Source organism: Gossypium raimondii, chromosome 11, assembly GCF_025698545.1.
Source record: "Gossypium raimondii isolate GPD5lz chromosome 11, ASM2569854v1, whole genome shotgun sequence".
In the NCBI taxonomy this organism is placed as follows: Eukaryota; Viridiplantae; Streptophyta; class Magnoliopsida; order Malvales; family Malvaceae; genus Gossypium; species Gossypium raimondii.
This window is the reverse complement of record NC_068575.1, coordinates 16,097,123-16,241,301: the sequence shown is the minus strand read 5'-3', so window position 1 is coordinate 16,241,301 and position 144,179 is coordinate 16,097,123. Positions and strand designations below refer to the sequence as shown.

At 33.9% G+C, this 144,179-nt stretch overlaps 6 protein-coding genes, 2 long non-coding RNA genes and 1 other non-coding gene across 19 annotated transcripts; 7 read left to right on the top strand and 2 right to left on the bottom strand.

Moving 5' to 3' along the window:
• The first annotated feature begins 26,914 nt into the window (after positions 1-26,914).
• Positions 26,915-30,789, top strand: LOC105804454 (nardilysin-like). Of its 9 annotated transcripts, none has more exons than XM_012637091.2 (7): positions 26,915-27,229; positions 27,550-27,611; positions 27,978-28,037; positions 28,155-28,274; positions 28,660-28,893; positions 30,033-30,208; positions 30,534-30,789. In XM_012637091.2, the coding sequence occupies exons 4-7, from the start codon at positions 28,250-28,252 to the stop codon at positions 30,573-30,575; spliced, it is 477 nt and encodes a 158-aa protein (XP_012492545.1). In that variant the 5' UTR covers positions 26,915-27,229; positions 27,550-27,611; positions 27,978-28,037; positions 28,155-28,249; the 3' UTR covers positions 30,576-30,789. The 9 variants fall into 9 exon arrangements, with proteins under 9 accessions (XP_012492545.1, XP_012492544.1, XP_052480499.1 ...); XM_012637090.2 differs by having other exon boundaries at positions 26,915-27,358; XM_052624539.1 differs by having other exon boundaries at positions 26,915-27,611.
• An 8,327-nt stretch (positions 30,790-39,116) lies between these two features.
• LOC105804455 (uncharacterized) lies at positions 39,117-48,647 on the top strand. The gene is made up of 20 exons (XM_012637096.2): positions 39,117-40,487; positions 40,813-41,016; positions 41,590-41,694; positions 42,157-42,222; positions 42,306-42,470; positions 43,440-43,514; positions 43,611-43,765; positions 44,134-44,269; positions 44,354-44,423; positions 44,517-44,644; positions 44,760-44,816; positions 45,773-45,958; positions 46,068-46,160; positions 46,356-46,441; positions 46,524-46,590; positions 46,674-46,740; positions 46,828-46,964; positions 47,814-47,905; positions 48,019-48,085; positions 48,171-48,647. Exons 1-20 carry the CDS (start codon positions 39,243-39,245, stop codon positions 48,333-48,335), a joined length of 3,366 nt encoding a protein of 1,121 aa, XP_012492550.1. The 5' UTR covers positions 39,117-39,242; the 3' UTR covers positions 48,336-48,647.
• A 1,115-nt stretch (positions 48,648-49,762) lies between these two features.
• Positions 49,763-50,993, top strand: LOC105804457 (ethylene-responsive transcription factor ERN1). The gene has a single exon (XM_012637098.2). The coding sequence runs from the start codon at positions 49,952-49,954 to the stop codon at positions 50,777-50,779; it is 828 nt and encodes a 275-aa protein (XP_012492552.1). The 5' UTR covers positions 49,763-49,951; the 3' UTR covers positions 50,780-50,993.
• A 1,357-nt stretch (positions 50,994-52,350) lies between these two features.
• On the bottom strand, positions 52,351-59,590 carry LOC105804456 (tubulin alpha-5 chain). The gene is made up of 5 exons (XM_012637097.2): positions 59,353-59,590; positions 58,719-58,933; positions 58,429-58,628; positions 53,049-53,557; positions 52,351-52,912 (listed from the first exon to the last, which is right to left on the bottom strand). The coding sequence occupies exons 1-5, from the start codon at positions 59,463-59,465 to the stop codon at positions 52,600-52,602; spliced, it is 1,350 nt and encodes a 449-aa protein (XP_012492551.1). The 5' UTR covers positions 59,466-59,590; the 3' UTR covers positions 52,351-52,599.
• Positions 59,591-65,355: 5,765 nt separating this feature from the next.
• LOC105804458 (uncharacterized) lies at positions 65,356-68,437 on the top strand. Of its 3 annotated transcripts, none has more exons than XR_008191319.1 (6): positions 65,356-65,890; positions 65,973-66,052; positions 67,151-67,244; positions 67,520-67,577; positions 67,676-67,899; positions 68,294-68,431. It is a non-coding gene; the product is annotated as an uncharacterized LOC105804458 (long non-coding RNA). The 3 variants fall into 3 exon arrangements; XR_008191318.1 differs by having other exon boundaries at positions 65,358-65,890; positions 67,676-67,701; positions 68,294-68,437; XR_001136982.2 differs by lacking the exon at positions 68,294-68,431 and having other exon boundaries at positions 65,358-65,890; positions 67,676-68,256.
• Positions 68,438-68,663: 226 nt separating this feature from the next.
• LOC128034512 (uncharacterized) lies at positions 68,664-71,558 on the top strand. The gene is made up of 3 exons (XR_008190560.1): positions 68,664-70,356; positions 70,452-70,495; positions 71,453-71,558. It is a non-coding gene; the product is annotated as an uncharacterized LOC128034512 (long non-coding RNA).
• Positions 71,559-93,103: 21,545 nt separating this feature from the next.
• On the bottom strand, positions 93,104-93,999 carry LOC105801197 (uncharacterized). Its single transcript, XM_012632530.1, has 2 exons — positions 93,831-93,999; positions 93,104-93,645 (listed from the first exon to the last, which is right to left on the bottom strand). Exons 1-2 carry the CDS (start codon positions 93,997-93,999, stop codon positions 93,104-93,106), a joined length of 711 nt encoding a protein of 236 aa, XP_012487984.1.
• A 3,359-nt stretch (positions 94,000-97,358) lies between these two features.
• LOC128035127 (small nucleolar RNA R71) lies at positions 97,359-97,464 on the top strand. The gene has a single exon (XR_008191529.1). It is a non-coding gene; the product is annotated as a small nucleolar RNA R71 (small nucleolar RNA).
• Positions 97,465-126,264: 28,800 nt separating this feature from the next.
• LOC105804461 (superoxide dismutase [Cu-Zn] 2) lies at positions 126,265-129,398 on the top strand. The gene is made up of 7 exons (XM_012637104.2): positions 126,265-126,431; positions 126,514-126,615; positions 127,051-127,146; positions 127,243-127,274; positions 127,493-127,568; positions 128,364-128,417; positions 129,026-129,398. Exons 1-7 carry the CDS (start codon positions 126,335-126,337, stop codon positions 129,052-129,054), a joined length of 486 nt encoding a protein of 161 aa, XP_012492558.1. The 5' UTR covers positions 126,265-126,334; the 3' UTR covers positions 129,055-129,398.
• Positions 129,399-144,179: the final 14,781 nt, after the last annotated feature.

The following is a 144,179-nucleotide window of genomic DNA, read 5'->3' as shown; positions in this document are numbered from 1 at the left end:
ATAACATTCCGAAGTTAAACTTGGAGGGTGTTCGACTAATGGAAGAGTACCTACAAGTAATCCCATCAGAGTTGGAGATTATAAAACAAGATTTTGAAAAGAGGAATTCAGAACTCGAAAAGAAAATAGAGTGGTTAGAAGAAGAGGAGATGCATTTAAGGCTAGACGTTGACATCCAAAAGTTAGAAGCTGAAAATTTAAAGAAAGGGAAGAATAAAGTAGAGGAGGATCTGGATAGCTTAAAGACAGACTACAAAAAGCTACGACTATCAATGAGAACTACTGGGTTGAGAAAAACTTCGGAGCAGTGGCGACAGGAGATCCAGGAGGAAAGAGACAAAGTCAATCGGTGGGAAAGAAAGTCCCGGGAGACTCAAGTTTAGAAAGAGACCTTAGAATGGTAGGTGTTAGAAACTCAAAACTATCAAGCAGACTTAAAAGCTAGAATAGCGGAACTCGAGAGATCACTTGCTTCGTATAGAAGTCGTAATTCTTTGGTGGAATTAAAGACAAGTCTGTGCAAGATTGAAGAAATGAAAAAGATGGTAGAAGAATTGGTTGCAAGATTGAAGAAATGAAAAAGATTATAGAAGAATTGGAGTACGCATTACAATGCTGTAGGCAACGGATCAAATTCTTGGAAGGAATGAAGAGCGTTGGAGGGAGTAACTTTATCATTCGCAGAATCAAATTCAGAACAGAGATTACATCATGGGCAGGGCTATTGCTCAGATTCGGGAGGTAGCTGATCATTTGCAAACAATGACAATTCAGGCTGACGTGTTAAGCGTAAAGTATGAGCTGAAATCAGATCGAGGTCAGGAGTTAGCTTCATTGTTAAAAGAAGTTAAAACTCTGAGCATTAGGGCAAGGCCATATTTGTAATCCATTTTATGTAAAGAATTTTGTTTATCAATAAAGTTTTCTAAAAGAAATTGGATTAGAATCGACACCATTTTGCATTCATTCCATGCATTTACATTACATGGCATAATATGAATTCAGAATTATTAAGAAGGGTTTTAATTATTTAAAATTACCTCAGTTAATCTGGAAACCAACAAAAACTCGTCAACCAAGCACCGCTACGGTACCCGTGCAAAATAAAAAATTATGGATCAAATATTGGAAAAGTTGGAGCGACTTCAAAAGGAAATGCAAGATCAGTTATAGATGCAAATGAAACAGCAATTGGAAAAAATTCAACATGACATGACAGAAAGGATGCTACAGTCTCAAAAGAACATGATGACTGAGCTGACGTAATTACTAAAAGGAATAAATAAGGGGAAAAGTCTTATGATTAATGATGAAGAAGAAGACAAGAATGGACCCACCTATCCTCCAGGATTTACGCCTCCGCATGCGCAGGTTCATACTGAGGTGCATCCGCGTAGATCCTCTGTTTCAATAAGGCCTCAGCGGTTTCAAGTCGATATTCTGATACCGATGAACTCCCAAGCTGGATCAGGTTCTAACCCTGGTGAGAACCCGGTTAATCTTGTGTCCCGGACTTCGATGAAGTAGCTGAGAAGGATAAAGAAAAGAAAGAACTACCAAAACAGTTTGAGGAGAAATGGAAATGGATTGAAGAGAAGTTTAAGGCAATAGAGAACATTGAAAGTTATCGTGGAATAGATGCAAAAGATCTGAGTCTGGTTCTGGATTTGGTACTTCCTTACAAGTTTAAGATGCCGAAATTTGAGAAATATAGTGGGACCAGTTGCCCTGAAGCCCATATTACAATGTTCTATAAGAGAATAATTGGGTACATTAACAATGATCAGCTATTAATACATTGTTTTCAGGATAGCCTCATTGGGGCGGCGTCTAAATGGTATAACCAGTTGAGCCGGACCAAAATCAGCACTTGGAGGGATTCGGCGCAGGCTTTTATGAGACAATACAGTCATGTATCTGAAATAATGCCTGATAGAATCACTTTGCAGAATTTGGAAAAGAAATCAAACGAAAGTTTTAGACAGTATGCACAGAGGTGTAGAGAGATTGCAGTTCAACTTCAGCCACCACTTTTGGAAAAAGAAATGATGATTCTTTTCATCAACACATTGAAGGCATCATTTATCACGCACATGTTAGGAAGTGCCTCAAATAGTTTCTCGGATATAATCATGAATGGCGAAATGATTGAACATGCTATTAAAAGTGGAAAAATATATGGTGGGGAGAATAATCGAAGGCCAGTTCCAAAGAAAAGAGAAAGTGAAGTAAACAATGTGAATGCATACAGTAAATCAATTACAGTGAATCAACCAAGGAAGATGGTTGCTAATCAACAAGGCTCATCGAAACAAGAATCAGGAATGAGGCAAAATACTGAGAAGCCCCAGTTCACTCCCATTCCAATGACATATAAAGAGCTGTAGCAGAATTTATTTAATGCACATGTTGTTGTTCCTTGTTACTTGAGTCCTCTACAACCCCCGTATCCAAAATGGTATGATACGAACGCGCAATGTGATTATCATGCAGGAATTTCAGGACACTCAATAAAAAATTATATTGCTTTCAAGAAGGTAGTGGAAAAACTTATCAAATTGGGTTCTTTCAAATTTGATGACTCACCCAACACAGAAAGTCCGTTGCCCAATCATGATGATAAGGGAGTGAATATATTGAGCGAAGGTACGGGGAAGAAGTCAAGAATGACATTGCTGAAGTAAAAACTCCATTGAAATGGGTTTGGAAAGAGATGGCAAAAAGAGGGTTAGTTATTTCAGATTTTGATGAAGGGTATGAGATGGGAAATTATTGTGAATTCCACCATAAAACAGGGCACGAAATTCAAGAATGTGAAGGATTCAGGGCTTTGGTTCAAAGCATGATGGATAACAAGGAGATGAGGTTCTATGAAGATGCGAAAGAAAGAAGGAGCATATGCGCGACAGAGTCGGGAACAGGGACTCCGAAAATAAATCATCTTATGGTCATTATCTCACGCCCTAAGAGTAATGAGGCTAGAGTTCAGGTAACACCAAAAATTGTAATCACGAAACCGTCAAGTTTCACATAAAAGGATGACAAAATGGTCCCGTGGAATTACAAATGCAATGTGACAATCCCAAGAAAAGAAGTTGAGGGTAATATGGTAAAAGAATATAATGAAAGGGGTTCTTATACACATAATAGGAAGCGTTATGACACTCAAGCAGAATTGCCAAGAGAAAAGACTCCGATGGTAGAACAGAGGAAAGAGAAGGCAGTGGAACCTGAGCCATTGGTTAATGAACCAATAAAAGAAGAAGAAGCAAAGGAATTCTTGAAGTTCTTGAAACATAACGAATACTATATTGTAGAGCAACTACACAAACAGCTAGCCCGTATTTCAGTATTAGCTTTGCTCTTAAGCTCAGAAGTACATCAAAATGCACTGATGAAGGTACTAAATGAAACATATATGGCCAATGACATTTCAGTCAATAAGTTGGATCGGTTGATCAATAATATAAGTGCTGACAATTTTATTTTCTTCAATGATGATGAAATACCGTTTGGAGGTAAGGATTCTACTAAAGCTCTACACATTACTACCCGATGTCGAGGGGACACATTACCGGGGGTTTTAATTGATAATAGATCCACATTGAATGTATAACCTTTGTCCACTCTTAATCGACTACCTATGGACAGTTCACATATGAAAGCCTACCAGAATATAGTAAGGGCATTTGATGGAATAGAAAGAGGGGTTATAGGAAGAATTGAAATACCATTTAGAATTGGCCCAACTACTTATGAGGTGAACTTCCTAGTAATGAATATTGAGCCTTCCTACAACTGTTTATTGGGGAGACCATGGATACACTCGGTAGGGGCAGTACCTTCATCGTTACATCAGAAGGTGAAGCTAATATCAGAGGGTCGATTGGTAACAATAAGTGCGGAGGAGGATATCATTGCGATGGTAACAGGTGATGCACCTTATGTAGAGACCAGTGATGAGGCAATGGAATGTTCTTTCCGATCCTTGGAATTTTTAAACGCAACGTTTATCTCTAAAGGAAAAAGAATTTCGGTACCAAAGATATCCAAGACTACTGAGATGGGTCTGCAGTTGATGGTAGGAAGAGAAGCTTCGCCAGGGAAAGGGTTGGGAAAATACCTTCAAGGAAGGATTGAAGCACCCGTGCTAAAGGAAAAGTTTGATCATTTTGGCTTAGGTTACAAGCCAGATATAAAACAAAAGAGAAACGAAGTGGAGAAAAGGCAGGAGAGAAGAAGGGCACGTTTAAGCAGAGAGGAAGTCAAGTGAGAGCCTTTGACCTTCCCCCACATATCTAAATCATTTGTGTCGGGTGGGTTTATTTACCCTGAGCGAGGGGTGTCCAGAAGGGAAGGCATTGAAGAAATGTTGGAAAATGTTCATATCAATGCTATAGAGACAGCTGAAAGAAGGACCTTGTTGGAGATTTGCCCTTACGAACCTGGGAGTGAGCTAAACAATTGGACTACGGAAGAAATACCTGTAGTTTTTAGAGCTTATTCAGAGTAATGTTCAAAATATTCTTGTTGTTTTTAGCCTAAGAATGATAGGAAATCCTTTGTGAAATAGGCTTAAGTTTAAATATCATTATTCTAATAAAATACATCTTTGCATTCATTTCGAGAAATTATTCTTTTATTCTTTCCAGGCAAGTAAATATTTTCCATTTGATTGATTGTCTTCCAAATGATTTTTTCATTATATTTATAACCTGATTGTACAAATAGTTATTCATAAATTTATATATTTTTGTATATTCTTTGGTGTATCCCCATAGGTCCTCAGATATCAATGACATGAGTGATGCTGTTTCAAACACGGAGTCTTTTTTTGAGCAAGACATGTGTTTGGAAGGATCTAATGACTTTGAAAATGACGAAGACTGTGGTGTATTTCTGGACTTGTTGAGAATGGTAGAACAAGAAGATAAACAAATCCTACCTCATAAGGAATCATTAGAAATTGTGAGCCTAGAGGAAGGAAAAGAGGTGATCGGAACTGATATCACCGCAAAGACAAAACATGACCTCATTGAATTACTCCGAGAGTTCAAAGATGTTTTCACATGGTCATACCAGGATATGCCTAGGCTAAATACTAGCATTGTGGTACATCGTTTACCTATAAAATAGGATTGTATACCAGTTCAGTAGAAGCTCGAAAGAATGAGACCTGATATTGTGTTGAAAATAAAAGAGGAGGTCAAAAAGCAGTTCGATGCTGGATTCTTACAAGAGGTCAAGTATTCAGAATAGGTAGCAAATATCGTCTCTGTTCCCAAAAAGGATGGAAAGGTATGAATATACGTGGATTATAGGGACTTGAACAAGGCTAGCCCAAAAGATAATTTTCTGTTGCCGCACATTGATACTTTGGTAGATAATACATCTGGCTACTCATTATTTTCTTTCATGGATGGCTTTTCTGGATACAATCAAATAAAGATGCATCTTGAAGATATGAGGAAAACCACATTCATTACCCTATGGGGAACATTTTGTTACAAAGTAATGCCCTTTGGATTAAAGAATGCATGAGCAATGTATCAAAGGGCAATGGTCACCCTGTTTCACGACATGATGCATAAAGAGATTGAGATCTATGTCGATGATATGATTGCAAAATCTAGAACTGAAGAAGATCATCTCCGAGTCTTGAGGAAATTATTCTTAAGATTGAGAAAATTTCAGCTCAAGCTCAACCCAACAAAATGCATATTTGGAGCCAGATCAGGAAAGTTGTTGGGTTTCATAGTCAATAAGAAGGGGATTGAGATTGACCCGGATAAAGTTAAAGCAATACGAGATCTGCCTCCTCCAAGCACTCAGAAAGAGGTCCGAGGTTTCCTAAAAAGGTTGAACTACATTGATCGGTTCATTTCACAATTGACTGAGAAATGCGATCTAGTATTTCGTCTTCTGAAGAAACATAATCCGGGAGAATGGGATAAGGAATGTCAGAAAGCTTTTGACAAGATAAAGCAAAACTTGGCTAATCCTCCAATACTATCACCGCCTAGTCTAGATAGGCCATTGATATTGTATCTAACGGTGTTTGACAATTCCATGGGATACGTCTTGGGCCAACATGACGAAACAGGAAAGAAAGAAAAAGCAATATACTATCTTAGCAAGAAATTCACTAATTGTGAAATGAGGTATTCGTCCATTGAAAAGTTGTGTTGTGCTTTAATTTGGACAACTCGAAGACTAAGGCAATACATATTGTATCATACGACTTGGCTGATTGCAAAGTTGGATCCTTTAAAGTACATGATGGAATCAACTGCTTTAAATGGGAGAATGGCTAGATGGAAAATTCTACTCTCTGAATTTGACATAGTATATGTAAGTCAGAAGGCTATAAAAGGAAGTGCAATAGCTGATTTTCTAGCCAGCAGAGCCTTGGAAGACTATGAGTCTTTGAACTTTGATTTTCCAAATGAGGACTTAATGTATGTGGCAAACACTGAAGAAAACCCTCGAATAGACCACATATGGAAGTTAAATTTCGATGGAGCTTCAAATGCTATGGGTAATAGAATTGGGGCAGTCTTGGTATCCGCAAGTGGAGATCATTATCCTGTCGCTAGCAAGTTGGACTTCGATTGCACAAATAATATGGCCAAATATGAAGCATGTATTATGGGTATTCGTGTGGCCATTGAACGTAAAATCAAAGTGCTAAAAGTGTATGGAGATTTTGCATTGGTGATATACCAACTCAAAGGAGAATGGGAAACCAGAGACCCTAAGTTGATCAGTTATAAAGAGCTGAAAACCAGATGGCTGACGCCTGGCTACTCTAGCCTCGATGATTAAGGTGAACAAGTTAGGAATCATAAGGCCTATTTAGATGAGCATATATGAAGTTCCGGCTCATTGCTACAATATTTAAGATAAGGGAAAAGATGATCACCCTTGATATCAGAGTATACTACAATATGTGAAAAATCGAAAATACCCTGATCAAGCGACAGAAAATGATAAGAGAACACTGAGAAGAATAGCCATTGAATATGTCTTAGATGGGGAAGTATTGTATAAGAGAGGGAAAGATCAAGTGCTGTTAAGATGTGTAGATGTCGTGGAGGCTAGAAAGATCCTGGAAGAAGTCCATGAGGGCATTTGCGGAACCCATGCAAATGGTTTTACAATGGCCAGACAGATCATGAGATTTGGATACTATTGGTCTACTATGAAAAGGGATTGCATTAGCTATGCCAAGAAGTGTCATAAATGTCAAATTTATGGAGATAAGATACGTGTACCTCCCTCACCTCTGCACGTTATGACTGCTCCATGGCCGTTCTCCATGTGGGGCATGGATGTTACTGGGCCAATATCACCGAAGGCTTCGAATGGGCATCGTTTCATCTTTGTGGTCATCGAGTACTTTACTAAATGGGTGAAAGCTGCTTCATATGAAAATGTCACAAAATCGGCAGTTAGTAAATTCTTAAAAAATGAGATCATTTGTCGATATGGAATGCCTAAAAGAATCATATCCGACAATGCGTTGAATTTGAATAATAGCACAGTAGCGGAAGTTTATAGTCAGTTCAAGATCAGTCACCATTACTCGTCGCCATATCGTCCAAAAATGAATGGTGCAGTGGAGGCGGCCAATAAGAATATTAAGAGAATTGTGAGGAAAATGACTGAAACCAACAATGATTGGTATGAAAAGTTATCATTTGCTCTCTTAGCTTACCGAACATCTGTTAGGACCTCTATTAGGGCAACACCCTTTTCTCTAGTTTATGGGATGAAAGTTGTTTTACCCATTGAAGTGGAGATTCCTTCTCTTCGGGTATTAGCTGAATTGAAATTGGATGAAGCAGAATGGGTTCAGTCTCGATACGACCAGTTAAACTTAATAGAAGGGAAATGGTTAAAATCCATCCAACATGGTCATATGTATCAAAAACGGATGATACGAGCCTATAACAAAAAGATTCGTCCCAGAGAATTCCACGAAGGGGATCTAGTGTTGAATAAAATTCTCCCTATACAAAAAGACTTTAGAGGAAAATGGATGCCAAATTGGGAGGGTCCTTATGTCGTAAAGAAGGCCTTTTCTAGTGGAGCTTTGATTCTAAGTGACATGGATGCAAAAAACTTGCCAAATCCTGTAAACTCAGACTCAGTCAAGAAATACTTCACTTAAAGGAAAGGAATCAAAGTGAAAACCCGCAAAGGGCGCTTTGATTCCTAAAAAATGATGAAAAATGGAAAAAGTAAAAATGGAGAGGCTAAGGAGAAAACCCGCAAAGGGCACCTTAGGCCAAAGGGGATTTGAGTTGAAAACCCAAAAAGGGCTGCTCAAATATTGATCAGAATGGGGCATGAAGCAATCAGAGCAACTCGACTCTTCGGGCATGTGGTAATCTTGTTATACCTGAATCAACAGGGAAGGGTAGGCGACATCTTGGGGCATCGAGAAAGCACTGTAGATCTCTTAAACACATGTCAAACTCAAAATGGTCTTCAAAGAGTTTGTTCAGAGAAGTTCAAGCTGCGATAGCCAGGGCACCCAATTCTTCTATTATTTATATTGAATTTGTTGTTCTTGGAATACTTTTTTCTATTCCAAGATATACATTCCCAATCAATTCCTTTATTACCCTTCTTTACTATTTGTGATAATTTATTCATTTTGAGCTATGCCCAGAACCAACTTTGTTCTTATCCATTGTTATGACCATTTTTTGCAAGCATGTTGCATTGGAATAATGATTAATGGACTAATAAAACTTTTAGAAAGGAAGTTTTGCATATTACTCTGAAAAGTTTCTAAATAATATAGGAGCCTGAAACTGGACTATTGTTTAGATCACACCAAATTTAGAGGTTGGAAATTTGAGAAGGTAGAGTCTAAATTCGGACTTTCTCTTTGGATTTTGTTGTCAAATTCATTGATTGAACAAAATGATAGGATGTCGGGATAATGACAAAGCTTAAATAAACAAGCAAATAATAATCATCAGGCAAGAGAAAGAGGTTACCTCGGAGAAGAGAGCCTTCATTTGCACATAAGTCTTTGATACGACACCCTGGGAATGGTGTAGGGAACCAAAACAATTTTAGATCCTATATCCTTGATTTGTGAGAAGAGATGATTGTGATAAAAACCACATATATTTCTACCCTCGGGTTGCAATGGGAGAATGATGGTATAATTTTTGCGCCCCAATGGATTAAACTTTGAGATTTACAGTGGGGGCAACCTGGCTAGATGTTTCTTCAGAAAAGCTGGTTAAGCAAAAAAGCGTTGTAAGCACGTCAGTGTTAAAGCCTTAATAAACTTCGAGTAATGAGAAAGCGGGGTCATTCTCGGAAAAATAAAATTATGCATTCATGCAAACACCATTCACACATGTCTAGTTAGGAGCATTTGATTCATTTTGATCATGTTATCTTAATCATTAGGCATAATTAGGTTCATTATACAGGTCGTGTTCCCCAGAGAACAGATCAGTGAATATAACATATCTTGTCTCCCTGAGCAATAGCGGAGGAGATCAAAGATGGTGAATCTTATCTCCCTGAGATTACAGCGGAGCAAATTGAAGCCAGTAATCCTATTTCTCTGAGATTACAATGGAGCGGATTAAAATTAAGGATCTTATCTCTCTAAAGTTATAGTAGAGTAGATCGCATCAGGTCTTATTTCCCTAAGATTACAGTGGAATACACCGAAGAGTTCCAGATCTTGTTTCCCTGAGCAATAGCGAAGCAGATCGAAGATGGTGAATCTTATCTCCCTGAGATTACAGCGGAGCAGATTGAAGCCAGTAATCCTATGAGATTACAGCGGAGCAGATTGAAGCCAGTAATCCTATCTCCCTGAGATTACAGCGAAGCAGATTGTAGCTAGTAATCCTATTTCCCTGAGATTACAGTGGAGCAGATTAAAATAAAGGATCTTATCTCTCTGAAGTTACAGTAGAGTAGATCGCATCAGGTCTTATCTCCCTGAGATTACAGTGGAATAGAACGAAGAATTCCAAATCTTATCTCCCTAAGCAATAGTGGAGCTAATCAAAAATGGTGAATCTTATCTCCCTGAGATTACAGCGGAGCAGATTGAAGCCAGTAATCCTATTTCCCTGAAATTACAGTGGAACAGATTAAAATAAAGGATCTTATCTCTCTGAAGTTACAATAGATTAGATCGCGTCAGGTCTTATCTCCCTGAGATTACAGTGGAATAGACCGAAGAATTTCAGATCTTATCGCCCTGAGATTACAACGGAGCAGATTGAAGCTAGTAATCCTATCTCCTTGAGATTACAGTGGAGCGGATTAAAATAAAGGATCTTATCTCTTAAGTTACAGTAGAGCAGATCGTATCAGGTCTTATCTTTCAGATAATGTAGTGGGGCAGATTAAAGCCACAACGGCAAATCTTGCTTCTCCGACATTGCAGTCAAGAAGATTAAAGCTACAATAGCGAATCTTACTTCCCAGATAATATAGCGGAATAGATTAAAGCTACAATGACGAATCTCGCTTCCCCGACATCATAGTTACGAGTTACAAATCTGATCTCCCTGACGTTGCGGTGAAGTAGATCGAGGCACCGATTCCTATACCTCTAAAGATACAGTAGGATGGAATGAGGCAACTCGAAGTAAAAGAGCACCAAGGTCCAACATGGCCAGGCAAAATTGGCTATTTTCTAGAGTCTTTGCTCCATTCTCGTTACACGATAACGAGCAAAGAAGGGCAGCTGTAATACCCAAATTTTGCCCGGCCCTAGCCCAAATATTAAAACCGAAATAAATAAATAAATAAAACCAAATTCAAAGTCCATTTCCATAGTCCAGGTCCAGGTTACAGCAAAATTACAGACCCAAAATCTAACCCAATCAACCTAGTCCAATATAATAGGCCCAATTCAAATCCCAGACCCTAAACAGACCTTAAACTCAACTTTCATAACTCAGTTACAGTGGCCCAATTGGCCCAAAATCAGAAACCCTAGGGGTTTCTAGACCATTCTGGTGCAGCCGCAATATTGATCCTCTGCTCCGGCGTCGTACGCAAACCCAAACCAGAGCCCCGCGCGTGCATCACCACTAGGCGCGTGCGTCATCCCCTCCGTACCTCCAGGCTGGCCGAATACCTGCAAAAACACATGAAAACAGCAGCAAATGGGGAGATAACAGAATAGGAGGAACCTTTTATTTATTCTATTTTTTATTTTTCTGTAAAATCGGGCTATAAGAGGGTCATTACTGTAAACGGATTACACATTCAGAATACAAAAATCAAATACCAAAAGGTGATTTCCGAGTTTCTTTTTTTCATTTTTCATTCTGCTAGTACCAGTTTTCTTTTTTCTCTTTTTTGTGTTCAATAGTCATTAATTAGGAGAGAAAACGATAAAGAGAAATGAGAAAGACGTACCTGGTGAGGAGATCCTGGCCCTCTCTCCGTTGTCATCGAAGTCTGGGTTAGGTTCAAAAATCGTTCATATGCCGCTAGTACAAAACGGCGCAAAACTCATCTGGTGCTAGTTAGGTTTTGACAAAATGAAATAGATTTTTAGGGTTTTGGCATTTAAGTACGAAGATGAAACGCGGCCATTTGGAGTAAATGCGATGGCTCCAAAACGGCGTCGTTTTGAAGACCCGATCCGAACGGTGACCCGACCCGGGAAGGATCCGCGCATTATGAATCGTTTGGTTTATTTATCCAATAGGTCCCTCCGTGTTTAAGGGGGTTGCAATTTGATTTCCTTTAATGATTTGTAATTTGTACCTCATATTTACCTCTGTATTCATTTAGATCCCAGTTTAAACGGTGCCGTTTCTGTGATTGATTTGGATTATCCCAATGTTTGCGTTGAATTGTTGATTTGGTCCTTCAGTTTTGAAATAAATTTTAATTTAATACAAATTTGGTTTTCTTCCTTAAAATTCAACAGTATTTTTTTATATTATAATAAATCCTACTTTCATATATAATAGTATTAAATATTATTTGTAATATTTATTTTTAATAGTGTTTAAATTTATTATTATAGTTTAAAATGTAATAAATTATTATTTTCGTTTGTATTTTATTTTATTTTTTTAAATTCATTATACACCAATATTTTGAGTCAATTGTATTTTGGTTTTGTCTTCTTTTATTATTAATTTAATTTTATTTAAACCTTGATTTAAAATTTGTTGATTATTATTTTCAACTTCAAAATACTTTTCATATTTAATTTTGATTTCAAAAGTTTTTTAATAAATCAATTTTTTATTCAACCTTTTTTGTATTTTAATTTTTTACAATAATATTATACGATAATTATATGCATAATTTATATGGAATTATTTTAATATATGTATATATTTATAAAATGTATTATAATTTATAATTTATACAATTTTATTTTATGTTTTAAAATTTTATTCATTTCGATTATTTTTGTTTACTTGTAATTAAATTATTTTTGTATTAATTATTCTCATTTTGTTATTTGTTAGTTTGATTATTAGTTTATTTGATTATAACTATTGATGTATTATATGTTTGGTTGCTCCAAATTGTAGAATTAGTTTGCTATTCATCATTTGCTTTGTATATTGTTATTCAATTATATTGTTTGTAAGAATTGCATTTCATTAAAACATTATAATCGTTTTATTTCAAAATTCCTAAAAAAGGCTTGGTGTTCATAGGTTCTCGAGAGAATTGTGCCCTAACTTACCGGGCTTCAATACTCCTCGATGAACTAAGATAATCAAGTGTTTGTTTTATTAAAACCATTCAATTATTAAAATAAAATTCTTTAGATTTCAAAATGTTGAATCCTAACTTACTGGATACGACATTTTGTTATCTCGATTTTAAATAAAGGCAATACTTGATGTTTAAGAATTTCGAGAAATTGAACCCTAACTTACTGGATTCTGATTTCTCGATTGACTTAAATAATCAAATATCCTTCTTAAAACATGTTTAAATTTTTTTAAGAAGGGACGAACCTAACTTCGAAGATTGAACTGTTGCACTCTAACTCACTGAGTGTGGCGATTTGTTTCTTTGAAATAGGTCCGTTCACTTAACCAATTCAATTATTTAAGCTTTCATGGGATCGTATTTCAAAATCTTTTCAAAATTTCGACACTAAGACATTAAACAATCAATTCGGTACCAATTTTGGGTGTCACGAGGGTGCTAACCCTTCCTCGTGCGTAAACGACTCCCGAACCAGTTTTCTAAAAATTCGTAGTCCTAAAATCGTTTTCAAGGTGACCCAATCACACCTCATTAAAAATCGATGGAGACTCCAATTTTCATTTTTTAAAGTTGATCCCCATTATTTTTTTAAATGAAAAAGAGGTTTCGACACCTATTTTTTTCAGATAAGTTAGGAAAGAAGTTTCTTCCATAATTAATAATTGCTAAAAATTGTTGAAGTCGTTTTTTATCTTCAATATTTTCAGGAAATTCTTTTATTTTTACAATAATATGGTCTTGTAATTTAAGACCATCTGCAGATAATTTTAATCCTAAAAGTCTATTTTTGTTTTCTCTAGCTCTATTTTCTTAGGGCTTAATATGATTCCATGTTTTATGAATTCTTGAAATAATATTTAGATGTTTTCTATGTTTTTCTAGTGTATCCGAAAATATCAAAATATCATCTATGTAGACTACACAAAATTTTTATATTTATTAAATATAGAATCCATCCATCTTTGTAAGATTTGAGGTGCATTATATAATCTAAATGGCATTACTTTCCATTAATAATGTCCATTAGGAGCACTAAAAGTGTTAAAGGTTTAGATTCTTGAGTTAGCATGATTCATCAAAATCCCGATTTACAATCAAATTTACTAAAATATTTTACTTATTTAGCTTGATTAATTAAAACACGCTTTCTTGGAATAAAATATCCATCAAAAATAATATTTTGATTTAATATTTTATAATTAATAACAATTCTAGCTTTTCCTCTTTTTATTTCAACTTGGTTTCTTACCATAAAAGCTGAACTAGAATGTGGACTGTCGAAACCACCTTTTTGAAAAACAAAAATTTAGTAGTCGACTTATTAAAAATGAAAATTGGAGTCACCACCAATCTTTTATTGAGGTGTGATCGGATCACCTTGAAAACAATTTTAGGTCTGCAAATTTTGAGAAAATAGGTTCGGGAGTCGGTTACGCACGAGGAAGGGTTAGCACCCTCGTGACGCCCAAAATTGGTACCGAATCGATTGTTTAATGTCTTAGCATCGAAAATTCGAAAAGATTTTAAAATACGATCCCTTTTTAACTCGAATACAATGAATTGGGTGATAAGGCTTACTTATTCCAAAGAAATAAATTGTCACACTCAGTAAGTTAGAGTGCAACATTTTAAATCCTCAAAATTAAGTTTGACCTTTATAACCTATGCATTTTGAGAAGGATATCTGATTATTTGGGTCAAATGAGAGAATCAAAACCCAGTAAGTTAGGGTTCGATTTCACAAAATTCATAAATATCGAATATTGCATTTATTTTCATTTGTTAGAAAAATCCTCGTCTCGAGAAAACAATAAGTCACATCCAATGCGTTAGGACACCACGTATTGAATTCCCGAGAATGAGCTTTTTATTCATGTTTTAATTAAAAAAGATATTCGGTTTCTTAGATTCAACGAGGAAGATTGGAATCCAGTAAGTTAGGACACAATCTTTTCGAGGATCCCAGATTTCGAGTGTCGCGTTATTTATGAAAAACTTTTTGAATAAAAATGCTCTCGACACTTGAATGATTTCAAATGTAGTCTTTAATGTAGCACGATTGAATGGTAACGTACGAGATAATTGGTAATCCGAACACACACAAAAAATAATGACCAAGCAATAGATAAATGTTAACAAGAATAGCCACAATAATTTTAATCCTATTATGCAAACATCAATATTACCAATTAAACATCAAATGAATTAATAATTGATTTTAAAAATGTATACTAAGAAAACAATGGCAACAAGAGAAATCACAATCAATAAATTATACATGCCAAAGTCTTAAAATGAACAATATATATATATATACCAATACATAATATTTTCTTTTAAACTAATGCCTAATAAATCTGAAATAATAATACATGATGAATTTAAAATAAATATATAATAAATCTAAGCTAATAATACATAAAATTTATGATGCTAATAATATATTGTAATTTAAAAATAATACATAATGAAATTTAACGCTAATATATATGATTGTAATATATATGAAAAAAAGTTTGAAGTGTCGTACGTAAAGTAATATATACATATATATAAATAGATAAATAAAATATAAATAACATAATTACAATATCAATAAGGCTAGTGGCGACAATGATAATAATAAAAAAGGATTAAACTAATTAATAAAAAATAACAAAGAGGATTAAATTGAGTTTTAAACAAAATTAAAAGGGAAAATGAGAATAAAACAAAATAGAGGGCTAAAATATAATGCATGAATTACTTGGTGGACCAAGCGGGAAATACTCTCTTCCCTCAAAACGCGACGTTTAGAACAAGAATGAATTGAAACAAATTCAAAATTCATGCGGGAAATTTACAAAAAAAAGTGAAATTAAAAAGATGGAGTAAAATGGAGGGATCGAAGGCGCAAATAGACCATACAACAAAAATACACGGATCCTCCCCGGGTCGGGTCACCGTGCTAACCATAATCCACCAAACGGCATCGTTTTGGAGCCATTGGAACCGGGCTTAAACGACGTCGTTTTTTTAGACTAAATAAAGACCACTTCAAACCCTAAATCAGAAACCCCTTGCCATTTTCAAAACTCACGCCGTAAAACCTATGTCTCTCTTCGTCGTTTGAACCCCTTTCGACTCTGATTTAGACAAAATGAATAGGAACTCCGACGACGCCTACAATGGTAAGATCCTCTCTCTTCCTCTCTTTTTGGATTTCATAGAGGAGCAAAAATGATTTGCATTATATCAGAGAATGAAATCTGCCATTACTCTTTTAAAAATCGATCTATTGTTATTTTTGTTCATAATAAACAAATCAAAGAAATAAAAGAAGAAGAGAAAAAAGGAAATCGGAGAATCACCTTCCAAAAAAAAAATTTTGTTTTTTGATTCTTTTGTATTGATATTGTGTATGTGTGTAACCCTTACAAATTTCTGTTCGGCTTTTATATATCCTAAATAACCAAAAAAGAAGAAAAAGAAAAACTATCAAAATATATTCTGTTATCCTTCTTTTTTTGGTGTGTCCTTTTTGTTTCTTTGCTCTCTGCTGTTTGTTTGTTGCAGTCTGATGCGTCTGGCGCTGATGACGTGGCACGTACGGAGGTGCGTGAGTCCGAGGAAAAGCCCTGGTGGCTGCGACGCTTGGAGGCTCGCCATTGCTGCTAGGGTTTTTGGTTCTTTTTCTGTTTTAGGCTGTATGATAGTTGGGCTAGGTTAATTGGGTTAGATTTTAGGCTGGTAACTTGGGTTTAGGTTTAATTTATTTTGGTTTGTAAATTAGACTGATTTTATTGGACTTTTAAAAAATTTTATTTTTATATTTGGGTTTTAATATCTGTATTGGGCTGGGCAAAATTTGGGTATTACAACTGCCTCTCTTTGCTCGTTGTCGTGTAACAAGAATGGAGCAAAGACTCCAAAAATGGCCAAATTTGCCCGATCGTGCTGGACCTTGGTGCTCCTCTTCTTCGAGTAGCTTCATTTCATCCTACTGCATTTTCAGAGGTATAGGGACTGGTGCCTCGATCTATTCCACCACAACGTCGGGAAGATAAGATTTATGGCTTAAATCTGTTTCCCTACTCTTGAAGATAAGATTCGTTATCTCCGATCTGCTCCGCTACTGCTTAGGGAGATAAGATCTGTGATTTCCAACCTATTCCACTGTTGACCAGGTAGATAGGACTTGTGGCTTAAATCTGCTTCCTTACTCTTGAAGATAAGATTCGCCGTCTTCGATCTGCTCCGCTACTGCTTAGGGAGACAAGATCTGTAATTTCCAACCTATTCCACTGCTGACCAAGGAGATAGGACTATTGGCTTCGATCTGCTTCACTGTCGATGCAGGAAGACAAGACCTGCTATCTTCAATCTGCTCCATTACAACCGAGGGAGGCAAGGCTTGTGTCTTCGATCTGCTTCGTTGTAGATGCAGGAAGGCAAGATCTGCTTTCTTCAACCTACTCCACTACAACCGAGGAAGGCAAGGCTTGTGTCTTCAATCTGCCTCACTATCGATGCAGGAAGGCAAGATCTACTATCTTCAACCTGCTCCACTACAACCAAGGGAGGCAAGGCTTGTGTCTTCGATCTGCTTCACTGTCAGTACAGGAAGGCAAGATCTGCTATCTTCAACTTGCTCCACTACAACCGAAGGAGGCAAGGCTTGTGTCTTCGATCTGCTTCGCTGTCGATGCAGGAAGGCAAGACCTGCTATCTTCAACCTGCTCCACTACGACCGAGGGAGGCAAGGCTTGTGTCTTCAATCTGCTTCACTGTCGATGCAGGAAGGTAAGGTCTACTATCTTCAACCTGCTCCACTACGACCAAGGGAGGCAAGGCTTGTGTCTTCAATCTGCTTCACTGTCGATGCAGGAAGGCAAGATCTGCTATCTTCAACCTTCTCCACTACAACCAATGGAGGTAAGGCTTGTGTCTTCGATCTGCTTCGTCATCAATGCAGAAATGCCAGATCTATTATCTTCAATCTGCTCCACTACAATCGAGGGAGGCAAGGCTTTGTGATTTCACCGATCTGTTCTCTGAGAAACATGACCTGCAGAATGAACCTAAATATGCCTAAGATTAGGATGGCATGATCGAAATGCATCAAATGCTCCTAACTAGACATGTGTGAATGGTGTTTGCAGGAATGTAGAATTTTATTTTTCTGAGAATGACCCCGCTTAGGTTATCATTACAAAGTTTATTAAGGCTTTGTCATTGAAGTGCTATAACACATTCCTTCTCGACTGGCATTTTCTGAAGAAACGTTTAGCCAGGTTGCCCCCCACTGTGAACCTTAAAGTTATATCCACTGGGGCACAAAATTTGTACTATCATTCTCCCACCGTAATCCAAAGGTAGAAATATGAATTTTCCTCAATCCTGTTTTATCACAATTCAAGGATATAGGATCTTAATCTTTCTGGTCCCCTTACACCATTTCCAGGGTGTCGTACCAAAGACTCATGCGCAAATGAAGGCTCTCTTCTCCGAGGTAACCTCTTCCTATTACCTGGTGATCATTGCTTGCTTGTTTATGGTATCTTGTCAATCAATGCATTTGACAACGAAATCCAAAGAGAAAGTCTAAATTTAGACTCTTCCTTCTCAAATTTCCAACCTTTAAATTTGGTGTGTTCTAAACAATAGTCCTGTTTCAGGTTCCTGTATTATTTAGAAACTTTTCAGCGTAATATGCAAAACCTCCTTTGTGCAAGTTTTATTAGTCCATTAATCATTATTCTAATGTAACATGCTTGCAAAAAGGGTCATAACAATGGATAAGAATAAATTTGGTTCTGAGCATAGCTCGAAGAAACAAATTGTCAAAAATAGTAAAGAAGAATAACAAAGAAATTGACTGATAATGTGTGTTTTGGAAAAGAATGAATTATTCCAAGAACAAAAAATTCAATATAAATAGTAAGTAAATTAGGTACCCCAGATATCGCAGCTTGAATTTCTCTGTACAAACTCTCTGAAGACCCTTCTGAGTTTGACATGTGTTTAGGAGATCTACATTACTCTGTCGATGCCTCAAGATGTCGCCTACCCTTTCTTGTTGATTCAGGTATAACAAGATCACAACATGGCCCAATCTGATCAAAATTTGAATTACTCTAATCACCTCATGCCCCATTCTGATCAATATTTGAGCCGTCGTTTTCGGGTTTTCAACTCAAATCCCCTTTGGTCACAAGGCGCCCTTTGCGGGTTTTCACCTTGGCCTCTCCATTTTGTTTTTCTTTGGTTTATTTTTTGGACTCAAAATGCCCCTTGTGGGTTTTCACCTTGGTCTCTTTTTTTTAAGGAATCAAGGTGCCCTTTGCGGGTTTTCACATTGGTCCCTTCTCCTTCTTAAGGTAAAGTAATGCTTGACTGAATCTGAGTTTGCAGGATTTAGCAAGTTTTTACCATCTATCCTACTCAAGATCAGAGCTCTTCTGGAAAAGGCCTTTGGCATCCATTTTCCTCTAAAATCCTTTTGTGTAGGAAGGATCTTTCTCAACATAAAGTTCCCTTTATAGAATTCTCTGGGACAAACCTTTTAGTTGTAAGCCAGCATCATTTGCCCTTAGTTCATTTGACTTTGCTGAATAGTTTTTAGCTTTTTCCTCTATCAGGTTCAATTGAGCACATCGTGATTGGATCCATTCTTCTTCATCCAACTTTTAGCTCAATCAATACCCGGAGAGAAGAGATTTTTACTTCAATGGGTAAAACTACCTCTATCCCACAAACCAAAGAAAATAATGTTGCTCTGGTAGAAGTCTTAATAAATGTTCGATCAACAAGGAGGGCAAATGGTAATTTCTCATGCCAGCCCCTATAAGTCTCAGTCACTTTTCCACAATTCATTTTTGGGTGATACAGTGACGAACTGTAGTGTCTGGTCTTGGATTGATTACAGACCTCAGCCATCATGCTATCATTCAAGTTCAATGCATTTTCCAATACCATCTTCTCTGAAATTTTGTATCGGTATATGATGACCTTGACACATGAAGCAGCCTCTCAAAAAAATGAAGCAATGCCCATTAGCCTTCAATGATAATGTCCATGCCCCATTTCACTCAAAATTTGAGTCGTCCTTTTCAGGTTTTCAACTCAAAACCACCTTTGGTCACAAAGCGCCCTTTACAGGTTTTTGCCTTAACCTCTCCTTTTTCTTTTTTCTTTTTTCTTTTTTCTTTTTTTTATTTTTCATTTTTGATTTGGATGAATTTTTGTTTTTACTTTGATTTTTTTTCTTTTTCTCTTTTTTTATTGAATCTGAACTTATAGGGTTAGGCAAGTCCTTGTTATCCCTTTCGAGGAATCTTCTTTGATACCGAATTTCTTTCATAGAGCCTTCTAGGGCGAAACTACAATAGAAAAATTTTGATCTTCCTTTTCAATCAGGATAAAATCCAACAAAACTTGAAGATATGGAAACTTGACTTTAAATGGGCAAAGCTATACTGAGTTAATGAGAAAGGCATTGCCCCGGCAAAGAATTTTCATTGCATCGTTCACACTGTAAATTTTTGTCATCGTGTTGTTGGCAGATTTCATTATCAGCGCTTAACCCGGGCATATCCTGGTATGATCATACAAAAACATCTTTGAACTCTAGAGGTGACTCAGTAAGGTCTTGCTTCGTCTTTCCAATCAGGTCAATTCTAATCTTCACCAAGCTCACAATTTCGAATGATTCCTTGTGATGTAGGATTTGTCTATCCTCTTGTTCTACCATCCTCTACAAGTCTGGAGATAAGCTACAATCTATGTTATTTTCAAATTCATGAGATCCCTCTAAACACATGCCTCGCTCAAAAAGAAAATTTGAGTTTGTAGCATCATCATCCATGTCATTGATATCTGGGGATCCATAAAGAATGTATAAATTTATGAATAATTATTTGTACAATATGATTATGAATGAATGATGTGGAAGAAAATCCAAAAGAATGAAATAATCAAAAATAATTATTCAAAAGAATGGAAGAACATTGGTTCAAAAATGGTCACAAAGATGTATTTCATTAGAATAATAACGTCCAGACATGAGCCTATTTCACAAAGAAGTTCTCATTGCTCTTAGGCTAAAAGCAATGAGTACGTTCTGAATATTACTCAAAATAAGCTTAAATGCTACAGGGATTTCTCTCCCAGTCCAATTGCTTAGAACACTCTCAGGGTTATAAGGGCGGATATCTAACAAGGTCCCTTCTTCAGTTGTTTTTTCGTCAATGTGAACATTTCCCACTCTTCTCTATGCATTGTATTCACTCCATTTATCAATTATGATTGGGTAATGGATTTTCTGCACTGGAGGAATCATCAAATTTAACGACGCCCATACTGATAAGCCTTTCAATCACTTTTTTAAAGGCAAAGCAATTTTCTATGGAATGCTCCGTCATTCTCGCATGATAATCGCATTGTGCATTTGCGTCATACCATTTGGGGTACGGAGGCTGTGCAGGTTTTGAGTAGAGAGGGGCAACAATGTGCTCATCGAATAAGCTTTGATACAACTCCTTATACGGCATCGGAATTGGCTTGAACTGGAGGTTCTCAGTGCATTGTTTCACACCAGATCTTGTCTTGATGAACCTTGTTAACTAGCAACCACTTTTCTTGGCTGGTTCACCGTAATCGATTTGTTGTATGTGCTCGTGTTGTTTACCTCATTCTCTTTTCTTCTCGAGGCTGACCTTTTGTTACTCTCTTTTGCTTTTATTTTCCCATTTCTTATGGCATTCTCAATCATTTCGCCATTCATTACTATATCTAAGAAGCTTCTTGTTACACTTCCCAGCATGTGCGTGATGAACGGGGCCTTTAAGGTATTGATAAAGAGCATCGTAGTTTCTCTTTCTAGGAGCGGCAGCTGGACTTGGATAGCGACTTCCCTCCATCTTTGTGCGTATTACCTGAAACTCTCACTCGGTTTCTTCTCTATGTTTTGTAATTTAATTCTATCGGGAACCATATCTATCACATGACTGTATTGCCTCATGAAGCTTGAGCTAGGTCCCTCCATAAACCAATCTTGGTAAGACTCAATTGATTGTACCATTTGGACGCTGCCCCTACCAAACTGTCTTGGAATCAGCGCTTTCCAAGGCTTTGAATTTTTCCACCAACCATTTATACCTATCTTCCCACTGTTTTGGCAATTCCGCGTTCGCCTTTCCTTCCTCAGCTATTTCATCAAAATCGGGAATAATAGGATTAATTGGGTTTTCTCCTAGGCTTAAACTTGATCGTCCCTAGAAAATTGTGGGGATCGTGACACCAGTTTGTAATTGTTGCGGCCAAATAGTGACAGATGGTCCTTTTGGGTATATTTCAGTTTGTACATTTGGTGGAGTAAAACCCGGAGGATATAACGGATCCTCATTACCTTCCCCAGGATTGGCCATAAGGCCCTTTCCCTTATCTACTTCTCCCGTTAGTAGAAGGGTCAATTCAGCCATCGCATCTTTTTGAGCTTTGATCAATTTTTCCCTCATGTCTTCTTGGATTTTATCTAGCCGCTCTTGCATTTGCACTTGTAACCGTTCTTGCATATCTTTTTGCATTTGCTCCAGTTTCTCTAATCTTTGATCCATTTCCTTAGTTTTGCGACGAGTACCGTAAGGGTGTTTGGTTGGTTGGCTTTCCAGATTAGCTGAAATAAATTTGCTCAATTAGACCATTTCAATGGATTTTAATGCATATGATGCAGATGTATGAAATGCATGCCTAAAGAGACGTTGATTCTGATTCAATTACATTTAGAAAACTTTTCTAGAAGACAAATTTCTTTACATAAAGCGGATATATATACAGCTTCGCCCTTATATTCCAAGAGACAACATTGATCCCCTCCTATATGTTAAATCTTGCTAGTTTCCAATGAATGTCTCTTCTTGCTCCTTTTGCTTGATCTTGGTCGCAATCCATTGTCTGCCTATCCTTACACTGCTCACCAGCTTCTTTAGGGAATTGGAACGTTGAAGGCTCTTAGACAATCGCCTTGGATCCTCAGGCCACGAAGCAAAGTCACGAACTCTTTCATCACCATTCCTGTGTTTCTTAGAATATATTCAGGCAGCCGTATTACTTTCCACTTTATCAAGGAATCCGTATTCCATGATAAGCTTTCTAATTTAGTAATCGAACTTGAATTAACATATCTTTCCTAAGATGCAAATACAATGCAATCATGATCAAAACAAAACAAAACGGGTTAGTGCAAAACAGAAGCAAGCAAGGAAAACAAAAGTACCTAGTCAGGTAACCACTAAGGATTTGAAGTGGTTCTACCTAGGATGGATTCCTATATCTTCTATATGCTGTTTGGCTCTAAAGTCAAGGTACCCGAACCAGCAGATTCCTCGTTCTTCACCCATTATAGGCTTATACAGACCAAGTTCGGTTCAGGGGAATACATTTCCCTATGGCTGCACGGAGATGAAAATCTCACGAAGACATAGGTACGAATGTATTCTGAAAGTGATCCACTATCCTGCACAGAGGTGAAAACCTCACGAAGGAGTAGCTTCTCACTCCCACTTAAAAGGGTAAGACTAAGCAGTCTTTATGCAATATGATGCCAAGATATAAAATTTAATTTACAGTAATCATTCAAACAAATACGAAGGGAGGATCATAATTTTTCAAATCAAATTTTCAATTTTCGACAATAAGACAAAAAATAATCAATTTTACGGCCTGACTCTCTAAAGGTCCCTAGTGGAGTCGTCAAGCTCTCGAAACCACCATTTTGAAAAACAAAAATTTAGTAGTCGACTTATTAAAAATGAAAATTGAAGTCGCCACCAATCTTTTATTGAGAAAATAGGTTAAAGTCAAGGTACCCGAACCAGCAGATTCCTCGTTCTTCACCCATTATAGGCTTATACAGACCAAGTTCGGTTCAGGGGAATACATTTCCCTATGGCTGCACGGAGATGAAAATCTCACGAAGACATAGGTACGAATGTATTCTGAAAGTGATCCACTATCCTGCACAGAGGTGAAAACCTCACGAAGGAGTAGCTTCTCACTCCCACTTAAAAGGGTAAGACTAAGCAGTCTTTATGCAATATGATGCCAAGATATAAAATTTAATTTACAGTAATCATTCAAACAAATACGAAGGGAGGATCATAATTTTTCAAATCAAATTTTCAATTTTCGACAATAAGACAAAAAATAATCAATTTTACGGCCTGACTCTCTAAAGGTCCCTAGTGGAGTCGTCAAGCTCTCGAAACCACCATTTTGAAAAACAAAAATTTAGTAGTCGACGTCTGCGAATTTTGAGAAAATAGGTTCGGGATTCGGTTACGCAAGAGGAAGGGTTAGCACCCTCGTGACGCCCAAAATTGGTACCGAATAGATTGTTTAATGTCTTAGCATCGAAAATTCAAAAAGATTTTAAAAGACGATCCTTTTAACTCGAATACAATGAATTGGGTGATAAGGCTTACTTATTCCAAAGAAATAAATTGTCACACTCAGTAAGTTAGAGTGCAACATTTTAAATGCTCAAAATTAAGTTTGACCATTAAAACCTATGCATTTTGAGAAGGATATCTGATTATTTGGGTCAAATGAGAGAATCAAAACCCAGTAAGTTAGGGTTCGATTTCACAAAATTCCTAAATATCGAATATTGCCTTTATTTTCATTTGTTAGAAAAATTCTCGTCTCGAGAAAAGAATATGTCACATCCGATGCGTTAGGACACCACGTATTGAATTCCCGATAATGAGCTTTTTATTCATGTTTTAATTAAAAAGGATATTCGGTTTCTTAGATTCAACGAGGAATATTGGAATCTAGTAAGTTAGGACACAATCTTTTCGAGGATCCCAGATTCCGAGTGTCGCGTTATTTATGAAAAACTTTTTGAATAAAAATGCTCTCGACACTTGAATGATTTCAAATGTAGTCTTTAATGTAGCACGATTGGATGGTAACGTATGAGATAATTGGTAATCCGAACACACACTAAAAATAATGACCAAGCAATAGATAAATATTAACAAGAATAGCCACAATAATTTTAATCCTATTATGCAAACATCAATATTACCAATTAAACATCCAATGAATTAATAATCAATTTTAAAAATGTATACTAAGAAAACAATGACAACAAGAGAAATCACAATCAATAAATTATACATGCCAAAGTCTTCAAATAAACAATATATATATACCAATACATAATATTTTCTTTTAAAATAATGCCTAATAAATCTGAAATAATAATCACTACACCAAAATAGGCTTTTAGCGGCATTTTTAGCGGCGTTTGGATGAAAACGCCGCTAAAGATCGAGCATTAGCGGCGCTTTTCTAAAAACGCCGCTAAAAAAGAGCATTAGCAGCATTTTTTAGAAAAGCGCCGCAAAAACCTAAGCCCATCGTTTTTTGACCTTTCGGGGCTTTAGAGGCGTTTTTGAAAAAGCGCCGCTAATGTTTAGAGCTTTAGCGGCGTTTTTGGAGAATCGCCGCTAATGCTCAGAGCTTTAGCGGCGTTTTTGGAAAAGCGTCGCTAATTCTTAGAGCTTTAGCGGCGTTTTTGGAAAAGCGCCGCTAATACTCAGATCTTTAGCGGCGTTTTTTAAAAAAGCGCCGCAAAAACATTTTATAGGTCTATTTACTATTTAATTTGTTTATTTATATTAATTAACATTCAATTTATTTTTAATTGAATATTTGTTAAAAATGGATAAATTTGAAATAGTGACACGTAGAAATAATTTGTTTATTTATAAAAAAACATAGAAAAATATTTGTTAAAATTTATAAAAAACATAGAAAAATATTTGTTAAAATGGAAAAATTAAAATACTATTATTTAAAATAATTTTAAAATTTTTGGGTACATGACTGATTGATTTTTAATTTATATATTAAATAATTTCATATATAATTGTAAAAGATACAATAGTATTAATTTTAAAATATTTAATTAATTATCATTATAGTTTATGGTTTAATATATATGGTTTAGGGTATATGGTTTAGTGTATATGGTTAATTTAGGATTTAAGGCCGGTTTAGGAGTTACAATTTTAAGGTTTATAGATTATGGGATTAGGGATTCTAGTTTAAGGGTTGTGATTTAGGGGGTAGGGGTTAGGGGTTAGAGATTAAGAGTTAATGATTAATTTAGGGTTTATGGATTTAATGTCAGGTTAGGGTTTAGGGTTTAGATTAATTAGTTTGTTTTAATTTATATTAAATAATGTTTAGGGGTTAGGGGTTAGGGGCTAGTAGTTAGGGGTTAGGGGTTAGGGGTTAGAGGTTAAGAGTTAGTGATTTAGGGTTTAGAGATTCGGGGTCGGGATAAGGTTTAAGGTTTAGATTAATTAGTATTTTTTAATTTATATATCAATTAAGTTGTTATATAATTGTAAAAGAGGGGTTAGGGGTTAAAGGTTAGGGTTTAGGGTTTATGTTTTATGATTTAGGGTTTAGGAGATAAGGGTTAGGATTAGATTAATTGGTGTTTTTAATTTATATATTTAAATATTAGATTTAAAAAACATTGATAAATAAATAAATAAAAGCAATGATTGATATGGATAGGTAACTATTTATTGATAAATAAATAAATAAAAGCAAAATAATAGTAATTATATTTTAGTTAGAAAAAATATCTCTAATAAAATGGAGATTAGATCGAAAAGAATAATTTAAAGTCATGATTAACGCCTCAATTTTTAATAGAAATTTGATATGTGAGAGATTGATTGCTTACATTGGATAATTCTAACTTAATCATTAATTACAGTCAATTTATCATTTGTTTTCTTATTAAAATATAAAACATTTATTTTGACAGTACTAAGTTTTTTTATTTTATAAAAATCAATTTATAAAAACTAGTAATAATAAATGTTTTATAAAATTACTTAACTAATAATTTTTAGCAGACAAAATAAAAAAACTTTAGCATAGCAAAACAGTGTCGTTTCATTTCAAATGAAATAAAAATTTTACTTTTAAAAAATAGCACCATTTTATATAACAAAACAGTGTCGTTTTATTCCAAATGAAATATTTTTACGGCGTTTTTGAAATATTTTTACGACATTTTTATGAAAAACGCCATAAATAAATTTTACTTTAAAAAAATAGCACCACTCTATACTGAAATAATTTTTAAAAACGCCACAAAATTCATTTTACTTGGCGCTGATTTTTCCCCAAATTTCCCCCCTAAAACCCAAAAACGAAAAAATCCCAAAATTCCCCCTAAAATGGAGGCACCAAAGACGATTCATCTTCTTTGATGAGAGTAGCAGTGTGAGGAATGGGAATTCATCTTCTCATTTGTTGAAACCTAAATCCGGAGAGATATTGAATTTTGGTGAGAGTAAGAGAAGTGGGAATTGGAATTTGTTCACAGGAAACTCTCCGTTCTTCGTGGAGAACAAGAAGAGGCCGCCTAATTCAAGAGGGAGCGAAGAAGCTATGCTTTCGTTTACTTCAGGTGTAATTTTACCTTCATCTGGTGTGGTGAAATCAAGTGGGAAATGTAGGAAAAAAGTAGTTGAAAGTTTTGGGTTTTGCTTCGTTGATTTTCTTTTTGTTTCACATTTTCCTATTGACCAAACAAAGGGTAAAGATAGAATGTTATTTTCCTCATTTTTCTTTTTTGTTTTCTTTTTGTTTTGTTCTACAATTTTCAAGTTATTCTTGGGTCTCATAGTTTTCTACTTTTACTCTTTTACTAAGATTAAATGCCATCAGGATTATTGTTTCCTCTAATAGATCTAGCATATCGATTTGATTAATGCTTTTTTGTTTTAGCTCTTGAGAAGTTGTTAAAAGATCATACTGGAAAATATGCTATTGGAGATGAAGTTTCCATGGTTAGTTTCATTCTCTCCTGTTTATACATGCCTTTGAATTAATGTGGTTTGATTTTATTTTTATTTTTTATTTTTTTTTTTGAGGGGGTGCTTCCTGCAGCAATATGTGATTAAGAAAATGTAAATCAGGCATCATCTAGATGCCATTCTACCCCTGAACTATATATGCCTTTGGATTTCAGATGAAATGAGTTAGCCATAGATCTAAGTTCTGTTTGACTTAGCTAATATCATCTTATGTTGCTTGTTATGAAACCCTTTTAGAAGTTCACTCCTAATGTACTGTAGAATAAGAAATATCTGAAACTATTTATTTTGAAATGTTCTGAATAATACAAAAATATGGCCTGTTGACTTTGTTTGCAGGTAGATCTGTTTCTAGCACCACAGATTCTGGCTGGGATTGAACAATTCAATGTTGACATGGTAATCTGCTTATTCCATTAACTACTAGTTTCTGCATCCAATTGATATTTGTTCCCTTTTAACTCATTTATGTCTACTGGCATGAAAAATGGGAATTTTCCTTATCTTAAATGGAAGGAAACAAGAAGAGCCTGGTTGATGCTATTGAGAAAGGGATTGATCTACGCAAACAAATACTAGAACTGTATAATGATTATTACCATGGCGGACTGATGAAGTTAGTGGTAATTGGTGGTGGTAAGTTACTTTGTTGTGATTCTCTAGATTTGTGGCCATTGTTTACTCTCTCTTTCTAGTCTCTAAGGGCAACAGTGGTTTTAACTTGGATGGCATTTATTTTCACTGCCTCTTTTTTCCTCCATTTTTGTCCAAAAATTTGTTTTATTTTTCATATCCATTTTACCTTGTTTAGACAGCTAATTTTTTAACTAATTTTTTTAAGTTTATAACTTTTCCATGAAAAGCTTAAACATACTTAAGCATTTTATTCTAATCTTTTGAAGGAATTTCAGTGCTTATTGTACATATGTCAGTTGGAAGAAAATTATGGTGTAATTGTTATCTAAATTATTTGTTTACATCTTTAATAGCATAATCATGATAATACTTCTTGATGGTGCAGAGTCTTTGGATGTACTTCAGCACTGGGTTGTTGAATTATTTTCTGACGTCAGACAAGGTTCTCAAGGAAAGCCAGAGTTTAAGGTGGAAGGTCCTGTCTGGAGAGCTGGTAAACTTTACAGGTTAGAGGCAGTTAAGGATGTCCATATCCTTGAATTAAGGTGGGCACTGCCTTGTCTTTTGCAAGCGTATCTGCAGAAACCAGAAGATTATCTGGCTCATCTTCTTGGCCATGGTATGTAATTCTGTGTTATCCTAATGCTTAAGTAGTAGGTTGCTCATGGAAATAATAATAACAAAGAAAAGGATGCATGTGCAAATATGAAGAAAATGTGAACTGTCCAGTTTTGATGCCTTATAAGTAATAAGTTATACTTGATTTGCCTGTAAATGTGGATGCTATTTTTCATTTGCTTCAATTTCTATGCTTGCTTCAATTTCCATGCCTTACAATAACTAATATGGTTGCTACTATTCCCTTCATGTTTAGAGCCATAGAAAAGATAAACAATGCTTCGATCTTAGTTTAATGTTTATTCCTTGAAGTTCTTTAGAAATCCATGATTAACTGAGGACTTTATATTGGGTCCTCAGTTCAGTTGTTTAAAATCTATATATATTTTTATAATATGCTATGTTATTCAGACTTGGATATGTCCTTGGAGGATCATATCCCAGTACCTTTGTTTGCTATTAAGTATTAAAAAATCGAATTTGAGATTGGGAATTGAACTTCAACTAATTACAATTAGCTATGAGTTTAATGAAGTAAACTTGAGAAATTTTAAATTTTATTTTGATTTAAAATTAGAATTTAAAAATAAAATTCAAAATTACAATTCTGCATTGAGCTTGAGTCATGAAATGTCAGCCTTTCATTTCCCGCCTTAGTTACGACCCAGCAACAAAGTTTTTTTTAGAAAATAAGGCAATGTTTTGATAAATTGGAAAAATGAAGTTTTGGTATGCTATGGTCTGCATTATTTTCCTTTTGCTTATTTGGACTTTGAATGTACATTTCTGGTAACTTTTGTTTATGATTTATCAGGATAAGAAAAGAATATTTTGTTTCTTCCTTTTACTGTTTTATGTTTATGGTAGATGTAATGGGACTTGCGAGTGCATGATGTTAAAATTTAGTCACAGATTGACAATTATACTAACATCAATTGAATTAAAATTTAGTCGGCATATATGAATAAAAAAGTTTGACTTGCGAGTGCATGATGTTAAAATTTTATGATAAATGATCGTTTATTTTGCCAAGAAAATTGGTCAGAAGTGAGCGCTTTGATTTTTAAATCTTTTTTAGCGTTTTGAATTTTAGGAATTATATATATAAATAGATAATATTACGGTTGGTCGATGACTCAGAAGTGAGCGATGAACTATGGGATGAGGTGATAGAGTTAATGAAATTTCGGGTGGTGGACAAGGTTCTGTTAATTCGTACGCTTGCAGTCCGGGCGCTTTCACGATTTGTAAATGATTCTGAAAATAACGACATTCTTGATTTATTTCTCGAAGTCCTTCCATTGGAGCAGAACTCGGTCAGTGTGTAAACTTATATATTGCTTCTGTTGGCTCGATGAGTTGCGTGATTTGTTATTGTTCCTATTCTCTTGGCTCCAATTTTTTTGGTTCAAAACTTGATGTCTAAGTGTATGCTTGAGTATTTGGCAATCAATCCTGTGAAATAGTTTCTAGTTAAGGTGGCATAGAAGCATATAGTCCAGGCATAATCTGTTCTTACAATTTATGATTTTTTTTTTGTTTCTCCTCATCACAAATTGTCTAATGTATTTGGCATAATCTTATTGCTGAAGTTATACAGCCATGTTGTTTGCATGCTGATGACCAGTTTTGACGTTTAAGATTTCAGAATTGAGATGGATTTCCAGCTTGGAGGATGTATAGAGCCTGGAGAAGGTTATGATAAATAATGTGCTTGTTGTTGCACTTATATTAAATATTGTACCCTTTTTCGCGAAATTGTTGTATTCTGAAATATCTTTAAGATTAAGGAACTATACTAAATGAGGTCACAAAACTTATGTAATTCTAATATAGAATGTAAACAATTTTCTTATGTAATTCTAATATAGAATGTATCTCGTTTTAATTTTCTTAATTTAAATTCATTAATTTTTATATTTAGTTTTAAGTTAAAATTTTAATAGAAATTTTAATTTAATATTCTTTTATCCTTAAAAGTATATAGTTTAAAGTTTAAATTTCAAAAATAACACATAATATAATATTTATGATAGAAATAAATATTATTAAATTAATTTTTTTTAAAAGTCATGTTTTTAGCGGCGTTTGTGAAAAAGCGTCGCTAAAGGTCATTCTTCATAGTGCCGTTTGTGGTTGAAGCGTCGAAAAAGGTCATGATCTTTAGCGGCGTTTGTGGGAAAAGCGCCGCTAAAGGTCATGATCTTCAGCGGCATTTGTGGGAAAAGAATCACTAAAGGTCTCTGCCTTTAGCGGCGTTTGTGGGAAAAGCGCCGCTAAAGGTAAAAAAAACGCCGCTAAAAACCTATTTTGGTGTAGTGAATACATGATGAATTTAAAATAAATATATAATAAATCTAAGCTAATAATACATAAAAATTTATGATGCTAATAATATATTGTAATTTAAAAATAATACATAATGAAATTTAACGCTAATATATATGATTGTAATATATATGAAAAAAAAAGTTTAAAGTGTAGTACGTAAAGTAATATATACATATATATAAATAGATAAATAAAATATAAATAACATAATTACAATATCAATAAGGCTAGTGGCGAAAATGATAATAATAAAAAGGATTAAACTAATTAATGAAAAATAATAAAGAGGATTAAATTGAGTTTTAAACAAAATTAAAAGGGAAAATGAGAATAAAACAAAACGGAGGGCCAAAATATAATGCGTGAATTACTTGGTGGACCAAGCGGGAAATACTCCCTTCCCTCAAAACGCGGCATTTAGAACAAGACTGAATTGAAACAAATTTAAAATTCATGCGGGAAATTTACAAAAAAAATGAAATTAAAAAGATGGAGTAAAATGGAGGGATCGAAGGCGCAAATAGACCATACAACAAAAATGTGTGGATCCGCCATGGGTCGGGTCACCGTGCTAACCATATACCACCAAACGGCGTCGTTTTGGAGCCATTGGAACCGGGCTTAAACGACGTCGTTTTTTTAGACTAAATAAAGACCACTTCAAACCCTAAATCAGAAACCCCTTGCCATTTTCAAAACTCACGCCGTAAAACCTATGTCTCTCTTCGTCGTTTGAACCCCTTTCGACTCTGATTTAGACGGAATGAATAGGAACTTCGACGACGCCTACAATGGTAAGATCCTCTCTCTTTCTCTCTTTTTGGATTTCGTAGAGGAGCAAAAATAATTTGCATTATATCAGAGAATGAAATCTACCATTACTCTTTTAAAAATCGATCTATCGTTATTTTTGTTCATAATAAACAAATCAAAGAAATAAAAGAAGAAGAGAAAAAAGGAAATCGGAGAATCACCTTCCAAAAAAAAATTTTGTTTTTTGATTCTTTCGTATTGATATTTTGTATGTGTGTAACCCTTACAAATTTCTGTTCGGCTTTTATATAGCCTAAATAACCGAAAAAGAAGAAAAAGAAAAACTATCAAAATATATTCTGTTATCCTTCTTTTTTTGGTGTGTCCTTTTTGTTTCTTTGCTCTCTGCTGTTTGTTTGTTGCAGGTACGGCCATACGGAGGCGCGGTGACGTGGCACGTACGGAGGCGCGCGTGAGTCCGAGGAAAAGCCCTGGTGGCTGCGGCGCTTGGAGGCTCGCCATTGCTGCTAGGGTTTTTGGTTCTTTTTCTGTTCTGGGTTGTATGATAGTTGGGCTAGGTTAATTGGGTTAGATTTTAGGCTGGTAACTTGGGTTTAGGTTTAATTTATTTTGGTTTGTAAATTGGACAGATTTTATTGGACTTTTAAAAATTTTTATTTTTATATTTTGGTTTTAATATCTGTATTGGGCCTGGAAAAATTTGGGTATTACATGGACTATTAGTTTTTTTCCATTAATCCTTTTTCTAATAATTCATTAATTTGTATATCGAATTCATCTATATCTTGTTTAGTATAGATCATAGATTTAACTCTAATAATATTATTGGGATTTTCCAATTTGATTTCACAATATCTAGGGCTATTATGTCATAATTTTAATGGTTCTTCACTAAAATTGTCTTCTAAAATTTTAAACAACCAATAATTTGTTTCTAGTTGTTTAATATGTTCTTTTCTTGGTGGTGTAAAATTTTCATCACACACAAATTTATGATTTTCTACTAATGGTATCTCTATAGAAGATTTTTCTACAGATAACATAATAAGATTTCTATCAATAGAAAATGGTAAATGTTGGTATATAAAATTATTTCCTAATAATATATCTCCATGCATAGCAGGAAACATAATATTTTTTGGTATTACAAATCTCACATTGTTTACGTATATAGGTATAGTTCTAGCCTTATATTGAAATATGGTTTCATTACCATCCATTCCTATTGCTTTTATAGGATGTTTCATAGGTTCCCATTTTTCTACAGGAATGACATTCTTTCTGCAACTACTGGTTGTAGCTCCTGTATCTAATAAAGCATGTAAAGAATATGTTTTATATTCTCTAAATTGAAATGTAATTTCAATATATGTATAATATTTCTGGATTGGAAATTTGAAAATGTAATTACATCATTTTACCAACTTTCATTTGTTGAATGATTGTTGAAACTTGTATTTATCCCATTCTAGTGTTTCTAGAATTTCTACTTGGTTTCAGAGGAAAAATAGGTATATGAATTGTTTTCATTCCTATTGGTGTAGAACTTGTACTTATATTATCCTCTTCTTCCTCTATTGGAGTATTTGAGGTAAAACTAAATTTTTAATTATATTTGTTATAGCAGTATTTTGAAATATAATTTATTACCGCACAACATGTATTATATAGTACTTACAGGTTTAAAAGTACTTGCACTACTTATTTTCTCTATCATCCAGTCTTTTGGTATTGATAAATCTCTTAGATGTAATAATTGTGGTTGTATTTTTGTAATAAATTTATTAGGTTCAAAGAGCTCAATAATTTTGTTATTAATCTCTTTTATTTCTACTTCTACAAGATTTGTGTATTCATTAATAGAAGTCCAACTTATTGCTAGATCTTCGCTAAATCATTGATTTCGAATTTTTGTTTGAATTCTTAAACATAAACACTCTTCTATTAGAGGGTCTGTAATGGATATAAAGTAATTTGGTTTAACTTTAAATCCTATTACTCCTGTATGTAAATTTGATTGAATTCCTCCAATTAAGTGCTTTTATTGGATTTTCAAAACTTTTATTGGATTTTCAAATCTTTTATCTAATAGTACTGCTATTATAGGTATATCATGACCTTTTCTAAATAAAGCTCTAATAGTTATCATAATTATTCCTAAATGTATATATCTAACTTAAGGGTATTTCTTTTTAATCATCATAATTTTATCTTTAGTAAATAATGAGATTTCGTTAATCCTCCTCTAGTATCCTTTGCTACTGTATTTCCACTTATCTTTTCTATATGTCTTTGACTCCATATTTTAAATTTAGATATTTTATATATTTCTTCTTTAGAAATATGATTTTTATTTATTTTTCTATCATCTCATCGAAAAGTCTTTTCTTCTCCGATTAAATTTCCTAATTTTATATCTTGTTGTTCATTACTAGTAATTTCTTCTAAGTGATTATTAGAACTACTTCCTATATTAAACATAAATATATATTCTTCTTTATCGAATCTGCTTCGATATTAATTCATATAATATTTCTTGAGATTTATTTCCTCCTCATAACATATTTCTAATTATTGTTCTTCAAGAATTTTAATCATTTTCTTTGCACTTTTTCTTTTATTAGGACAATTTGTGCAATATGACATTCTTCATCACATATAAAACATTTACAAATTTGTTTTAGGTTTTCTAGAAGTTTTTCTTCTAACAAATCTTTTCTTTTATTATAACCAATATATTTTTATTTCCTAGTTTCCATCTGGCTAATTTATATCTTCTATTTTTCTTCTTATGTTTTTATAAGTCTTAGGACGTATTTGTTTACATCCAAATTCCCATTCATTTTCTAGGATTTTTGTACAATGTTTAGTACTTAAATTATGGTTGACTTGTTTAGAAGCTTTACTTTGCAAACAATGTAGAGTTATTCTCTTTGCAAAATTTATCCTATTTCCTATAGAATCAGATTTTCCGGTAGTACTCTAACTATTTTACTATGTTTTTCTAGATAAGAGACATATTTTTTATACATATCTCATCCCATGGTGGTGGTAATTTATGAAAGTATTGGTTTTTCCAAAATTCTATATTTTCATTTTTAATTTTTGATATTCATGAAGAAATTTTTATAAAATTCTTCTAAATATCTAATATCACATAATTTAATTTTGACAAAATATAATTAGATATATTATCTTGATCTTTTTGTCAAAATAACCAAAAATTCTATATTTAGAATAAATATTAATAATTTTAAAAGATGTTTGGGAGTTCCTATCGGTTGATTAACCGCCTTTTTGTTCTTTTCCTTTCTTAAATTCTTCCATCTTCTGAGAAATTATAAAACATCTCCTTGAAATGTTCCAACAAAATAATTTAATTTTTTTCTTTTGACCACGTATTGTTATTGTTTACAACAATAGTCATAGATTGTGCCCAATCATCTATGGTTTTTTCATAGTCTGATATAAGAATATTAGTTAAGTCTAAATATATTCCTCCTTGAGCAACATTTCTGTTATTTAAATCATTTATTCTATGTGGAACTGGTTGAGTAGATGATTCTCCTGTGTATTCAGATTTTATATTATTTGAAGCTATATCTTTGGTTTTATTACCAAAAATTCTAGTCGTATTTTCAACCTTTTCTAAGTCTTTATTAAAAGATCTCAGATAATCATCTTTTTGAAGATCTGACTCAATTTTTCTTTTTCCATAAGGATCTGTTTGATCAGTATCCATAGGTTCTGGTATTTCTATATTTTCATCTTCATCTGTTGAAGTATTTTCTTCATCAGATTTATAAGTAGTCACTTTTAAATCTTCTAGATTTATAGAATTATCTGAATTACTAGAACTACTACTGTTTGTAGTGTCATAATTTAGCATATAATGATAATTAAATAAAGTAAATAAATCTTTATGTTTTCATAATTTTGTTCTATTAATTTTAAATATTCTACTGCTCATTTTAGCTCAACTCTTAGTAAATTTATATTTCCAATGTTCTATAAGTTGTTTATAGGATTGAAAATCATACTCTTGTTGATGAGTATATTTTCTTTTTATTTTATTTTATGTTTTTCATGTTTTTATTAGTAGAAGATGATTCTTCCAAGAAGTGTCTTCTTCCTCGATAAAGTTAAGATTATATTATTATTTCCATAATATAAAGGATCTAAATCTACCTCTTGTTCTATATTTTTGTTAATAAGTACTTGTTCTAATTTATTATTAACATTATATAATATGTCTTTAGATTCGTTGTTCAAATCTAAATATGTAAGTTCTCCTAAATTATTTACTTGTTGTTCTATATTACTTACTTTATTATATAATTTATTATAAAATATATAGAAGTTATATCAATTAAACTATTAAAACCTTTACTCAGAGCTGAAATATTATTTTCATTTTTAGAGTCGATATGCATAGTATGATTGCAAATTTTATCTTTATATAGAAAATCTGTTTCTTCCATGAAATTTATCTTTGGTACCTAGAACCTTCCGTTATCTTTTATGTCTTTACTCTCAAAGGCCTAAAGTCTCACACAGACATAAGCAGGTAATAGAAGGATAGAATAACATATATATGGGTTTTAAGATAAATAACCATGAAATAAATTGAATTGTAAATAAAAAATAAAGACTTATAATGAATACTATGATATTATTTCTCAAAAAATTGTTACTCCGACGTTCTGATACCAATTACAGGAAAACCATATGGGGAGGCTTGACTTGGAGTTTTTTACTCTAAAGAAGAATATGGTGATGATAAAGAAGTAGCGGGCAAATCATTTTTTTTTAATTATTTCCTTCTATTGATTTTTTTTGAATTTTAAAAAATATATAATTTTTATATGTTTTTTTGAATTTTGAAAAGTTATATATATTTTATATTTTTAAAAAATTGTTATAAATTTTATGTAGTTTTTAATTTAAAATTTTACCTATTTTTTATTTTTAAATTATAATTTTGAATTTTAAGAAAATATTTTGAAAACTTAATATTTTTAAATTTAAAATATTGTTATTTGGATGTCATGTCAGCATCAATCATTCTCATCAACAATGTTAATTTACTGTAATTCTACATAATTGGACAAAATCAAAAGTTGAATAGGTCAATGAAGCTAAAAAGAAACCGCCACTAAAATAAATTTTTTATATAATTTAAGTGTAAAAAATCATTATAAATGTTTGAGAAATAATAATATTTTTAAAAGGAGTAGATAATTTTAAAAGTTACATAAATAATAATGGTAAATTTTTTTCTAATGTGAACTTGATATTTTTCTGTAAAAATTATGATTGGTGGGTAATATTTTTAGAACTTTGGCTTCTTAAGATTTAGAAGTTAATTTCTTTTAATTCTATTAATGGTAAACTATATCAATTGTTCCTAAACTTTATTTAAAATTGTATTTTAGTCACTCAACTTTCAAAAGTTATATAACAATTATTAAATTGTTACATTTTTATAACTTGTTTGTTAACTACTGTTACGAGGTTGATGTGGCACTCTAATTTAAATGGTTAATTACTATTTTGGTCCCTAAACTATAACAAAATGCCATTTTGTTTTTTTAAATCTTAACAATAATTCTAAAGAACTAAAAAATCTTAACAAGCAAATAAAGAAATTATAAAATAATTAAAAACATTAAAATTTATACTTTATTTGTTTGTTTGTTAACATTTTTTAGTTCTTTTAGAATTATTGTTAAGAATTTTTAAGAAAATGATATTTTAGTTATAGTTCAAGGACCAAATTGTAATTAAATATTTAAATTAACGTACACGTTAAGAGACGGACAAGTGACAAAATGTAACAATTCGATAATATTAGTGACTATTATGTAACTTTTGAAAGTTGACTGATTGAAATATAATTTTAAAAAGAATGGACCCTTCTATTAATTATACCATATTAATGTATCACACTACTAAATTAAAAATTTTATTATCCTTTTAGGCATCGGATGCAAATGAATTGAGACAAATACGTGAGAAAAAATGAAAATAAAAAATAAAAAGTTTAAATCACAAAATAGTATTGAAATTATACTAATTTTCCTAATGGTCCTTAAAGTGATACCTAAACTACACTTCATTATCCAAATTACTCTGCCCTTAAAAAATCTCTTAAACCTTTTGGATTTTTTAGTTAAAATTGGCAATAAAATTAGGGATAATATCACATTTGGTACTGTACTTTCATAAAATGTTTAATATGGTACTTCTACTTTGAAAATATCCAATGTGGTACTTGTAATTTGGAAATGTCCAATGTAGTACTTGTAATTTAGAAATGTTCAATGTGATAACTGAATTATTAATACGTACTTTATTATTATACATGTATTTCATAAAATGTCCAATATAGTACTTGTAATTTAAAAATATCCAATTTGGTACCTAAACTATCAATATAAATTTTTATATTTTTATCATTTTAAACAATAAAACGAGCCAAGTCAAGCTAGCCCTAGCCAAGTGTGTCTCAAAAACGAGTCAAGCGAATCGGTTTGGCTATTACAAGGCCCATGAAAACCTCTTATTACCATTTAAGGAGTAAATAACATAATTTTTTTAAATTTAAAATTAATTTTTATATTTTTAATTTTAAATATTTCTTTTTCAAAATTTTGAATTCTTTTAAGAATTATATATTTAATTTTTATGTTTTATTTAAAAATGAAAAATAGGTTATTTTAAAAAAATTTCTGCAATTTTAAAGATTAAAGATAAAATAAACAAAAACTGTAAACATTGAGGGTTAAAAAGATATTTGATCAATTTTTAACTGCTACGTTCGTAACTTTAAGAACAAAATTAGACAAAAGGACCAAGAGTTTAAAATTAAAAAAAGTACAGGACTCAATGTCTCAAAATTATAGAGACTAAATTTTAAATTTCAAAAGAGTAGAGGGAACATTTTAAAAAATTCATAAAATAAAATTTAATTATTAAATCAGAATGAATATTTGTAATTAAAAGGAAAAGTGAGTAAAATGAAAATGTGTAAGAGTAGAGAGGCATGAAGAAGAAATGGACCGACAACTTTTGGTTTCGTTTAAAACACTCGCACTCGCTCTCGCAAACCCTGCCTTAAAATTCGTATCTTCTTCTTTATTTCTTCTTTCCTTTCGTTATATTGGGATTGGGGAGGCGCCACAAATACAAAAAACCCCAAATAACAAAAACAAATTCTATCTCCTAAAACCCTGAAACTCGCCCATGGCCACCGATCAAACTCAGCTCCAACTCGCTCAACTCGCCCACATCTTGGGCCCCGATTCGACTCACTTCGAAACCCTAATCTCCCACCTCATGTCTTCCTCCAACGACCAACGTTCCCAGGCCGAGTCACTCTTCCACCTTGCCAAACAAACTCACCCCGACTCTCTCTCCCTCGCTCTCTCCCGTGTCTTATCCTCATCCCCTCGCCCCGAACTCCGAGCCCTCTCTGCCGTCCTCCTCCGTAAAATCCTAACTCCCGCCGCTGATTACTCCTTTCTCTTTCCCCTCCTAGCTGAATCCACACGCGCCGCCATCAAAGCCTCGCTTTTATCCTCCCTCCAAACCGAACAATCAAAAGCTAACGTAAAAAAACTCTGCGATACAATTTCCGAACTCGCTTCTTCCGTCGTTGCTACTAGAGGCTGGCCGGAACTATTGCCATTCCTCTTCCAATGTGTGAATTCTAAGAATCCCAACCTCGAAGAATCTGCTCTTTTGATTTTCTCTCGATTAGCTCAAAACGTCGGAGAAACAACGGAAACCCTAATCCCTCATTTAAACACTCTCCATTCCGTCTTCTTCAATTGTTTATCAAATCCGTCAAGTTGCGACGTACGAATCGCAGCTTTAAGCGCCTCAGTCAGTTTCATTCAATGCATTTCAAACCCCAAAGATCGGGACGCTTTCCAAGATTTGTTGCCGTTGATGATGCAGACGTTGACCGAGGCGTTGAACTCTGGATTAGAAGCCACAGCTCAAGAGGCTTTGGAATTGTTAATTGAGTTAGCCGGGACTGAGCCGAGGTTTCTAAGGAGGCAAATAATGGAAGTAGTAGGATCGATGTTACAAATTGCTGAGGCGGAGAGTTTAGAAGAAGGAACACGCCATTTAGCCATTGAATTTATAATTACGTTAGCAGAGGCGAGAGAGAGGGCTCCGGGGATGATGAGGAAGTTACCACAATTCATAAGGAGGTTATTTTGGGTGTTGATGAATCTATTGGTGGACATTGAAGATGAACCGGATTGGTATAATGCAGAGAGTGAGGATGAGGATGCTGGGGAAACAAGTAATTATGGGGTTGGTCAGGAGTGTTTGGATAGATTGTCGATTTCATTAGGAGGGAATACTGTTGTACCAGTGGCTTCAGAATTGTTTCCGGTGTTTTTGGCTGCTTCAGAGTGGCAGAAACGACATGCTGCTCTCATTGCACTTGCTCAGATTGCTGAGGGTTGTTCCAAGGTTTGAATTTTGAAGTTCCAAATTAACAGTTTGATCATATTTAATGCACTGTGTATGTTTATTCTATTTGGAGCTTGCATGTCACTTCTTGCTACCTATATAATAATGATAAGACACTATTAGAAGCTTAATTTTTTATGTTTTGTTTATTCTAGACGTGGCATTTATAATTTGTGTGGATTTTAATTAATATAGGTTCTGCGGTTAACTTGATAAAGAATTGCTTTATCTATGTCCCTTGATCAATGGGGCAGATTTTGATTAAATTGTAATATGCTTCATTGTTTCTGAACGGGTTTTGCTTTTCTTTTCTTCTTCTTGCCAGGTGATGATAAGAAATCTAGAACAGGTAGTGTCAATGGTTTTGAATTCATTTCACGATGCCCATCCTCGTGTTCGATGGGCTGCTATTAATGCCATTGGGCAGTTGTCTACGGACTTGGGCCCAGAGTTGCAGACTCAATATCATCAGAGAGTGTTGCCTGCACTAGCTGGAGCCATGGATGACTTCCAGAATCCTCGCGTGCAGGTTTCCCCAATATCATGAATATGTTATAATGATTAAATAAGTGTTTCTGGGTTTAACTCTATTGTTTAGTTAAAATCATTTAGGATTAATAGAGCAACTGATTTAATTTAAAATGAATTTATTTATTTTAATGTCTAGTAATGGCATACAAAATATGCTACTAAAATTTTAAAATTTTGTTACTATTGTGTTCCCCCTTTGAAAGGAAAAAGGATAGATGAGGAATATATATATATACACATATATACTTGCATATGTGTATTCAAAATCTTTTTGAAGCAAAATATGATCAAAATGTTTCCCAATTTTAAAATTTTATTACTACTTTCTTCCCCTGGAAAGAAAAAGGAAAAAGATAGATGAACTGGTGAAGAATATATATGATTACATATGTGTATTTAGAATCTTTTTTGAAGCAAAATATTGTTTAATGTTCCCCAGAAATAGTGATGTCTTCCAGAAGCAATATGTAATCTTCTTTCATCAGCCTTTATTATCTGGTTTCTTTGTTTAGATGTAAAAAATCTTATTTATTTTCTTCTCTTTTTTTTTTTTTTTGCATGTAAAATATAGGCCCATGCTGCTTCAGCAGTACTTAATTTCAGTGAAAATTGTACCCCAGACATCTTAACTCCATACCTGGATGGGATTGTGAGCAAACTTCTTGTACTGCTTCAGGTATATATGTTTTCTGTACTTCTGTTGAAGTATATGGGTTGGAGAACACATTCTCTGCTGGTTGCTTTCCTGTTAAAGAACTTGTAATTCCTAGCAATCAGAATGGTATATATCTTTAAGATGGTGAGCTTTTTGTTTTGAAAATAGCGGACAGGTTTTGAATGAGAGAAAGCTTAGAAGATTGCGTGAAAGTGCTTCTGCAATGTGTCAAATAGACATGTCACATGCTGCTTTTGTAGATTTTCATGCCATTTTTTGCCCTTAGGTTTATCAATAATCATTTGTTTGTTTATATCTGGCCATGCTTTTATTTTCCTTAGATCACAAAAGAGTTTAGTTTAGAATACATTATAAAAGGTGCATAAATATATTGTCTTGCATATGCTCTTCTGTGGTTGGAGTATTTTTCAATTTATTTGACTTTTATTTAGCTTGTTGTCTTCACCTTATTTTGCTCTTCAGAACGGGAAGCAAATGGTCCAGGAGGGTGCTTTGACGGCTTTGGCATCAGTTGCTGATTCATCTCAGGTATTCAAAGGCTTCTGAAATATTTTCATATTTACTCTATATATTTAAGTGCATTTTATCTGACATAGGATGCTTAACAACAGGAGCAATTCCAGAAATATTATGATGCTGTGATGCCTTACTTGAAAGCTATCTTGGTTAATGCAAATGATAAATCTAATCGTATGCTTCGTGCCAAAGCTATGGAGTGCATTAGTTTGGTTGGCATGGCTGTTGGAAAGGAAAAATTTAGGGATGATGCTAAACAGGTAATGAGTAATGAATTTGTATGGTTTTTGTAGCTAAGATCCAGATTGCCAATTTTATCCTTTATGGTATTATTTTTGGAGGAGTTACCAATTTTAGCGATCTTATAAAAGGACTCATACAGCAAGGCTGTGTGAAGACAACCACTTAGAAATTGAATGTTTTTCATTATTTTTTTTCATTTTCCAATCACTTATTCTCCATCTATAATACATGATTTTTCTAATACTAATTTCTTCAATTTTAAATTTCTTCTATGTTCCTAGTATGTCTCTCAAACTAAGGCCTCATTCAGTTTTTGGAAAGTGATTTTCGATTTGGATCTCTATCTTTTGACTTGTACTCTTCAATGAAATATTCTGGATACCAAATTCTTTGAAGTATTGGAGTGGAAACTCTTCTTCTCCAATTTTGTTTATAAAATTCAAAAATATTAATATTTCTCTTTCAACCTTCTGGAACACTGGAAACAAGGGCTTTTATTCTAGATATTTTACTTCAATATCCTGTTTTCTGAATAAATTTTGAGGAATCTGCAGAGACAAAATTACAAATAGTTCCTAATATTCAATGGGCTTTTTCCTTTTCCAATATTGATTATAAACCATTAGACACTATGTTCAAATGGTAGGTGGTTGTTGTCAAGCTATAGGAGTTTGTAACTCTTTCATGTTCTTTGGTAGACCATTACTTCTAAATTGATCTATTATCTGGGAGAAAATACTTTAGACCCTATTGAGTGTGAATAATTTTTTCTCAATAACAACTAATAAGCCACATGACGAAACTTTCGGGTAGATAAGATTTTATCTATTTCTCTTCAAGGAAGTTCTTGGGCTGGGATTAAGTTATCAATTATAGTTTGATCTTGGTGAATAACTGATAGTTTCTGTGTGTCCAAATTCAATTGGATTTCTTGCAACTCATGGTGCAGATTCTCGTTGCCTAACTATTTCCTTTTACACTGCAAGGTTATGGACGTCTTGATGTCATTGCAAGTATCTCAAATGGAATCGGATGATCCAACAACGAGCTACATGTTGCAGGTTTGCTCTGATGATTAAGGAAACTATATTGATACTTGAATGATAGAGTGTCTTCTAAGTATTGACTGCTTTTCTGGGTGGTCCTTGATTTGGTAGGCTTGGGCCAGGCTTTGCAAGTGCCTTGGACAGGATTTTCTTCCTTACATGAGTGTTGTTATGCCCCCTCTGCTTCAATCTGCGCAGCTTAAGCCTGATGTAACAATCACATCTGCTGATTCTGATGCTAATGCTGATGATGACGATGATGAAAGGTTTGCAATTTGTTCTGGATGGTCTTAAGTCTTACTATTAAATTTAGTGTATTGGTTTAGATGCCTTTTTATTTTTTTTTGTACTCATTTCTCCTATGCTATTTGCACAGAAGATTGTTAATCTAATATTCAAGTGGTAAAAGCTATATCTATTTTCCTGTCATATATCTGTAATATGACTGCATTTTGCCTTGCTCTTGCAAAAACTCTTTCTAGGATATCTATAGAAGTTTCAAGATGTCTTAGTTAAATGCTCCTCTTTTCTTCTTGAACAGCTGCAATATCTTTTAAGTTCCTTCACTATCGTGTTTCTTTTGAGCTTTAAAGTGTTTAAGGTGTTTATTTACTGCTTTTTCTGTTCGCTGCAGCATTGAGACTATCACTCTTGGTGATAAAAGGATAGGGATCAAAACGAGTGTTTTGGAAGAAAAAGCTACAGCTTGCAACATGTTATGTTGTTATGCTGATGAGTTGAAGGAAGGGTTCTTCCCATGGATTGATCAGGTTACTTTTATTTTTGGCATTTTCTTTTTTAGCTTTGCAGGAGAGCCCAAGTTGCTGGTTACTAAACTGCTTGAAAAAATGCAGGTTGCTACGACTTTAGTTCCCCTTCTAAAATTTTATTTTCATGAAGAAGTTAGGAAGGCAGCTGTTTCAGGTATGACTTAGTCCTTTTTCTCTTGTTGGTTTTGCATTCTTTTCCTGTATTGTCTCACCTGCATTCTTGATGGTATCTGTATATGTTGTTTAGCTATGCCGGAGCTGTTACGTTCTGCTAAACTAGCTGTTGAGAAAGGGCAAGCTCAAGGTCGAAATGGAACATATATAAAGCAGTTGACGGATTACATAATACCAGCTTTGGTGGAGGCTTTACACAAGGTCATATTTTTGGTTTGGGTCATCATTTTGTCCTTGGATGTTACACATGCATGATTACTATTTATTCTGGAAATGGCATGTATGCTTATATATAATTTTTTTAATTTGCTTGCAGGAGCCTGAGGTAGAAATTTGTGGGAGCATGTTGGATTCATTGAATGAATGCATAGAGGTTAGCATCATCCATCATCTGCTACGAATTTACATATATGCTAACATTTCTTGTGCTTTTATGTGGAACTTTGGTGTATTTATGGAAAATATTCTTTTGTGATCCTAAACATTCTGATTTCTTTACTGGGTCTTTTACTGCGTGTAAAACTTTGGCTGGCATGAGTGTAATGCCTGTGATGATATCATGACTAAAAGATTGTTTTATATTCTGGGCCTTTACCATGAGTCTCTGTTAGCTTATACTTGCCTGTTAATTTTGCCTTTTTGAAATGCTTCAACATCATCTATGATCATTCGTCCAGCTGATTCTTTGAGGTTATGAAAATTTTCTCTATTCCTTCTAATATTTGCTGTTCTTTGTGCATGCTGCCGGAGATGCTAGTCTTTAGAGGAATAAATTGATTGATAAAATGATTCAGCAATTTGGAAATTACTTATTGTTGTTGAATTCAATATGTTGTGCGTGCTGAATAGCATAACTTATTCTCGATAGGAATGTGATTTGCAATGCTTGATGTGTTGGGTACTGATGGTTCTGAAGCGGCGGTATGAAACTTCAAAACAATTAGGTAACTGAAAAATAAGAAACACCAACACTGTTACACGATTGGTTGTAATAAGTAATAACCATCAAGTGAAGTGGAAAATAATAGTTTGAAACATCATGAATGCACCAAATTAGTGATATTAGCCTTGTTTTTCTAGATTTTTGTGATGTCAAGTGCACAAGTTATTTTTTCTTTGTGATGTGAATCATTTAATGCTGGAAAACAAATAAGTTGGTATGATTCATTTCTTCTCTCTTTCCTCATTTTGGTGTTTATGCTGGTTTGCTCAATTACTGTGGATGGCATTATACTGATCTTTTGAACTTAGACTTTCATTGACTACTTCAATTCTGCTTTGCTCTGGGAGGTTGAGCTTATGATAATTGCCTCTTTCTCAATATGACAGATTTGTGGACCATTTCTTGATGAGGGCCAAATAAAATGCATTGTTGATGAGATTAAACAGGTAATCACAGCTAGCTCAGCTAGAAAACAAGAAAGAGCAGAGAGGGCCAAAGCTGAGGACTTTGATGAAGAAGAAGGTGAAATGCTTAAGGAGGAAAATGAGCAAGAAGAAGAAGTTTTCGGTCAAGTATGTTTGTGTTCCTAATAGATTTTTGGTTATCAGTTCATGAAATATATTTTGGTACTAGGTTATAATGCTCTCATATTTGTTTGCCTTGTATCTTCTCTGAATCAAGCTTGGTGATTTGTTGGGAACTTTGATCAAAACATTCAAGGCATCCTTCTTGCCTTTCTTCCAGGAGCTTACATCTTATATAACCCCTATGTGGGTGAGTTCTTTGTCCTTATTATATCTCATATTTACATGTATGTGAATTGGTTTTGTGGAGTAAGTGCTCTAAATTTATTTAAGTACTGTTCGCTTCCTTTCTACTCTTTTCTTGGAGAAAAAGACATAGAGTTACTACTGCATTAACAGAGGTGTTAGGCCTATTAACTGGCTGATAAATTTACTGATTATACAGGGTAAGGATAAAACAGCCGAAGAAAGGAGAGTTGCTATCTGTATATTTGATGATATTGCTGAGCACTGTCGTGAGGCAGCTCTTAAGTATGTACTTCCCTGCTTAACTATTATTAGAATTCCAACTCTGGAAGTCCTTTTAGATATTTATGCAGAATATTTTGGGCAGGTATTATGACACATATCTTCCCTTCCTTTTGGAGGCATGCAATGATGAAAGCCCTGATGTTCGACAGGTTTTTTTATCTAATTATTATCAGTTGTCTTGTGCTTTAGTCAATCTGGATTGTGTTGAGAATATATGTGCTGCATTTTTCAGGCAGCTGCTTTTGGGGTTGGCTTGTGTGCTGAGTTTGGCGGATCGGTGTTCAAACCTCTTATCCAAGGTTGCTGCACACTTGCATCACTACTTTTTTTCCCTTTTAAGTTATTGTCTCCTTAGTTTAATCAAATGATACTTTCTTTTTATTTAGAGGCCCTCTCCAGGCTGAATGCTGTTATCAGACACCCTAATGCATTGCATTTGGACAATGTGATGGCTTATGACAATGCTGTTTCTGCTCTTGGAAAAATATGCCAATTTCATCGGGATAGTATAGATGCTGCTCAGGTACTTGTGTCATTGCATAATCCTTTTTCTGTACGTCTTTTTGTTGAAATCATTATCATGCTCAATCTTTGCACTTCAATGTTAGACTGGTTCATGTCCATATCTATATGAACTTGTCACAATTGAGATTTATGATATGTTGGAGAAAATTTTCTTGCGTGGTTCATGATCTCCATTGCATTAGTCTTGTGCCTTCAATTCCCTATTGTGATGTGTGGCTGGTCTTTGTCTGGGGATGCATTTCTTGGATTTCAGTTTCAACCAAATTTCAATCTAGGAATTTTGTTAACCAGCTAAGATGAAAAAAGTTGGAGTTCTGCCTTTCTATTTATGGGCTTAGTTGAAGCATTCATGACCTTTCAGTCGTCAGGAAAAATTGATTTGCTCACAGCAATGACCTTACTGGTCATTGGCTAAAAGTACGTGGCCTTTTACATGGCCACGGTCTGAATACCAGAGAGAGGAGAGAAGAAGAGGTTGAAGCGGTTGTTATAAACTGATGGTTTGTCGATGCAACTCATTTAGCAGCATACAAAAAAGGTCTTTGTTTCTGGATGTAGTGTGCTATGTTAAGACAATAATAATAGAATCAAGAAAATAGCAGCTAGCTACTCTGTAGGAGATTGTTTTTATACCTTAGCAGTTATTTACTTATTTTGAGTCAAAGTAAGAGATTGGATTTACTTTCAGGTTCTACAAATCCCAATTTGTTGCCCTTTCTAATAAAAATGTTTGTAGTAACCTCACTTTTATCTCAGAAAATTGCCATTTCTTGTCGGAGTCCTGTTAGCAAGGTTGATATAATAAGTCTAGCTACTTTCTTACAATATGGATCTTTCTGTTTGGCAGATTCTCCCAGCTTGGTTAAGTTGCTTGCCGATAAAAGGTGATCTGATTGAGGCCAAGATTGTTCACGAACAGCTATGTTCTATGGTTGAAAGGTAGGCTATAAGAGTTATTGGAACGTTCTATGAAAAGTTTGTTTCTCTGATCATTTGTCTGGTCCCTTTTTTCCTGGCCGTGCATTTTTAAAAACAATTGCATCTGTTATCAGGTCAGATCAGGAACTTTTAGGGCCCAACAATCAATATCTTCCTAAGATAGTTTCTGTTTTTGCAGAGGTATCATCTTGACCATATTTTAAGTGTTTTGTGTTCCTTTTGGTCGTTATCCATCATTATTTATAGGAAAATATTGATGATATAGGTTTTATGTGCTGGTAAAGATCTGGCAACAGAGCAAACTGCTAGTAGAATGATAAATCTGATAAGGCACTTCCAGCAATCATTACCTGCATCTACACTGGCATCAACCTGGTCATCCTTGCAGCCACAGCAGCAGCTTGCTTTGCAATCAATTCTATCATCCTAGTTATGGTGTCATTGATGAGGAAAGCTTCTGATTCCTGTATTCTTAGCCTTCTACAATTTAAAAAAAAAAAAATCAATTATGGATTTTATATAATAGAAGGTAAAAGAAAAGTAGAAAGTGGTGAGGGTTTTGTTGGTGAGTAATGTTTTCACCTATTTATTTATTGTTTTGATAGCATGTTCTATAATTTTTTTTGGCACTGTTTTGGCCAATGCGTATGGTGGTTGAAGGTTGAATATAGCAAAATTTTGGTATAGGAAGTGCATAATAATAATACTACAAGGGACTTGTAATTGGTCCCTTTCTCTCAAATTGTTAATGGTGGTTTCAGCATCATTTTCATCATCAAGCTAACATTAAACGCATTCCTTTAGATTTAAGATTTACTACAACATTGAATAAACATGCAGCAAATTAACAGTTATCTTTTTATGACACCTAATAATTCAATGCATCGAGAAAATCTAAAACCAGACTTTCAAAGGATAAACACACAAAACTAAAATAAACAGCAACAAAAGCAAGAATTTAATGAAGGTTTACAATTCCTGAAGGGAAACAAATTACGTAACACAAGAAAATTATATTCAGGTCGACATTAGGGATCAATTAGAAGGTCTTCTGGAGAGGGTTGAAATTTAACTAACATCCAATCCTATAAGGAATTTTGGAGAGCCAACTATGATGAATCAGTACTGTAGCACTGTGTTACCTTGCATGATATGCCTTTCAAGGCCACTTTAATTATTAGGGTTGTTTGGATTTCTCATGGAAATAAGACAAGGTGTTATAAATATATACGTATATTTTTATTGTCGATGACATCCGAAGATGGCTTGTTACCTTTTGCTTGCATAAGATAAAAAAATCTACTGATAGTTTTGTCTGTTATGAGGTAATGGTGAGTAATTTAAAGAGTAGGTGCAATTGTCTGAGTCAAGTAAGCAATAGGTTTTTGAAGCATACTTTTTTGTGTTCATCTGAGATTCCAGGGGATTATCTCTAGCCCCTCCAAGTGGCAAGCTTTGAGGCTCTCTTGAAATTTGTTTTTTTAAATTTGTCTTAAATTTTGACTTGGTTAAAAGGGTGAGACTCTTGGGAGAGAATGGGGACAACTAGACAAGGACTAACCAACCTCCTTTCCCTTACCCTAAGTTTGAGGTTTGTCTTAAAATATATATATATTGTTCTTGGGTTGAAAAATTACATTCTTGTCCTTGAAAAGGTAGATTTTGTCTTGAAATGAACCTAAATAATTTGGATGAATCCATCACAGACAAAATTTTGCCAACTCGTCCAAGAATTTTTTTATTTTCTTTTTATTGGCCCCTTTTTATAATGCTTTAAAAAATCACAAGTTGGAGAAGGGGCACATAAGACATTGCAGTGAAAGTCAAAAGCAAGCATAAGTACCTGAAATAAGACAAACACAAGAAAACACACACAAAGAATCTTGGGTGGTTAGCTAAATCGCTTATAGAAAACTCAGACCTCCTTTTAAGCATATAAATCCCCCATTATTCATTGACAATCAACCAAGTAGTAGCATACACCTTCTTCTTCTTCTTCACCATTGATACCTTTTAAACCCCCCGCCCCCTCTCAATTCTATACCAATGGAAATCCAGTTCCAACAACAAAAATCAGTTATTCCTGTTAGCAAGGGGAGCAAATTCAAGGGAAGAAATAAAAAGATCAATAAGGTTAACAAGTTTGTTGGTGTAAGACAAAGACCTTCTGGTAAATGGGTAGCTGAGATCAAAGACACAACTAAAAATATCAGGATGTGGCTTGGCACCTTTGACACTGCTGAAGATGCTGCTAGAGCTTATGATGAAGCTGCTTGCCTTCTCCGTGGTTCCAATACTCGCACCAACTTCGTTACTCACGTCTCCTTCGATTCTCCTCTTGCTTCTCGGATTCGTAATCTTCTTAACACCAAAAAAGAAGCTAAACAACAAACTGTTCTAGCCTCAGCCCCCACAAGTTTTAGCCTCAGCCTCAGCCCCAGCCCCAGCCCCAGCCCCAGCCCCAGCAGTAGTATTACTACTAGCAGCGGTAGTTGTAATAGCGGCGGAGGCCTAAGCAATGAGAATTCTTCTCCTGTTGAAATGGTTCAAGATACTCAGCTGTTTGATGATGCATATAAACCTGATATGAGCAATTGCACAAGGGAATTAGAGTGTGCATCTTCTCAATCAGATTTTTCTTATACCTGTGAAACAGGGTTTAATAGGTTTCTTTATACACAAGAAATCATGAATTTTCCAGAGGAAACTGGCTCCGAGTTAACAGAATTCGAGAGGATGAAAGTGGAAAGACAAATATCAGCTTCGCTTTATGCAATGAATGGAGTTCAAGAGTGCATAGAAACAGTCCATGAATCTGGTGAAGCCTTGTGGGATCTTCCACCACTATGCTCTTTGTTTTCCTACAAGTTCTGAAACATGATCTTCAATAGGTCTTAGCTTCAATTTATCCTTGTAAAATCAAGAGAGTAGATGATTTAGGTTTCATTGCTTGTTATTGTAGGTCACAAGGACAAAATAACAGCCAGGGACCAGAGATGATCTCCATCTTGTAAAAAGTCAACTTTTCCTTTGGAAGGTCTTATCCATCTCTCAATATAAAAAAGTCTGTGAAATCATGCTGATTTAATGATGATCTTTATATCTTTCATTTTTTTCTATGCCAAATAGGGCTCAGATATTTCAATTAGATTCTCAAGAAGGGTTTTGTTGCCTAATGGTGAATCTGTGTAGAATTTTGAGATCTTGAAAATTAAAAGGGCGGTAGGTTGATGATTTTCCCTATTTTATATAATCATGATCAACCTAGGAACCAAAAACAGAATACAGCCATGCTATGCTATGCTCCACTTAATGTGGTTCGGGTACAACAGTCTCAAATCATTGCAAAATGAATCTCTAAATGCATCTAATCACATTCAAATGGGAATTAATTTTGAGTTCATTATGTTTGAGCGTGCTTTTCTAACAATAAATCCTCTGAAAAGATGCTTTCTTCTTAATGAATCACTAATGACAGTTGCATTACCCCTGAAATTAGTGATACACTTTGAGGCTGGAATGTGAAGGGATTAAGATCCTTGGAAAGCTTGTTGATGATTTATCAAGCTTCAGCACTCCCATAGTGTGACAAACGGTGTGTACAAAGGAACAAACCCACTGTTATATGGCTAAGTGGCTATTACTAGCTGCTCTAGGTTCATGGAGACAAGTTGCAGCCTGTAATCCGAACTGAAGTAGGATTTTGAAGTTAGCTCACCCTTGTGTGATCGCAATCCTGAGTCAATCAAAGTTCAGTGACTCAACAATTGAGAATTTTGTCATAGTTCTGTGACTAATGATGAAACTTTGCTAACATGCTTTCTTAAAGAAGTCTTGATTTTCTTTGAATGAAAAGCTTCTAGTTCCAATTACAAACCTTTATTTTAAACATTTAATCAAACAGAAGAATGGGAAACCTTTATTACTATTTTAGTCTCTAGTTTTTGCCGTTGCAACTTGAATTGTTGCCAAGTCCATTATCTAACTGTTCCCTGACTATATTTTAAACCAATCGAGATAATGTTGATGTAGGAACAAAAAGAAGAATCAGGAGCATTTATTTTGTTTAATCAAGCAGGTTAGCTCGAGGATGAGGACATACCAAGATAACCCATACTGGCAAGTGGCAGCTAGCTACCAACTATTGAGATAGAACAGATAAGGTTCTATCCATACTATTATCAAATGATCTTAAAGAAATCATTAATGTGTTCCAATGGGACCTACTTACACAATTTTTATTACTGTATTCTAGATATTTTGTGGACGTTCTTCTGCAGGTTATATATTAAGAAAATCTACTTGAATCCAGGGTGAATGTTAGACCTGACTAGGCTTAATTTATTTTATCATTGCTTTCATGTTCGAATACGTGTTTGACATGAGTATTTAAATAAAAATGAAGAGTCTGACAACAATACTTAATTCAATCGAACACAAAGTCATGGCACAACGTTAAAGCTTTATTAGACATGGAGAGGTTACATCTCAAGTGGACAGAAAGCATACATTCTCACAACAATACTTAAAACACCCACTCAAGGTATAGAGCCAGTGAAGGTACAAAAAGATTTCAAGGAATGAAATACGGAGACTAGTTTACAGCAATAAAAATGTGGCTGATGAAGTAAAATGAGATTTTGAGGAACATGGTGGACCATTGACTGCGACTGCTGATTTCATGTAATATGGATCTAGTAATCTTCTGGTTCTTCTTCATCTTCACCACCTTCTGCCCCAACTTCCTCGTAGTCTTTCTCAAGAGCAGCAAGATCTTCCCGGGCTTCGGAGAATTCACCTTCCTCCATTCCCTCACCTACATACCAGTGAACAAAGGCTCTCTTGGCATACATGAGATCAAACTTGTGGTCAATTCGGGAGAAAACCTCGGCCACAGATGTGTTGTTACTGATCATACACACTGCTCGTTGCACCCGAGCAAGATCACCTCCTGGTACCACTGTGGGTGGCTGATAGTTGATACCACACTTGAAACCAGTAGGACACCTGAAAAAATGATGCACCAAAATCATTTAGAAGGCAAAATTTAAGTTTTCCTCCTTGAAAACTCTTTTGTTGTAATGTTAATAAGATTGCTTTTGCATAATTATATGGAACTGAAATGCAAGAGAGGTCTACTAACCAGTCTACAAACTGAACAGTCCGCTTAGTTTTGATGGTAGCAACAGCAGCATTGACATCCTTGGGTACAATGTCTCCACGGTACATTAAACAACATGCCATGTACTTCCCATGCCTTGGATCACATTTAGCCATCATGCTTGAGGGTTCAAAAACAGCACTTGTAATCTCGGGAACCGATAGCTGCTCATGGTAAGCCTTTGCAGCTGAGATTACTGGTGCATATGATGAAAGCATGAAATGGATACGAGGATATGGCACAAGGTTAGTCTGAAACTCTGTAATGTCTACATTTATGGCACCATCAAACCTCAATGAAGTGGTCAAAGAAGATATAATTTGGGATATCAATCGGTTCAAGTTGTTATAAGTCGGCCTTTCAATGTCTAAGGATCTCCTACAGATATCATATATAGCTTCATTGTCAAGAAGCACCGCCACATCTGTGTGTTCAAGGAGAGAATGAGTTGAGAGCACGCTATTGTAAGGTTCCACAACGGCAGTAGAAACCTGCACAATTCGGTATAATTGTTTAGTTAATTGTGCACAAGCATAGGGAAAAGCATGTTAAAGTTCACCACCAACTCAGTTAGTGGCCTAAAATCTTGGGCATATCAGCAGATGGAATATTCAAATTAGTTTCAATAAAGTTGTTGAATGGTTAGCTAAAATCATGGTTTAATATCTGATTGTGATTTTGCTTCTGAGGTATCATATTTTTTAACTAAAGTTATTGTAGTTTCAGCCTATATAAAGGATGTAAATCAGTGAATAAAAAGTGTCTTGAGTTCTTTTTTTCATTAAGTCTTTTGTATACAATTCATAAAATGTTATTGAGTGAGTTTCTTTTTGTTTTTTTTACAACAAATCTTCCCATTTAGTCTAACAGTGTGGTATCGGAGCCAGGTTCATGAAGATAATCATGGTTGATTTTTCAGTTGTTGGAGCAGTAAAAAAGCTTAATAACCAAAATTACAACACATAGGCAACATGTATGAAGTCTTACTTGCAGGCTCAAGATGTGTGGGACATTGTTAACAGAGATGTGCCTTCACCATTGCCTCAAGAAGCTAACAACTTAAAGAAGTGGAAGGCCAGTGTAGGCAAGGCTATGTTTGCAATTAAAACCACTGTAGAGGAAGAAATGTTAGAGCATATCAGAGATGCTGACACACCAATACAAGCGTGGGCCACGTTAGAAGAACTTTTCTCACGAAAAAATGACACAAGGCTGCAGCTCTTAGAGAATGAATTGTTATCAATGAAGCAAGGAGATTTGGCAATCAACCAGTACTTCACTAAGGTAAAAACCTTATGTCGTGAGATTTCTGAACTTGATTCTAGTTCTCGTATTGCGGATTCTAGAATAAGAAGAATCATCATTCATGAATTGAGACCGGAGTACAGGAGTTTTGTTGTTGCAATTCAAGGATGGCCAACACAACCATCGCTTGCAGATTTTGAGAATCTGTTGACGGGTCAAGAGGCTTTGGCAAAACAAATGGGTGGAGTCTCAATCAAAATTGAGGATGTGGCGCTTTTTAGTGGAAAGAGACAAGAAAAACCTAGGTATAATGTTAGAAGCAGACCAAGAAAGAATGATGGCAAATTAGACAGTCATCATGGGAGTTCTCAATTTGGAGAAACTCAAAAGCGTAGCAACTACAACAATCGATTCAACCAAACGAAGAAGTTTGATGGTGATTGCTATAATTGCTGCAAAAATGGTCACATGGCCAAAGACTGTTGGTCTAAGAAGAAACTTGTTGAGAGTAATGCAGTGACATTTAAAGGAGATGTTCAAAGTGATGATGAGTGGGATGCTGAAGCATCCTTTGCTGTGGAAGAAGAAGACTTGGCACTCGCAGTAACAACTTCCTAGAAGATTGACTACAAGAACAACTGGATTGTTGACTCTGATTATTCTAATCATATGACTAGTGATCAAGAAAAGCTTCAAGATGTTGCAGCGCACAAAGGAAATCGTGTGGTGGTAACGGCTAACAACTCGAGGTTACCTATCACCCATGTTGGTAAAATGACTATCGCACCTCGATTTAGTTCTTATCCAATGTCAATTTAAGGTGTTTATCATGTGCCTTGCATGAAGAAAAATTTATTATCTGTGGCACAATTAACATCTGCATGCCACCATGTTTTGTTTAGTCCACAGGGTGTAAAGGTATTCGAAAATGTTAAAAGTCTTAGGAACACCAACCATGGAAGGGAAGAGAATGGAATCTGTCTATCTGATGTCGACAAAAACTGTTTATGTGGACAAAACAAAGAATAATGAGATGACAGATTTGTGGCACGCAAGGCTTGGACACGTCAGCTATCACAAGTTGAAAGTTAAGATGAAGAAGTCAATGCTAAAGGGTCTTCCTCAACTTGAAGTGCGAGATGATACTGTTTGTGCAGGATGTCAATTCGGTAAGGCGCATCAGTTGCCATATGAAGAATCTAAGTACAAAGCAAAGGCTCCGTTAGAGCTAGTTCATTCTGATGTATTTGGGCGTGTCAAGCAACCTTCAATTAGTGGGATGCGCTATATGGTGACTTTTATTGATGATTTCTCAAGGTATGTGTGGGTTTTCTTTATGAAAGAAAAATCAGAGACATTTGCCAAGTTTAAAGAATTTAAAGAAGTAGTTGAAGCAGAGGTTAGTAGAAAAATTTAATGCTTACGCACAGATAATGGCAGGAAGTACACATCAGATGAGTTTTCTACCTATGTAAGAAATAACAAGATTCATCATCAATTCACATGTGCCAACATACCACACTAAAACGGAACTGCCGAGAGGAAAAATCGACATCTTGCTAAGAGGTGTCGGAGTATGCTTCATGCAAAAAATATACCTGGAATATTTTGGGCAGAATGTACGAAGACTGCTTCTCATGTCATTAATAAACTTCCAACACCAAAGCTTGGTTTCATCTCACCCTTTGAGGTACTATGGGATACTAAACCTGCTGTTGATCATTTTTGAGTTTTTGGGTGTATTTGCTATGTATTTGTTCCAGGTTATTTAAGGAGCAAGTTCGATAAAAAAACAATCCGGTTTATCTTCCTTGGATATGATAACCAAGGAAAGGGTAGAGGTGTTGTGACCCCGTGACTAACAAATGCTACACATCACGCAATGTAGTGTTTGGTGAAACTTCTTCTTGGTGGACTCCACAACAAGTGAAGTTGCCAGATTCTAAAGTAAAAGAAGATCAACCCCAAGGGAAAATAGAGGAGCAGTTTCTTGAGATGCAACCAAGTTTTGTAGCTAATGAAGAAATTGGAGACAATGAAGTTGTTGAGACAACAACAAATCTTTGGCGAAATGGTGTCCATCAGAGGTAGGAGGCCGAAATAAATTCCAAGGGTGAAAAAACTTCACAGCCACAACTTAGAAGATCAACCAGATTTCGTAGGCAAAATCCAAAGTATGCTAATGTAGCTGTAGTGGAGGAAAAACCTTTGGTCGAGCCAACAACTTATAAAGAAGCGTCTCAATATTCTGAGTGGGTAAAAGCAATGGAGGAAGAGATTGCTGCATTGGAACAAAACCAGACTTGGGAGCTAGTGCCACGTCCACCAGATGCGAAACCCATATCTTGTAAATGGGTTTATAAAATAAAGTATCGTTCTAATAGATCAGCTGAGAAGTGCAAGGCTCGGTTAGTTGTAAGGGGATTTTCTCAACAATATGGATTGGACTATGAAGAGATGTTCAGTCCGGTGGCAAAGATTGTTACTGTTCGAGTTCTCTTGGCTCTTGCTACTAGCAAAGATTGGAAGCTATGGCAAATGGATGTGAAGAACATTTTTTTGCATGGAGAGCTAGATCGTGAAATTTACATGAATCAGCCTATTAGATTTGAGAGTGGAAGTCATCCTAGTTATGTTTGCAAGTTAAAGAAGGCGTTAAATAGGTTAAAGCAATCGCCGAGAGCATGGTATGGTAAGATTGCTGAATTTTTAACTCAAGCTTGTTATGTTATGGCTCATGCAGATTCTAGTCTGTTTAGTGAAGGGAAGTTGGCAATAATGTTGGTGTATGTGGACGATTTGATAATCACTAGAGATGATAGTGAAGAAATCCACCAAGTTCGACAAAACTTGTCAGTCTGCTTTCAAATGAAGGAACTTGGCCAACTTAAACACTTCTTGGGGTTAGAAATTGATCATACAAAAGAAGACATGTTTCTTTGTCAAGAGAAATATACAAAAGATTTGTTGCAGAAATTTGGAATGCTCAATTGCAAAACCATCACTATACCAGTGGAACCAAACACTAAGTTTTGTGCTCATGAAGGGAAAGACTTGGAAGATAGGTTGATGTATCAGCAACTTGTAGGTAGTCTCATTTACCTAACTTTAACTCGACCTGATATTTCATATATTGTTGGGGTAGTGAGTCAATATACGCAGAATCCCAAGAAACAACACTTGAAAGCAGTTCGACGAGTTCTAAGATATGTGAAGGGTACTCTTGATTATGGTCTTCTATATAAGAAATGTGAGGTTTGCAAACTAGTTGGTTATTGTGATGCTGACTATGCAGGGGATCACGATACACGTCGATCAACCACTGGCTATGTATTCAAGTTTGGTTCAGGGACAATTTCTTGGTGTAGTAAAAGACAGCCAATTGTGTCCTTATCGACAACAGAGGCAGAATATAGAGCAACAGCTATGGCAGCCCAAGAAAGTACATGGTTAGTGCAACTTGTGGAAGATTTGCACCAAAAAGTTGATTATGCAATACCCCTCTATTGTGACAATCAATCAGCTATTCATTTAGCAGAAAATCCTGTGTTTCATGCAAGGACAAAACATGTGGAGGTGCAGTACCATTTTGTTAGGGAGAAGGTGTTATAAGAAAAAATTGAGTTGTCCTATGTCAAGACTAATAACCAGGTTGCAAACTTGTTCATAAAAGGCTTGAGTACAACTAAGTTGGAAAAGTTTTGCTCACAACTTGGGATTGTGAAAAGGTTTGGAGTTGGCGTTGAGGGGGAGTATTAAAGTTCACAACCAACTTAGTTAGTGACCTAAAATCTTGGGCATATCAGCAGATGAAATATTCAAATTAGTTTCAATAAAGTTGTTGGATGGTTAGCTAAAATCATGGTTTAATATCTGATTGTGATTTTGCTTCTGAGTTATCCTATTTTTTAGCTAAAGTTGTTGTAGTTTCAGCCTATATAAAGGATGTAAATCAGTGAATAAAAAAGTGTCTTGAGTTCTTATTTTTCATTGAGTCTTTTGTATATAATTCATAAAGTGTTATTGATTGAGTTTCTTTTTGTTCTTTTTTTTACAGCAAATCTAAGCAAACAACTAGATTATCTCATACATTTCCCTAAAGTGTTCAGGGAATTACCTGAGGAGAAGGGAAGATGGTGAAGCCGAGTTTTGACTTCTTTCCATAGTCAACAGATAAGCGCTCCAAAAGCAATGAACCCAAACCAGAACCAGTTCCACCACCAACAGCATTGAATACCAAAAATCCTTGCAGACCAGTACAGTTGTCAGCCAATTTTCTTATTCGGTCAAGGCAAAGATCCACAATCTCCCTACCAACTGCAGCAGGCAACATCAACGAAGAAGTTTAATCCAGTGACCAGATGTAATAAAACTGCTATTTAGGAACAGCAGAAGAGATTGTTGTACCTGTATAATGTCCTCTAGCAAAGTTGTTAGCAGCATCTTCCTTGCCAGAAATAAGCTGCTCTGGATGAAAGAGTTGTCTAAAAGCCCCAGATCTAACTTCATCAATCACAGTGGGCTCTAGATCAACAAATATAGCTCTCGGCACATGCTTGCCGGACCCGGTCTCGCTAAAGAAGGTATTGAAAGCATCATGACAAGCACCCACAGAGGTGTCACTGCAATCAAACACAAAAGAATTTTGTTAGGTTCAAATTAAATGATTGGTGATCCATTTATAGAATTTTGTTAGGCTTTGAAAATTATCTCACTGAAGAATTAGTAGTCACCGACATGCATTGGTTGCTATTGAACTCCTATTATATATTTGAACACTATAAGCAAAGAATTAGGGAAGCTAATGAGGTGAAGACACATGAGCAAGAAGTTTGATCAAATTGTTCATAATCGCTTATTAAAGAACAACAAAACAGTGAAAAAATAAAGCGGAAATCCAATAAGTACATAACAAAATTATGTTGAATTCTATAGCTTTACTTCAATTCATACCAAAACCCCATTTTCATGAAGCATAATTCATTAGAAGAAATTTCTATTTCTACCAGAAGAAAGAAGAAAAGCCAGTTCCAAAACGTACCCAGGCATCATCCCATCAGGTTGAATTCCATGTTCAAGGCAGTAAAGCTCCCAACAAGCATTCCCAACCTGAATTCCAGCTTGCCCAATATGAATGCTGATCACTTCCCTCATCTTTTGCCTTGTTTTCGAAAACCCAAATTTGAAACAATACTTTGTGTTTCTTCAACCCTCTCTTATGAAGGAAAAGTTTGAAGAGGAATGAATGAACGTTAAAAGTAAGAAAAAGATGAAGTGGGGGGGGGGGGGTAATTAAAGGGCGGCAGAGAAAGGGGTTTAGAAGTATATTCAATTGAAGAGTTTGTTGGGGTCCCGCCATTTGTAGCCAACTGTATAATGGAGTTCAACCAGCTCGGCTTCCTTTGTCCCTTCTCTCATGCTCCAACTGTTTGGCCATGCATGCTACCACTCCCTTTCATCCTTATTAATTAAATATCTTCATACATACATATCTATATGAAGTAAAACCCTTTTTACTATCATTTTTTTAAAAAGAGACCTTATCAACAATGAATTTAAAATAATAAAAAAGTCATTTAATCATTAAATAATAATATGTGATAAGTTTATTGAGATGGAGGAGTATTTCTTTTTTTGAATTTTTGTGGATTTTAATTTTTTTTAATAACGGAATAGATTATCATTTGCCATATTTTAGATTAAATTAGTTGAATATGCCGAAAAAATTGGTACCATAGGTCGATTTTTTTAAAAAAATTTAGGGAAATAAATCATTTTTGGAGAGAGAGTGTGAAAGTGCGTCCAGTTGAGTGGAGAAAGTGCACCAGCTGAACGAGGTTTTCTATTGACTTGTTAGGGAAAGTGTGTCTAACTAGACACGCTTTCTTTGTAATTATCAAAAAACGCGTTTAGTATAGGGGTGAGTAAAATTCGATTCGACTCGAAAAAATAAAAAAATTCTAATTTCGAGTTAAACGAATCGAGTTATTCGAGTTATTCGAATCAACTCAATTTTTTTTTTCAAATTTCGAGTTCGAATTGAGTTGAGTTTTTGAATTCGAATAACTCGAATAATTCGAATATCAAACTATAATATTTTATATTTTTACCCCAAACTCCCAAACCTTTTTACTTTTCCCTCAAAAGTTTTACTCCTTCCCACTTTCCTCCCAAAACTTTTACTCCTGTCTCCTCCCAACCCCCCAATCTACCCAAAATTCATTTCCCACCAAAATTATACTCTCCCATTTACTTTTTCTCAAAATTTTACTCCCTCCCACTTTTTCCCTAAAATTTTTATTCCCTTCTCATCCCACCTCTCATCTACCCTAAACCCTCCCCCCTCCAATTTTTTTTTAATATTTTCCCTCCAAAATTTTACTCCCCCTATTTACTTTCTCTCAAACTTTTATTCCCCAAAACCTTTTATTTTCCCCCTAAACTTTTACTTCTCACCATTTACTCTAAAATAAAAAATCAAAATTATCCAAAAAAAACCACTAAACATAAATAGTAATAATTTTATTTATATCTACTATTTATATTATTAAATTAAATTTCACATTTTATATTATTTATATTATTGAATTGTTTAGTCATATTGAATATTTATATTAAAATTGAATTATTAATTATGCCATAAAATATTTGTGTTAAAATTTTATATTGGTATCAATTTCACATTTTATTTTTAAAATAACTTTTATTAAAAATCATATTTTTACATTTAATATATTTTTAATTCCAAAATACATAGTGACAAGAATCTGAAGATAATTGAAACAACTAAGCAAGCAAAGAAGCTAACTAGTATATAAAAAATTAATAAATAAATTATGAGGTGATGAAAGTTAATAAAAAAAATTGATTAAGGTGGATAAATTTTATTACGATGGGTGACAGTGGTTACAAGGACCCAAAATTATTTTTTAAAATTTAACTCGAACAAATATATTCGATTCGATTCGAATTCCATCTCACTAGACTCGATTCGAGAAAACTTCAAATAAAGTTAGGATGATAAAATGAGATTCGAAAACTTGATTAACTTAAAAATTTTCGATTCGATCGAATGCTCACCCCTAGTTTAGTATGCTTTCCCTAATGTGTCAGCATGAACGCTTGTCCAGCTTAACACACTTTTATACACTCTTTAAAAAAAACGACATATTTCTCTAAATTTAAAAAAGAGCAACCTATTTTACCAATAATTTTTTTAGTATATTTGACTAATTTAAACCATATTTTAGACTTATCATTTATCATATCAACAAAAATTAACGATCAAGTTAATTGATAATGACTTCTGTTAATTTTTTAAATTAATTTAATTTTAACCCCAATTAATACAAATGAATTCCATCTGTTTAAATTTTTAGTGTTTTTTAAAAAAATTTTTACTAAAAGCCTTTTGATCTTTTAGCCCAAAAATAAAGTAAAAGAGTTTCAAAATCTCAACTTAAAGTGGCTTATATAATGAATTAATGTTCACTAATAAGATAATTATTAAGTTATTTAATTTCACAAATGTTAAGAAATTATCTCCCATCTTTAATTAGTATTTAAAATATTAAATAAATAAGATACATAACGATTTTTCTTTATCTACCTTATAAAATCAAAAAATTCCAATACAATTTATCAAATAAAAATCATTAATTTTTTATTTTTATATTAAAAAACTACATATGTATAATAAAATTTAAATTTAAAATCTTATTACATTTATAAATTTAATTTGACCATTTCAAATATACTTTTTATGAATCGAGTTGTCACATTTGACGTTACATCTTGAAAGCTTGGCTTTTGGCTCATACACCTCGGGATTTTTGTAAACCTCCAAAATTTCGTATCTTCCATTATTAGGTTTACATTAATTAGTCAAAATTTTTGATATCGTATCCATCATCAAATCAATTAGATTATTGGTTTGGTAATTTATTTAATTCAATTAATTTAGTCAGTTTATTCAATTTAATTAAATAAAAATTAGTTTAATTATTCGATTCAACTAATATTTTTGTTCGATTCAAAGATCCATACCGATGTTTAAATTAACTAATCTAGTGACTTTTTCTAAATTGATACCCCAACCGATCCAATCTAGTGTAGACAACATTGTAATTTATATACATTTACGTTTTATTCATTAATTAGCTTTAATAAATAATATGCATAGTTGTTTTCACATTTATATATAAATTATTTTCTTTGGGCAATTTGTTTTTCACTCTTGCTTTTTAAAATTATAAAATAGATAATTTACTTTAAAGATAAGTTATATAATCGTATATTATAACTTATAAGATTCTTTTATAAATTAATCTTATTGTTATTATTTTTATAATAAAATTCTTTTCTTATTGTTAATTGTAAATGTTTTTCATAAATAATTTTTGTGCTTAGTATAAAATTTATAATAAAATATTGACATATCTATTTACTATAACCTCTTTAATATAATATTTCAAATCCATACTTCTTTAACGATTGACATCTCTATATATTATAACCATTCTAATATAATATTTTCAAACTTTATAATAATACATATATTTTATATACTACTAATATGTTTTTATTGATTTTTTATGTTAAGATTAAATTTACATATATTTATTTATTTTTTTTAAAAATAATTACATTTATTAAGGCAAGATATGAATAATGGAGTCGATTGGTACTTGGCAGCGCCCACTGTAAGTTGCCACTAAGACAGTTTATTACTTACCTTAATTAGTTTGACAATTTGATGAAGAAAATATTTGGAGTTTATTTGTTGTTATATTGAAGATACTATACTCTATTTACGAAAATCAATCATTAGCTTTTAAAGATTGGATTGGATTTGTGTGAATCATTTAAGTCCTTGGAATGTGAAAATTCGGTCAAGATTGTGTTGCTGATTTGGAGAGATCATATCTTCCATTGATTATACTTTTAATGTTTATATTGTAATAACTATTTTCATGGAGTACTTATTTTGTATTCACCTAGATTCTTTGTTAGCAAGCTAAAATTGATATATGCTTTGAGGCTTGTCTAGGTTTTGTATGAGAGCTTATTGAGAGCACTTTAATCTATTCATTGAGGAATTATTTTTGTGAGACAATGCAAAATATTATAAATATTGTTGCATATTTACTACCCTAATTCTTAAGAGAGAATTTGGAGGTGAGTGTTTTAATCTTTAGGTACAAATCTGATATCTCTATAAGTGATAGAGTGAATCACTTGTATTTATGGATTAAAAATAGTGAAATTATTCACTGCTCTAGACTCGACAGACGTAGGGAAACCAAACTTCGTAAACGAACACTACACCAAAACAGGCTTTTAGCGGCATTTTTAGTGGCGTTTGGACAAAAAAACGCCGCTAAAAATCGAGCATTAGCGGCGTTTTATGAAAAGCGCCGCTAAAGATCGAGCATTAGCGGCGTTTTAAGGAAAGCGCCGCTAAAAATTAGTATTAGCGGCGTTTTATGAAATGCGCCGCAAAAACCTAAGCCCAACGGCATCGTTTTTTTGACCTTTCGGGGCTTTAGCAGCGTTTTTGAGAAAGCGCCGCTAATGCTCAGCGCTTTAACGGCGTTTTTGGAAAAGCGCCGCTAATGCTCAGGGATTTAGCGGCGTTTTTGGAAAAGCGCCGCTAATGCTTAGGGATTTAGCGGCGTTTTTGAAAAAGCGCCGCAAAAACATTTTATCTGTCTAATTACTATTTAATTTGTTTATTTATATTAATTAAAATTCAATTTATTTTTAATTGAATATTTGTTAAAAATGGATTAATTTGAAATAATGACACGTTGAAATAAATTGAAATAAAAAACATAGAACAATATTTGTTAAAAATAGAAAAATTAAAATACTATTATTAAGCCATAATTTTAAAATTTTTGGGTACATGACTGATTGATTTTTAATTTATATATTAAATAATTTCATATATAATTATAAAAGATACGATAGTATTAATTTTAAAATATTTAATTAATTATCATTATAGCTTAGGGTTTAATATATATTGTTAGGGTATATGGTTAATTTAGGATTAAGGCCGGTTTAGGAGTTATACAATTTTAAGGTTTATAGATTATGGAATTAGGAATTATGGATTAGGGGTTCTGGTTTAAGTGTTGTGATTTAGGGGTTAGGGGCTAGGAGGTTAGAGATTAAGAGTTAGGGTTTAAGGTTTATAGATTCGGTGTCAGTTAGGGGTTTAGGGTTTAGATTAATTAGTGTGTTTTAATTTATATTAAATAAGGTTTAGGGGTTAGGGATTCGGGTTAGGGTTTAGATTAATTAGTGTTTTTTAATTTATATATTAACTAAGGTTTAGGGGTTAGTAGTTATGGGTTAGGGGTTAGAGGTTAGATATTAAAAGTTAGTGATTTAGGGTTTAGAGATTCGGGGCCGGGTTAAGGTTTAATATTTAGATTAATTAGTATTTTTTAATTTATATATTAATTAAGTTCTTATGTAATTGTAAAAGAGGGGTTAGGGGTTTAGGGTTTATGTTTTATGATTAGGGTTTAGAAGATAGGGGTTAGGGGTTTAGGGTTTAGATTAATCGGTATTTTTAATTTATATATTAAATAATTTCTTATATAATTGTAAAGAGATAATATTAATTTTAATATATTAAAATTATGATTATAGTTTAAATTATTTATAAATAAAAGTAACAGATTGATATGGATAAGTAACTATCTATTTTGGATAGGACCAAATTATAACAAATAAAAATGAAATACAAAAACTAAAAATTATAATTCTATCTAATTCTTTTAAATATTACTTAAAATTTAAAAATTATTTATTTAAAATTTATATGAAAGATATAATAATTTAATTTAAAAATTGAAAAAAAGTAGAGCGTTAGCGGCATTTATTAAAAAACGCCGCAAAAGGTAGGAAGCAAAAAAAGAAAAGTAGTGGCGTTTTTCTGTCAAACGCCACTAATATTTTTACAAAACGATATCGTTTTGTGTTTATATATTTTTTAGCCCAAAATTTCAAATGAAATATTCTTTTTTTTCCCCTTATTTTTCCCAAAATCGATTCCCCCCATCCCCAAAAATCTCTTCTTCTTTTTCCACCATTTTATTTTTCCCAAGCCATTTCTCCCCTACCCCGACTCCCTTTATTTTTCCCCCTAATTTCCCCAAATCGGCAGCCCTCTGCATCCTTGTCGACACACTTTCCCTTTCCACCCTTCCCTCCAAAACCCAAATTCCTTCAAGCAAAACCCAAACCCTCCTTCAAATTATCCTTAAGTTTTCCTTTTTTCTCATTTTTGGTATTGCGCAAGTTCCAAATATTGTTGGTGTTTTGCCTATGAATCCCGGATAGAATTATAAATTTTAGAGGTAAATGTTTAGTGATTTTTAGCATTGAAGATGGTGGTTGTCGGGCAGCAGTTTATGTTTACATCCATATTCCGTAAACGGTTAAAGCGTCCACTCCTTCCTCTCTTGTCTATCTTCAATTTTCTCTGAACCTAAACCAACTTTCTGATTTGGGATTTAAATTGAACATTGCCTTTTTCGCATGTATCTCAGAAGTAGGGATCTAAGGTGAGAGGGTTTGTGTTTATTCATACAATGTGCTAAGTAGTTGTATGATTGCTCAATTTTCATCTCTCTGCTGTTATTTTAGGGTTAAAGGTCAAGTTGTGCAGGTTGCTGGAAGAGAAAAAATTAGGGGTCTGATTCTTACTAGCTTCCGTTCTCCATCTGGTACACTTTTATCTCCTCTTTATTATGTTTCTTAAATTTGTGGTTGCAAGTTCTAGGTCTTACTGTTATAACTAGAGAGTTGCTCTCAAAAGTTGCTCTCTAAGATTATATTGTTTAAACCAAAATGATTCCTATATTTTCGGTCTTGCATTAAGTTCTGAAACTGTTTCTTTCTCCCATTATGTTTTGAGACACTGAATACGAGCTGATAGGTAGGTATCATAATTGAAAGGCTTGTTATGATTAATCTGGGTTATCAGACAGATTTGGTTGAATCTGAAATAGGTTATTAATTATCATTAATTAAAGAAAATCTTTAACTACAATAATGAATTGAGATTGAATCGTAATTACATGGTATTATTATCTTGACTATTGCATTTTCACTCTTCTTAATCATTATTCATATTTACTTTATTTATTTTGTTTTCTCATTGATATCAGTAGCTTAGTAAATTAGCGAGTTAAGTAATTTAATTGAAGTTATTTGTAATATTTTCTCATTATAATTGAAAGGCTTGTTATGATAGGTAGGTATCATAATTTACAAACTAACCCTGACTGCCTATGAGTCAAAATCAAAGATTATATGCTCCCTTTACAATGCCCAACAAAGGTGCTCCCGGTTAATGGTTTTTATTCAGCTCCACCAATTTCCTTCTTTCGGGTAGCAGAAGATATTGCATCAATTCTTTCCTGGAGAAATGCAAAGGAACCCACCACCGGATGGTTGTGAGGGTATTTGTGTCGATAGGTCTATTCAGCGATGGATTTAGGATTTGTTTCAAAGCTTCCGATCAGGCTATTAATTCAAAATTGTTTAGTTATATTTTTCTCTATGCCATTCAAAAGAAAATCATCTTTCATATTATTCCAAAACTTTGTCATTTTCATGCTTGAAAATGTTTACCCTATTATTACAATAGACACTTGAAGAGGTAGCATTATGTTTTGAGACACTGAATACGAGCTGATAGGTAGGTATCATAATTGAAAGGCTTGTTATGATTAACATGGTACAATTCAGAATTCCTGTTACTGAAATTATCTATTTGGAGTTTGTTATAAGTTACGTTGTTTACATTTGTTTCTTTGCAGGAATTATATCATGAGTTGCATGCCTTGGACAGATTTGAACAAGATTATCGACATAAGCTTCAGAAAGTGGATAATTCAAATACTGCTCAAAGGGGTAACCTACTGTTTGTATCTCTATTGTAACATTCTAGCTTAAACTTATTGGTTAACTGGGTGTTTCTAATTTGTGTTTCTAGATTAAAATGGTGAATCATACTGAACACCCCGAAAAAGCAAAACCTGCTGATATGTAGAAGTAATAACTAGTTTTTATGTGTTTCTAGTCAAAACCCTCTGTGGCCAATTCCATTTTGGTTATAAGGAACCTGTAAGCTTTATCATGGCCCTTCTTAGGCATGTTAGTGCTCATTCTGATGACATTTTGTGCAGGAATTAGTGGTGCACCTCAAGATAACAACATTATGCTCTGGAATGCTGTTATATTTGGGTATATTACGAAATAAGACTAGAGAATCTTTATGTACTTACTTTTTAGATTAAAGTTCTATTAAATTGTGCTAATGTCTTTACTTGATGGATTTGCAGACTTGATGACACCCCATGGGATGGAGGTAAAGTAAATTCTGGTGTTTTGGTTTGAAGCATCAATTTTTCTATGTTCGTTTAGTTGATTTGTTTGATTTTCTCTTTAGAAGGTTGCTTTGCTCAATATATGTTGATTATTACTTTGATTATTTATGGTGCGAAAATTATAAGTATATCAAGGTGATCTTTTCTGATTGTCATGAAACTTCTGCATCTCAGCCGAGGTTAGTCTCAATTGATCTCAATTGTCTCCTTGTTCCACTATTAGCTAAAACAATAAGCTCGTTGATTTTCTGACTTGCTTAATAGATTAGTTGTTTCATGTTTGGAAACTTTTGATGCTCTTGGTCTTATGTCCTGTAGTCATTGAAAAAAATTTGGTTCTCATTCTTCACTTAACAAGTCCAGTGGCACATACATATGTAAACTAGGAATTCATTGGTTTCATTGCTGTAATCTCTCTTATTCAATATCTAATTCATTTCCATGGTTGAGATAGCTAACTTGTCAATTTCCTCGAGTATTAATTTTTGCATTCATGTTATTTCCCATTCATATTTAACTTGTCAATATCAATTTTTGTTTTAATGCACTATAATTATTTTCCCAATTCTGCAGGGTACATGAAGATTGGATAACCAGGAATGTAGCAGATGTAGTTTGCATTGTATTTTTTATTACCAAGATTTACTTGATTAAGAAAATGCATTGTATTTTTATTACCTTGCAATGTGTATAGTCATAGGCAAGTTCAACTAGTCGATCTATTTCTCATATGTATTATTTATTTTAGTTTTGATTCTAAATTTTATTTTTACTTTAATATTTACGATAACTTTACTAACTTTTGGATTTTAATTGTGTTATTAATTTATTATTTTAAATTCTAAAACTAAATTCATTAATTTTTATATTTAGTTTTAAAGTTAAAATTTTCATAGAAAATTTAATTTAAATAATATTTTTATCCTTAAAAGTATATTTAAAGTTCAAATTTAAAAAATAAAACATAATATAATATTTATCATAAAAATAAATATTATTTGATTAAATTAATTTTTTTAAATGTTGTATTTTTAGTGGCGTTTTTGTGAGAAGCGTCGCTAAAGGTTTGTTCTATAGCGGCGTTTATGGGAAAAGTGTCGCTAAAGGTATCGAGCTATAGCGACGTTTGTGGAAAAAGTGCGGCTAAAGGTTGTGACCTACAGCGGCGTTTGTGGGAAAAGCGCCGCCAAAGCTCTTGAGCTATAGTGGCGTTTCTGGGAAAAGCGCCGCTAAATGTCTTGATCTATAGTGGCGTTTGTGGAAAAAGCGCCGCTAAAGGTCTCGAGCTATAGCGGCGTTTTTGGGAAAGCGCCGCTAAAGTTAGCGACGCTGTCATTAGCGGCGTTTTTTGCGGCGCTTCTCAAAGCGCCGCTAATGCTTTTAGCGGTGATAAAAAACGCTGCTAAAGGCCTAAAAAAGCGCCGCTAAAAGCCTGTTTTGGTGTAGTGGAACCTTGATGTTCTTTATGTTTCTGTTTACATGTAACGCCCCAAAAATTTCCCACAAATATATGTTTGCTTCAGTGGTTATGTGTTCTAGGAGTGTTTCAGAAGCCTTGGGCCCAAGCCTTGACTTGGGAAAAAAATTTTGTTTTAAATGAATAAAGCCCTATCTTTAATCAGTAGGCTTTTAATTAATTATTTGTAAAAACATGTCAAAAATGTGCTTACTGTTTGGTGGCAAAGTGGTGGACTAGTGTGTTGAAGGTCAGGAGTTTGAGGCTTCGCATGAACAAAGGATTTAATTTTTATTGCTTGGCCATGGAGGTGTTGTAGTTTGACCGAAATTTGAGTGTTTGAGGAGTGTGGGGATGTGTGGCCGATTTTTAGGAGGGTAGTGAGGGGGATTTCGGTTGTTAAGGGGGTTTGGATGGGGGTGGTTGGAGAATTTGAAGGAGAGGATTAAGGGATGTGGTGAGAGGTTGTGCTCAATGGGTTTTTTGTTTCAAAATTTCGGCACCTTCTCCCCAAAATTTCCCTAGTTGTTGAAAGAAAAATCCTTTCCCCTCTTGGCCGAATTTTTCCTAAGTGTTCTCTCTCTTTTTTTTTCTCTTTTTTTGTAAATTCAGTTTTTTTTTGTTTTCTCTCAACTCCCTATCGGTCATTCTTAGTTCTTTGAATCGTTTTCTGTAGTGGTTCTTTTTCTCTTTTCTCTACCGATTATGTTTCCTCTTATCCTTCCCTTTGTTGCTGTCGGGATTCCATTGATTCTTGCTAAGTTTTGAGCGTTTCTTTTCATCCTTCTTTGTCGACCATTTATTTGTCTTTCATCTATTCATATTGGGCGGTGAGCAAACGATCGCCACTTTACTCCTCCCTTGGCCGAATCTTCTTCCTCGTTTCACCCTTCACTTTCTCATTGTCTTGCTGATTCTTTTCTTCCTCGTGCGGCCGACTGTGCTCCTACCTCTGTTCTCTGGTGAACATCCTTTATTTTTTGTTAAGTTTGTACTCTTTGTAGTCGGTTTCTTATCGTGATTGTTGGTAAGGGTAAATAGTATGGAGTTAGTTTTTTTTTTTTAGCTTGTTGGATCAATGCTTACTTGTTTTTGGTTAGTGCTTAGGAGCTGATTCGAGGGGTGGAAGATCATTAGTTGGCGTTAAGTGGGTAAAACCTCATTCTTTACTCGTTTGAAGGTAACGTAGTTGTTAGTTAACGCTTGGCCAACCCATGTGTTTTGGTTTGAGTAAGAATACAAGTGATTAATTGATGGTTTTATGGTCAAATGTAGGTTTCAAAGGCTCAGGATTTTCCTTCTCAGCGAATAGAAACCAGGTGTGTAATCACATCGCTGAAAATGCTAGTTGGCGAAAAAGTTAAAAAATAAGACTGACGATGCCACATGAGCGTGGGATCGCTCGTGTGGTAGGCCGTGTGATTGAACATGGGCATGTGATCGATGAGGCTGGCCATGTGCGATTCATGGGCCGGGATGAATTAGGCCATGTGGGCCACACAGGTGCGTGGGCCCCACATGGGCGAACTACACAAGCGTGTGGAAATATTGGGCTAGGCAGTGTGATCCATATGGCCAAGGTCATTTTGGGTCGTGTGGGCCACATGAGCGTATGGGCCTACATGGGCTGTAACATGGGCCTGTGGGCCAATTTTCTCTGTTTGACTGCAAAGGTTGCACAGGTCGCCCAAGTCAATTGTGAACCTACTGTGGGGATGATAAGGTTACCTAGACCCCTAATTAACTGAAATGATTGAAAGATTGTCATATGCCTATGTGAGATAGATATGTATGTCGGTATGTTGAGCATGCTATATACACTGTACTGATTATACATGATACCGTGACATAACTATATGATGCATTGCATTGGGTTGGGGATTGATATTGATTGGAGGAAGTGTATTGAAAGGCTTCAAGCCTAACTTACTGGCAGTTCAGCTGCAACTATTGTCTAGTGCCGCATTCGGTACTATTTGGAGTGTAGGGTTGGGTGGGTTGATTATATCCCCATATGGAGTGTAGGGTTGGACGGAGATGGAGTGTAGAGGCTGGTTGGGTAGGATTTGATAATTGCATAACTGTCACTGTTACTGTACTCTGATGGGCTAAGGCCCTAATTCTTATTGATACTGAAATGGGCTTAAGCCTAAACTGATACTGATACTGAAAAGGCTTAGGCCCCAAACTGAGATTATCTGCTATTGTCTGTTTGTTTGCATGGGGATTACACACTGAGTTTATGTAAATTCACCCCTTCTGTTTAATCTGTAAAGGTAATCCCCAAACATAGGTGGATCAGTTCGACGGAGGACTCAGCGGTGGTCACACAACCTATTTAATTTGACTTAGTACTTAATTAAAATTTTGATTCTATTTTGGGGGTATTTTATTGTAATTATGGCCTCTTTGGATTTTTATTTTGATTCTATTTTAGGGGTATTTTATTGTAATTATGGCTTCTTTGGATTTTTACTTTTAATTTGGGGTTTCTATTGTTTGATTTACAACTGCTAATAGTAAGGATAATCGAGTTTTCAAAACGAAACAAATGTTTTAACAAAATACGCACAAATATGCAAACTGTTTTAAAAAGCTTTCACAATACGTGACGTTTTGAAAATTAATAACGTTTTGAAAGAAAATAACTGTTGAATATGTATCGCGTTTGAAATTGATTGACACATCTTGGAATTAAGCATAAGATAGTATAAATGAGTGATAAAGAAAAGAGGTTTTTGATGACAACTCACTTTTCGAAAAACACTACCATGCGACACCGCTAGCTTTGGCCATAACGTCCAGGCTGGGTTTGGAGTATTACATTACATAATTTTAATAGTGCCAAGTCATAATAACCACTACAGTCTAACACTTCCATTACAATTTTTATATTAAACAAACAAACAACTTAAAATAACAACATTAACAAACATTATTAACCTATACATCGTATGGATATACAAACTAATTAAGATATATAATTACACTGTTTGTATGCCCAATAATTACTCTTTAAATAAAATGTATCTTAAAACTAGAACTAAATAATTATTCTACGTGTTATTGTTTTGGTGTTACAAAATCATCATCAATAGATTTTAATGTAACCATGACCTCAATCTATACTACACATGGCCTTACTTGTTTTTTTTTTAACATCACTAATAATAACGGTTCAATTTCAATTGTAGTTCCTTTACCTTTTAATTATACAAAATGGTTAAATTTCAATTTCAGTCCTTATACTATGCTTAAATTTAATATTTGATCATTATAATTTAATTTTATCCATAATTTGGTACCTTGATGGCTTGATGTTTGTAATACCATTAGTTAATCTAAATATTTTATTTTAAATTAAAATATTGATGTAAATTTAAAGAATTATTAACATCATTAAATTTTTTGTTAAATTTAATATCATTACAATACCATTTTGTGACAAGATTATCGAATGAGTAATTTTCTTTAATTTTAGAATGTCACACTAACAAATTTAGTAAAAAAATTAAGAGATTAATGACTAGACTAGAATTTTTAAATTTAAAAGATAGAGGAATTAAATTTTTAAAAATAAAAATGTAAAGAATATATTCCAAAAATAGAAAAGTACACAAATTGGAATGGTTTTTATATTTAACTATTTTGTTGTGCATTTTTTTTAAATGGGGTAAAAAGGAGTTTGGGAGGGGTATCTAATCTCTACCAAAAAAAAAGGGGGTCCAAAGCCATGACATTCTAACTTATCCTACCCATAGAGTGAATAGCATTTTTTCTCCCAATATAACCAAAAACAGAACTAGACATATGGACATGAAGTGAAGCAGTTAGATGGACATGTGGGTAGCTTGTAGTATTTAGACGTGTTTGTAAGCAGGTAAGGTGTCATTTGAGGATAAGTTGGATGCACCAGATCTTTTCAGGTAGCCAGGGAAATAGAGATAAACTTGGGTAAAGGTGGCCTACATAGACAGGGAATTCTGAGTTGGGAAAGTAGTAGGCCTAAATTTTAGTGAAAAATCCAGCCCAAGTGATAAGGAGTTCTTTTAAGGGATGATTTGGATGTATGACCTTGCATCACATGCACACTCTTCTTCACCTTTAAGCCTCAAATAAATTAATAAAAAAAAAATTTGATAATATATATATTTGTATCTTTGATTCTTTTGCGATTTGCAGCTATTTGGCATTGCCCGACCGATATTACTAAATTAAAAGTGTTTACACTATTTTTTTTTTATAAAACGGGGTCGACTTGAATTTTAAAAACGAAAACGAAAATGGGAGTCGCCACCAATCCTTTTTAATGAGGTGTGATTAGATTACCTCAAAAAGTGGTTGCTTTTAATAAACGATTTGATTTTATTAAAACAACGATTTTGGTCCACGAAATTCAGAAAAATGGGTTCGGGAGTCGGTTACGTACGAGGAATGATTAGCACCCTCGTAACGCCCAGAAATTGGTACCTAGTTGATTAGTTAATGTCTTAAAGTCGAAAATTGAAAACTTTGAAGAATTTTAAAAATACGATCCTAAAAACTTTCGAACAATATGGGTTGAAATTTGAGATTCTCTTGTTCCGAAAGAATATCACATCCAGTACATTAGGATACGATACTTTAAACTCTCGAAACCAAGATCACCTTATGGTTTCCAAAACCCATACTTTGAAACTTTAAGAGGGTATTTGGCTATTTGGCTAAACGAGAAATCGAAACCCATCACATTAAGGCACACTTTCTCGAATTTCCAAATGCAAAATACTACCTTTATTATTTTTTTAGAAAAATCCTCATCTCGAGAAAACGTTTTATATCCAATGCGTTAGGACACAACATATTGAATTCTCGATACTGAGCTTTTTATTTATGTTTTTGATTAAAGAGTATTCTCGATTATTTAGATTCAACGAAGAAAATTGGAACCCAATACGTTAGGGCTCAATCCTCTCGATTCTAAACACGAAATTTTACTTATTTTAAAGCCATGATTTACATTAAATCAAATTAATTTAACATAAAATGGTAGGAATAAACACAATATTAATATGTATAACAAAATGACAATGAACATGATAATACAAGCATAACTAATATGAGCAACAATCAAAAAAAAAATACATAAAACAAATCAAGTATATATGAAATAATAAGTGAATAAAAAGGAACTAAAGCATTTCCTAAAAAATGATGAACACATAAATAAATGAAGAAATAAATGTCAAATAGAACGACAATAATAAATAATAAAAGATAAAATATTTATGTATGTATATCAATATATTTAAGTTATAAATTATAAAATGTGTGAATGTATAGACATATATCTATGAAAACGAATATGCATATCTATGTACATATATGAATTATAAAGCGTAAAAAACATGAGTATGTATATATCTAAAAATATATAGGTATATATATATATAAATTATATGAAAATATAAAAATATGTAAGTATGTGTATGTATTCATGAAAATAAAAATATGTATATATATTTTAAAAATTATGCAATATAAAAATATATGTAAGTATGCATATATACATATATGTGTACGTAAATTAAAATATGTATATATGTATATAGATATATATAAAATTATGAAATATATGTAAGTATATATACATACATGTTTATAAAAATTAGAAATATGTGCGTATGTATATACCATAAAATGCAAGCATATATATATATATTTGAAGTTATAAAATATAAACGAAATATATGTGTATGGACATGTACGGATTGTAAAATATGTGTATGTATATATTATAAAAGATATGTATATATATATAATAAAACTTGGGATTAAAAAGTATAGATAAATATTTGGTAATAATAATAATAATAATAATAGTAATAATAATACAATATTAGTAAACAACATTAATATAATATAATAATGAAAAAAAAACAAGTATAATAATTATATTTGTTACTAAAATAACAAAATAACAACAAAAAGACCAATTTGAATTCTAGAACAAAGATTTGGGATAAAATCAAAAATAAAATAAAGAGGAAGGACCAAACTGTGATGCGCGCGAAAGGAGAAGGACCAAAAAGGAAAATACCCCAGGCCATCAAAACGCTCAACTTCGATGGGGACTAAAATGGAACAAAGATAAAATAGGAGGTTAAATTTAAAAGGAAATAACATGACTGGATTGAAGTGCGCTTGAAAGACATAGGGACTGCCTGCGAAAATAAACCCTCAAGGCTAAAACACGTAGATCCTGGCTAATCGAGTCGGGTCGAGCGCGGGTCAGAGACCAAAACGACGTCGTTTTGGCCTTTGAACCCAAAGTCCAAATACGACGCCATTTTAAATGCTATAAAAACTAAAAAAAACCTAAATTTCATTCTAATCAGCTTCAAAAATAAAAAAAACAGGCAAACACTCTCTGCCTCCCCCATAGCCATCCGAATTCGGCCTAGGGTTCCACCCTTGCACCGCCTTATCTCCACCGTGGGCGGTGGTCGGCAATGCTCAAAAGGGTATTTTTAGCCCACGTTTTACGGCGCGTTCAAAGGCCAAGCCCTTTCAACCCTAGACGCCGAAAGAAAAAAGAAAAGAAAAAAGCCCTAGCCCTCTTTTGAGCCCGGATCTGACGACGGCGAAGGGCCACCGACGGCGATGCTATGAGGCGATTCAGGTACTTTGTTTTCTTTTTTATTCGCTTTTCGTTTATATACGCAAAGAAGAAAAATAGAAAAAAAAACAACAGATCTGAAACAGAAAAATCACCTTAAATGCTTTTTTTTGCCCTTTATTTTCTGAATCTTTTGATATAATCTTCCCCATTTACAATATCTTTTAGGCTATTTATATCCGATTTACAATATATTTTGTTTGCTTTTGCTTTTCTTCTGTGTCTGTGTCTGTTTCATTTTTCGTGTTTGTTGCAGGTCTTGGCAAGGCAAGTCAGAGGAGTGGCTTGCCGTTTCGGTGTAAGGCCGGCTGGCGGTGGCAGACCTCGGGCGTGGTGCGCGCTGAAGGCACACATGGGAGGAGGCAGAGGAGCGACGCTGGACGAGCCAGACTGTTAGGGTTTTTTTTCTCAAACCCTAACTTGGCCATTGGGCCAATTGGGCTTTTGTTTTTTTGTATTTGGGCCATGTAGTTTGGGTCTATGATGGGGTATCGGGCTGAAATGGGCTGTACAGCTACCCCTCTTTGCTCGTTGTTGTGTAACGAACAGAGCAAAGTCTAAGAAAGACCAATTTTACCCGGTCTCACCGAGTCTTGACTTCTTCTGGTGCTTCTTTTCTTCAAATAACTTCGTTCCAGTCCACTGTGTCTTGTTGCTTCGATCCACTTCACTGCACTTCAGAGAGTTCTGACTTGTATCTTCAATCTTCTTCGCAGCAACTTCAGGGGGACGAAGTTTATGGTTTTAGTCTACTCCACTGCAATGTCAGGGAGATAAGACTTGTTGCTTTAACCTGCCCCACTGTGACTTCAGGGGGATGAAGTCTAACACGATAAGATCCACTATCAACGGTCTGCTCCACTTCAACTTTAAGGAGATAAGACTTATTATGGTAAATTTAATCTGACCTACTGCAACTTCAGAGGTATAGGATTCATCATTTTAATCCGCTCCACTGCAACTTCAGGGAGATAGGATTAATAGCTTCAATCTGCTCCGCTGCAACTTCAGAGAGATAGGATCTGCTATCCTCAGTCTTCTATACTGCAACTTTAGTGAGATAAGACTAGTGGCTTCAATCTGCTTCCCTACTACTTTGGGAAGATAAGATTCGCCGTCTTCGATCTGCTCCACTACTGCTTAGAGAGACAGGATCTACAATCTTCGACCTACTCCACTACTACTTAGGGAGATAGGACTGGTGATGTAATGGCCCAAATTTGAGTTTATCGGAACAGTGGTTTCGGGACCACAAATCCGATGAGAAAAATTTTATTTTTCTTATATTTTTATGGTCTACAATTTCACAAAATGATTTTGTGAAAATTTCGTTCGAAAATTTCGACGTTTGGGCACTCAATTTAGTCAAAAGGACTAAATTGTAAAAAGTGCAAAAGTTGAGTTCTACATGTTAGAGGTGTCCAATTGTTATGAAACTTTAAATTGGAGGTCCTTATATGGTAATTATACCATTGGTAACTTGGTAGACAAAATGGACATGAGATAAGTGAAATAGAAAATTTTTAAGTTAGGGGCAATTTGGTAATCTAGTAATTAAAATGAATTAAAAGGGAAAAGATGGAAAAATCATCATCTTCTTCATTAGGACGAAATCAGCAAGGGGAAGCCATAGTTAGGGTTTTCAAGCTTCCAAGCTCCATAGTAAGTGATCCCAAGTCCCGTTTTAATGTTTTTACGTTTTGGAGTCCGGTAGCTTAATTTAGCTTATTCTAGCAATAATTTAACCTAGGGTTTATATTTGGAAAAATACCCATAGGTGAAAAGTGTTTATTTTGATGTTTTATGATAGAATATGAAGCTAGAAATTATGTTAAACAACTTTTGCTAAGCGATTTTAAGTGAAAACGAGTAAAACGACATAATCGGTAAAAATACCTAATGTTCATAAGTACATGTTAGAGTGGGAATTTGATGTTGCCATAGAAGGGAAAAATGTTTAGAATGTTATAAAACATAAGAATAAGAGATGAAGTTTAATTTCCGAGCCTTGGGGAAAAATGTAATTATGTAAAAGTTTAGGGGCAAAATTGTAATTTTGAAAAAGTTAGAGTCGAGGGCTGTTTTGATGAATGTGATTATTAAATAAGTTAAATTTACTCTTTTAGATCAAGAAGTACGAAACTCGAGGTTAGACAAAGGGAAGAATAAAGTTGAAGACTAAGTTGGTGAATTTGGCTATAATTGGTACCGAGGTAAGTTTACGGTAAATAAATGCAATATTTCAATATTTATTATCAATGCTGTTATTTTCCAGAAACTATGAATTTATTTTATGAATTTATTTGATGATGATCTAAGCATGAAATGATAGAGAATTAAAATTAAAAAGTCCCGTTGATACATAAGGATGGTACTAGATATGAATGTCATGACATTTGGGTAAAGAGGTCCCATGTAAGACCATGTCAGGACATGGCATTGGCACCGAGATGAGAGGTCCCATGTAAGACCATGTCGGGACATGGCATTGGCACCGAGATGAGAGGTCCCATGTAAGACCATGTCTCGAGACATGGCGTTGTACCAAGATGAGAGGTCCCAGTAAGACCATGTCGGGACATGGCATGGGCACCGATATGAGAACATCCCATGTAAGACCATGTCAGGACATGGCTTTGGCATGTTATTATCAGAAGAGACCGAGTATCCTTATTATTCCAATGTAGCTCAACGGGCTTGTAAGCGAATTATGTTCATTAAAGTTCGGTTTAAAGCATAAATGGCAAGCTCGGGTAAGTTATAAGAGTTAAGAACTTATTATACTATCAATTGATGTTCAACGATGCAGCAAGAGTTGAGTAAGTTATGTACACAAGTATTCTAAGTAAACAAGCAAGAGAACTAGTATGAGATTAACTAAAGAGTAAACTAGAGATATAGACATTTGAGTTTAATTATTTAAGTTAAATATTGTTATTTATTTGCTAGTAAACTTACTAAGCTTTATGCTTACTTCTTTTATTTCTCTTTCTCTTATAGTATTGCAAAGCTACTTCAAGGATCCTAAAGAAGTCGGAGATCGTCCACACTATCAACCACAAGCGCTTTCGGTATTTTATATCGAATCACGTTTGAGTTATGGCATGTATAGGGATTTAGTTATTTTGTATGTTTGTGATTATGATTTTGCTAAAGAATGGTGTGTAAGTATTTGATGATGTATGGTTATTAAAATGGTTAAGTATGAAGGTATTTGTTGTTATAAGAGTCTAGGTGATAAATTATGTATGGAAATCATGAAAGGATGAAATTTTGCAAAGAAACAGAATTCAGGCAGCAACAGTGACGTGACTTTGAAAAATCACTCAAGATAGTATAAAATGAATTAGAGGGTGAATGATATATGGAATTAAATCTTGTTGAGTCTATTTTCATTGAAAAATAACGTGTAGCGAAAGGAATTTTATATTTTAAGATATGTGAATTTTCGTGAGACAGGGTCAGAACAGTTTTGGTGTCCCTGTTTTGAGTTTAGAAAATCATTAAAATTGTACAAAAATGGTTATGAGTTATAGTTTATATGTATAGATTTCTCATTGAGTTTATTTTCTGCTGAAACAAGTAAAAACTTCATATGAAAATCATACAGTGAGAAAACTTATTTTTAGTGACTAGAGGTCAGGGCAGTCAGGTGGTGAAATAGGGGATACTTTAACTAATAAACTGTACTAATTGGCTAAACTAAAAATTCTAAAAATTTTATGGTGAGTAGATATATGAGTCTAGTTTCAGGGAAAATTTACGGAATTAAATTTCGAGTTCTGTAGCTCAAGTTATAATTAATTTAGTAACTGCTGTGCGATTGGACAGATTTGCTGTAAATAGTGAAATAAATTTTCAAACCTAGTTTTTATGCTCCGAATTGGTAAGATAAGCTAAGTAATGCCTCGTGCTCGACTCTGGAAACGGTCTCGGGTAAGGGGTGTTACAGGTGATTTAAATCTGCTTCCCTACTACCTTGGGAAGATAAGATTCACCGTCTTCGATATGCTCCACTACTGCTTAGGGAGATAAGATCTACAATCTTCGACCTACTCCACTGTTCTCAGGAAGATAGGGCTGGTGCTTTCGATCTACTTCACTGCCAGTACAGGAAGACAATATCTACTTCATTGGCCGTGAAATAATCACCACTGGGTGATTGACCTTCTGGAACCTTTCTATGGGTCCTTTCTCTGAGGCGCAGATCTCTTTTTCTTCAAATTCCTTGAATTCTTCATAAAACTCTATCTCCTTATTGTCCATCAGATTTTGTACCATGGTCTTAAACTCTGCACATTCTTGGATATTATGACCCTTCTTGGCATGGAACTCACAGTATATTCCTGCCCCTTTAGGCCTTTCGTCTAAATCTCAAGTGATTAGACCCCTACATACCATCTGTTCCAAAACACATTTCAATGGGGTTCGTACCTCCATCACGTCTGCCTTAATTTTCTTACTTCCACCCTCGTCTATCGTATTTACCCCTTTATCCGTATGATCAGGCAACGAGTTTCCTGCTACATGTGGTCCGGATGGGTCATCTAACTTTACAATACCCATTTTGATGAGTCTTTCGACCACCTTCTTGAACGCAGCACAATTCTCAATCGAATGCCCCGTTATCCCTGCATGATATTCACATTGAGCGTTTGCGTCATACCACTTAAGGAACAGGGGTTGCATGGGTTTTAGATAAAAAGGAGCTACCACATGTGCATTAAATAGATTTTGGTACAACTCTCTATACGTTATCAGGATAGGTGTAAACTGGGGTCTTTCTGACCTCGAATTGGACTCCTGCCCGGAAGGCCTTGATGACTGGTAGCTACCGTCCTTAGTGAACCAACGGTGATTGGCTTTGCATATCCCTTGTTGTATGTACTCATATTATTTACCTCGCCTTCTTTCTTCCTTGAAGTCGGTCTTTTAAAGTTTTCCCCCGCATCTATTTTACCATTTCTTCCGCATTTTCAATCATTTCATCGGTCATCACTATATCTGAGAAGCTCTTAGTGGCGCTTCCCAACATATGGGTGATGAACAGGGCCTTTAAAGTATTGATGAAAAGCATTGTGGTTTCTTTTTCCAGAAGAGGTGGCTGGACTTGAGTTGCCATTTCTTTCCATCTCTGGGCATACTGCCTGAAGCTTTCATTCTGTTTCTTCTCCATGTTTTGTAGCGTGATCCTATCGGGCGTCATGTTCGCTACGTGGCTATATTGTCTCATGAAGGCTTGTGCCGAATCTTTCCATGAGCAAATTTGGGCACAACCCAGCTGGTTATACCATTTGGCCACAGCTCCGATCAAACTGTCCTGGAAACAGTGAATTAACAATTGATCATTGTCGATATATCCCGTCATCCTCAGACAAAACATAGTGATATGGGCTTCAGGACAGCTAGTCCCGTTATACTTTTCAAATGTTGGCATTTTAACCTTAGGTGGGAGAACTAAGTCAGGGACCAAAATCAGGTCTTTGGCATCGATCTTGCAACGGTAATCAGCACTTTCCATTGCAATGAACTTTTCCTCTAACCACCTACACCTATCTTCAAGTTGCTTTGGTAAATCCACCTTTGCCTTCTCTACTTCCGCTACATTGTCCAGATTAGGGATAACGGGGTTTGTTGGATTATCTCCTGGGTTGGAACTTGAGCCTGTCTGGAAGTTCATCGGTGCTGAGGCGCCGACTTGGCATTGAGGTCTAATGTGATCACGCACTCTATGTGGACACATATCCGGTTGTGCCTGAGTGTTCGTTGGGGCAAAACTTGGAGGATAAACAGGGTTCTCCCGATCAACTCCCAAATTGATTACAGAGCTCTTTCCTTTATCAGCCAATAATTGTGCCAGTTGGCTCATCATAGTTTTTTGGGATTCCAGCGCGTCTTGTTGGATTTTATCCAATTGTTCTTGCATCTTATCTTGCATTTCTTTTTGCATTTGTTCCAACCTTTCTAACCTTTGGTCCATTGCTTTTGTCTTCTTTCTTGTACCGTAAGGATGTTCCAGGATAACTGTCATAGTTTTAATAAATTAGGGCCCTTTTTTTGAAACTTTAATGCATATGATAAAATGTGATGCAAATGAATGGATGCAAAAAGGCATTGATTCTAATTCAATTTCATTAGAAATACTTGACTAGAAAACAAAATTCTTTACATAAAGTGGATTACATATACGGCTTTGCCTTTATGCTTAAAGCCTTAACTCTCCTAAGGAGCCAAGCTAACTCTCGACCCCGAATTGATTCCGATTCATATTTCAAACTCAGTATATCGGCCTGAACCGCTAAGGTTTGCAAATGATCAGCCACTTCCCGCACTTGAGTCACAGCTTCGCCCATAATGTAATCTCTATCTCTAATTTGATTTTGAAAATGATGGAGCTGCTCTTGGCACTGTTCATTGCGTCTTTCAAGAAGTTCTACTTGTAATTCAGAATTTTGCAATGCGTCTTCAAGCTCTCCTATATTTTCCTTCAATTCTTCAATTTTACTCAAACTTGCTCTTAGCTCGATCATAGAGTTACGACTATGGCACAGGTGAAGCGACTTTTCTAACTTCACTACCCGAGCTTTTAATCTTGCTTCTTCATTTCGGCCTTCCAGCAAGCTTTTCTCCAAAGCGCTCTCTCGAGCTTGGGCATCTTGAAATTTCTTTTCCCACTGATCAGCTTTGGTCTTTTCTTCCTTGATCTTCTGTCACCATTGCTCCGACTTTTTACCCAAACCCGCAGTTCTTATTGACAGACGCAGCTTTTTATAATTTGTTTTTAGACTATCTAAATCCTCTTCAGCCTTTTTGTTTGTATCAGGGTGTGCCAAAATCTGATCTCGCAAACTTTTCCAAGGGATACATTTGTTTTCTCCTTTTTGTTTGATTCGTGGTGCGACCCATTGCTCGCTCATTTCAGTGATTTTCGTTAACTTCTTTGTAAAAGTTAGAACATTGGCAGCTCTAGAATAAACTTTTTCCACTTGGATTCTTGGACAACGAAGTAAAGTTGTATACTCCTCCACACTAGGCACCATGTCTACCTCCCTGAAGGTGAAGCAGCTATAAGCAGGATTCCAAAATTTGGCCAGAGCTCGAAATAAATGCTCATCCACCTTGATGTGAGCAAGTAGGGCAAATCATCATAATTATAGTAAAACAACTGTTTGACTTCATCATCCCATTAAGCCCAAATTTCTTTCAACTCTTGAAGATTATTCTGAGTTACGTTGATACTAGTGAAATCCCATAATTTTGATGTGTACCCCCTCATCAGACTATCACCTTTCTCGAGTTGTGTTTTTTGACCATATCCGAATAACCGCATTATCTTCTATTTTATCAAGAAATTCACTTTCCGTGATTGGCTTTTCTATCTAGTAACCAAATGTGAATCAACACCTTTTAATGAAATGCCATGTAGTCAAAATGCAATGCAGTCAAAACAAAACAACAAGTTAGTATCAAAATAAAACCCAATACAAGCAAGAAAAAATAAAGCACCTATTTGGGTATCTACTATGGGTTCGAAGTGGTTCTTACCTAGGGTGGGTTCCTAAGGTTCACTATATGTGATTTGGTTTTAAAGTAAAAGTACCCGAACCAGCAAATTCCTCGATCCTCACCTGTTATAAGCTCATATGGACCGAGTTCAGTTCAGGGGAATACATTTCCCTATGGCTGCACGGAGATGAAAATCTCACGAAGACATAGGTACGGATGTATCCCAAAAGTGATCCACTATCCTGCACGGAGGTGAAAACCTCACGAAGGAAATAGCTTCTCACTCCCACTTAAAAGGGTAAGAGCGAGTGGTCATGCAATGCAATGTGCAAAAACTTAACTAACACAGTGATTATAACCACATTGATGAAAATTGTAATAAAGACCGATGAAATGCAATGAAAGGATCGTACATTTAAACCAAAATTTTAATTTTCGACAAAAAGTAATCAACACGTGGCTTGACTCTCTTATTTTGGATCCCTAGTGGAGTCGCCAAGTTGTTGACACCATTTTTTTGATAAAACGAGGTCAACTTGGGTTTTGAAAACGAAAACAAAAACGAGAGTCGCCACCAATCTTTTTTTGATGAGATGTGATCGGGCCACCTCGTAAAACGGTTGTTTTTAATAAACGGCTTAGATTTATTAAAACAATGCTTTTGGTCTGCAAGATTCAGAGAAATAGGTTCAGGAGTCGGTTACGTACAAGGAAGGATTAACACCCTCGTAATGCCCAAAAATTGGTACCTAGTTGATTAATTAATGTCTTAATGTTGAAAATTGAAAACCTTAAAGAGATTTAAAGTACGATCCTTGAAAAACTCGAATGACAAGGATTAAGATTTAGGAGGATATTTGGCTACTTGGTCGAACGAGAAATCGAAACCTAGCACACTAAGGCACGTTTTCTCAAATTTCCAAACGTAAAACATTGCCTTATTTTGAAATTTTTAAAAGGATATTTGGCTATTTGGTCGAACGAGAAAAATCGAAACCCAGCACATTAAGGCACGTTTTCTCGAATTTCCAAACGCAAAACATTGCCTTATTTTGAAATTTTTAAAAGGATATTTGGCTATTTGGTCGAACGAGAAAAATCGAAACCCGGCATATTAGGGCACGTTTTCTCAAATTTCCAAACGCAAAACATTGCCTTATTTTGAAATTTTTTAAAGGATATTTGGCTATTTGGTTGAACAAGAAAAATCGAAACCCAGCATATTAGGGCACATTTTCTCGAATTTCCAAACGCAAAACATTGCCTTATTTTGAAATTTTTTAAAGGATATTTGGCTATTTGGTTGGACGAGAAAAATCGAAACCCAGCACATTACGGCACGTTTTCTCGAATTTCCAAACGCAAAACATTGCCTTATTTTCAAATTTTTAAAAGGATATTTGGCTATTTGGTCGAACGAGAAAAATCGAAACCCAGCACATTAGGGCACGTTTCTCGAATTTCCAAACGCAAAACATTGCTTTATTTTGAAATCTTTAAAAGAATATTAGTATGCGTAACAAAATGTTAATGAATACAATGATGTAGCATAAATAATATGAGTAATAGCAATGAAAATAAACTGGATAAAAAGGGCAAATCAATGACATACAAAATAACAATACATATAAGCAAATAAAATCAAAACATTCTTTCAAAATAATAATGAAAATGTAAATAAAGAAATAAACCAAGAAAATAAATAGAACTATAAAAATATAAAAGATATATATGTCTATATACATAAAATTATGGAAATATGAAAATATATGTATGTCTATATTTCAAAATTATTGTATAATATATATATATAAATATATAAGTAAGCATATACATACATATATACATATGTACATTAAAATATGTATATGTACATGCATGTATATAAAAATTATAGAAGGTATATAAAAGTATGTATATATATATATATGAAAAGCAGAATATGTACATAGATATATAGATATGCATATAAGTTATAAAATATATAAAGAATGTATAAGTATATATATGTATATGTAGACAATGTATAAAATATATACATGTATATATATCATAAAAAAGCAAGTATGTATATATATATAACAAAATTTAAAATTTAAAAAGTATAAATGAATAAATAATAATAATAATGGTATAATATGATAATGATAATAACATTGAAATAATTAACTGAATAGTAAAATTGCTAAAAAAACACAGACTAAATTGAAATAAAAACGAAAATATGGGGTGAATTCGAAAAAAACGTAAAGGATTAAATTGTGACACATACAAAAGGAGGGGGACCAAAATAGGAAATAAACCAAGTCCCCAAAACGCAGCTCTACAATGGACTAAAATGAAATAAAAATAAACTATGCAGCTAATTCAAAATAAAAGGAAAGAACGAAAAAAAGGCCAAATTACAATACGTTCCAAAATCAGAGGGACTGTGCGCGAAATATCCCTTTTAAAGAAAACACGCGGATCCCTTTGCTGGAGCGGGTCGGATCAGGTCGGTCTCCCCAAAACGACGCTGTTTTAGGCGTCTGGGAGGCGCCCCAAAACGGTACCGTTTTGGTACCTTATATAAACCCAAAAATTTCCAAAAAAATTCATTTTAACCCTTCCCTGAAAAAAAAAACAAAAACTCTCCGAAAAATCCTCTCCCCTCAGTAAGTCCGGCCAGGAGTCCGGGCAACATTAGACCGTCGGCCACCACGCTGGTCGCTGATCTTTGGCGATGGCACCACCGTCTGCGGTGGCTGAAAAAGGTAGAAAATCTCTTACCCGGTCTTTTCGACCTTTCTAAACCCAAATCCGAGTTCAAAACCCTCGAAATATTAACAAAAATGCCCCAAAAGCCCAAGAAACCCTTCGGTTTCTGACCGCCTATCATCGGAGGTGACTTCCTCGGCCTTCTTCAGCGTTGAATATTCGAATACAGGCAAGTTTTTTACTCCCTTTTTTCCTTTTATTTTACTTTCATATGTGTTGATATAATAAAAATAAATAACAGTAGACAAAAAATGAGACAAAAATAAAAAAGCAGTAGAGGTAAACCTTTTGGGATTTTTCTATTGATTTTGAATTCTCTGAGTATTCGATCCAGTTAAAAATTACATCCTTTTGGCTTTATAGCTGAGTACAAAGATTTTTTTTCTTTTCTCTGTGTTCTGTCGTCCATTTTTGCTTGGTTTTGCAGGGTTAGGCAAGGTCAACGGAGGTGACCTTGCCATTTCGGTGCAAGGGCCAGAGGGAGGAGGCAAACCTCGGGACGAGGCACCTCAGGTGACTCGAAAAGAGGCAGCGGCGCAAAGGAAGGAGGGAACCCTAGGGTTTCTGAAAAAATTTTTAGTTTTGGGCTCCATTGGGCCGTTTAGGGTTTAGGGCTTGGTTTGGTTGTAATTGGGTCAATTGGGCTTGATATGTAATGGGTCATGGACTGTTTAATATATATATGTATATTTTTTTGGGTTTTATTTATTTTGATTTTGGGTGTTGGGTCTTATTGGGCCCTGGGATAAATTGGCCCACAACAAAAAGAAAGAAAAATGGTGGCGCCTTTTGATTTTTGTGGAAAATAAGAAGTAAAGGAGGTGGCCACACGATGCAAAGGCAAAAGTCCTGAGTTTGTGTGTGTGGAGGCTTAAGATTTTATCATTTTTAATTAAATGTGTAAATCTTCGAGTTCTACGATAGATTATTTTCATGTGTAATAGTTTAATTTTTTATTTCAATTCTTACTATATTTGTGTTGTAATGGTTTAATTCTATATTTGGTGGTGACTGGGACATGTATTTATACTTATACTTTGATTGTACTATACTTGTAAACATTCAATACATACAAATGAGAATATGGTTTTAGTATAATTCAATTTCATATTTTTACTTTACGAAAATTGATAAGTTAATCTATTTACTTTATGTTAGCTTTGATTTCAAAATATTTTGATATAACAAAATAAATTTCTAAATTCCTCTATCAAATATGTTTAATTTATTTTCAAGAGTCTCCAACTCAAAATAATATTCTCAAATGGCTTGGGCAATTCACAAATATTTTTGAATAACTCGAAGGCCCCTCAAAATAGTTCCCAAGCCTTAAAATACATTTTCTAGGCTAAGTATCAAGACTTACCTATAAAAGTCTCAAGACCACCTCAAGCAATTTCAAATAGAGATTTTAAGAAGGGTACAATATCAAGACTTACCACCTAAATCTTGATACCTAGCAACTAAGTCTTGAGACTTAGGTGGATAGTATCGAGAATTATGAAGACAGTAAGCATAAGATAAATGAGAGTAGTACAGTCTCGAAACTTACTAGTCTAAGTATCGAGACTTACCCTTAAGTCTCGAGCCTTGCCTGTCTATTCTCGAGACTTCAAGACTTCCAGTGGCTATTTTTCAGCCAAGTCTCGATACATGTCCCTCAAGTATTGAGACTTGACCTTGCAGGTTGCATTAAATGCTCAATATTAATTCTGCCAACGACTTTAAATGCTCAAGATTAATTCAAGCCAATAACACTTGAAGACACATGGGAAGAGCATCCAATCATAAAAATCAAGAGAAAAACATCAAATTCTTTATTTCTTCAGTTTTCTATTGTACATATCTCTTAGCTGCTTTTTAACATCCACAATATTCCTCAGAGATAGGTACAGTGAGGTATTGAGTTAGGACTTAGTCGAAAAGTTTTGAAATAGAATAAATAGAAATTTTACGTGTTAAATTAGAAAGTATTAAAAATCATTAAGAAATTAGAAAACACTCATTATATAGGAAAATTTTAATATAAGTATTGACTTAATTGAAAGAGTATAGGAATTGTTGTGGCCAAAGTAGGAAAAATAAAAAGTTAGGAGATACATAGTAGTGGTAGAAAGGAAGGAGGATTAAGAAGAAATTTTACTAAAAGTTAAGTACGAGTCATCCTAGGGATTATGAAAGATGAAGAAAGATAAAAAAAAATAATTAGCCAAGTAGATAGTTTTAGACATAATAATTAGGGGCTAAACTGTAAAGATGGATGGCCAGAGGACTTATTAGCAATTTTACCTTTTAATTAAAAATGATAAGATATTTTAGTAGAATTGTGTAAAAAAGTGAAGAAAAAAGATGAAAAATTGTCTTCCATTTCATCTAGCCAAACCGTTACCCACCACTTGTTCTCCACCAAACTTTCATTTTATTTAAAAAAAAATCCTCCCACCATTGTTGAGCAAATCCAAGCTTAAAACCTTCCTTTTTATTTGGTATTTCTTAAGTAAAAACTATAGAGAAGGCTAATGAGTACCTTAGTTTCATGAGAAAATCTCCATAGATGTGTTAAAGGGGAGGAAAAGCAAGAACTAGGGTTTTGATCTCAAGAGGGTTAAGGTAAGAGGTTGTCACATCTCAAAATTTGGCCTAGTAGTTTTGGGTTAGTGAACCGGGTTTTGTCGATTTAGGCCTCAAAATTAATTTTTGAAATTATGGTCTAAAATTGGGATTGGAAATTCAGAATTAAGAAACTGAAAAATATTTTCCTTTAAACGACTTTCAAAAACAAAATCAATTTTAAAAAGGAACGAGAAAAAGACTTTTAACTAGAAAAGGGGTCTGATTTGTAAAAGGGTAAAATTTGGGAGTAGCCCAAATCCAATTGTACCAATGTTTTTAAATCAGCCTATTTTTCCCTACACCCTACAGTTTACACACGTCTCTTCCCTCTTCTATTTTCAACATTTGAAAATTTTTACAAGCGCCAAAACACTTTATTTTCTTTCAAGAAAATTCTTCAATTTGATTTTCACTCTCCCAAACACTAAAATCTCTCTCAATATCAAAGGAAACCATCAAGAACAACATTAATTTCTTCATTCGGTTCCTAAAGGATTTTCACGAAATTCAATCCCCAATTCATTTCCCTTCTCGAATCAAGGTGAGTTTTTGTTTACTTGTTAAGTTCTAAGATTGTTAAGATTTTTAAATAAAGTGTTGATCCACTATATCAGAATGTTATGGATCTAATGATTTTAGTCAAAAATTGATCGCTTTAATGGCGAAATTCAAATTTCTAAGTTAAACCTCTGTTTCTAAATAAGTTTTAATATATTTCGATGAGATTAAGAAGGTTCTAATTTCACTTTAACAAATCATTAAAAGATTTTGTCACACCCCAATTCAGACGGGTTCAAGGATAAGGCATATAGTAGTGAAAGAACCTAAGTTTAGTGGATTGTAATTTGCCCATTTATGTCTTTTGGTGTATACTTGTGGGTGTATAGTATAAGCTGAGTAATTAAGTAGAAATTTTATTTTAGATTATTCTGATTAGCTAAAGAGTAAAGGTTTTAGCTGGACAAAAAAAGGGCAAATTACAGTATGATTTATCGTCAAATGTATAATACACCCAGTTTGTCTTAGTACTCTTTTTGTTGGGCTGTGAAGTCTTTGGTTAGAAACCAACTGAATTGACTGTCTTAATATTTATTATGCATGGTTTTTATTTATGTTTCTTTTGGAGTCTAAAGGGCAATAAAATAGACAAGCTCTGAATTTAAGTGACACTTGTTGAATGTATGTAAGGGAGATTGGATTATATATATATGAGATAAGGGTTCATAGAGGAGTTTATTTTTGATTCAAAATGTTACTCTCTGATTCTTTTTTGGAATCGATTTCATTTCTTCTTCCTTGCACTAGAAACTTAAGATTTTTGGTTTAACCAGTGGTTATTCCATCTTTAGGCAAGTATTACAACTTTGCATGTTAAATTCCGAAAGAGTAAGTCTGTAAGGAGTGTATGAACAGTAAGGTGTAAGTATAAGGCTTTCATGGAGGTTGTAAGTGCATGAGATGATGGTAAGTTGTATACAAATAAGTTTTTAATGGTGTTTATATGTTCTGTAAGTAATGGTTGTTGCTGCTTCATGATGGATGATTGGGTCGGGAGCTTCAAGTTACTGTAGGTGAGTATCAACTTTGACTTTACTATGTGTACTGTTCAATTAGATATATATATATATATGTGAATATATATATGGCATGAAGATATTTACAATAAATGGTAAGAGTATGAGTGTAGTAAGGATGAGTTATGCGATATGTTGATATGTATAAAAATTATGTAATAAAGAGTGATGACTGGTAAGCATGTAGGTAAGTTCTGATGTAGGAATAGTGTAAAATGGTCAAACGTGTGAACCTATCTGGGTAAGTGAATGTTATGTGAATGTCCCTTTGTAATTCTTGTAACGTTGGGGTTTGTGCAAGTGTACACAGTCATTATCAAGTAATAAGTAAGTAAAAGACTTATTGTATTCACAAGGACTGTGTATGTTAATCAATTAATTGCAAAATTAAGGTTTTACAAATTGGTGATAAGAACATAAAATTTCGAGTGATGGATGATTAAAATAAATTACATTATCTAGATGTAAGATGATCCCTAATGATATTCTAATCTAAGTATGATAATTAACTAAAATGTATGAGATGAATTTAACAACAACAACAACACAAACTTCAATAATCAATAACATAAATAGGCTAGAATAATTACATCATTCAACTTAATTCTTTTTTCTCATGTCTAGCAGTGTTCGAAAAATATTCCATGACAACTCGATCTTTCATGAGTTTGAAACTAAACTTAGGTCCTTTTGGAATCTTTTACTTAGTAAAACATGAATTTTACTAATCATATTAAACTAAGGGTTTCTTAGAATTCATGTGAAGTAACAGGGACGTGTTAGGTTTGAAACAATTTAGTCACATAAACCTAAAAACTATACAAGATAATAGAGCTCGTTAACGTTATCATGAACCTTTAATTTAGTCGAGTTAGGATCTAAATTAAGAATGCACTTTTCAACTATTGTGTCCATTAGCCATCGTCTAGTTAGGATCGCTTAGCTAATTTCAATGCATCCAATCACGTATGAATGAAATACATACTGGAGTTTAATTGAAAACATGAATGATTGAGGCACACAAACACTATAAACATGATTTAAACAAACTTCATTGAATTGATGCAACCATTATAGTTAAACAGATTTAAGCTACCATTGTTGATGACAAGATAAAAAAGCACATTGCAAACATGTTTAAAATTAAAGTAACAAGTAAAGGAAGAATAAACTCTGTTCGGATCAGTAACCTTGTGAACTCTAATTGAAGAAGTTTCCTTCTGTCCTCGTGTTGCCCTTTAATAATGGCTCCTTAAGGTGGTCAGCTAAGAGATAATCTTATCAAGGTTTTGCTGGCTAAGAAAAAAAATGGGATGCTATGCATCGAAATGAAGAAAAGGGAATGAGATAATGGAAGCGAAATGTTAAATGAAGGATGAATGAGGGATGATTGAAATGTGAGATGAGAGTGGGTATTTATACTTGAGGTTGGTTGAGGAGTTTACTAAATATGGCATCAAAGATCCCTTAGATTTCTCCCACCTTTAGCTGGCCATAATATATGGAAAGAAGGGTGAGTTGGTTGCCTGAGCATAAAATCATGCTTGAATCATGCAAGGGGTGGATGGTTTCTTGAATAAACATAGTGTACTAATTTTCAATGATATTCCAAGTGTAGGGACCTCCAAATAATTATCCCAAAAGATGATTTTTGCCTGCCCAAATATCGTTGTCAAATTGGGCTTCTCTTCTCCTTGTTTAGACGATTTTGTGACCCATTTAATAGTCAGACTTGTCCAGCATGTAGCACCATTTTTCACTGGGACAAAGCAACATCTTCATGACCCAATTTGTATGGTTTTACTATTCAAGTATGGTAGAATTGCATGTCCTTGCAAAAATTATAATAAGCTCTTTATTAAATCAACTTCATGGTCCCACTGCATAATTAGATATAACACACTAATTTATAACATGCAATAATTTAATTTATGCACAAAATTAACATAATAAAACACAAATTTTCATATTCTATAAATTCATGTCCATTTTTTAAATATAAGAAAAATTCACAAAATTAATTAACAAATACTTAAGATTAATATTATTTTAAGTAAAAATATGGGAAAAACTACTAGAAAAAACCTATGTAATTTAGCAAATGTTGTAAGTATTAACAAAAAAAAAAGAAAAAGTATCCATGAAAACCTAAAAAAAAATTTCAACCATATCAGTAAATATTGGCATCATGCATCAATGAAATGTTGCAGGTGCATTACATACACCAAAAGGCATTCACTTAAAATCATATATACCGTATGGGCAAGTAAAAGTGGTTTTGTATTGGTCTTCTGAGGCTACAACTATTTGGTTATATCTCGAATATCCATCTAAGAAATAATAAAATTTGTTACCTACTAGTTGGTCTAACATCTGATCCGTAAAAGACAACGAAAAATGATCATTTCGAGTAGCTTTGTTCAATTTTCTGAAGTCTATACAGATTCTCCAAGTCGTGAAAGTTTTCATCAGGATTAACTCATTGCATTCATTCTCAAAAATCGTGATTGCACTTTTCTCTAGTACACACTGTACCAGACTTACCCTTGGACTATAAATCACTAAACATTCCTCTGTTGGATCAAGAAATTTCATTGCTTTAAAGACGTTAATTGTTACCTAATCGTCTTGAACTCTTATGTGAGTTCATCTTTTTGCACGTCTATTAATGTTCTTCCCATGACTAGGAAAGGTTGTCCCATGATGATCGACACTTCCTTATCTGATTCAAAATCTAAGACATTAAAATTAGCAGGAAAAATAAATTTATCAACTCTTACCAAAACATCCTCAATCTTTCCTTCGGGGTATGCTAAAGATCAATCCGCCAGTTGAAGTGTCACAGTTGTGGGTTTTACTTCACCTATTCCCAACAGCTTGAAAATAGATTTGGGCATCAAGTTGATGATTGCTCCTAAGTCGCACAAATCTTTACCACAGTAAGATTCTCCAATATTACAAGGTATAGTAAAGCTTCCAAGGTCCTTCAATTTTAGAGGTAGCTTGTTCTGTGGGAAGGTACTGCACTCCTTCGTTAGTGCTACAGTCTCATACTCACTAAGTCTCTTTTTCTTGGACAAAATTTCCTTCATGAACTTGACATAGTTGAAAATTTGTTCTAAAGCCTCTACCAATGGGATATTGATATGAAGTTGCTTTAGAATGTCCAAAAACTTCTTGAATTGTACCTCATGTTTCTGCTTATTTGGTTGGAATTTATGAGGACATGGAGGTGATAGAACTTTGGGTTGGACTAGACAACTTTTCTGATGAGGTAAATCTGCATCTAAAAGAGATGTTAGCTTATTTGAATTCATTGGTTTAGATTTTACCTTATTAGACTTTGTAAGTTCTGGCTCAGCTGGTGCATGAATATCAACTGTTAGATAACTTCTTCCTTCTTAATAACTTCAACCTTAACTGTCTTGGGCTCCAAAGTCATACCACTTCGTAAGGAAACTACCTTGCAATGTTCCTTACCCAAATTTCTTGAATTTTCTAAATCGCTCAGCAAGGCTACTTGCGATGGGTTACAAAGTTCCTTACCTATTTGGTTCTCCAAATTTTTCAATGTTGCTGATTGACTCTGGATTAGGGCGTCATTCTTCGCCATGTACACCTTCAACAAGTTCTCCAAACTGTTGGATGATTCAACTTGAGGTGGTTTAGGAGCTTGCTGATTAAACTCTTGGGACTGGCTTATTTTATACTGCATGTAAGTGTTGTTCGGTCAATTTCCTTGGTTACTCTAGTAAAAGTTTGGATGGTTTCGCCATGAAGAATTATAGATGTTGGACTATGGTCCTTGTCCACTTCTATTTTGGTGTTGGTTCCCTACATAATAAACTGACTCAGGATTTGATGGACAATTCTCGAAAGAATGACCATCCCCACAATATACACAGGAAACTACATCGAACTGACTCAGTGTTTGAGTTGTAAAATTAAGGGCATCGACTTCATGAACTCTGGCTACACGTCTTCTTGAGGCTACTCAATTTGCTAGTAATTGATAGTTGTTACTTGTAACATCTCGATTCTGGGCCTAGTCAGAACAGTGGTTTCGAGACCACAAATCTAACGATGGAAAATACTATTATATTTTTATCGTCTACAATATCACGAAAAAATTTTGTAAAAATTTCGTTCGAAAATTTCGACGTTTGGGCACTCAATTTAGTCAAAAGGACTAAATTGTAAAAAGTGCAAAAGTTGAGTTCTACATGTTAGAGGTGTCCAATTGTTATCAAATTTTAAATTTGGGGTCCTTATGTGGTAATTAGACCATTAGTTAGTTGATGAAAAAAATGGGCATAGAATTAGTGAAATAGATTTTTTTAAGTAAGGGCATTTTAGTCATTTGGTAAATAAATAGAATTAAATGGGAAAAATATGGCAAAATATGCTCATCTTCAACCTCATGGCCCAAATTAGCAAGGGGGAAGCCATGGTTAGGGTTTTCAAGCTTTCAAGCTCCATAGTAAGTGATTCCAAGCCCCGTTTTTAATGTTCTTTATGTTTTTGGAGTCCCGGTAACTTGATTTGGCTTATTCTAGCAATAATTTAACCTAGGGTTCATATTTGGAAAAATAACCATAGGTGAAATGTGTTTATTTTTATGTTTTATGGTAGAATATGAAGTTAGAAATTATGTTAAACAACTTTTGCTAAGCGATTTTAAGTAAAAACGGGTAAATTGACATAATCGGTAAAAATATTTAATGTTCATAAGTGTATGTTAGAGTGAGAGTTTGATGTTTTCATAGAAGGGAAAAGTGTCCAGCATGTTGTAAAACATAAGAATAAGGAGTGAAATTTAATTTTCGAGTTTGGGGACAAAAATGTAAATATGCAAAAGTTTGGGGACAAAATCGTAATTTTGTAAAAAGTTGAGTCGAGGACTGTTTTAATAAATTTGAATGTTAAACATGCTCAATTTGCTGTTATAGATCAAGAAAGACGAGAAGTCAATCTTAATCGAGGAAAAGAGAAGGCTGGGGATTAAATTGCAAAATCTCTACATTTTGTATCGAGGTAAGTCGTATGTAATTAATATATTATTATAATTATTTTTTGTTATATTTCGTGACAATATATGCGAAAGGGGTTGAATATGAAATAGTTATATTAAAGTTAGAAATTTGAAATTGATAGTTGATTTGTTTAAAATCAGCTTGGTTTATGGATATACCATCTGCAAGTAGTAGTTGAAGTGATTCAAATCGAATTATTAAATTGGTTATGGATTTGAGTGGAAAGATTGATATTATAATGTGTTATGGAGAAATTGTAAATTATTGGGAAGTAAGAATCTTTGTGGAATTGTCGGAAAGGTAAAGATTTGAATAAGGTATCGATGAACACATGTGTAGTACTATGTGAAGGCTACTACGTGTATCGATAAATAATGGTCACATGTGTAGTACTAAGTGAAGACTACTATGTGTACCGAGAAGTTTTGGTCACGTGTGTAGTACTGTGTGAAGGCTACTACATATACAGATAAATGATGAACACATGTGTAGTACTAAGTGAAGGCTACTATGTGTACCGAAAAGCTTTGGTCACGTGTGTAGTACTATGTGAAGCCTACTATGTGAAGGCTACTATGTGAAGGCTATTACGTGTATCGAATGATAAAAGTAACATTAGTAGTACTGTGTGAAAAACCCCAAATATTTGTTGTTATACCGACATGTTCAATGAGATATGAGTATGTGATTGGAACGTGATAAGTTGCAAAAGAGTGACTGAAGTGATGAAGTCTTGTATTTTGTTATAAAATAAATGGTTAAAGTGCTATGTGAATGAGGGATGTTGGAATAGAATAGATTTGGACAGTGACAGTGATGTTAGTTTGAAAAATCACCAAAAATTATAGAAATTTAGTTAGTGATTGAATAAGACATGAAATTAAATATAAATGAGTCTACTTTCACATAAAATAGAAAGAATGGCCAAAGGAGTTATATATTTTGAGATATTGGAATTTTAGTGGGATAAGGTCTAAATGATTTCGAAATCCTCTGTTCTGACTTTGGAAAATCACTAAAATTGTACAAAAATAATTATGTTTTGAAATTTACATTATTATATTTCTTATTGAGTCTAATTTCAAAATAAATAAGTGGAAACATCATTTGAATTCTGTACTAAGAGATAACTGACTTTTAGTGAAGAGAGGTCAGAAGTGTTAAGCAGTGAAACAAGGAACATTTAGAGAATAAACTGTACTAATTGGCTGAACCAAAAATTCTGAAAATTTTATGGTAAGATTTTATATGAGTATAGATTCAGGGAAAATTTATGGATCTTAATTTGGAGTTTCATAGCTCCAGATAAAAATAATTTAGTGACTGTGGCACAGAAAAACAGTTTGCTGGAATTTGAATAAACAATAGATTTATGTGTGATAAAAATTATATTTTATATGGTATCATGCTAGAAATTTATTTATCAATTACATACATACTTACTAAGCCATATGCTTACTCCTCTTTATTTTCCCTTGTTTTATAGTGATATCAATCAACTTGGAAATTGGACGGGGTCAGAACATCATCCACACTATCATCCTCATCTTTTGGGTATTTTGCAACCAATACTTTTGAAATATGGCATGTATAGATGACTTAATGTAATGTGGTATAAATATATATGTATAAAAAAAATATTGTTTGGTTTAAAATGTAGGTGTATATTAATTGATAAATTGTTTTCTTTAAACTATTAACAAAGTAGTTTAGAATGTTGTGGATGGATAAATTGTGTCTAATCATATAATTGTATTTGGTTGAAATATCGAAAATTTGCAGGAGGAATTGAATGTTTATGAAAAGAAATTATGTCAAATTTTTTGTAAAAAAAAATTCAAATCGTTTGATAACACTTCGTACTTTGTTTCGATGATGAAAATGGGTAAGAGATGTTACATTACTAGCGATCCTCTTGATGATTTTGTAAGTCTCATTATAAGACTTTGACAAGAGAACACCATTCGCAGAAGCATCTACCATTAATATTGTGTGTGCGTTAAGACCGTTATAAAACGTCTCCAACTTGATGTAGTGTGGAATCCCATGATGAGAACACTTACAAAGTAATTCTTTGAATATCTCTCATGCTTTGTACAAGGACTCGTCATCCAATTATTGGAAAGCTGTGATCTCATTTTGCAATTTAATGTTTTTGCTAGGTAGGAAATACTTAACCAAAAAATCTTTCTGCTAATTCTTGCCAAGTAAAAATTGAGCTAAGTGCCAACGAAGTGAACCATGCTCGTGCTCGATCTTGCAACGAGTATGGAAACAGCTTCAACCTCAGTGTGTCTTCAGTCACACCAACTATTTTAAATGGATCACTCACCTCCGCGAATATTTGAAGGTGAAGGTGTGGATCTTCTGTGGGCATTCCACTGAACTGGCCTACCATTTGTAGCATTTGAAACATCATTGGTTTCAATTCAAATTGGGGTGCCTCAATATCTAGCCTCCTAATTTTCGGATTTAACTCATTAAAGAGTGGAACAACGTGTTGTCTTATGGAACGATCCCTATCATCAACAATAAGGATTGGATTGCGCATATGATTGGCTCCATTTCCTTGTCCATCATTTTGATTTCCAAGGTCCATTTCTGCTTGTCTCTAGGCTAATCGTTCACGTCTTCTTAGCTAAATACCCGCTTGATTTTAGGGTCTACTGATAATAAATTGATAATTCAATCTATGCTCATAAAATCCTAAAAATAAATCAAAAAAATAAAGAATAAAGAGTTAATTAGTAAAGTTAGGAGTTAAATAAAAATAAAATAAAAACCAAATTGCAAATAATAATTCCACAAAAATGATTAAGGCAACAACCCCCGACAATGACACCAAAAACTTGTAATGTTGGGGTTTGTGCAAGTGTACACAGTTGTTATCAAGAAATAAGTAAGTAAAAGAGTTATTGTCTCCACAAGGACTGTGTATGTTAATCAATTAATTACAAAATTAAGGTTTTACAAATTGGTGATAAGGACACAAAATTTTGAGTGATGGATTATTAAACTAAATTAAATTATCTAGATGCAAGATGATCCCTAATGCAATTCTAATCTAAGTATGATAGCTAACTAAAATGTATGAGATGAAAGCAACACAAACTTTTACAATCAATAACATAGATAGGCTAGAATAATTACATCATTCAATTTAACTCATTTTTCTCATGTTTAACAGTGTTCGAAAAAATATTCAATGCCAACTCGATCTTTCATGAGTTTGAAACCAAATTAAATCCTTCTAGAATCTTTTACTTAGTAAAACATGCATTTTACTAATCATATTAAACTAAGGGTTTCTTAGTATTTCTGGAAGTAACAGAGACGTGTTAGGTTTGAAACAATTTAATCACATAAACCTAAAAACTATACAAGATAATAGCACTCGTTAAAGTTATCATGAACGTTTAATTTTGTTGGGTTAGGATATAAATTAAGAATTCACTTTTCAACTATTGTGTCCATTAGCTGTCATCTGGTTAGGATCGCTCGGCTAATTCAATACATCCAATCATGTATGAATGGAATACATACTTGAGTTTAATTGAAAACATGAATGACTGAGGCACAAACATTATAAACATGATTTAAACAAACTTCATTGAATTGATGTAATCATCCTAGCTAAACAGATTTAAGTTACCATTATTGATGATAATATAACAAAGCACATTGCAAACATGATTAAAATTAAAGTAACAAGTAAAAGAAGAATAAACTCTGTTTGGATCAGCAGCCTTACGAATTCCAATTGAAGAAGTTTCCTTCCATCCTCGTGTTGCTCCTTTGCTAATGGCTCATTATGGTGGTTGACCAAGAGATGATCTTATCAAGGTTTTGTTGACTAAGAAAAAAATATGGGATGCTATGTGTGGGAATGAAGAGAGGGAATGAGAGAATGGAAGAGAAATGTTATATGAATGATGAATGAGAGAAAATTGAAATGTGAAATGGGAGTAGGTATTTATGCTTTAGGTTGGTGGAAGAGTGTACTAAATATGGCATCAAAGATCCCTTAGATTTCTCTCACCTTTGGCCGGCCATAATATATGGAAAGGAGGGTAAGTTGGTTGTTTGCTTCAAGCATAAAATCATGCTTAAATCATGCAAGGGGTAGACGGTTTCTTGAACTAACGTAGTGTGCTGATTTTAAATGATTTCCAAGTGTAGGGACCTTCAAAACATTATTCCAAAAGATGATTTTTGGCTGCCCAAATATCCTTGCCGAATTGAGCTTCTCTTCTCCTTGTTTGGACGGTTTTGTGACACATTTAATAGTCAGACTTGTCCAGCATGTAGCACCATTTTTCACTAGGTCAAAGCAACATCTTCATGAACCAATTTGCATGGTTTTGTTGTCCAAGTTGGGTAGAATTGCTCATGTCCATGCAAAAATTATAATAAACTCTTTATTAAATCAACTTCATGGTCCCATTGCATAATTAAATATAACACATTAATAAATAACATGAAATAATTTAATTTATGCACAAAATTAACATAATAAAGCACAAATTTTCATATTCTATAAATTCATGTCCATTGTCAGAATAAAAGCAAAATTCACTTAATTAATTAGCAAATATTCGAGATTAGTATTATTTTTAAGTAAAAATGTGGTAAAAACTACTAGAAAAAACCTATATAATTTAAATTTTACAATGTCTCTAATATGACATCAATTTTGCTAACTAGATTGGCAAGTCAAGATATGAAAAGAAATGAAAAACCATGTGGTTATGATTCATGACTTGGTATGATTTGGACCCATTCATGGTGTAGCCTTCAATAAGATGGGACTAGAATGGCAGAACATGATACATGAATGAGTGTAAGATCATGTGGTTAATTCTCATGATATGATATGATATGATATGATATGGTCGTATATATTGTTCATGGTGAAGCATTTGATAATGTGTAAATCAAAATTGCAGATCTTGATACATGAAATTTTGTATGTCTATGAAGGAGAAAATCATGACATTCTCTGTTGAGTCCGTCGAGACAGTAAACATAAGGTTCTGTATAATGCCTTTATGGTGTATTCTGTTTGGCCTTTGTGGCATGATCTGTCATGTATGTCTGGTAAATTGTGTATATATGTTTTTATGGTAAATTATAGATAAATTCTGTTGATTCTAAAACAATGTATGACAATGATAAGGTATTGATATGCTCAAGGTTAAGGGTGGAGTAAGATCTGTAAAATAAATGAATAAGTTTTGAAAAGAATTGTGCGTCTGTGTGTTAATAAAGGTATACGTCATGATGGTCTAATAATGTTGGACATGAATATATTTGTAGCAATGTGTGACTTAAAAAATGAACAATTATGGGTTTGATTACTTATGAAATGGTTGAATTAGAGTTATATGGAACCTATTTTTTCTGGGTTGTATAATGACTTTGTCTGAAACCATATGTGTAACACCCTTAACCCGTATCCGTCGCCGGATTAAGGTTACGAGGTATTACCGAACATAACACAACTCAGGACAGACGTTCATTAGAATTCAAGAATTCAAACAATTCACATGCTAATAGTTTAACTCAAAATATACCTGAACTTTAACTACTCATTTATTCATATACACATATTCGGTCAGCCATTAAAATTAAAATCCTTTAAATACTAAACCCAAAAATTTTAATTTTAACGTTACTATCTTTACCTGAATGCATAAGTAAATAGTTTATAGATTTCAAACTTACTTTAAATACATATATATAATATACTATTTAAGAGTTTTAAAACAACATTATTATATATTATCAACTAGCACAAATGAATATACTATTATAGCCATTTTAAAAGAAACATAAGTTTAATATGCAATTTACAAGTCAACTATACTTATAATTAGTTTAATACCAAATTATACATAATTTTCAATTTCATATAATCCAATATACATATGCAAATTACTAATTTATTTCATAACATTTTGTTAATATAAACACCTTTTCATGAACTAAATTTTACAACCATTTCATCTAAAACATGCTAAACCTTTTACCTATAACCGAATTCATATAATACCAAATCCAAAACATGTTACATGTATATGACATATTTGACTAATACAAACTAATTTATTATAACCCATACACATTCAAACTAAATGTCATTCAACCACATGTACATTCGGCCAAATAACTAACTCCATAGCCGAATCAACAAATTAAAAAAAAAAACATATGCATCACATATATTTATATATCATAAGCTTAAACCACGATCAAATATGCATAAGTATAAGCTTGGTTTTAAACCATTAGTACAAAACATATGCATTAAAAACAAACTCAACCGCAAGGAAATAAGCCACTTTCGCATGGCTATTAATTATAGTTACAAAATTTCAAAATACGACATTCAAAATATCATCTAGCCTATACATGTCATAAATTGAGTTCAAACATTTAAATACCGAAACATTGGATACAGTGATGAAATTTGCTGACGATCCCCGAGCTTGAAGCTTGATTTAAAAGTCTATAAAACAGAGAAACTTAAACACACCAAGTAAGCTTATAAAGCTTAGTAAGTCTTTAACATAACAAAAATATATAAAAATCATATAATTCCTTAAGTAAATTTATTAAAACCGTAAGTACACCATATAATTATTATCTAAACATTTATTAACCTTAGAACATTTTCATTACATCTAATAAACATTATATAAACTTTTGAATTTAAACTACCATAGCATAAGGTCGAATATTTATCGACAAATACTTATATATCTATCAATATCACTTTTATATACAATCAATCAATATACTTACCTCAACATCGAACAGGATATATCATAATACATACCTGTTTATTTAAATTTTTTTTTTTACAATCCATTTGATATTACGTTGACAATAAACATAAACTTTCTAAACACATATATTGAACAGATTCACCGGCGCGTAGCCTGCTAGGCTTGAAGCCTGATTCAATACACCGGCATTAAACCTGCTACACGTAAGGTCTAAAATATTTCACCGGCATTAAGCCTGCTAGACATAAAGTCTGAAATATTTCACCAGCATTAAGCCTGCTAGACGTAAAGTCTAAAATATTTCACCGGCATTAAGCCTGCAGGCACAAAGCCTGAAAATCTCATATACAAAGATGATCTTTCGTATAATTCTTTATGATTACATAAGTATTACTCAATAACTGTATCTCTGTAAAAATTGAATTATATTAAATTCTTCATAGCAACCACACATTCGAACATATATGTATAATTCACAACTTTAACTTCAGCTCAAAGAATTTGTAACTAATATTCAAACCACATATGTATATAAAATTCATACATTAAAATCCAGCTCAAGAAATTTGTAACCTATATTTGAACCACATATGTATATAAAATTTATACATTGAATTCAACTTAAGAACTTGAATATATATTCAAACCACATATATATATATATGAAATTCATAATATTAAGTTCACTCAATAAACTTGTATCATAAGTTCGAACTTTAACCATGTAAATTCTACTATTAGTTTCACTTCATTGAGCTTAAAGCATACCATAGCTAATATACATGTAAGTTATACCACTAATTTAAATCTAACTAGTTCAGTTCATATGTTCGGCTAACACATATGAAAATCACAAAGTTCTAATCGATTTATATACTATTAATTCCAGCTTATTATATATTATATATATATATATATATTCTGATTTAATAACATTAAATTGCTAATAGACTTACCTCGGACAGTGAAAATCAAAACCGGCGATTAATCGATGACTTTAGTTTTTCCTCGATCCAACTCCGACTTCTTCGGTTCTTGATCTAAATATATTCAAAATAAACTAGTTTAATTATTATTCTATTCAATTTAGTCCAAAAAACATAAATGGGCAAATTACCATTTTGCCCCTAATAGATTACACTTTTTGCAATTTAGTCCATATTGAATAAAGCACAAAATAAAAAAAATTAAACAATCCATGCTACGTTCGAATATTCCTAATGTTCATACAAGTCCTCACATTTCATTTATTTCACATTTTAGTCCCTCAAAAATCTATTTTCACAATTTAGCCCTAATTACTCAATTTCACCAAAAATTCAAAGACAAAACATGTTAATCTTTCACATATCTTTCATATTTCATCATCAAATATCACAAAGCTCAAGTAATCATCAATGGCATATCTCAAAATCACCATCAAATTATAAAATTAAAGCATGGGCTAGATAGAACACGAAGCAACGATAACAAAAACGTAAAAATCATCAAAAACGGAAACTAAAACATACCTTAATCAAGCTAAGTAAATGCCGAAACCTAAGAAACCATAGATGGTTTCTTCCTTTTCAACATTCGGCTAACAAAGATGAATGCTTTCATCTTTTTATGACTTATTTTATTATAATGTTATAATTTACCTAATTACTAAATTAACCTTATAATAATAATAATAATATATAACATATACCTAAAGGTTAGTTTTGTCAAATATTGTCCACTATCCTTGTTTTGGTCTTATTGCATCATAAATCCTCCCATTTAAAAAGACAACAACAATTGGGTGCTTTTATACTTAACCCTTAAATTTTCATTCTACGCAATTAAGCCCTTTTTATTAAATCAGACACTTAAACGACGGAATTAAAACATGAAAATTTCACACAATCAAATTCACAATTAATAAAATCACAAAATAATATTAAAATATTTTTCTGACTCAAATTTGTGGTCTTGAAACCACGATGTCCGATTAGAGTCAATATTGGGCTGTTACAATATGAAATCTTATTATTGATTATTTGATAGTCTAGGGTTCTGAAGTAAAATGGCATGAAAGTCATCTAAATGATCCATGTAGTAGATTATCAATATGGGTCTTTGTAGTATTAAAACAAGATATGATTTGAGTGTGAGTTTGATGGTATCTAGTTCTACAAAAGTATTCACTAAACGTATATTTATCTTTCCGTGGTGAATGTCTATGAACAACTGTTTGACATAAGTGTACTTTTTAAGGTAGAGTTTGTAATAGGCCAAATTTGCCCGGCCCGTTAGTGAAATAAACCAAATGAAAAATCAAAATTAAATAGTCTAATAAAGTCCAATTACAATGGGCCAGATTCAAATTTTAAGCCCAATCACTAAAATCCCAAATTATACACATCAGCCCAATTACACGACCGCCCAAGCCCGAATTACCCAATAACCCAAATGAGCCCAAAACAATAAGCAACACACGGAAACCCTATGCATTCAGCCCTAGCACAGGCGCCGCAACCACCAGGGCTTTCCCTCGGCCCCACGAGCCACGCCTCTGACACGCTCCACGCCAGCCTCTGCCTTCGTATCCGCCGAGCCACGTCACGTGTCTCCGTACCCGTACCTGCAATGCAACAAACGCAACGCAACACCAAACAAAAAAAGGACAGATAATAGTTGTAAAAAATTTCAGATTTTGATTATTTCTTTTGGATTTTTCGGCACTATAAAGGCCGATTTAAAAAAAATCTGTAAGGAGGAGACCCACGAATATTGTATGAAAGTTTTTAAAAAAAGAAAGGCAATAGAAAGAAATAGTTTCAATAAAGGTGATTGGAAAATTTATTTTATTTTGATTTCTTCTTTCTTTTGTTCTTCTTGAATATTAGTTTTAGATTTCTTGTTGGCAAAAGAGAAAATAAAGGGAAATAAAGGAGAATGTTACCTGGTAACGCCTTCAGATCCGCGCGAGGAGGAGCTAAAAAGCCCCTAGGGGTGCAGGTTCGACCACTGTTGAGTGTAATCACGGCGGAGATGTGGCGTACTAACGGTAGTGAAGGCTAGGGTCAAAACCTTAACAGAGAAAACAAGAAGCAAATTGTTTTTTTTTAACTAGGCTGCTAATGTTTTTTTTTAGAAAATTTTGTTTAAATAATGATATTATACGACGCCGTTTTGAGCTAGGGTTCCTAGCGCCCAAACGATGCCGTTTAGCGGCCATACCCGATGACCCGATCCAACCGAGGCTAGATCCGCGCGTTTTGGTAGGGGGAGGGATAATTGCACTCCCGGTCCTCTCTTTTGTTCTGGGTTCAAATCGGTTCTTTTCCTTTTTTCAATTTCCCCCTTTAATTTGCTTTTCATTTTATTTTAGTCCATGCCGCAACGCAGCATTTTGGAGGGCTGGGAATATTTCCGAATTAACCCTCCATGTTATTCGCGCATTGTACATTGGCCCTTATTTTGTTTATTTATGTTTTTCCCGATTAATTTTGTTTTAGTTGTAATTTAATCCTTTTTGTGTTATTTGTTTCGTTTTAATTAGTTTAATATCTCCATTATTATTATTATTATTATTATTATTATTATTATTATTATTATTATTAGTTGTTTTTTACTTAATCTTATTATATAGATCCTTTTATTTTATTTTATGATATTATTTTATGTTTTTACGTATTATTACTTATTTTCACAAATATTTTACTATATACATTTTATATTATCTTAGTATAACTTATATATATATTTTAAAATTCATATATGTATATATATAAGTTTAGCTCCAAAATTTTTCATAATAATATCTTGTGTTTTTTCTGTACACATATATATATTGAATTATTTTATGCACAAATATTCTATTCCTTTCAAATTTGCTATTCTATTTTACTTATTTTAACTTTATTATATATTATGACTATATATACTATTATTTACATTAAGATTTTTACTTATATAAATCAAAGTGTATATATTAATCTTAAGATTTATTCATTTTTTTCTTTTTACAATTCTTCCGTTAAAATTCATTTAAACATTTTATTTGTTTTTTAGTTCTATTATCAAATCGTTTCAAATCTTCATATTAATTACTTTTTTGGTATAATCTTGTGCATATTTTTAAATTCTAAATTTATTTATTCTCATTTTATTTTTTATTTTATAAGTTACATTTTATCTTCCTTTTAAACTAATAATTTTGAATGTTGATGTTGATATTGGCATAATGCATGATTGAAACTATTGTTATTGTATTTATTGATTTATTGTTCATCACTCATTGGTGTATATTTACTATTCAAATTTTGCATGATTCATTGTTCGTTTAATCACTGCGTTTTTACTGTGTTTCAATAAAAACATTAGAATCTTCTTATTTTGCAATTTGTCAAAATACCCGCTATTCATGATTCTTGAGAGAATTGTGCCCTAACTTACTGGGTTTCAATTTTTAGTATCTCTTTTGTAATAAAACCTTATGATTTATAAATAAAAAGCTCATTCTCGGGAATTCGACGCGTGGTGTCCTAAAGTATTGGATATGACATGTTGTTTTCTCGAGACGAAGATTCTTCTAAATAAAGGCAATATTCGATATTTAGGAATTTTGTGAAACCGAACCCTAACTTATTGGGTTTTGATTTCCTCATTTGACCCAAATAATCACATACCCTTTTCAAAATGCATAGTTTTTAAAAGCCAAAGGATAAACTTAATTTTGAGGATTCGAAATGTTGCACTCTAACTTACAAAGTGTGACAATTCGTTTCTTTGAAATAAGTGAGCCTTATCATCCGATTCATTTTATTCAAATTTTCTTTTCAAAGGATTGTATTTTAAAATCTTTTCAAATTTCGACACTAAGACATTAAACAATCGATTCGGTACCAATTTTGGGAGTCACGAGGGTGCTAACCTTCCTCATGTGTAACCGACTCCTGAACTTATTTTCTCAAAATTCGTAGAACTAAAATCATTTTCAAGGTGATCCGATCACACCTCATTAAAAGATCGGTGGCGACTCCCATTTTCATTTTCAAAGTTGAACCCCTTTTTTCAAATTTTAAAAAGGGTGTCAACAGCTTGGCAGCTCCACTGGGGACACTTAGAGAGTCAAGCCATAAAATTGATTGTTTTTTGTCTTATTGTCGAAAATTGAAAATTTGATTTGAAAAATTACGATCCTCTTGTCGCATTTGTTTGTATATTATGGATTGAGTTTTATATCTTGGTATCATATTGCATAAAGACTGTTTAGTCTTACCCTTTTAAGTGGGAGTGAAAAGCTACTCCTTCGTGAGGTTTTCACCTTCGTGCAGGATAGTAGATCACTTTCGGAATACATCCGTACCTATGTCTTCGTGAGATTTTCATCTCCGTGCAGCCATAGGGAAATGTATTCTCCTGAACCGAACTCGGTCTGTATGAGCCTATAATGGGTGAAGATCAAGGAATCTACTGGTTCGGGTACCTTGACTTTAAAGCCAGACCGCATGTAGAAGACCTTAGGAACCCATCCTAGAAAGAGCCATTCCAAATCCCTAGTGGTTACCCGACTAGGTACTTTTGTTTTCCTTGCTTGCTTCTGTTTTGTACTAACCTCTCTTGTTTTGTTTTGATTATGATTGTATTGCATTTGCATCTTAGGAAAGAGATATTGATTCAAATCCAATTACTAAATTAGAAAGCTTTTCAAGGGATACGGATTCCTTGATAAAGTGGAAAATAATACGGCTGCTTGAATATATTCTGAGAAACACAAGAATAGCGATGGAAGAGTTCGTGACCTTGCTTCGTGGCCTGAGGATTCAAGGCGATTGTCTAAGAGCCTTCGACGTTCCAACTCCCTTAAAGAAGCTGACAAGCCTTATGAAGATGGGCAGATGATGGATCGCGACCGGGATCAAGAAAAGGAGCTAGTAATGACATCTATCGGAAATTGGTGAGATTGTTTCAAACATGCGGATGAAGAAAAAGATCGATGTTGTCTCTTGGAATATAATGGCGAGGCCGTGCATGCATTTACTTTATGTAAAGGAATTTGCTTTCTAGAAAAGTTTTCTAAATGTAATTGAATCAGAATCAACGTCTCTCTAGGCATTCATTTCATGCATTTTCATTACATGCATTAAAGTCCATTGAAAGAGTCTAATTGAGTAAATTTATTTCAGCTAATCTGGAAAACCAACCAATCAAGCACCCTTACGGTACTCGTCGTAAAACTAAGGAAATGGATCAAAGATTAGAGAAATTGGAGCAAATGCAAAAGGATATGCAAGAACGGTTACAAGTACAAATGCAAGAGCGGCTAGATAAAATCCAAGAAGACATGATGGAAAAATTGATCAAGGCTCAAAAAGATGCGATGGCTGAATTGACCCATCTACTAACTAAAGGAGTAAATAAGGGGAAAGGTCCTATGGTAAAGGATGAAGAAGAAGACAAGGATAGACCTATCTATCCTCCAGGCTTTACGCCTCAGACATGTGAGTTCGATCGAGGTACCTCCGCGCAAATCCTCTGTTTCAATTGGGCCTCAGCGGTTTCAAACCAATGTTTCAATACCGATGAACTTTCTGGCCGGTCAGGTCCTAACCCTGGTGATAATCCGGTTAATCTTGTCGTCCTGAATTTTGATGAAACAGTTGAAGAAGGAAAGGCGAACACGGAATTGCCAAAACAGTGGGAAGATAGGTATAAATGGTTGGAGGAAAAATTTAAAGCCTTGGAAAGTGCTGATAGTAATCAGGGAATTGACACTAAAGATCTAAGCTTAGTCCTAGACTTAGTACTTCCTCCCAAATTCAAAATGCTTGAATTTGAAAAATACAACGGAACTAGCAGTCCCGAAGCCCATATCACCATGTTCTGTAGAAGGATGACTGGCTACATTAACAATGATCAGTTGCTAATACACTGCTTCCAAGACAGTTTGGTAGGGGCAGCGTCCAAATGGTACAATCAATTGAGCCGCACCAAGATTGGTTCATGGAGGGACCTCGCTCAAGCATTCATGAGGCAATACAGTCACGTGACAGATATGGTGCCTGATAGAATCACTTTGCAAAACATGGAAAAGATGTCAAGCGAAATTTTCAGGCATTACGCACAAAGATGGAGGGAAGTCGCTATCCAAGTCCAGCCGTCGCTCCTAGAAAGAGAAACTACGATGCTCTTTATCAACACATTGAAGGCCCCGTTCATCACTCACATGTTGGGAAACGCTTCAAAGATTTTTTCAGATATAATCATGAATGGTGAAATGATTGAAAATGCCATCAAAAACGGAAGAATAGATGGTGGAGAGAATAACAAAAAATCAGTCTCAAGGAGAAAAGAAAATGAGATGAATAACATAGGTTACTCAAGGTCAGGTAAAGGGGTTGCTAGTCAACAAGGTTCATTGAGACAAGAATCTGGAGTGAAACCAAGTACTGAGAAGCTCCAATTCACACCAATTTCGATGTCGTATAAGGAGCTGTATCAACACTTATTCGATGTGCGCCCCAAAAGGCTCTATGAAAGAAATCTGATACTAAAGAAGGTTTTTCGCATACAAGATGAAAGTGGAAGATCTTATGTGGGAGATTTTATCAAGAAAAATATTGGTTCTGGTCAAAAGGGATAATAAAGACTTGCCTAATCATATGAGTTCAGATCCAATTCAAAAAAAAAAGGGGAAGAAAAATCAAAATCAAAAGCAAAAGCAAAAAGAAAAAAAAAATCAAAGTCAAAGTTAAAAAATGAAAATGAAAAGAGAAAAAAAGAAAAGGAGAGGCCGAAGCGAAAACCCGCAAATGGCGCTTTGACCAAAGGTGGATTTGAGTTGAAAACCCGAAAAGGGCGACTCAAATTTTGAGCAAAATGGGGCATGGACATCACCATTATCGAAGACTTCTAATGGGCATTACTTCATTTTTGAGATCATTAGAGGTAGCTTCATATGTCATCATATGCTTATTGGAAAAACGCATTGAACTTGAATAATAGCACGATAGCTGAGGTCTGAAATCAATTCAGAAGCAGACACCACGATTCATCACTGAATTGCCTAGAGATGAACATCAAGAAAATTGAAGAAAAATAACCGAGACTTGCAATGACCGGCATGAGAAATTACCATTTTCCCTCCTTGCTTGTCGAACATCTATACTGGGGTAACACCTCTCTCTTTGGTTTACAGGATTAAGTAGTTTTACCTATTGAAATCCCCTCTCTCCGGGTATTAATTGAGCTAAAGTTGGATGAAGCAGAATGGATCCAATTACGATGTGATTAGTTGGACCTAGGAAAATGGTTAAAAGCTATTCATCAGGGTCGGATGTACCAGAAACAAATGATACGAGCCCATAATAAACAGGGTCGTCTTAGAGAATTCTACGAGAGGGCAGGATGTTGAGAAAGATCCTTCCTCAACGAAAGGATTCTAGAGGGAAATGAATGCCAAATCGGGAATATCCTTATGTTGTAAAGAAGAACTTTTCAGAGGAGCACTGGTCCTGAGTGAGATTGCTAATCCTATAAACTCAGATCCACTCAAGAAATACTTCGTTTAAAAAGGAAGAAAAGACCAAGGTGAAAACCCGCAAATGGCACTTTGAGTCAAAAAAATGTGAAAAATGAAAAATGAAAACAAAGAATGAAAAATGAAAAAGTAAAAATGAAGAGGCTAAGGGGAAAACCCGCAAAGGGCGCCTTAGGCCAAAGGGGATTTGAGTTGAAAACCCGAAAAGGGCGGCTCAAATATTGATTAGAGTGGGTCATGAAGTGATCAAAGCAACTCGTATCTTGACCAGATTGGGGCATGTGGTAATCTTGTTATACCTGAATCAACAGGAAAGGGTAGCTGACATCTTGGGGCATTGACAAAGCACTGCAGATCTCCTAAACACATGTCAAACTCAGAATGGTCTTTAGAAAGTTTGTACAGAGAAGTTCAAGCTGCGATATCTGAGGCACCCAATTCTCATATTATTTATATTGAATTTGTTATTCTTGGAATACTTTTTTCTTTTCCAAGATATATATTCCCAATCAAATTCTTTATTATCCTTCTTTACTGTTTTTGATAATTTATTCATTTTGAGCTATGCTCAGAACCAACTTTATTCTTATCCATTGTCATGACCCTTTTTTGCAACCATGTTGCATTGGAATAATGATTAATGGACTAATAAAACTTTCACAATGGAAGTTTTGCATATTACTCTGAAAAGTTTCTAGATAATACAAGAACCTGAAACAGGACTATTGTTTAGAACGCACCAAATTTAAAGGTTGGAAATTTGAGAAGGAAGAGTCTAAATTTGGACTTTCTCTTTGGATTTTGTTATAAAAAACGTTGATTGAATAAAATGACAAGATGTCGTATTAATGAAAAAGCTTAAATAAACAAGCAAGCAATGATCATCAGGCAACAGGAAGAGGTTACCTCGGAGAAGACACCCTTCATTTACGCATGAGTCTTTGGTACGACACCCTGAGAATGGTGTAAGAAACCAGAACGATTCAGATCCTGAATCTTTGAATTGTGATAAGAGAGGATTAAGGAAAAGCCACATATTTATACCCTTGGATTGCGGTGGGAGAATGATGGTACAAATTTTGCGCCCTAATGGATTAAACTTTGAGGTTTACAATGGGGGGCAATCTGGCTAAATGTTTCTTCAGAAAAGCCGATCAAGCGAGAAGGCGTTGTAGCACGTCAGTGTTAAAGCCTTGATAAACTTCGAGCAATGACAACCTAAACGGGATCATTCTCGAAAAAATAAAATTTTGCATTCATGCAAACACCATTCACACATGTCTAGTTAGGAGCATTTGATTCATTTTGATCATGCCATCCTAATTATTAGGCATAATTAGGTCCATTATACAAGTCATGTTCCCCAGAGAACAGATCAGTGAATTACAGATCTTGTCTCTCTAAGCAATAATGGAGCAGATAAAAGATGGCGAATCTTATCTTCAAGTGTAAGGAAGTAGATTTAAGCCACAAATCCTATCTCCCTGAAGTTGTAACGGAGCGGATTAAAGTAATAGATCTTATCTCTTTGAAGTTGCAGTAGAGTGGATCGCATTAGGTCTTACCTCCCTAGGGTTGCAGCGGAGCAGACTGAGTAAATAGGTCTTATCCCCCTGAGGTTGCAGTGGAACAGATTAAAGCCACATCGGTGAATCTTGCTTCCCTGACATTACAGTTAAAAAGATTAAAGCTACAACAGCGAATCTTACTCCCCAGGCGATGCAGTGGAACAGATTAACGCCACAACGGCGAACCTTGCTTCCCCGACATTGCAGTTAAAAAGATTAAAGCTACCACAGCGAATCTTACTTCTCAAGCGGTGTAGTGGAATAGATTAACGCCACAACGGTGAATCTTACTTCCCCGACATTGCAGTTAAAAAGATTAAAGCTACAACAGCGAATCTTACTTCCCAGGCGGTGTAGTGGAACAGATTGAAGCTACAACAGCGAATCTTGCTTCCTCGACATCACAGTTAAACAGATTAAAGTTACGAGTTACAAATCCTATCTCCCCAATGTTGCGGTAGAGTGGATCGAGACACCAATTCCTATACCTCTGAAGATGCAGTGGATGGAATGAGGCAACTCGAAGAAGAAGAGCACCAAAGGTACAAACACGACCGGGCAAAATTTGGCTTTTAGTCTTTGCGCCGTTTCCGTTACACGACAACGAGCAAAGAGGGGCAGCTGTAATAGGCCCAATTTGCCCAGCCCGTTAGTGAAATAAACCAAATGAAAAATCAAAATTAAATAGTCTAATAAAGTCCACTTACAATGGGCCAACCAATCACTAAAATCCCAAATTATACACATCAGCCCAATTACACGACCGCCCAAGCCCGAATTACCCAATAACCCAAATGAGCCCAAAACACTAAGCAACACACAGAAACACTAGGCATTCAGCCCTAGCACAGCGCGCGCACCACTGTGGCTTTCCTTCGCCCCACGAGCCACGCCCGAGCCGCTTCTACGCCGACCTCTCTGCCAGACGCCGAGCCACGTCACGCGTCTCCGTACCCGTACCTTTAATGCAACAAACGCAACGTAACACCAAACAAAAAAAGGACAGATAACAGTTGTAAAAAATTTCAGATTTTGATTATTTCTTTTGGATTTTTCGGCATTATAAAGGCCGATTTAAAAAAATCTGTAAGGAGGAGACCCACGAATATTGTATGAAAGTTTTTTAAAAAAGAAAGGAAATAGAAAGAAACAGTTTCAAGAAAGGTGATTGGAAAATTTATTTTATTTTGATTTCTTCTTTCTTTTGTGCTTCTTGAATATTAGTTTTAGATTTCTTGTTGGCAAAAGAGAAAATAAAGGGAAATAAAGGAGAAGGTTACCTGGTAACGCCTTCAGATCCGCGCGAGGAGGAGCTAAAAAGCCCCTAGGGGTGCAGGTTCGACCACTGTTGAGTGTAATTGCAGCGGAGATGTGGCGTACTGACGGCGGTGAAGGCCAGGGTCAAAACCCTAACAGAGAAAACAAGAAGCAAATTGTTTTTTTTTTAAAACTAGGCTGTTAATGTTTTTTTTTAGAAAATTTTGTTTAAATAATGATATTATACGGCGCCGTTTTGAGCTAGGGTTCCTAGCGCCCAAACGACGCCGTTTAGCGGCCATACCCGATGACCCGATCCAACCGCGGCTAGATCCGCGCGTTTTGGTAGGGAGAAGGATAATTGCACTCCCGGTCCTCTCTCTTTTGTTCTGGGTTCAAATCGGTTCTTTTCCTTTTTTAAATTTTGCCCTTTAATTTGCTTTTCATTTTATTTTAGTTCATGCCGCAACGCATCGTTTTGGAGGGCTGGGAATATTTTCGAATTAACCCTCCATGTTATTCGCGCATGGTGCATTGGCCCTTATTTTGTTTATTTATATTTTTCCCGATTAATTTCGTTTTAGTTGTATTTTAATCCTTTTTGTGTTATTTGTTTCTTTTTAATTAGTTTAATATCTCCATTATTATTATTATTATTATTATTATTATTATTATTATTATTATTTTACTTAATCTTATTATATAGATCCTTTTATTTTATTTTATGATATTATTTTATGTTTTTACGTATTATTACTTATTTTCACAAATATTTTACTATATACATTTTATATTATCTTAGTATAACTTATATATATATATATATATTTTAAAATTCATATATGTATATATATACGTTTAGCTCCAAAATTTTCATAATAATATCTTGTGTTTTTTCGTATACATATATATATTGAATTATTTTATGCACAAATATTCCATTCCTTTTAAATTTGCTATTCTATTTTACTTATTTTAACTTTATTATATATTATGACTATATATACTATTATTTACATTAAGATTTTTACTTATATAAATCAAAGTGTATGTATTAATCTTAAGATTTATTCATTTTTTTCTTTTTACAATTCTTCCATTAAAATTCATTTAAACATTTTATTTGTTTTTTAGTTCTATTATCAAATCGTTTCAAATCTTCATATTAATTACTTTTTGGTATAATCTTGTGCATATTTTAAATTCTAAATTTATTTATTCTCATTTTATTTTTATTTTATAAGTTACATTTTATCGTCCTTTTAAACTAATAATTTTGAATGTTGATGTTGATATTGGCATAATGCATGATTGAAACTATTGTTATTGTATTTATTGATTTATTGTTCATCACTCATTGGTGTATATTTACTATTCAAATTTTGCATGATTCATTGTTCGTTTAATCACTGCATTTTTACCGTGTTTCAATAAAAACATTAGAATCATCTTATTTTGCAATTTGTCAAAATACCCGCTATTCATGATTCTTGAGAGAATTGTGCCCTAACTTACTGGATTTCAATTTTTCTGATGAATTTATATAGCCTAGTATCTCTTTTTTAATAAAACCTTATGATTTATAAATAAAAAGCTCATTCTCGGGAATTCGACGAATGGTGTCCTAACGTATTGGATATGACATGTTGTTTTCTCCAGACGAGGATTCTTCTAAATAAAGGCAATATTCGATATTTAGGAATTCTGTGAAACTGAACCCTAACTTATTAGGTTTTGATTTCCTCATTTGACCTAAATAATCAGATACCCTTTTCGAAATGCATAGTTTTTAAAAGCCAAAGGATAAACTTAATTTTGAGGATTCAAAATGTTGCACTCTAACTTACAAAGTGTGACAATTCGTTTCTTTGAAATAAGTGAGCCTTATCATCCGATTCATTTTATTCAAATTTTCTTTTCAAAGGATTGTATTTTAAAATCTTTTCAAATTTCGACACTAAGACATTAAACAATCGATTCGGTACCAATTTTGGGCGTCACGAGGGTGCTAACCCTTCCTCGTGCGTAACCGACTCCCGAACCTATTTTCTCAAAATTCGTAGACCTAAAATCATTTTCAAGGTGATCTGATCACACCTCATTAAAAGATCGGTGGTGACTCCCATTTTCATTTTCAAAGTCGAACCCCGTTTTTCAAATTTTAAAAAATGGTGTCAACAGAGTTAGTTTGAGGTGGGCTCTATAGGCATGTTCTATAAAGAAGCACATATGTGACAAAGAGATTTATGAAATGTTTGGAAGGATATTTAGTTAGGTAGATAAGAAAGATATGGGTATGATAGGAGTATGATAGTTGGCAGGTAAGGGTATGCTAGAACTGTGGTAGTATCCGCCCGAAATAAATGGTTTAGAAGAATGGTTAGCGTATAGGAGTTCCTATGAAAATACAAAGTATCCACCAAGGTAATTATGTGTCTAATCGCACTAGGTTCTCTTGAACTTATTTATGTTTCAGGTTTCGATGTTAAGAGAATGTACCTCAATAGACGATGCCAGGACTATGCCAAAGTAGAGGTATATCGAGTTATTATGCATGTAGTGTTGTTGGGGTGGTGTATTTTAAGAGTTTAATTTAATTAATCTGTAACTATCAAATGGTTGTTCTAAGAAAGATATATTGTAATTTTTTAATATTTTATGTTTGAGTACCATATTTGTTTCTTAAGATTTAGTCTTTAAATATAATTAAAAAGACTATGTTTTAAATAAGAGATTATCTTATACGGTTTCATGAGTTTGACTAAGTATTTTGTGTGATAACACTTATGATCTGGATTCGATGAATCGGGTCCAGTTCAGAGTGTTACAGATTTTAAAAATTTGATAGTTTTTCTTCAAGGTGCTCATGGGTGATTTTTTGGAAAAATTTAATTTTGAGATTTTAGGTGTTATATGTAGTTTAGATCTATTATAAATTAATTAATTAGATGTTTAGGATCAGTTCCAAGCAATGGAAATAGATTCGGATTAAGAAATTTAAGATTCGATTAAACTCGTTAAAATTTTTGGTTTAAGAAGAGCTAGATTGAATCCGTGTTTTGTTTGATTTATGACGTGTTTACAATTGTTAATGATTTGTACGTATTGTGTGTATTATATTTGTGAAGTTTCAGAACTGTCGAAGCCCTCTACGAGTAAGGAGAAAGGCACTGTGAAGCTTGTTTAAGCTTTTGGCTAGCAAGTGAAAGTAAGATCAATGAGTGTTCTGGAGTTGTTGTTGGTATGCACAATTCATTGTGTTAATCAGGAGCTTAGGTTAGCCTAAACACCTATCCTAGGTTCTGAGAGTAAGACTTCTTAGTCCTTTTGCCTCATTTTGTAAAATGGTGGTTATGTGTTGTGAGGTCTAGAAATTGATGTAGCAAAACAACATGTGATACATGATTTATGTTAGCATGTGGTACGTGATTTACTAGTTTTAATGCACTCATATGTGGACTAATGAGATTGTGGCTGATTGAGCAACGTGTTAGCACTTGTAAGTGAATCAAATGTGAGTACGATTAGCATGTTATGTGAAAGTGATAGTGTTGTGTATATGATGATCAAGAATAGAGGAATTGTGCAATAAAAAAGTAAATAATCATGTGTTAGTGTGGATATGTTGGCCTTGTGGTCTCTTGAAATTGTTAGATATAGTTGGCATGCCATATGATTTTGAATACTCACCTTTGTGCTTTGTGATTAGGTGATTGAGGCCTCGGGATAGGATGGAGAGATAAGGAATGTCGAGCTATGCTCCATTCAACGAGACATGTTTGGTGTGTTGGAAGTGTTTAGCTTAAGGCTACACTTAATGTGACATGTTAAACCCTTTGAGTAATTGATGTGTTGGAGATCTATTTATCCAATGAGTGTGATTGGGTTCACTTATGTTTCATAGTCTCAAGGAGCCAATATATCAAAATGGAAATGCTCAATTTGTGATTCAAGTGTCTTGTGAAAAAATATGTATCTATTCTATGTGTGACATGATGAAAAAGTGTTTGTGTACTTACTTTTAGTATGCTTTTACTTAACTTATGTTATTCTATATGCTCAGTGGTACTTATGAACATTCATTGAGCTTGTTTGAGCTCACACTTTTTATTTAAATTCTACAGAAAAATAATGTACTCGAGGAGTGTGAAGTGGGTAAGGAAGTGATCCGTGCAAGGCATCGTGATTGAGTATGTTTTTTTGGTTTTAAACACTTCGAATAAAGGTAATGTGGGTTGTTATTTCGGGACTTGACTCATAGACTATTGATAATGTTTTTGGACTTTGATTGTGGATATTTTCATGTTTGGGAATGAGATTGAGGCTACATACTACGTTTTCTTGATAAATATGTAATAAAGTGGCATGTAAAACGGTTAAAAATTGTTAGTGGGCTTAAATTGGTATTCTGGAAATTTGAGCATGTTTAAAATGACCATGTAACAACCTATTTTCAGTGTTATCAGAAATAGTAGTTTTGGGACCACAATTCTAACAAGTGAATCAGCGTTTAAATACTTATTTAATGTTTACGAATATTTATTAGACTCTTATTAAAATTTGGTTAAGAAATTTTATCATTTAGATAGTTAATTGAATAAAAAGGACAAAATTGTAAAAGCTACAAAAGTTGACTTCTATTAGATATTGGATCAAATGGCTATGAAAAGGTGATTTAAGGGCCTTAATTGGTAAATTCAACTAGCTAAAGTAAAATGGATGATTTTGGAGTCTAGTTATAAGAAATATGATTAAATTTAAAAGGTTAATTTTGTAATTTAATAATTAAATAAAAGGTTAAACAAAACAAAAGGTAAAACCACTATCATCTTCCCCATTTTGCTTTGTCAAACCCGAATCACCATAGTTGGGAAGCAAAGGTTTCGGCCAAGCTTTGTTTTGGATGCATGGTATGAAATTCTTGTTCGTTTTTAATTATTTTTATGCGTTTGAGTTCATATTAGCTTAATCTAGATAGCTCGGGGGTCAATTTGTAAAATTGTGAAAAGTTTAGGGACTTTTCATGAATGATTTGAAGTGTTTTTGAATTTAGTTAATAGATTATTAAAGTTGGTAGTTAAATATAAGTATTTTGTTAAGTGATTTTGATGAATTTGTGTTTAAGAACCTAATTGAAGATATAGTAAAATTCACTAATAATGTTAAATGGTGGAAATTTTGGGCTGTTTGTGAACCTATTAAAAATCAACTAGCATGGTTTTTACTTAAAAATGGTTAAATTGTGAGTTTTGAGCTTAGAGACTAAATTGCATAAAAGTTAAAATATTAGGGGTAATTTTGTAAATTAACCTTAAAATGGGTTATAAGTTTGAATTTTTTATCTTAAGCTATTTAAATTATTTAATTGAGCTAAATTACTATTTAGATCAAGAAACAAATCAACCAGACTTGAATCGAGGAAAAGCTAAGATCTCAGATTAATCATCGGCTTTACTTTTGCAACCGCGTTAGTCGAGGTAAGTTCGTGTAAGGATTAAATTTGTTATTTGTTGTTTTGGATGAAATGTAAATAAATATTTATGCTATGTTTAGATTAAATTGATAATGGTGTGATAATTTGGTATTATGGATCAATTAGTGAAGTTAACCAAATTATAAATTATACTTGGAAATGGGCATTTCATGAAAGTATATTGTAATGGTTTAATGGACCGAAATGAAAGGTTATGGATGAATAAGTGTCTCGTTTGAACCTTTTGAATACTTAGGATAAAATGACATGTCATTATGGATTAACAGTTTAGGGTGTTGGTCTTGGATGTCCTACCGATGCTTGAGGTCCTGCATTTGTTACGGATTCTCCACAGCTCGTGTGAGCAACATCATGTAACTAACATCCCAACCCATAGCTCGTGTGAGCATTACAGATATGGTTACAGTTACATGTACAGACACACTTTGTGTGAGCATGGTTCCTATGTATCCGACGTTATTTCATTTGGTTCAATGGGTATTAAAGGTTTAAATTAAGTGAATGTGATTTCGTGGTAAGTCATATGTTAAATGGATGAAAAGAAAATACTTGTGCAAATGTTTTGAGGTGTATGAATGATACATTGGAAATGTGTTGAATGTTATATAAGTGGTTATGATCCAAATATATGTCTCTTGATATGGATGAATTGAATGTTTTATGTACAAGTTTACTAACTTGTGAGATTGGTAATTGAAAATAGGAATCGGTTAAACATATGAGCATGCTAAAGGAATTATGCATAAACTATATAAATTGAGCCTCTTTGGTAAGTTTACGTTTAATATTTATACGAGCTTAATAAGCACTAGTTTCTTATATAGTTTTTTTTCTTTGATTTGTAGATCATCGGAAAGCTCCACCGGTTGGAATCTCGTTGGAGCACTATCACACTATCCATCGATCATTTTGGTAGTTTTTGGTTTTTTTGGCAAATGGTTATAAATGGCATGTAATAGGGCTTGAATGTTAACTTGGCAAATTGGTATGTTTGAGTGGTGCCAAGCTTATGTATGCCTTAATGTTTTTAATTGATGGTTTGTTAAATGTTTCGATTTGTACTGTAATGCTTTATAACCCTAATCTGACGATAGAGACGGGCTAGGGGTGTTATAAACCAAATGGTTCAAAATAGACATTTAAAACCCTTAGATAACATTGAGATTCTGATCTGTTATGTTGAGTAATGATTTCTTGGAATATAAGAATGGTTGTTAGCATGATGGTTGCATTGTATGTCAAATTTCGCTATGATATGTTATAGTGTATGTGAGCATGTTCTAATTGTTTTTTGAAGGTAATATGACATGTTTGAAGTGAGAAATAGCCTCAAATGCATGAAATGGTATGTGTGGTAGGGCTTAAACTTAAAAAATGTAGGTTACGAACTGGAATTGCAATCGACATCTCGACGTCATTCAGATGACATCTCGATGTGGGATCGACGTCGTGACTTCCTTTGTCAAGTCGTCTCAACCAGGAACCACTTCCAGAGCTCGTCCCGATGCACTACATTGCGTTGTCTCGACGTGGTGCTTGGCTTGTCCATGACATGTTTTCACAGCTTTGTAATTTAGTCTTTAGATTTTGGTGATGTAATTGGAGTCCCAAATATCTATGAAATGCTTTGAAAATTTACATATCAAGGTCTTAGATGTTTAATTTTGTTAATCTACTGATAATTTTGTAATTTGATTGTTTTAAATATTTTTCATTATTGCAATTTAGTCCCTAAGATAACTTATTTAAATTTTTTTTAAATTAACAGCAACCAAATAACAATCGAAATTAAATCAAGTTAAGCAGACAAAAGATTAACTCACTTCATGTTCCTAATTAACTTTAGAACTCCGGTTTTATCGAGTTAGCTATTGATTAACCAGTTATTACCTCTCGACCTCTAACTAATTAACTAATATACCAATACACATTTATCTCTCGGCCTCATTTAATTGACTAGGATAAATTATGATTTACTCGGTAAACTTATCTCTCATTCTCGTTTATCCTAAATTACTTTCTAGGGTCGTCACTTCCTGGGGTTTAATCGCACATAATTTAAATCAACTAACTTAAATTCAAACCCTAATTCATCCGTTAATTAGCCACACATCTATTCATTAATCTCCCTAAGGAAACTAGTCAGTTATGGATCTAGATGCAATAATCTCTAAATTTACATTCAACCTGCAAAACTATAAATTAAATAAGAAAAAGGAATAAAATAAATAAATTTGTTTCGATGTCGATTTGCATGTGAAAGCTAAATTTCCTCTAACAGTCGCGAAGATAATCCCAATTGCAATTGGAAATCAAAAACAAATAAATAAAACCTATTTAATTGAAAGCTTGGATCGAAATTGAATCCAAGTTCGATAAGAATAAAAGCTTTTTTAGGACTAAATTAAAATAAAATAAAAAATGAAAATAAAAATCGTAAAACTAACTAAGTGGCTTACTTGGCCAAGCCTAAACAAAAACTTAACAACCTCACAAAATAAGGCTTAACATGTCTATTTATAGAGTTTATGATCTAACCTAAATAGGGTTGATTCGCAACATTGCCTTTTGAATGTAAATATTATGGTTTTGAAGTCTGGTATTGCGACACCACTCCTTAGTGTCGCGACGTTGCAATCATCCTTCATCTTTTAAGCCCAAAAACTGTGTCCTATACACTAATTGAAGCTGTTAAATCATCCTAGGCCCGTATTGGCCCATTAGGTCATGACATTACTCAAAATTGTGTAAAAAATGCTTATTTTGCATAAATTAAACATAAAGTAATAAAAACCAAAAACGAAATAAAAACATATAAAAACTCTAGAAAACAAGTTCTTTAAGTGCCGGAAAGACTTTAGTTTGCCACAATGAAATGTGACATATCACTTTCCTCTTGAGAGAGAAGTTGAATTTGCTATTAAAGTAGCACTTGGTACTGCGTCGATCTCTATTGCACCATACATAATGGCTTCGATTGAATTGAAAGTTTAGTTGCAAGAACCTGAGATTTATCTGACTGAGTGTGTCACCTTGGGGACCCCCAAGAAATGAAATTATAAAAAAAATTCAAATTCAAATTTGGAACATTGCTAATAAATATTGAAAATTTAATCTTGAGTTTCAAAGCTTCACACAATTTCTATTCTTATGAAATTCAAGCAAATTAGTTTTCAAAAGAATGTCTTCATAAAGTGTTTCAAAAAGAGGAGCATAACTTGAAAATAACATTTGATTTAGTGGAATTTTTACAAAGCAATTTTTTCTAAAAAGTTTTGTTATATAACAAAAGGGGGAGATTGTTAGCTTTGATTTTCAAATGTTTTGATATAACAAATAAATTTCAAAATTCCTCTATCAAATATGTTTAATTTATTTTCAACTGTCTCAAACTCAAAACAATGTTCTCAAATGACTTAGACAATTCACAAATATTTTTAAGTAACTCCAAGACCCTTTAAAATAGTTTCCAAGCCTTAAAATGTATTTTCTAAGTATTAAGACTTATCTATACAAGTCTCGATACCACCTCAAATAGTTTTATATAGAGGTTTCTAGGAGGGTATAGTATTGCGGCTTACCACCTAAGTCTCGATACCTAGAAGTTAAGTCTCAAGACTTAGGTGGCTAGTATCGAGATTTATGAAAATAGTACACAAAAGATAAATGAGAGTAGTGCAATCTCGAGACTTACTAGTCTAAGTATTGAGACTTGCCCTTAAGTCACGAGACTTGTTTATCCACTCTCGAGACTTTAAGACTTCCAACGACTATTATTCAGCCAAGTCTCGATACCTATCCCTCAAGAATTGAGACTTGAACTTGCAGACTACATTAAATGCTTGAGATTAATTCTTCCAAAGGCTCGAAACTCCCTCCAACAACTCTAAACGCCCAAACATCAATTAGAAGGTATAAATTCAAGTCAAGAACACTTGAAGACACATAAGAAGAACATCCAAGCGTAGAAATAAAGAGAAAAGTAGCAAATATTTGTTTATTCAATTTCTCTTGTACACATCTCTTAGGTTCTTATTGTTAAATCTTATTGTTATTCTCACATCCATTATTCAAGAAAGCTTAACACTTATAAACACACACCTTTTAGTGGCCTTTATTGTTTACTGATTGTCTCGATCGCCGACTAGTGTGATAGATCAGTTGTAATATTTCTAATGTTCAATGGAACACCAGAGTATTCCAAGGATCGAACCCACAAGAGTTGGCGATTAAGCGATTTCTAAACTACAAACATGTAATTAAAGGAGTCTAGCTAACTACTCATTAAGAAATTATATTACGACAAGCCATACAAGAGGTAAATTATACTAATTAATTACCTAGAAATGGAAAATAACTAAATTGTAAATCAAGCAAAACTATGAACTTAACCAATTAATAACAAGTAGTGGTCGGTTGACTTCCATGTTGCTAGTTAACCCTCGAATTAGGGAACTAAATTACTTAAACTCCTAAAATGGCTCAATTTTACCAAGTTAGATGAATTAGTCCGGTTTATCTCTCGACCTCACCCAACTAACCTGGGACTATCAAACTGGTGTCCGATAAGATCTCCTCATAGTCTCACTTATCTTAATTTTCCTTTAGGGGTGTTAATCCTAGGTTTTGAAGTCTATTCGATTTAGTCTAATTTTTTCAATTTAGTCCCTGACCCAAAAAGTTAACTAGCTAACATTTCCATCAACCTCCCACTTCAGATTTAGTTACCCATTATCATGCTTAAGAAAACAAAAACAAGATAATCACACACAAGAGGCATAAATGGAAAACACAATAAAAAAAGAGAAAAGCTTGGGCTTTCCTCTAAGAAGCTTGAAAATAATAATAATGGCAGCAAAGGAAATGTTAAAGAAAACTAAAAATAGGATTTTTAATGATGAAACTAAAAGGAAACCGAGTTGCATTGAAACTAGGATTAAACTAAAAGAATACAAGAAGTTTGAGGTACTAAACAAGTAAATAAATCTAGCTACAGTGCTAACTAACAACTATAGAAACTAAAAAAAATAATAGACAAAATACCTAATCCCTAAAGCTATAAAGAAGAAGATTAAACCCTAAAAGATGGAGAGAAAAAATAAAAATAAAAAAAACATGAAAAAGAGTTAAGTGTCTAGTGTATATTTGTTCAGTTAATTTTTGGCCTTTTTTAGCAAATTATAGACCCAAAAAATAGTGACCAAATTGCCCTTGATCATCTAATTTTGGTTGGGGGACATGTTGGACAAGGGCTACCCCTATGGTCATTTTTTGTCTTCCCTCGACAGTGATATCGTGATACCCATAGTCCAGTATCTCGATATCCTCGACAATATTGAAATAGGGGTCCTTTGGGAGTTTTGGGTATCGCGATACCACTTAGGTGGCTCAATCTTTCTTGTTTTAAACATTGTCAGGGGTATCACAACTTCCATGCTTCTATACCGCGATACCCTCCCTTCTAGGTGATGTTCTCGTGCTGTTCGAGCCACTGTGGACTCCTTGCATCACTCACCAACCTCGTTAGATTCCTCAAGTGCCAATTGGCCATCTCAGGTCTCAAAATAGCACAAAATGCACACTAATAACTTATTAATGCAAAGAACAAAAACTAACTAAAAACACGACAAAGACATCTAAATTGCTCGAAAATAAGCTCGTTAAGTGTAATGGGAAGCCTAATTTGACATATCAAATCTCGACAGATCATTTACATATTTCTTTTGGATTGCAAAAGATTACTTAAAGGTTTTTAAGGTATAAAACCTTAAGTGAATTGTAAAAGGTTTTGGTAGAGCCTTGTAAAAAATGGAGGATTCTAGTTAAGCCATAAAAACTAGGGATAATGTTCTATTTAGCCTAGTAAAAAAAATAGGGATTGTGAAAGTTGTACCTTTTCCTTAAAAGGTAACAATTCAGATATAGTAAATTAGAAAATTCTTGATTGAGGTATACCAATGTAGTGGAGATACGTAATTGGGGGACAAACTATTATAAATTAAATTGTCCAAGCTTTTCTTTTCCTTTTCTCATCATTTGGAAAAGTTTGGAAATAATTTTTAAAATATCAATTTACCCCGTGCTTGGTATTTTCAAGCCTATCACTTTAGTTTGTCAAAATTTGATCCTTATATTTTATAAAAACTAAGAAATTAATCAAATTGTTGAAAAATAGGTAAAATTGCATTATTACTTTTTACTAATTTAATGTATATACAGTGATGAATTATTGATTTTACTAATTCTTTACGTATATATTGTGAAACTATGTTTTCAGAATTACGGTTTACTTAATGGACTAATTACAGAAGAGAAGTAATTATTTTCAAAGTAAAATATAGAATTTAAATTTACAATTCTTAATAAAAGCAGAAAATTCATAATTACATTATTGTAATCTTATTTGAGATAAACATAATTTTATTAGTACGAGAAATAAAAATTAAGAAAATCCAAAAGGACAAATATAAATTCATTAAAATTTATTGTTTGGCTTAAATCAAATTGATATTTTTTTCAAGTTGATACTTAAACTTTTTTTCCGGTTATAAATTAAACCTAAACCAAATTTCATTATCCAAATTACTAAAAACAAAAGGGTAATAGTTAAAAATTCTTAAGTAATCATTTTCTGGCTCATAACACTTTATAATTAAAAATCCTCAAAAATTAAATATTATTTCATAAAAAATTTGTTAAAAAAAACATAAAAACATGTTCGTTTATTTTATTCTTTACACAAGAACTTTGATGATAGGTAAATTAAAAAACTTATTAAAAATTTAGCTAAATTTAAGGCAACAAAACCCAGATTCTGGTGAATTTTTTTCATTTCTAGAACCTCAATTTCGAATCCTTTATCATAGATTTAAACTTCATGTATTATTTTTAAAAATATCTGTCTCCATTTTTGAAATCTTTACAAATTAAAGTTATCTCTAACAATTAAAAAGTAGCTTAAAAAAGTAGAAAGAAGGAAGGAGAGAAAATAGAAAATATATATATATATATATATAAATTTAATTTAATTTTAACCTAATTTTTAAATTGAAATTGAAATTTAATAAAATAACTTAGATAACAAAACTAATCATAAAAAGATTAACCTTTAAAGAAAGAAAAGAGAGTCGAATAAATTTAGAGGAAAAGTAGAGAAAAGAAAGTGATTTTCTTTTAAAATACAAATTACTATTTTATCATATTAATGGTTATTAATTTTAACTATTCAAATAAAATAAACAGTTATGATTCTCTTTCATTAACCTTAAAAATTTTCACTTTACTTTCATTTTCTCTATTTTCTTTTACAATTATTTAAATAATTAGTATTAAGTTATTCAACAAAGGAATAGTGAGGAAAAGAAAAAGATTGAAGAGGGAGCAATTGTAGAAGATAAAGTAATGGAAGGTGTTTCTAAAGCAACACTCAAAGCTGTGGCTCTCGTCACTGGAGATACCAACGTTAGAGGCTTTCTTCACTTCACCCAAATCCCAAATGGTTCTCTCCCCCTCTTTCCTTCTTTCTCTATGTCTCTTCATCTTCTGAGACAATTGGATTTTAATGTTTCTTATTAATATAGGGATAACCCATGTCCAAGGAAAGATAACAGGCCTCTCTCCTGGCCTTCATGGCTTCCATATCCACGCCCTCGGTGATACCACCAATGGCTGCAATTCCACTGGTATCTTTCCCACTTTTCTCATCTTTCCCTGTCCAATCCAATTCCCTTTGATTGCTTTGTTTTTCTTTTTAATGATATGAAATTTAATTTTTTGACATTTATGCAAGTTGTGTGTTTAACTAAGGTCGATGTTGTTTATAGTACTAAGATGGGTGTTTTCCTTGATGAAGTTTAAATCTTTTAACTTATGCTATTTGCATAAATTATGTTCATATCATTTAGTTTAAAATGGAATTTTCTTTTTCAAATTGTTGAATTTCGGTTGACGTCATTTATCATTAAAGTGGTTTCCCCCCCTCACTTTTTCTGATATGAGTATACAGTTTTAGCATTTATGCAAATGTTTGGTCAAATTTTGGTTTATTCATTTATTTCTTTCCCTCTATATGACATATGGTGATTTTTGTTGCTTATAATTTTTTTGATATACTTTAGGGCCTCATTTTAATCCATTAAAGAAGGATCATGGAGCTCCAAGTGATGGAGAGCGCCATGCTGGTGATTTGGGTAACATCATTGCTGGCCCTGATGGTATATGCTGTTTCTGTGATTTATATGATTATGATAGACTATTATTTATGAATGACTTATAGTTTTTACAATAATAATGCAATGTCTCCATTGCAGGGGTTGCTGAGGTCTCAATTAAAGATTGGCAGGTACTGAATTGTGGTGTTTCTTTTCTCTTCTTAGAAATTAAATTTTCATTTTTCCTTGTTTCCCTGGTGGTCTGTGACAATGAATTGATTTTTTTCTTTGGACGGGTAGTGGCACTTGTTAAGTTCTTTTAAATACTTAGTCTCCTATAATTTTGGTTTCCTGAAGATGAATTACACTTAGCAATAATAATTGTTCTTCTCTTTGTTTCGATTTGTAGATTCCACTTAGCGGACAGCATTCCATTTTAGGGAGGGCAGTTGTTGTGCATGCTGATCCAGATGATCTCGGCAAAGGTGAAATGTTTGGTTTTTCAAATTACTAGAGTTTGCATGTACCATTATACTGCATTGTTTATTAGTAAAAAGAAGGATATGTTTTGTTGTGAACTTGTAGACAATTTAGTTATATGATGATGACTAGAAGTTGTTAGAATTGATACGATGATTCCATAGGTAATTTTCCAAATTTGGTCTCACTTGGGATAAATTATGTACTCAAAATGGCCTCATTTTCCATGATACAAGGTAGTTAGCAGTCCAGTGTTGAAAGCAGTTAGATACTAGTCAAACAAGTTATATGTTTAAGAGCCCCTCAAAGAAATTTAAGGAGCTAAAAAGTTCACTGAACACTTCTGAATGGGAGCACTAGTTGCTAAACCTTTGATCATTTTAACAGTATATCCAAGTCAATTATTGTTTATAAACTAGAAGAGATATTGATATCTTTGGATTCAATGCGGATCTTCCTTTAATTCGCGATGTTTATAATAATGGCTTGATGTGATTAAGCCACTTCTTTTTGCTTGATTGGTTAAAAAGGGGTTTGGGGACATGGCTTCTGATGATGTCCTGAAATGTATTAGGATGCTGCTTCTGTTGCCTTCCAATAGGCTGCTCCAACATTTTTTGCTCTTCTTACCCTTTCTTGTCTGACATAATTATTTGTCATTCATTATATATCTCTCTTAGTGTGACCATTGTCTGATTTTTTCATTCGTATTCTGCTCATGGCTTGTATACAGTGGCCCATAGAAATCACTTTTTTTTTTCACCATTTGGTTTTGACTAATTATAATAACTAATATGCAGGTGGGCATGAACTTAGCAAGACGACAGGGAATGCCGGTGCAAGAGTCGGATGTGGTAAATATTAGTTTTCCTATTGTTGTTTTCTTAGAGCATCAATTCGTAAATGGCTTGGTGTTGCCAAAATGCATGCCAAAATCAAGTTAGTTGGATGTAGCCAGGGGTGAATTTTAAAGGGGGTGGGGGCGAGGCAGGGGCCTTGGGCCCTCCAAAATGGAGAAATTGCTATGCAGGCCCCTTAAGAAGTGTTTAAATTATAAATTAATATATGATCAAATTGCAGTCCCCCCCGCCCAAAAAAAAAAAGGAAAAAATTCTATTATGTCCCTTCAGAAAATAATGAAATCATAAATTAATACATGATAAAATTATATTTCAACCTCTCAAAAATTTATAATTCAACTCCGGCCCCCTTTAAAAAAAACTTTCGGATTCACCCCTGAATGTAGCTGTGATATATAAATGATTCACAAGCTTGTCATAGTTGTTTCTTCCTTTGTGTAGTTGTTGCACTGTCTTAGTAATATTGAACACGATACAAACATGGCATATAAAAAATACATATAACAGATGACATGAAAAAATGACACGAATATATGGACTGTCAGATCTAATGCTGCATTCATGTGGAACTTACTAACTTATGGTTCTTTACTCATGAGCAGGTATCATTGGCCTTCAATCATCTGTTTAGAAATAGTTTGGTTGCAGTTAAAATAGGTGGTGAAAAACTGCAAAGTATAATCTTCTGGTTGAGTTTATGTATCTCTCAGTAATCCGCTTGCAAACAAATCTGGGATGGAAGGATGGAGATCAAAAGCCTATTTGTAATTTATATGATCAAATATAGAAGGTACTTAAGTTAAAAAAGAACTTTTCTTTTCTTTTCTTTTTTTCAGTAAAGACTAGTTCCATAAACAGTTTGGGAAAGTCTTTATGGTTGCTTGCTTTCTATTTGCACCATTGAGCAATCTTATTTCTGAAGTTTGAACTTTTCTTTTTCTTTTTTTTCTTTTTAATGATATTTCATGTTTTATATACTCTATTTTTTGGTACAAGGGAGGATGTACACCAAGAGAATTAGGATAGGAAGTTGCATGTTATGAGGATCAAACTTATTCCATTAAAAGTTTAGTACCGTTCTTGACCTTGCTTGTAATTTCTATCTTATTCCCATAAGTTCTACTTGATAAATACATCTTGCATAGTATGAATCTAGTACATGGCTATTGTGCAGGCTAATTGAGCAAAATTGAGGGATTGATATGTTATAGAGTCGGGCATTTTACGGACAGCTCCTCATAAATAGGCAGGTTTAAAACAACAGAAACACAGCAGAGAAGGTATCTGCAAACCAAATAGGTTGAAAAACCTTTGTAGGAACATCATTGAAGGCAACCTTTTTTACTTCCCAAATGAAGCCTTACTGATCGAACAGAGCATATGCTGATAAAATTGTAAAGTAGACGTTGGTGGAGTTGACCCAAATTCCATGACCTCTTGCTTGCATCTCCAATATGCATCCGCTACCTTTCTGCTAATGATAAACACCAACTTTGAAAATCCACATAGCTTTGCGATATTGTCTACGAAGGCAAAGAAATAGGTGGTTGTTTCTTTTGAACATCCACATCCTTTCTTCATTCAACCAACCCTGGACTGTACCTCCACAGCTCAAGAACTCCGCAAGGCTGTATGCAGAGTTGACAAGGATGGCACACAAAATTGTTGCCCCCCAAGAGCTTGACATCTTGTGGTGGTTTGAAGAAAAGTTTAAATGTTAGACTCACTTGTTGGAAAAGAATCCTTTCAAACCCGAACACTATGGAAAACTGAAGGTATTGTTCATACCTTTGGTAACAAAGAGATGCCCCTGAGCAAACATAGTACAGAGTAGGCAAGCAGTTTACAGCAAACAAGAAGTAAATGCAGTAAGAAAGCTGATCTTTCTACGTACATTGAGGAATGGACTATGTTTTGATGGAAAATTTTGGAAGTCACCTTCAGTCCATCTCTGCTTGCTTTGTATGGCCAAACTTGTGAGAATATCCTCCACTTCAGGCCCATATTTCAATCCTATCTGAATTGGTTCATAGATGTATAACTTTGATAGAGTTTTTAATGGCTTCCTCAAATGATCTTGCAAGAGCTTTGAAATTTTGTTCCAGGACACCTCCACTTTACTACTATCTAGTTTTGCCTTCTATTGGAAAATAACTCGGTCGATAAAAGTAAATGAAGCAGACAGCCATGAATATTGAAGCTGCATATGGTCGAAACAAGAGTAATCCTCGACTAGCCTTGCACACAAGCTAGACACACGGTTGTGTGGCTCTTGCACCTCATCCCCTTCGCATTGCACATGGCCTGAATCCCCGCACACAGCCGAACGCACAGCTGCGTCGATCCATCGCACACGGCTTAGAGCCTAGCACATGGCCTGGACACACAGATGTGTGACTCTTACACCTTCACCCCTTCGCATCGCACACAGCCTGGGGCTTCACACACGGGTTGGTCACACAGCCATGTGGCCCCTGAAACTTAAAAATTACAGTTTTGCCTTGTCTTTATTTATTTTATGCAATTCAGTCCCTGATTAGGTTTTTAATGGCATATAGAGAACTAGATTATGCAGTTAGGTCTTGGACTAAGATTAGAATGATTGAATATATGCATCAATGAATTTATGATTTTAATAGCTTTTGATTGATTGCTTGATTCATGAATGATTTTATCTTTATCAATGTTATAAATGTCGAATGAACATCTCGTATGCCTAAATGATTGAACTATTGATTGTTGGATATAATCGTGACTATCATTATTATGCAACGAAATAGAATGTTGAAAGTAATAATGATTGAATGAATCAATACGTTAAAGAATAATTGCATTGCATATGCATGGGGGAAGATATGAAAGGAGGAAGAATAACAACTTATATTGACTGCATAAACGAATGTTTGACTATGTACCCACAGAACAATAGATTCCAATTGCAATCTCACTGTGCCACACGATCCCTCTAACAGCTATTATATGCGAGCGGTCGTGACTCCACAGTTAAACGAATGTTTGCTGTGTATTTACAGCCATAGCAAATTCCAACTGCGATGGTCTTACTATATGCCCACAGTTACATCATATCCTAACTGCGACGTTTTTGTACTATGCTCTCACAGTTCGTCTCATAGCTTTCTATTGGGAGAGGCTGTGCTTCCACAGTTATCAAAAGCTTTTGTTTGCACTTACCGTATTTGAACGAATGTAGAGGTAAACATCCATGATCGAAGTAAAAAGGTATAAGGGGTCTAGGGAACTCTCTATTTAGAGAGTTAATAGTTGGGGGTAGGATTAACGAATGTTAAATGAAACGTTAAATGAATGTTGCATAACATACCATGCATACTCATTGAAAAGTATATGTTGAAACGATCGAATTGATAAAGGTGCATATATCTAATGAAAATGATATTATGACTCTATAGTTGAATTGTTCAATTGAATTCAACTGAATGTTAATGTTCTAATTGTCTAAGTGACAAAAACTAAATTATCGTGTTGATTGGATTATTATGTGAACTTGATTATTATGATTGAAATGTACATTTGAATATTGGTTTGGTTTATTGTAAAGGGGCACACATTGAGCTTCCATAGCCTACTCCCCCTAATTTCTATATTTTCAGATAACCCAACAGACTAGGACATGTACTTGACATGCGAAGGGTCTCGGCTTGTTGTCGCCAATAATTTATTACTATTATTTATTATTACAATTATGATATTATTTTATTAAAATTGTGGTATGGGACAATTATTTTAAATTACATCAATTAGTATGTTATTAATAGGTATTTATATAGATAAAAAGGTTTATATTTATTATTTCTCATTAATAATGATTTTAAATTATTGTTTATTTATTAAGTGTTTTAATTAGGTTGATTTACTATACAAAGATTATTGATTTATTTTTTGCTTCTAAATTAATGTTAGTTTTAATTGATTAATATGAGTTATTCCCTATGAGAAACCAAGTTTAGAATTGAGGATGGATTGTCTCTTCGGCTCGGGCCTTCCGTCTAGGTCGTTGGGGTGGTTACATTTAGTGGTAGTAGAGTCTAGGTTTTCTAAACAACAGTTTAAACTTTTGAAAAAGCATGCATGTATAGGAACAAATTATTTTTATGATGAGGAAAATTTGGGAAAAATCATGCCACAAGTTTTGAAAAAATTAATGATAATTTTTTGCTGGAAATTGAATTCGAGACTTCGATGTCAGTCCTACTTTAGTTACTGTTACTTTTGAGATTTTAGATAAACTTTACTCTTAGACTGTAAACATTTAGGAAATAGTTAATGCTTGAACTTTTACTGGAAAATTGTAGATAAACCTTAGCCTCAAAGAAACGATAGTATTTCGGTTAAATAGGGAAATTTGGGATAGGACAAAATGGTAGTGAATAAGATCTTCAAGAAAAGCCCGTAGGAAGTTAAAGAGAATAATAATTAGAGTTGCGCAGCAAAAACATAGTGATCGGTTTAAAAGAAGAAATAATAGATTTTGTGATTAAGCAATTCTTATGCCAGTAGTTAAAATTCGAAGACGAGTTTTTTTTGAGGGAGTGGGATTTGTCACATCCCAAAATTAGGGGATTAGAATTTATAAAATTATCAAAAATTATGTTGTAGTATTAGTGGTTAAAAGTTTAATAAAACCTTTAGAAAACCAAGTTCAAACCCCCACTTTTGAATTTTCTTCCTTAAATTTTTCTGCATTTAAAAGAGCAAACTTAAGGATAGCTTTTATATTAAAAGTGGTGAAATATAACTATAAAATGTGCATTAGCTTAATGACCAAGCATCACCTATTCCACTCTCTTTGCCCAAGATTGATTCATGCCTCTTTCTTTCCTTTTCCTTTTAATTTCGGCCAAAGTGGGAAATGCCTCTTTCTTTCCCTTTCCTTTTAAATTCAGCCAAAGTGGGAAAATGGCAGGTGGTGTCCCAATTTTGGTAAAATTGTAATAAAGCCCTCAAACTTTGGAAAAATTACAATAACACCCCAAAAGCTAGTAAAATTTAGAAATTTACCCCAATCCAATCCAACTAAAATTCATATGTTATCATTCTTTAAATTTTAAATAAAATTAAAATTCCATAATCTTTTTATCTTCTTATCCTAATTTGAATTTCAAATTACTCCTTTTTAAATTCTAATAGAATTTATCCTCCTTACTTTATTTATTTTCTATTTTTCCTTCAAAACCCTATTACAAAATTCTTTCAAACTCTTGAGTTCTTTCTTTCTCTTCCATTGTTAAATTGATTTTTAATCAAGGAATTCAAAATCTTCTCGAGTCGATCATCAATCTCTTCAAAGCTAAAGTTTTTATGTCTTCAAATCAGGTGTGGGATCTAAACTTAAGTCAGTATGTATAATTAATTAGAAGTAACTAATTTGTTTCATGCAAAACCCTAGGTTAAACATGCGAACCCTATATATGTTACATGTGAATTCTATACATATGTTATATGAAAACCCTATATATGATATATATGAACCATTGTACATGTGATATTATTTTTCTTTCACTCACAAAATATATGTATAGATATGTGAGATCAATGAATACATGAACACATGCCTTGTAATGCTGAAGTATGAGATATTGAATGTTGCATCAATTGATTATAAATAGCATAAATATGTTAAGTTTATGTGAATAATCACACGAAATCAGCAATGGAGGATGGAGGAGTTCTATAGGAGGCAGTGTCAATTTAAGTGTACATCGAAAGTCAGTATTGCACGAAATAGGCGATAATGTCATCCAAAACTAAGGATGAGCGTTCGCTCAAATCGAATCGAATGAAAAAATTTCGAGTTAATCGAGTTGACGAATCTTATTTTATCATCCTAACTCGATTTGAAATTTTCTCGAATCAAGTCAAGTGAGATGGAATTCAAATTGAATCGAATTGAATTAAATCGAATATATATTTTTAAGTTAAATTAAAAAAACAATAATTTTGGGTCCTTGTAATCACTATTACTCACCGTAATCAAATTTGTTATTAACTTTAATCCCTTCATAATTTATTTATTAATATTTTATATACGAGTTAGCTTCTTTGCTTGTTTAGTTGCTTCAATTATCTTCCGATTCTTGTCACTATGTATTTTGAAATTAAAAATATATTAAATGTAAAAATGTGATTTTTTAATAAAAGTTATCTTAAAGATAAAATGTGAAATTGATATCAAGATAAAATTTTAACACTAATATTTTATGGCATCATCAATTATTCAATTTTAACAAAAATTATAAAGATTCAATATGATTAAACAATTCAATAATATAGATAGTACAAAATGTGAAATTTAATTTAATAACATAAATAGTAGATATAAATAAAATTATTTTTTTATTAAAAATGGGCTCAAAGGTCACTACCTCGATTTAACAAGCATCAACAAGTACAAGCCCATGGATATCGCTTGGATACTCCATATTAAAAGGAAAGGTACAACGTTTGTTAATAGCAAGTTTACAAAGGCTATCAGCCACTCTATTGCTCGAATGAGCAACCCACTTAATCTTAAAATCGATGAAAGACTCCAATAACCCAAAGATTTCTTTCAATCGAAAACCAAAGATCAAAATTTCCTCCCGACGAGACTTAAATTGATTAACTAAACTCACACAATCGGTCTCTAACAAAGCTCTTGTGACGTTGTTACGAGCCCACATGATCCCTTCCCTTAAGGCTTCCGTTTCAGCCCATTCAATATCCATCTTATGGTTAAAAAAAAGACTACACGACCCCCTAACACAAAACCATCATAGTCTCTCGCAATAATCCCAATGCCCACTACCAAGTCAAAAATCGCTGCATCAACATTAATCTTAATGGCATCAATCGAGGGCTTGATCCATCTATGGGACCTAAGGGGCCTGGGGTTCATCGGGGCATGTGATAGATTATGGATCCTGAAATCACCCCCAAAGTCCTCGCCCACTCCCATACCCTCTGAGTATCATCCTCCTTGCCCCAAAATAGAGTATTATTGCAACCATTCCAAATATTCCATAAAATCGTGATGAGATTCTTAAATGCCTTAAGATCCAAAAGCGAGTGGCATCCTTGAGCCAATCAATACCACTCTCAAAGGGAGAATCAAGTAAGCATCCGGTAAGCCTACCAAAAGAAAGAACTGCATGGCACTTAGGACTATCTCTACAAGCATGTATAATAGTTTCATACCTAATCCCGCATTAGTGGCAAGTGCGACCAAAGTCATGAAAAATTGAAGCTATTTTAACATTAGTTGAAAGTAAGTTGTGACCAACCCTCCATGCAAAGATATGAATTTTAGGAAGCACATGGAATTTCTAGATAGTCCTTCAAAATAAACGATGTGACCCAAAACCGATCTTCTTAAGAATAAGCTAAATACCTCCAAAATAAACGATGTGACCCATAACCGATCTTCTTAAGAATAAGCTAAATAGCCAGATTTTGATGAATAGCACCCGGACTTGTTGTGAAACCAAACAATTTGATCCGGTGGACCATGTTGAACAGTCGATAAGGCATAAATATGATCACACAACTCATTGTCATAAAGCTCCTCCACCCTACCTCTGTCCTACACACACGAGTTAGACCTCCACAACTCGCTCACTAAACCATCTCAAATGCCATTGAAAGAAGCCATCAACAAATTTCCATTAATACCCTCAAAGCCCCATTTGTTAGACTCGAACCTAACAGTCATGTCATCGCCTATTTGCCAACCAAACTCGGTCTCAAGTGCTTTAACCGCATGCAGAATACTCGTCCAAGGGAATGAGGGCTTATCAACTGCCTTAGGCTGGAACACATCCCCATCTAGAAAGTACTTAGAGCATAGAATACGATAACATAGAGTATCCTTATTATTGATGAGTCGTCACACATGTCTCTCGAGAAGCACAATATTAAAAAGCCTGTCTCCTGAGAAGTGCAATATTAAAAAGCCTCAAGTCCTTAAAGCCAAGACCACCCATGCCATCATAGTCTAGCCAAGATCTTTATTCTTTTTTACCTACCAAAAGCTCCTCATCCTCGAAATCATCATATCTTGGATGCCAGTAGGAATAAGAAAAATTGAAAGTGCATAAGTAGGTAAAAATTATAAGACTGATTTAATGAAAATATCCTTAACACCATAGGATAAAAGACTTTTAGACTAGCCTTTTATCCTAAGAGAAAATCGATCAATAACATGTTAAAACGCACCCGTTTTATTTTTTTCAACGACAATGGTAAGCCCAAGTAGTTGTCCATAGACTCGATAAATCGCATACCCAAGATGCCATTTAACGGCGTCCTTTAATCTCTTGGAGTATTACGATTGAAATAGACAATAAACTTGGATGTATTAATCTTTTGCCCCAAAATCATCTCGAAGTAGTGAAGCACATCCTTAACGGTCTCAACCTCCTCTTTCTTATTATGGACAATAAGGAGAGTATCATCCATGAAGAAAATATGATTAATCATGGGCCCATTCTGACTGGCCTTAATTCCCCGAATCTTCCCTTCCATCTAGGCTCCCAAGAGCAACCTAGAGAGCGTTTCCATGCAAAACAGAAAAAGATAGGGCGAAAGTAGATCTCCCTGACAGAGCCCTCTCTTAGAGATAATCACATTAGTGAGGGAAACATTACATTTAACAACGTAGCTCACCGTATGGATACACTGCATAACCAATGTGACCCAAGACATAGAAAACCCCATACGAATTAGCACTTTCTCTAAAAAGTCCCATTCCACGCGGTCATAAGCTTTACTCATGTCAAGCTTAATAAAAAATCCTTTATTCGACCCATTTTTAGAACTCTGGAGGTAATGCGAAAACTCATGGACAATGAGGAAATTATCATGAATCATACACCCCAATGCAAAAGTACTTTGGTTCTGACTAATGTAAGCCAAAAGAACAGTTTTTAATCTATTAGCTAAGAACTTGGAAATCATTTTGTAGATAACTTACAAAGATTGATGGGGCAAAAATGAGTCATATCCTTGGGCTCGTTAATTTTGGGGATGAGAACAATAACAGTTTTATTAATATCCTAGATATATCTATGCCCATCCATAACCTCGAGACAATACTGAAGCACATCCTTACCAACCACCCCCTAGCTTTCTTTATAGAAGAGACCTAAGAGCCCATCAATACACAGGGCCTTACAAGGATCTATTTGATTAAAAGCATCGATAAGCTTCTTATTCATAACACTATTTTCCAACACCATATTCATATCAGGGTTAATACAAGTCGGGATCAAACCTAACGCCCTCTCAAGATTGCCACAAGCCTCAGTCTTAAAAAGAGAATGAAAGTAATCCCAATCCACTTGGCAAATACCATTAACATCAGAAACCCAATTACCCTTTGAATTATTCAAACCCACGATCTTGTTCTTTTTATTTCTTCTAGAAGCCCAAACATGAAAAAAAAGGTGTTCTAGTCCCCCTTTTTAAACCACTGAATTCGAGATCTTTGAGCCTAATACTGCTCTTCCTCGTACAGATGACCCAACTCTGCCTAAAAAGCTCTCAACCTATTAACATTTGAATTCAACCTCAGCCCATCCATCAATTTATCAATCCGATTAGTTAACTCCCTCATACATTTTTGACCTATTTTGAAGTGTCAGAACTGCCATCTACCTAGATGAAGGCGAATGCGATCAATCCCTACCAACATATTTCCATAACATTGGTCCCAAACCCTTTTATTCATATCCTTGGCCTCGCTCTTATTACCCCAGCAGGCCTTAAACCTAAAAAAAAAAGCCTCGGATCCTTCGTATCCTCCATCGGCCTCCTTTCTAAGGTGTCCAATAAGATAGTATCATGGTTCGAACAAGTCTAATGAAGCACACACAATGCTAAAAATAGAAAACAACCCAACCAATTGGCCGAAACCATGAATTTATCAAGAGGTTCCTTCACCACTCTGTCCCCATCACGGTTGTTAGTCCAAGTGAACCACCCATTGTCAGGCTTAATGTCAACTAAACCAAGATCATTCAAAACCTTCCTGAAGTTATCCATTGCCACTCTAGGCCTACGTCGGCCCCCACATTTCTCCGCATCATCCATCACCTCATTAAAATCCCCCAATAATCCAATCCTCACTGACAAGAGTCCCTACCCTCCGAAGAGTATCCCGAGAAAAATGTCTCTGATTAGGGTTAAGGTAACAATAGAAGCCCATAAACTGAACCTGATCATTTCTCTCAATTTTAACCATAGAATCCACAAGATGCTCCGAAAAATTTTGTATAGTTACGCCTACCCTATCCCTCCATAATAAAGAAAGACCATCTTTGCGACCATCCAGATCCACAACAAAATAGCCATCCATACTACACCGAACCCGAATATGCTCAAACTCATTAGCTTGAAGCTTGGTTTTGCTTAAAAAGACAACATCAGGATTATTGACAGCAATGAGCTATATCAACTCACGAATAGCAGGGCTCCCAACCCCACGACAGTTCCAACAATGGATTTTCATGGCTCTAGACGAGGCTAATCTCTAGCCACCGCCTTGAAGGGCTCCACTAATTTTCTACGGACTATTCTTATCGGGCACTCATCAAGACCTTCCCCATTTCCACACTTAGTTTTTTTTTGCGATTATTCCAGACTCGCCCAAAACTCTCTCTAGTAGGCCTATTAACACGTTTTTCTGATGGAGAGCATGAATCTAAGATCTCGTCCCCTGTTTTGATTTTTTTTCCTTCCCCCTCTGTTTCATCACATGATCTCCCTCATCAGTTGTACTTTTGGACATTTCATTCTCCCATTTTTTCCATTTCCCACCTTCAATAGTTTCAATCCCATTTCGCCACATGCCCGTACTCTGATTAGGTTTCCCCATTTGGACCCTTAACCAATTCCTATATTGAAATTTCAGATTTTCAACCCCTTTGGCCCTCTCAAATAACCCACACTTACAAGTGTGATGTCCTATACGGTCGCACAAATAAGTGTGATGTCCTATACGGTCGCACAAATAATAAAAAGTTGGGAGTCGTTCATACTTGATAGCACACAAAATCTCCTCTCCGCAGCCCCAACCATATAAACCACCCTTCTCAACGGTTTAGAGGTGTCTAACTTTATCCTCACTCTAATAAATTCAAACCCAACATCCCTCCCTATCCCTCCAATCAATTGCCAAAACTTCTCCAATAGCATTCCCAGCATCAATGGCCACCTGGCGTTCCATTTTCTCCAGCAAAATATTGAAGATACGAACCCAAAAGGGAATAAAACGGAAGCAGTAGCAACTCATTTCATGTCCTTTCACAAAGGGAACCATGGAAAACAAGCATTGGTCAAAGCTCCAATATGCTAAATTAAGGATCCTTTCCCTGTCTTCCCTCAACCCAAATTTCACCAAGAATAAGTCATCTGCAATTGCAATGAAATTTCTGGTTCCTTAGTATACCATAGAGATTTTAGCACCCTGTACATTGCCTCTTTGTTAATTTTTTCCTCCGACAGAAATTTCCCAACGGCCCAAGCTTCATATCCCTGCAATTCAGATTTTATCGAGCTTTGACAAATCACCTTTTCTTGTTCAGAATCAGAAAATTTTAGATTTGCAAGCATGTCATTTAACTCATCTGCCACCGTAACCCAACCCAACAACAAACACACGGCAATCACCCCTCTAGACCCAAAATCCACTTAAGGCAGCCACACACCCCATTGACCGGAGCACTCAACCAAAAGAAAATCTATCCAAAGGACAACCGCCGTCCACCACAGCGGAACAAAAACATGAATAACCAAAACAAAAAAATAGCCTTGAACCAGGAAAATACACACATAATAATCCAATCAAGCAAACAGTAAAGCAGTACTAAAAAATACACTACAAAATTATGCATGTACCAGCAGACAAACCAAACAAAACACAAAGAAGTAAAAGTCACAGTAAAATTATTTAACAGTCCCTGAACAGCCCAATTATAACCAAAAGAACACTAAGAAATACAACCATCACAAAAATGAGAGAAGATAAGCGAACCAGATTTATTGAGGCAGGGAGAAACATGAACAAGGAGACCTTTACCACCTCGCTCCGCAACACCTCCAAGACTAAGGGCACACACCGTCGTATTGAAATACCCCTAAGCACCAAGATGGACCAGGAATCACCTCCCCCAACCGCAACCAGAACGAGCCATAAGGCAATGATACAGGAAAATCTACAAAGTACAGAAAAATAAAAACAAAACCAAAGTAGTAAAAGAAACCAAAGCTTGTAGCAGAAAATCACACGAAAGAGAAAGCCAACAAATGATACCTAATACACACAAGAACAAAGCACCAGAAAAACAAGGAAAAAGAACACACAAAACTAAAATTTAAACAGTCTAGTTTATAGACCCTTTACTTAGTTATAAAAAAATGGAACAAGAAATACAAGATCAAAAAAGAAAAGGAAAGCAAGACAGAAAAAACTCCAAGAGGAAGCTCCGTGTAGAACCCTCCACGAACAGGCCAAGACAACGCCGAACCTGGTGCACTTGTCGTCGAAGAATGAGCAGCCCAAGGAGCACGAAGAAACACCAAGAAAACGTCACCCGTTCAACACCGAAAGCTTTCCACCCCCAAATCTGCTTGATGCCAGAAAGAAGAATAGGATGAAGCCAAAGGAAAACACCTTCGAACACTAAACAACAAACAGGATTAAAGAAACAAAACCTGGAACAACGAACCAATCGAGGTAAAGAAAAATAATGAAAATAAAGAAAACAAAAAAGGAGAAGGCCTGTCAAACAACCACTCAAAACTACCAACAAACCTTACAAACAGAAAAAAAAAAAAACAACTAACAATAAAAGAAACGTAAACATGCACTTTTAAAAGTGAACGTAAAAAAAACATGCAAAGTGCAAACCATAAAGAACAAAAGCCATTGCTTCGAAGCCACCGCTACAGAGCCAAAATCACAATCAAGACTCCATTACTCCTATCCAAAAAATGAAAAAAGTCACCGTCCAAGAATGTGCCTTCCACCGCCAACTAGTGAGAAAGCAACGCACTCACGTATCCACTGGAAAACAACAACACCAACCCAAAAACTCACAACTGTCCAAGTATTCATAAGACAAACAAGGATGGGCCCAAAGAACAAAAAATAAAAAAAATATCGTCAAAATCTTGTAGAAAAAAAAATTTACGCGCGTTTTGCTGCTACCCCTTCCTAGAAGACATTATATAAATAAAATTATTAATATATAGATTTAGGGATTTTTTGGATGATTTTAATTTTTGATAATTATTACTATATAGGTTTAGGGATTTTTTTGGATGATTTTAATTTTTTATTTGAGAGTAAAAAGTGAGAAGTAAAAGTTCTAGGGTTGAGGGAGTAAGATTTTGGGGGGAAAGTAAATAGGGAGTAAAATTGGGGGGATATTCAAAAAAATTAGGAGGAAATTGGTTTGGGGTAGAAAGGGGGTGGAATGTGAGGGGAGTACAAGTTTTAGGGAGAAAGTGGGAGGGAGTAAAAATTTTTGGAGGAAGTAAAGAGGTTTGGGAGATTAGGGTAAAAATGTAAAATACTATAGTTTGGTATCCGGTTTATTCAAATTCAAAAACTAAACTCGGTTCGAACTTGAAATTCGAAAAAAAACTCAATTTGACTCATATAATTTGATTAATTCAAATAACTTGATTCATTTAACTCAAAATTCTAATTTTTTTCGATTTTTTCGAGCCAAATCGAGTTTTGCTTAGCCCTATCCAAAATGGATAAGCCGAGATGGTAAGCTAAAAAGCCACCAAATCGGGTCAACTAGGATGATAGTTTATGTGTAAAGGCATTTAAACTGAACAAGACGGGATAATCGTTTTAAAACACCATCAAAATCAAACCAAATTGGGATGGTAGTAATAGTCATCGTCACAGATAACCAATGAACGACCATTATCACCGAAAATTAAATATGGGATGGTCAGTTATTGGTATGTGTTATGCAAGATGGTGTGTTGAGCAATGCTCGAGGGTGGTTTGGATGGACGGGTGTGAAATTAAAAACTAAAATTATCATAATTATATTCTATATATGTATCATTATTATATGTTCATTATGCTTAAATTATTATTATGCTATGAATTAAATACTTTACTATTCGATTGATTATAGATAATGGTTTAAGATTAGTCTCACACTGAGTCATTGTAAGCTCATTCTCCATTTTCTTTACTTCTCAAGCAGTGCAAAGAATTAGGACACAAAATGGCATCGGAAGACCCTCGAGACTAGCAAGTCATTTTTTATTAAGTTCTACCATTAAGTTTCATTTAAAATTTTCCTTAATCATTTATTTTGGGTTTGTAATTATTTAGTATTCTCTCATTTTTATATTTTACATTTGGAATTTGTTAGTTTATTTATTTTATGCATGACACTTAAATATTACTCTAATATTCGCATGCCATTTGGTTTAGAAAATTATCTTCTTTTTTTTTTGCTGATTTATAAAATACTTAAAATTTTGGGTTAGTCTTTTCCTAAAAACCCTAACTATTTTTCAAACCCTCACATTAAAGTTGTAATTGAATTACTAAATAAATTCGGCTTAAATTAATGAAAAGAGCGATTTTCAATCAATTCGATTCAAGTAAAAAGAATGGCATTACGGGATCATTTTGGTGATCGAATGTAATGCCTTCAACTTAGCCAAAACTCCTAGATCGGGTCGGGAGTGTTACGCATAAAGTGCCACATGACGTCTTTATGTAAAAACAAAATATTTTCTTTTATTAAATGTATATACACATTAAAATATATAGAAAATAATATGAATATATAAAATTTAAAAAAAAAATTAAAATTTAGGGAAAAAACATAATTTATAAAAAAATTATAAAATTAAAATTAAAAATTATGATAATTGAAATGAAATTAGTTGAATTTAATAATGTTATTATAAAAAATGTAAAAAAAAATTGTAAAAGATATTTAAAACATAAAAGAAGTGATAGCGAATCACAACTCTTGCACGTGCATTCCCTTCTGCTCCGTTCTTTTGTCCAATTTTTTGATGGTTTTGATTGGCATCTTCAACTCTTTATATGATATCTATTAAATGATAAAGATGATTTTACTTTTATCAGCACCACTTATATCGAAACTAAAGATTACAGTATTGAAATGTAATCATGCATGCATCTTTCAGATACATGTGTAGATAATGACAAGTGGTTAGCTTTTGAATAATACATATGTCTCATTAATCAACATGTGTTTTCAGATAAAAATACTAATCTACTCAGTTACATGAATTGAGGAAACAAAAACTGAAGAAAGCTTGTGATTTTAGACAACATATCTTGCTGCCGCATACCGAAAATTTAGTTTGAAGAAACTGAGTTAATGAAATTAAGAATGATTATGTCTTAATTTTTGAGTTAAGATTGTGAAAATGTTGTCAAGTGAATTGATCTGATTCAGTGGTTAAGTGTAGTGCTTGTGTATGTGAGGTTCTAGGTTTGAATTATTGTCCTTGAGTTTTGTATATTTTTGTTCAAATCCTTATATTTGAACTTATAGCTTAAAAAATATTTGCACTCAGCTAATGTTAAGAAAGAACCTACTAGTTCAGCGGTAAAGCTTTAGCTTACCCTTTGTTCTTGTGTGGAAAGTGGAATTATTTTTATTTTGAACTTTGAGGGAATCTACCTGATAGGTGATTAGTTAGTGGGATTTAGTGGGATATGGTAGT

Coding starts and splice junctions, on each gene's coding strand:
- LOC105804454 (XM_012637086.2), top strand. CDS start 28,148: ATGGAAGGAAACAAGAAGAGCCTGGTTGATGCTATTGAGAAAGGGATT. Junction 28,275..28,659: donor GTTAGTGGTAATTGGTGGTG/GTAAGTTACTTT, acceptor TTGATGGTGCAG/AGTCTTTGGATGTACTTCAG. Junction 28,894..30,032: donor GGCTCATCTTCTTGGCCATG/GTATGTAATTCT, acceptor TCGATGACTCAG/AAGTGAGCGATGAACTATGG.
- LOC105804455 (XM_012637096.2), top strand. CDS start 39,243: ATGGCCACCGATCAAACTCAGCTCCAACTCGCTCAACTCGCCCACATC. Junction 41,695..42,156: donor AACTTCTTGTACTGCTTCAG/GTATATATGTTT, acceptor TTTGCTCTTCAG/AACGGGAAGCAAATGGTCCA. Junction 43,766..44,133: donor GATGATGACGATGATGAAAG/GTTTGCAATTTG, acceptor TGTTCGCTGCAG/CATTGAGACTATCACTCTTG.
- LOC105804457 (XM_012637098.2), top strand. CDS start 49,952: ATGGAAATCCAGTTCCAACAACAAAAATCAGTTATTCCTGTTAGCAAG.
- LOC105804456 (XM_012637097.2), bottom strand. CDS start 59,465: ATGAGGGAAGTGATCAGCATTCATATTGGGCAAGCTGGAATTCAGGTT. Junction 53,558..58,428: donor CCATCTTCCCTTCTCCTCAG/GTAATTCCCTGA, acceptor CGAATTGTGCAG/GTTTCTACTGCCGTTGTGGA. Junction 52,913..53,048: donor ACTGTTCAGTTTGTAGACTG/GTTAGTAGACCT, acceptor TCATTTTTTCAG/GTGTCCTACTGGTTTCAAGT.
- LOC105801197 (XM_012632530.1), bottom strand. CDS start 93,999: ATGCAGTATAAAATAAGCCAGTCCCAAGAGTTTAATCAGCAAGCTCCT. Junction 93,646..93,830: donor AAATTTGGAGAACCAAATAG/GTAAGGAACTTT, acceptor TTCATGCACCAG/CTGAGCCAGAACTTACAAAG.
- LOC105804461 (XM_012637104.2), top strand. CDS start 126,335: ATGGAAGGTGTTTCTAAAGCAACACTCAAAGCTGTGGCTCTCGTCACT. Junction 126,616..127,050: donor CAATGGCTGCAATTCCACTG/GTATCTTTCCCA, acceptor GATATACTTTAG/GGCCTCATTTTAATCCATTA. Junction 127,147..127,242: donor CATCATTGCTGGCCCTGATG/GTATATGCTGTT, acceptor TCTCCATTGCAG/GGGTTGCTGAGGTCTCAATT.